General features: G+C 45.0%; 3 protein-coding genes and 2 long non-coding RNA genes across 5 annotated transcripts; all 5 read left to right on the plus strand.

Annotated features, from left to right (window-relative positions):
• The first annotated feature begins 60,552 nt into the window (after nt 1-60,552).
• Nucleotides 60,553-62,567, plus strand: LOC309621394. The gene is made up of 3 exons (XR_014239983.1): nt 60,553-60,628; nt 60,718-61,001; nt 62,519-62,567. It is a non-coding gene; the product is annotated as an uncharacterized lncRNA (long non-coding RNA).
• Nucleotides 62,568-63,013: 446 nt separating this feature from the next.
• On the plus strand, nt 63,014-112,459 carry LOC309621391 (uncharacterized protein). Its single transcript, XM_082408900.1, has 5 exons — nt 63,014-63,131; nt 110,082-110,234; nt 110,419-110,523; nt 111,086-111,181; nt 112,187-112,459. The coding sequence occupies exons 2-5, from the start codon at nt 110,124-110,126 to the stop codon at nt 112,334-112,336; spliced, it is 462 nt and encodes a 153-aa protein (XP_082265026.1). The 5' UTR covers nt 63,014-63,131; nt 110,082-110,123; the 3' UTR covers nt 112,337-112,459.
• LOC309621395 lies at nt 71,414-77,574 on the plus strand. Its single transcript, XR_014239984.1, has 3 exons — nt 71,414-72,646; nt 76,385-76,506; nt 77,384-77,574. It is a non-coding gene; the product is annotated as an uncharacterized lncRNA (long non-coding RNA).
• On the plus strand, nt 82,149-101,249 carry LOC309621390 (myosin-7-like; the record flags this gene model as incomplete). The annotated part of the gene is made up of 5 exons (XM_082408899.1): nt 82,149-82,170; nt 82,918-82,995; nt 90,853-90,926; nt 91,022-91,109; nt 101,228-101,249. 5 exons carry the CDS (start codon nt 82,149-82,151, stop codon nt 101,233-101,235), a joined length of 270 nt encoding a protein of 89 aa, XP_082265025.1. The 3' UTR covers nt 101,236-101,249.
• LOC309621392 (myosin-13-like) lies at nt 105,350-109,835 on the plus strand (the record flags this gene model as incomplete). Its single annotated transcript, XM_082408901.1, has 6 exons — nt 105,350-105,550; nt 105,918-106,012; nt 106,186-106,310; nt 107,089-107,397; nt 107,478-107,681; nt 109,626-109,835. Exons 3-6 carry the CDS (start codon nt 106,206-106,208, stop codon nt 109,833-109,835), a joined length of 828 nt encoding a protein of 275 aa, XP_082265027.1. The 5' UTR covers nt 105,350-105,550; nt 105,918-106,012; nt 106,186-106,205.
• Nucleotides 112,460-133,217: the final 20,758 nt, after the last annotated feature.

Raw genomic sequence — 133,217 nt, forward strand, 5'->3', positions numbered from 1 at the left:
AGATTTCCTAAGCATTAGTGTTTTAAGGAACAGCTTAAAAAGAGAATCCTAATGTGATTTCTTAATAATGGGTGTGTTCCGTATTTTATCCTAGTGTCTAAACTCTTCTCCATGGCTGGACACCCAAATAATATTCCTTTACGTGCTAAGGGGTATCTAGAGAGTGGGATAGGTTTAATAACTAACCTAATCCTAATGCGTACCCTAACCCTAACCCCTACCCTAACCCTAACACGTACCCTAATCCTAACCCGTACCCTAAACCGAGCCCTAACCCTAACACTAAACCTAACCCTAACCCTAACCCATACCCTACGCCGTACCCGAACCCCTCCCCGAACCCGTACCCTAAGCCGTACCCTAACCCTAACCCTAAGCCTAACCCTAACCCTAGGCTACCCTTGACTGCTTCTGCCTCCAATAGATTTCCTAAGCACTAGTGTTTTAAGGAACAGCTTAAAAAGAGAATCCTAAAGTGATTTCTTTATAATGGGTGTTTTCCTTATCTTATCCTAGTGTCTAAACTCTTCTCCATGGCTGGACCCCCAAATAATATTCCTTTACATGCTAAGGGGTATGTAGAGAGTGGGATAGGTTTAATAACTACCCTAACCCTAACGCGTACCCTTACCCTAACCCCTACCCTAACACTAACATGTACCTTAATCCTAACCCGTACACTAAACCGAGGCCTAACCCTAACACTAACCCTAACCCTAACCCATACACTACGCCGTACCCGAACCCCTCCCCGAACCCATACCCTAAGCCGTACCCTAAGCCTAACCCTAAGCCTAACCCTAAACCTAGGCTACCCTTGGCTGCTTCTGCCTCCAATAGATTTCCTAAGCACTAGTGTTTTAAGGAACAGCTTAAAAAGAGAATCCTAATGTGATTTCTTAATAATGGGTGTGTTCCGTATTTTATCCTAGTGTCTAAACTCTTCTCCATGGCTGGACACCCAAATAATATTCCTTTACGTGCTAAGGGGTATCTAGAGAGTGGGATAGGTTTAATAACTAACCTAATCCTAACGCGTACCCTAACCCTAACCCCTACCCTAACCCTAACACGTACCCTAATCCTAACCCGTACCCTAAACCGAGCCCTAACCCTAACACTAAACCTAACCCTAACCCTAACCCATACCCTACGCCGTACCCGAACCCCTCCCCGAACCCGTACCCTAAGCCGTACCCTAACCCTAACCCTAAGCCTGACCCTAACCCTAGGCTACCCTTGACTGCTTCTCCCTCCAATAGATTTTCTAAGCACTAGTGTTTTAAGGAACGGCTTAAAAAGAGAATCCTAATGTGATTTCTTTATAATGGGTGTGTTCCTTATCTTATCCTTGTGTCTAAACTCTTCTCCATGGCTGGACCCCCAAATAATATTCCTTTACGTGCTAAGGGGTATCTAGAGAGTGGGATAGGTTTAATAACTACCCTAACCCTAACGCATTCCCTAACCCTAACCCCTACCCTAACCCTAACACGTACCCTAATCCTAACCCGTACCCTTAACCGAGCCCTAACCCTAACACTAAACCTAACCCTAACCCTAACCCATACCCTACGCCGTACACGAACCCCTCCCCGAACCCGTACCCTAAGCCGTACCGTAACCCTAACCCTAAGCCTAACCCTAACCCTAGGCTACCCTTGACTGTTTCTGCCTCCAATAGATTTCCTAAGCACTAGTGTTTTAAGGAATGGCTTAAAAAGGGAATCCTAATGTGATTTCTTTATAATGGGTGTGTTCCTTATCTTATCCTAGTGCCTAAACTCTTCTCCATGGCTGGACCCCCAAATAATATTCCTTTACGTGCTAAGGGGTAAATAGAGAGTGGGATAGGTTTAATAACTACCCTAACCCTAACGCGTACCCTAACCCTAAACCCTACCCTAACCCTAACACGTACCCTAATCCTAACACGTACCCTAAAGCGAGCCCTAAAGCTAAAACTAAACCTAACCCTAACCCTTACCCATACCCTACGCCGTACCCGAACCCCTCCCCGAACCCGTACCCTAAGCCGTACCCTAAGCCTAACCCTAAGCCTAACCCTAACCCTAGGCTACCCTTGACTGTTTCTGCCTCCAATAGATTTCCTAAGCACTAGTGTTTTAAGGAACGGCTTAAAAAGGGAATCCTAATGTGATTTCTTTATAATGGGTGTGTTCCTTATCTTATCCTAGTGTCTAAACTCTTCTCCATGGCTGGACCCCCAAATAATATTCCTTTACGTGCTAAGGGGTATCTAGAGAGTGGGATAGGTTTAATAATTACCCTAACCCTAACGCGTACCCTAACCCTAAACCCTACCCTAACCCTAACACGTACCCTAATCCTAACCTGTACCCTAAACCGAGCCCTAACCCTAACACTAACCCTAAACCTAATCCTAACACATACCCTACGCCGTACCCGAACCCCTCCCCGAACCCGTACCCTAAGCCGTACCCTAAGCCTAACCATAAGCCTAACCCTAACCCTAGGCTACCCTTGACTGCTTCTGCCTCCAATAGATTTCCTAAGCACTATTATTTTAAGGAACAGCTTAAAAAGAGAATCCTAATGTGATTTCTTTATAATGGGTGTGTTCCTTATCTTATCCTAGTGTCTAAACTCTTCTCCATGGCTGGACCCCCAAATAATATTCCTTTACGTGCTAAGGGGTATCTAGAGAGTGGGATAGGTTTAATAACTACCCTACTCCTAACGCATACCCTAACCCTAACCCCTACCCTAACCCTAACACGTACCCTAATCCTAACCCGTACCCTAAACCGAGCCATAACCCTAACACTAACCCTAACCCTAACCCTAACCCATACACTACGCCGTACCCGAACCCCTCCCCGAACCCATACCCTAAGCCGTACCCTAAGCCTAACCCTAAGCCTAACCCTAAACCTAGGCTACCCTTGACTGCTTCTGCCTCCAATAGATTTCCTAAGCACTAGTGTTTTAAGGAACAGCTTAAAAAGAGAATCCTAATGTGATTTCTTAATAATGGGTGTGTTCCGTATTTTATCCTAGTGTCTAAACTCTTCTCCATGGCTGGACACCCAAATAATATTCCTTTACGTGCTAAGGGGTATCTAGAGAGTGGGATAGGTTTAATAACTAACCTAATCCTAACGCGTACCCTAACCCTAACCCCTACCCTAACCCTAACACGTACCCTAATCCTAACCCGTACCCTAAACCGAGCCCTAACCCTAACACTAAACCTAACCCTAACCCTAACCCATACCCTACGCCGTACCCGAACCCCTCCCCGAACCCGTACCCTAAGCCGTACCCTAACCCTAACCCTAAGCCTGACCCTAACCCTAGGCTACCCTTGACTGCTTCTCCCTCCAATAGATTTTCTAAGCACTCTTGTTTTAAGGAACGGCTTAAAAAGAGAATCCTAATGTGATTTCTTTATAATGGGTGTGTTCCTTATCTTATCCTTGTGTCTAAACTCTTCTCCATGGCTGGACCCCCAAATAATATTCCTTTACGTGCTAAGGGGTATCTAGAGAGTGGGATAGGTTTAATAACTACCCTAACCCTAACGCATTCCCTAACCCTAACCCCTACCCTAACCCTAACACGTACCCTAATCCTAACCCGTACCCTTAACCGAGCCCTAACCCTAACACTAAACCTAACCCTAACCCTAACCCATACCCTACGCCGTACACGAACCCCTCCCCGAACCCGTACCCTAAGCCGTACCGTAACCCTAACCCTAAGCCTAACCCTAACCCTAGGCTACCCTTGACTGTTTCTGCCTCCAATAGATTTCCTAAGCACTAGTGTTTTAAGGAATGGCTTAAAAAGGGAATCCTAATGTGATTTCTTTATAATGGGTGTGTTCCTTATCTTATCCTAGTGCCTAAACTCTTCTCCATGGCTGGACCCCCAAATAATATTCCTTTACGTGCTAAGGGGTAAATAGAGAGTGGGATAGGTTTAATAACTACCCTAACCCTAACGCGTACCCTAACCCTAAACCCTACCCTAACCCTAACACGTACCCTAATCCTAACACGTACCCTAAAGCGAGCCCTAAAGCTAAAACTAAACCTAACCCTAACCCTTACCCATACCCTACGCCGTACCCGAACCCCTCCCCGAACCCGAACCCTAAGCCGTACCCTAAGCCTAACCCTAAGCCTAACCCTAACCCTAGGCTACCCTTGACTGTTTCTGCCTCCAATAGATTTCCTAAGCACTAGTGTTTTAAGGAACGGCTTAAAAAGGGAATCCTAATGTGATTTCTTTATAATGGGTGTGTTCCTTATCTTATCCTAGTGTCTAAACTCTTCTCCATGGCTGGACCCCCAAATAATATTCCTTTACGTGCTAAGGGGTATCTAGAGAGTGGGATAGGTTTAATAATTACCCTAACCCTAACGCGTACCCTAACCCTAAACCCTACCCTAACCCTAACACGTACCCTAATCCTAACCTGTACCCTAAACCGAGCCCTAACCCTAACACTAACCCTAAACCTAATCCTAACACATACCCTACGCCGTACCCGAACCCCTCCCCGAACCCGTACCCTAAGCCGTACCCTAAGCCTAACCATAAGCCTAACCCTAACCCTAGGCTACCCTTGACTGCTTCTGCCTCCAATAGATTTCCTAAGCACTATTATTTTAAGGAACAGCTTAAAAAGAGAATCCTAATGTGATTTCTTTATAATGGGTGTGTTCCTTATCTTATCCTAGTGTCTAAACTCTTCTCCATGGCTGGACCCCCAAATAATATTCCTTTACGTGCTAAGGGGTATCTAGAGAGTGGGATAGGTTTAATAACTACCCTACTCCTAACGCATACCCTAACCCTAACCCCTACCCTAACCCTAACACGTACCCTAATCCTAACCCGTACCCTAAACCGAGCCATAACCCTAACACTAACCCTAACCCTAACCCTAACCCATACACTACGCCGTACCCGAACCCCTCCCCGAACCCATACCCTAAGCCGTACCCTAAGCCTAACCCTAAGCCTAACCCTAAACCTAGGCTACCCTTGACTGCTTCTGCCTCCAATAGATTTCCTAAGCACTAGTGTTTTAAGGAACAGCTTAAAAAGAGAATCCTAATGTGATTTCTTAATAATGGGTGTGTTCCGTATTTTATCCTAGTGTCTAAACTCTTCTCCATGGCTGGACACCCAAATAATATTCCTTTACGTGCTAAGGGGTATCTAGAGAGTGGGATAGGTTTAATAACTAACCTAATCCTAACGCGTACCCTAACCCTAACCCCTACCCTAACCCTAACACGTACCCTAATCCTAACCCGTACCCTTAACCGAGCCCTAACCCTAACACTAAACCTAACCCTAACCCTAACCCATACCCTACGCCGTACCCGAACCCCTCCCCGAACCCGTACCCTAAGCCGTACCCTAAGCCTAACCCTAAGCCTAACCCTAACCCTAGGCTACCCTTGACTGCTTCTGCCTCCAATAGATTTCCTAAGCACTAGTGTTTTAAGGAACAGCTTAAAAAGAGAATCCTAATGTGATTTCTTTATAATGGGTGTGTTCCTTATCTTATCCTAGTGTCTAAACTCTTCTCCATGGCTGGACCCCCAAATAATATTCCTTTACGTGCTAAGGTGTATCTAGAGAGTGGGATAGGTTTAATAACTACCCTAATCCTAACGCGTACCCTAATCCTAACCCCTACCCTAACCCTAACACGTACCCTAATCCTAACCCGTACCCTAAACCGAGCCCTAACCCTAACACTAACCCTAACCCTAACCCTAACCCTAACCCGAACCCGTACCCTAAGCCGTACCCTAAACCTAACCCTAAGCCTAACCCTAACCTTAGGCTACCCTTGACTGCTTCTGCCTCCAATAGATTTCCTAAGCACTAGTGTTTTAAGGAACAGCTTAAAAAGAGAATCCTAATGTGATTTCTTTATAATAGGTGTGTTCCTTATCTTATCCTAGTGTCTAAACTCTTCTCCATGGCTGGACCTCCAACTAATATTCCTTTACGTGCTAAGGGGTAAATAGAGAGTGGGATAGGTTTAATAACTACCCTAACCCTAACGCGTACCCTAACCCTAAACCCTACCCTAACCCTACAACGTACCCTAATCCTAACACGTACCCTAAACCGAGCCCTAAAGCTAAAACTAAACCTAACCCTAACCATTACCCATACCCTACGCCGTACCCGAACCCCTCCCCGAACCCGTACCCTAAGCCGTACCCTAAGCCTAACCCTAAGCCTAACCCTAACCCTAGGCTACCCTTGACTGCTTCTGCCTCCAATAGATTTCCTAAGCACTAGTGTTTTAAGGAACAGCTTAAAAAGAGAATCCTAATGTGATTTCTTTATAATGGGTGTGTTCCTTATCTTATCCTAGTGTCTAAACTCTTCTCCATGGCTGGACACCCAAATAATATTCCTTTACGTGCTAAGGGGTATCTAGAGAGTGGGATAGGTTTAATAACTACCCTAATCCTAACGCGTACCCTAATCCTAACCCCTACCCTAACCCTAACACGTACCCTAATCCTAACCCGTACCCTAAACCGAGCCCTAACCCTAACACTAACCCTAACCCTAACCCTAACCCGAACCCGAACCCGTACCCTAAGCCGTACCCTAAACCTAACCCTAAACCTAACCCTAACCTTAGGCTACCCTTGACTGCTTCTGCCTCCAATAGATTTCCTAAGCACTAGTGTTTTAAGGAACAGCTTAAAAAGAGAAATCTAATGTGATTTCTTTATAATAGGTGTGTTCCTTATCTTATCCTAGTGTCTAAACTCTTCTCCATGGCTGGACCTCCAACTAATATTCCTTTACGTGCTAAGGGGTATCTAGAGGGTGGGATAGGTTTAATAACTACCCTAACCCTAACGCGTACCCTAAGCCTAACCCCTACCCTAACCCTAACACGTACCCTAATCCTAACCCGTACCCTTAACCGAGCCCTAACCCTAACACTAAACCTAACCCTAACCCTAACCCATACCCTACGCCGTACCCGAACCCCTCCCCGAACCCGTACCCTAAGCCGTACCGTAACCCTAACCCTAAGCCTAACCCTAACCCTAGGCTACCCTTGACTGCTTCTGCCTCCAATAGATTTCCTAAGCACTAGTGTTTTAAGGAACAGCTTAAAAAGAGAATCCTAAAGTGATTTCTTTATAATGGGTGTTTTCCTTATCTTATCCTAGTGTCTAAACTCTTCTCCATGGCTGGACCCCCAAATAATATTCCTTTACGTGCTAAGGGGTATGTAGAGAGTGGGATAGGTTTAAGAACTACCCTAACTCTAACGCGTACCCTTACCCTAACCCCTACCCTAACACTAACACGTACCTTAATCCTAACCCGTACCCTAAACCGAGGCCAAAACCTAACACTAACCCTAACCCTAACCCTAAACCTAACCCATACCCTACGCCGTACCCGAACCTCTCCCCGAACCCGTACCCTAAGCCGTACCGTAACCCTAACCCTAAGCCTAATGCTAACCCTACGCTACCCGTGACTGCTTCTGCCTCCAATAGATTTTCTAAGCACTAGTGTTTTAAGGAACGGCTTAAAAAGAGAATCCTAATGTGATTTCTTTATAATGGGTGTGTTCCTTATCTTATCCTTGTGTCTAAACTCTTCTCCATGGCTGGACCCCCAAATAATATTCCTTTACGTGCTAAGGGGTATCTAGAGAGTGGGATAGGTTTAATAACTACCCTAACCCTAACGCGTACCCTAACCCTAACCCCTACCCTAACCCTAACACGTACCCTAATCCTAACCCGTACCCTTAACCGAGCCCTAACCCTAACACTAAACCTAACCCTAACCCTAAACCATACCCTACGCCGTACCCGAACCCCTCCCCGAACCCGTACCCTAAGCCGTACCGTAACCCTAACCCTAAGCCTAACCCTAACCCTAGGCTACCCTTGACTGTTTCTGCCTCCAGTAGATTTCCTAAGCACTAGTGTTTTAAGGAACGGCTTAAAAAGGGAATCCTAATGTGATTTCTTTATAATGGGTGTGTTCCTTATCTTATCCTAGTGTCTAAACTCTTCTCCATGGCTGGACCCCCAAATAATATTCCTTTACGTGCTAAGGGGTATCTAGAGAGTGGGATAGGTTTAATAATTACCCTAACCCTAACGCGTACCCTAACCCTAAACCCTACCCTAACCCTAACACGTACCCTAATCCTAACCTGTACCCTAAACCGAGCCCTAACCCTAACACTAACCCTAAACCTAACCCTAACACATACCCTACGCCGTACCCGAACCCCTCCCCGAACCCATACCCTAAGCCGTACCCTAAGCCTAACCCTAAGCCTAACCCTAACCCTAGGCTACCCTTCACTGCTTCTGCCTCCAATACATTTCCTAAGCACTAGTATTTTAAGGAGCAGCTTAAAAAGAGAATCCTAATGTGATTTCTTTATAATGGGTGTGTTCCTTATCTTATCCTAGTGTCTAAACTCTTCTCCATGGCTGGACCCCCAAATAATATTCCTTTACGTGCTAAGGGGTATCTAGAGAGTGGGATAGGTTTAATAACTACCCTAATCCTAACGCGTACCCTAACCCTAACCCCTACCCTAACCCTAACACGTACCCTAATCCTAACCCGTACCCTAAACCGAGCCATAACCCTAACACTAACCCTAACCCTAACCCTAACCCATACACTACGCCGTACCCGAACCCCTCCCCGAACCCATACCCTAAGCCGTACCCTAAGCCTGAACCTAAGCCTAACCCTAAACCTAGGCTACCCTTGACTGCTTCTTCCTCCAATAGATTTCCTAAGCATTAGTGTTTTAAGGAACAGCTTAAAAAGAGAATCCTAATGTGATTTCTTAATAATGGGTGTGTTCCGTATTTTATCCTAGTGTCTAAACTCTTCTCCATGGCTGGACACCCAAATAATATTCCTTTACGTGCTAAGGGGTATCTAGAGAGTGGGATAGGTTTAATAACTAACCTAATCCTAATGCGTACCCTAACCCTAACCCCTACCCTAACCCTAACACGTACCCTAATCCTAACCCGTACCCTAAACCGAGCCCTAACCCTAACACTAAACCTAACCCTAACCCTAACCCATACCCTACGCCGTACCCGAACCCCTCCCCGAACCCGTACCCTAAGCCGTACCCTAACCCTAACCCTAAGCCTAACCCTAACCCTAGGCTACCCTTGACTGCTTCTGCCTCCAATAGATTTCCTAAGCACTAGTGTTTTAAGGAACAGCTTAAAAAGAGAATCCTAAAGTGATTTCTTTATAATGGGTGTTTTCCTTATCTTATCCTAGTGTCTAAACTCTTCTCCATGGCTGGACCCCCAAATAATATTCCTTTACATGCTAAGGGGTATGTAGAGAGTGGGATAGGTTTAATAACTACCCTAACCCTAACGCGTACCCTTACCCTAACCCCTACCCTAAAACTAACATGTACCTTAATCCTAACCCGTACACTAAACCGAGGCCTAACCCTAACACTAACCCTAACCCTAACCCTAACCCATACACTACGCCGTACCCGAACCCCTCCCCGAACCCATACCCTAAGCCGTACCCTAAGCCTAACCCTAAGCCTAACCCTAAACCTAGGCTACCCTTGGCTGCTTCTGCCTCCAATAGATTTCCTAAGCACTAGTGTTTTAAGGAACAGCTTAAAAAGAGAATCCTAATGTGATTTCTTAATAATGGGTGTGTTCCGTATTTTATCCTAGTGTCTAAACTCTTCTCCATGGCTGGACACCCAAATAATATTCCTTTACGTGCTAAGGGGTATCTAGAGAGTGGGATAGGTTTAATAACTAACCTAATCCTAACGCGTACCCTAACCCTAACCCCTACCCTAACCCTAACACGTACCCTAATCCTAACCCGTACCCTAAACCGAGCCCTAACCCTAACACTAAACCTAACCCTAACCCTAACCCATACCCTACGCCGTACCCGAACCCCTCCCCGAACCCGTACCCTAAGCCGTACCCTAACCCTAACCCTAAGCCTGACCCTAACCCTAGGCTACCCTTGACTGCTTCTCCCTCCAATAGATTTTCTAAGCACTAGTGTTTTAAGGAACGGCTTAAAAAGAGAATCCTAATGTGATTTCTTTATAATGGGTGTGTTCCTTATCTTATCCTTGTGTCTAAACTCTTCTCCATGGCTGGACCCCCAAATAATATTCCTTTACGTGCTAAGGGGTATCTAGAGAGTGGGATAGGTTTAATAACTACCCTAACCCTAACGCATTCCCTAACCCTAACCCCTACCCTAACCCTAACACGTACCCTAATCCTAACCCGTACCCTTAACCGAGCCCTAACCCTAACACTAAACCTAACCCTAACCCTAACCCATACCCTACGCCGTACACGAACCCCTCCCCGAACCCGTACCCTAAGCCGTACCGTAACCCTAACCCTAAGCCTAACCCTAACCCTAGGCTACCCTTGACTGTTTCTGCCTCCAATAGATTTCCTAAGCACTAGTGTTTTAAGGAATGGCTTAAAAAGGGAATCCTAATGTGATTTCTTTATAATGGGTGTGTTCCTTATCTTATCCTAGTGCCTAAACTCTTCTCCATGGCTGGACCCCCAAATAATATTCCTTTACGTGCTAAGGGGTAAATAGAGAGTGGGATAGGTTTAATAACTACCCTAACCCTAACGCGTACCCTAACCCTAAACCCTACCCTAACCCTAACACGTACCCTAATCCTAACACGTACCCTAAAGCGAGCCCTAAAGCTAAAACTAAACCTAACCCTAACCCTTACCCATACCCTACGCCGTACCCGAACCCCTCCCCGAACCCGTACCCTAAGCCGTACCCTAAGCCTAACCCTAAGCCTAACCCTAACCCTAGGCTACCCTTGACTGTTTCTGCCTCCAATAGATTTCCTAAGCACTAGTGTTTTAAGGAACGGCTTAAAAAGGGAATCCTAATGTGATTTCTTTATAATGGGTGTGTTCCTTATCTTATCCTAGTGTCTAAACTCTTCTCCATGGCTGGACCCCCAAATAATATTCCTTTACGTGCTAAGGGGTATCTAGAGAGTGGGATAGGTTTAATAATTACCCTAACCCTAACGCGTACCCTAACCCTAAACCCTACCCTAACCCTAACACGTACCCTAATCCTAACCTGTACCCTAAACCGAGCCCTAACCCTAACACTAACCCTAAACCTAATCCTAACACATACCCTACGCCGTACCCGAACCCCTCCCCGAACCCGTACCCTAAGCCGTACCCTAAGCCTAACCATAAGCCTAACCCTAACCCTAGGCTACCCTTGACTGCTTCTGCCTCCAATAGATTTCCTAAGCACTATTATTTTAAGGAACAGCTTAAAAAGAGAATCCTAATGTGATTTCTTTATAATGGGTGTGTTCCTTATCTTATCCTAGTGTCTAAACTCTTCTCCATGGCTGGACCCCCAAATAATATTCCTTTACGTGCTAAGGGGTATCTAGAGAGTGGGATAGGTTTAATAACTACCCTACTCCTAACGCATACCCTAACCCTAACCCCTACCCTAACCCTAACACGTACCCTAATCCTAACCCGTACCCTAAACCGAGCCATAACCCTAACACTAACCCTAACCCTAACCCTAACCCATACACTACGCCGTACCCGAACCCCTCCCCGAACCCATACCCTAAGCCGTACCCTAAGCCTAACCCTAAGCCTAACCCTAAACCTAGGCTACCCTTGACTGCTTCTGCCTCCAATAGATTTCCTAAGCACTAGTGTTTTAAGGAACAGCTTAAAAAGAGAATCCTAATGTGATTTCTTAATAATGGGTGTGTTCCGTATTTTATCCTAGTGTCTAAACTCTTCTCCATGGCTGGACACCCAAATAATATTCCTTTACGTGCTAAGGGGTATCTAGAGAGTGGGATAGGTTTAATAACTAACCTAATCCTAACGCGTACCCTAACCCTAACCCCTACCCTAACCCTAACACGTACCCTAATCCTAACCCGTACCCTTAACCGAGCCCTAACCCTAACACTAAACCTAACCCTAACCCTAACCCATACCCTACGCCGTACACGAACCCCTCCCCGAACCCGTACCCTAAGCCGTACCGTAACCCTAACCGTAAGCCTAACCCTAACCCTAGGCTACCCTTGACTGCTTCTGCCTCCAATAGATTTCCTAAGCACTAGTGTTTTAAGGAACAGCTTAAAAAGAGAATCCTAATGTGATTTCTTTATAATGGGTGTGTTCCTTATCTTATCCTAGTGTCTAAACTCTTCTCCATGGCTGGACCCCCAAATAATATTCCTTTACGTGCTAAGGGGTATCTAGAGAGTGGGATAGGTTTAATAACTACCCTAATCCTAACGCGTACCCTAACCCTAACCCCTACCCTAACCCTAACACGTACCCTAATCCTAACCCATACCCTAAACCGAGCCATAACCCTAACACTAACCCTAACCCTAAACCTAACCCATACACTACGCCGTACCCGAACCCCTCCCCGAACCCATACCCTAAGCCGTACCCTAAGCCTAACCCTAAGCCTAACCCTAAACCTAGGCTACCCTTGACTGCTTCTGCCTCCAATAGATTTCCTAAGCACTAGTGTTTTAAGGAACAGCTTAAAAAGAGAATCCTAATGTGATTTCTTAATAATGGGTGTGTTCCGTATTTTATCCTAGTGTCTAAACTCTTCTCCATGGCTGGACACCCAAATAATATTCCTTTACGTGCTAAGGGGTATCTAGAGAGTGGGATAGGTTTAATAACTAACCTAATCCTAACGCGTACCCTAACCCTAACCCCTACCCCAACCCTAACACGTACCCTAATCCTAACCCGTACCCTAAACCGAGCCCTAACCCTAACACTAAACCTAACCCTAACCCTAACCCATACCCTATGCCGTACCCGAACCCCTCCCCGAACCCGTACCCTAAGCCGTACCCTAACCCTAACCCTAAGCCTGACCCTAACCCTAGGCTACCCTTGACTGCTTCTGCCTCCAATAGATTTTCTAAGCACTAGTGTTTTAAGGAACGGCTTAAAAAGAGAATCCTAATGTGATTTCTTTATAATGGGTGTGTTCCTTATCTTATCCTTGTGTCTAAACTCTTCTCCATGGCTGAACCCCCAATTAATATTCCTTTACGTGCTAAGGGGTATCTAGAGAGTGGGATAGGTTTAATAACTACCCTAACCCTAACGCATTCCCTAACCCTAACCCCTACCCTAACCCTAACACGTACCCTAATCCTAACCCGTACCCTTAACCGAGCCCTAACCCTAACACTAAACCTAACCCTAACCCTAACCCATACCCTACTCCGTACACGAACCCCTCCCCGAACCCGTACCCTAAGCCGTACCGTAACCCTAACCCTAAGCCTAACCCTAACCCTAGGCTACCCTTGACTGTTTCTGCCTCCAATAGATTTCCTAAGCACTAGTGTTTTAAGGAATGGCTTAAAAAGGGAATCCTAATGTGATTTCTTTATAATGGGTGTGTTCCTTATCTTATCCTAGTGCCTAAACTCTTCTCCATGGCTGGACCCCCAAATAATATTCCTTTACGTGCTAAGGGGTAAATAGAGAGTGGGATAGGTTTAATAACTACCCTAACCCTAACGCGTACCCTAACCCTAAACCCTACCCTAACCCTACAACGTACCCTAATCCTAACACGTACCCTAAACCGAGCCCTAAAGCTAAAACTAAACCTAACCCTAACCCTTACCCATACCCTACGCCGTACCCGAACCCCTCCCCGAACCCGTACCCTAAGCCGTACCCTAAGCCTAACCCTAAGCCTAACCCTAACCCTAGGCTACCCTTGACTGCTTCTGCCTCCAATAGATTTCCTAAGCACTAGTGTTTTAAGGAACAGCTTAAAAAGAGAATCCTAATGTGATTTCTTTATAATGGGTGTGTTCCTTATCTTATCCTAGTGTCTAAACTCTTCTCCATGGCTGGACCCCCAAATAATATTCCTTTACGTGCTAAGGTGTATCTAGAGAGTGGGATAGGTTTAATAACTACCCTAATCCTAACGCGTACCCTAATCCTAACCCCTACCCTAACCCTAACACGTACCCTAATCCTAACCCGTACCCTAAACCGAGCCCTAACCCTAACACTAACCCTAACCCTAACCCTAACCCTAACCCGAACCCGTACCCTAAGCCGTACCCTAAACCTAACCCTAAGCCTAACCCTAACCTTAGGCTACCCTTGACTGCTTCTGCCTCCAATAGATTTCCTAAGCACTAGTGTTTTAAGGAACAGCTTAAAAAGAGAATCCTAATGTGATTTCTTTATAATAGGTGTGTTCCTTATCTTATCCTAGTGTCTAAACTCTCCTCCATGGCTGGAACTGCAACTAATATTCCTTTACGTGCTAAGGGGTATCTAGAGAGTGGGATAGGTTTAATAACTACCCTAACCCTAACGCGTACCCTAACCCTAACCCCTACCCTAACCCTAACACGTACCCTAATCCTAACCCGTACCCTTAACCGAGCCCTAACCCTAACACTAAACCTAACCCTAACCCTAACCCATACCCTACGCCGTACCCGAACCCCTCCCCGAACCCGTACCCTAAGCCGTACCGTAACCCTAACCCTAAGCCTAACCCTAACCCTAGGCTACCCTTGACTGCTTCTGCCTCCAATAGATTTCCTAAGCACTAGTGTTTTAAGGAACAGCTTAAAAAGAGAATCCTAAAGTGATTTCTTTATAATGGGTGTTTTCCTTATCTTATCCTAGTGTCTAAACTCTTCTCCATGGCTGGACCCCCAAATAATATTCCTTTACGTGCTAAGGGGTATGTAGAGAGTGGGATAGGTTGAAGAACTACCCTAACCCTAACGCGTACCCTAACCCTAAACCCTACCCTAACCCTAACACGTACCCTAATCCTAACACGTACCCTAAACCGAGCCCTAAAGCTAAAACTAAACCTAACCCTAACCCTTACCCATACCCTACGCCGTACCCGAACCCCTCCCCGAACCCGTACCCTAAGCCGTACCCTAAGCCTAACCCTAAGCCTAACCCTAACCCTAGGCTACCCTTGACTGTTTCTGCCTCCAATAGATTTCCTAAGCACTAGTGTTTTAAGGAACGGCTTAAAAAGGGAATCCTAATGTGATTTCTTTATAATGGGTGTGTTCCTTATCTTATCCTAGTGTCTAAACTCTTCTCCATGGCTGGACCCCCAAATAATATTCCTTTACGTGCTAAGGGGTATCTAGAGAGTGGGATAGGTTTAATAATTACCCTAACCCTAACGCGTACCCTAACCCTAAACCCTACCCTAACCCTAACACGTACCCTAATCCTAACCTGTACCCTAAACCGAGCCCTAACCCTAACACTAACCCTAAACCTAATCCTAACACATACCCTACGCCGTACCCGAACCCCTCCCCGAACCCGTACCCTAAGCCGTACCCTAAGCCTAACCATAAGCCTAACCCTAACCCTAGGCTACCCTTGACTGCTTCTGCCTCCAATAGATTTCCTAAGCACTATTATTTTAAGGAACAGCTTAAAAAGAGAATCCTAATGTGATTTCTTTATAATGGGTGTGTTCCTTATCTTATCCTAGTGTCTAAACTCTTCTCCATGGCTGGACCCCCAAATAATATTCCTTTACGTGCTAAGGGGTATCTAGAGAGTGGGATAGGTTTAATAACTACCCTACTCCTAACGCATACCCTAACCCTAACCCCTACCCTAACCCTAACACGTACCCTAATCCTAACCCGTACCCTAAACCGAGCCATAACCCTAACACTAACCCTAACCCTAACCCTAACCCATACACTACGCCGTACCCGAACCCCTCCCCGAACCCATACCCTAAGCCGTACCGTAACCCTAACCCTAAGCCTAACCCTAAACCTAGGCTACCCTTGACTGCTTCTGCCTCCAATAGATTTCCTAAGCACTAGTGTTTTAAGGAACAGCTTAAAAAGAGAATCCTAATGTGATTTCTTAATAATGGGTGTGTTCCGTATTTTATCCTAGTGTCTAAACTCTTCTCCATGGCTGGACACCCAAATAATATTCCTTTACGTGCTAAGGGGTATCTAGAGAGTGGGATAGGTTTAATAACTAACCTAATCCTAACGCGTACCCTAACCCTAACCCCTACCCTAACCCTAACACGTACCCTAATCCTAACCCGTACCCTTAACCGAGCCCTAACCCTAACACTAAACCTAACCCTAACCCTAACCCATACCCTACGCCGTACACGAACCCTTCCCCGAACCCGTACCCTAAGCCGTACCGTAACCCTAACCGTAAGCCTAACCCTAACCCTAGGCTACCCTTGACTGCTTCTGCCTCCAATAGATTTCCTAAGCACTAGTGTTTTAAGGAACAGCTTAAAAAGAGAATCCTAATGTGATTTCTTTATAATGGGTGTGTTCCTTATCTTATCCTAGTGTCTAAACTCTTCTCCATGGCTGGACCCCCAAATAATATTCCTTTACGTGCTAAGGGGTATCTAGAGAGTGGGATAGGTTTAATAACTACCCTAATCCTAACGCGTACCCTAACCCTAACCCCTACCCTAACCCTAACACGTACCCTAATCCTAACCCATACCCTAAACCGAGCCATAACCCTAACACTAACCCTAACCCTAAACCTAACCCATACACTACGCCGTACCCGAACCCCTCCCCGAACCCATACCCTAAGCCGTACCCTAAGCCTAACCCTAAGCCTAACCCTAAACCTAGGCTACCCTTGACTGCTTCTGCCTCCAATAGATTTCCTAAGCACTAGTGTTTTAAGGAACAGCTTAAAAAGAGAATCCTAATGTGATTTCTTAATAATGGGTGTGTTCCGTATTTTATCCTAGTGTCTAAACTCTTCTCCATGGCTGGACACCCAAATAATATTCCTTTACGTGCTAAGGGGTATCTAGAGAGTGGGATAGGTTTAATAACTAACCTAATCCTAACGCGTACCCTAACCCTAACCCCTACCCCAACCCTAACACGTACCCTAATCCTAACCCGTACCCTAAACCGAGCCCTAACCCTAACACTAAACCTAACCCTAACCCTAACCCATACCCTACGCCGTACCCGAACCCCTCCCCGAACCCGTACCCTAAGCCGTACCCTAACCCTAACCCTAAGCCTGACCCTAACCCTAGGCTACCCTTGACTGCTTCTGCCTCCAATAGATTTTCTAAGCACTAGTGTTTTAAGGAACGGCTTAAAAAGAGAATCCTAATGTGATTTCTTTATAATGGGTGTGTTCCTTATCTTATCCTTGTGTCTAAACTCTTCTCCATGGCTGGACCCCCAAATAATATTCCTTTACGTGCTAAGGGGTATCTAGAGAGTGGGATAGGTTTAATAACTACCCTAACCCTAACGCATTCCCTAACCCTAACCCCTACCCTAACCCTAACACGTACCCTAATCCTAACCCGTACCCTTAACCGAGCCCTAACCCTAACACTAAACCTAACCCTAACCCTAACCCATACCCTACTCCGTACACGAACCCCTCCCCGAACCCGTACCCTAAGCCGTACCGTAACCCTAACCCTAAGCCTAACCCTAACCGTAGGCTACCCTTGACTGTTTCTGCCTCCAATAGATTTCCTAAGCACTAGTGTTTTAAGGAATGGCTTAAAAAGGGAATCCTAATGTGATTTCTTTATAATGGGTGTGTTCCTTATCTTATCCTAGTGCCTAAACTCTTCTCCATGGCTGGACCCCCAAATAATATTCCTTTACGTGCTAAGGGGTAAATAGAGAGTGGGATAGGTTTAATAACTACCCTAACCCTAACGCGTACCCTAACCCTAAACCCTACCCTAACCCTACAACGTACCCTAATCCTAACACGTACCCTAAACCGAGCCCTAAAGCTAAAACTAAACCTAACCCTAACCCTTACCCATACCCTACGCCGTACCCGAACCCCTCCCCGAACCCGTACCCTAAGCCGTACCCTAAGCCTAACCCTAAGCCTAACCCTAACCCTAGGCTACCCTTGACTGCTTCTGCCTCCAATAGATTTCCTAAGCACTAGTGTTTTAAGGAACAGCTTAAAAAGAGAATCCTAATGTGATTTCTTTATAATGGGTGTGTTCCTTATCTTATCCTAGTGTCTAAACTCTTCTCCATGGCTGGACCCCCAAATAATATTCCTTTACGTGCTAAGGTGTATCTAGAGAGTGGGATAGGTTTAATAACTACCCTAATCCTAACGCGTACCCTAATCCTAACCCCTACCCTAACCCTAACACGTACCCTAATCCTAACCCGTACCCTAAACCGAGCCCTAACCCTAACACTAACCCTAACCCTAACCCTAACCCTAACCCGAACCCGTACCCTAAGCCGTACCCTAAACCTAACCCTAAGCCTAACCCTAACCTTAGGCTACCCTTGACTGCTTCTGCCTCCAATAGATTTCCTAAGCACTAGTGTTTTAAGGAACAGCTTAAAAAGAGAATCCTAATGTGATTTCTTTATAATAGGTGTGTTCCTTATCTTATCCTAGTGTCTAAACTCTTCTCCATGGCTGGACCTCCAACTAATATTCCTTTACGTGCTAAGGGGTATCTAGAGAGTGGGATAGGTTTAATAACTACCCTAACCCTAACGCGTACCCTAACCCTAACCCCTACCCTAACCCTAACACGTACCCTAATCCTAACCCGTACCCTTAACCGAGCCCTAACCCTAACACTAAACCTAACCCTAACCCTAACCCATACCCTACGCCGTACCCGAACCCCTCCCCGAACCCGTACCCTAAGCCGTACCGTAACCCTAACCCTAAGCCTAACCCTAACCCTAGGCTACCCTTGACTGCTTCTGCCTCCAATAGATTTCCTAAGCACTAGTGTTTTAAGGAACAGCTTAAAAAGAGAATCCTAAAGTGATTTCTTTATAATGGGTGTTTTCCTTATCTTATCCTAGTGTCTAAACTCTTCTCCATGACTGGACCCCCAAATAATATTCCTTTACGTGCTAAGGGGTATGTAGAGAGTGGGATAGGTTGAAGAACTACCCTAACCCTAACGCGTACCCTAACCCTAAACCCTACCCTAACCCTAACACGTACCCTAATCCTAACACGTACCCTAAACCGAGCCCTAAAGCTAAAACTAAACCTAACCCTAACCCTTACCCATACCCTACGCCGTACCCGAACCCCTCCCCGAACCCATACCCTAAGCCGTACCCTAAGCCTAACCCTAAGCCTAACCCTAACCCTAGGCTACCCTTGACTGTTTCTGCCTCCAATAGATTTCCTAAGCACTAGTGTTTTAAGGAACGGCTTAAAAAGGGAATCCTAATGTGATTTCTTTATAATGGGTGTGTTCCTTATCTTATCCTAGTGTCTAAACTCTTCTCCATGGCTGGACCCCCAAATAATATTCCTTTACGTGCTAAGGGGTATCTAGAGAGTGGGATAGGTTTAATAATTACCCTAACCCTAACGCGTACCCTAACCCTAAACCCTACCCTAACCCTAACACGTACCCTAATCCTAACCTGTACCCTAAACCGAGCCCTAACCCTAACACTAACCCTAAACCTAATCCTAACACATACCCTACGCCGTACCCGAACCCCTCCCCGAACCCGTACCCTAAGCCGTACCCTAAGCCTAACCATAAGCCTAACCCTAACCCTAGGCTACCCTTGACTGCTTCTGCCTCCAATAGATTTCCTAAGCACTATTATTTTAAGGAACAGCTTAAAAAGAGAATCCTAATGTGATTTCTTTATAATGGGTGTGTTCCTTATCTTATCCTAGTGTCTAAACTCTTCTCCATGGCTGGACCCCCAAATAATATTCCTTTACGTGCTAAGGGGTATCTAGAGAGTGGGATAGGTTTAATAACTACCCTACTCCTAATGCATACCCTAACCCTAACCCCTACCCTAACCCTAACACGTACCCTAATCCTAACCCGTACCCTAAACCGAGCCATAACCCTAACACTAACCCTAACCCTAACCCTAACCCATACACTACGCCGTACCCGAACCCCTCCCCGAACCCATACCCTAAGCCGTACCCTAAGCCTAACCCTAAGCCTAACCCTAAACCTAGGCTACCCTTGACTGCTTCTGCCTCCAATAGATTTCCTAAGCACTAGTGTTTTAAGGAACAGCTTAAAAAGAGAATCCTAATGTGATTTCTTTATAATGGGTGTGTTCCTTATCTTATCCTAGTGTCTAAACTCTTCTCCATGGCTGGACCCCCAAATAATATTCCTTTACGTGCTAAGGGGTATCTAGAGAGTGGGATAGGTTTACTAACTACCCTAACCCTAACCCGTACCCTAACCCTAACCCGTACCCTAACCCGTAACCTAACCCGTACCCTAACCCTAACCCGTACCCTAACCCGTACCCTAACCCTAACCCGTACCCTAACCCTAACCCTAACCCTAACCCGTACCCTAATCCTAACCCGTACCCTAACCCGTACCCTAACCCTAACCCGTACCTTAACCCGTACCCTAACCCTAACCCGTACCCTAACCCTAACCCGTACCCTAACCCTAACCCGTACCCTAACCCTAACCCGTACCCTAACCCGTACCCTAACCCTAACCCGTACCCTAACCCGTACCCTAACCCGTACCCTAACCCGTACCCTAACCCTAAACCGTACCCTAACCCGTACCCTAACCCGTACCCTAACCCTAACCCGTACCCTAACCCGTACCCTAACCCGTACCCTAACCCGTACCCTAACACTAACCCGTACCCTAACCGTAACCCGTACCCTAACCCTAACCCAAACACTAACCCTAAACCGTACCCTAACCCGTACCCTAACCCTAACCTGTACCCTAACCGTAACCCGTACCCTAACCCTAACCCTAACCCAAACCCTAAACCTAACCCGTACCCTAACCCGTACCCTAACCCTAACCCGTACCCTAACCCTAACCCGTAGCCTGACCCTGACCCTGACCCTGACCCTGACCCTGACCCTAAACCCTGACCCTGACCCTGACCCTGACCCTGACCCTAACCCCTAACCCCTAAACCCTGACCCTGACCCTGACCCTGACCCTGACCCTGACCCTGACCCTAACCCTAACCCTAACCCTAACAACCCTAACCCTAACCCTAACAACCCTAACCCTAACCCTAACCCTAACAACCCTAACCCTAACCCTAACCCTAACCCTAACCCTAACAACCCTAACATTAACCCTAACAACCCTAACCCTAACCCTAACAACCCTAACCCTAACCCTAACCCTAACCCTAACACTAAAAATTAATTATAAAAAGAGAAAGACAGTGAGAGAGAGAGGAATTCTTACAAAATTCAATCAGGGGCTGTGAGGCAACTGGACTGACCACATCTACACTCACAGCTGAATGGGACGTAAGGCTGGACACCCTAACCCTAAACCCTAACCCTAACCCAACCCTAACCCTACCTGAACCCTAACCCTAACTCAACACTAACCCTAACCCTAAACCTAAACCCTAACCCTAACCCCTAACCCTAACCCAACCCTAAGCCTAACCCTAACCCCTAGCCCTAGCCCTAGCCCTAACCCTAACCCTGACCCTGACCCTAACCCCTAACCCTTAACCCCTAACCCCTAACCCTAACCAAGTTCACAAGTAAACTTCTCGCCCACCTGGAGAGAGTGATTTAATTTTAAAGAGTAAAGACACAATCAGCTCAGTAATTGGCCACGGGGGCTGGAGCGGCCAAGGCTAACCTGAGCTGGAGGAACGTGGGTGCCTGCCTGGATGCTCAGAGGCCAAGGGCTGTCCTGAGACCTGCTTGGACACCCGTGCAGATGGAACAAAGGATCCGTCCAGTCCCAAGAGGGCCCCACCAGCCCTCACGAACGCAACACCAGACTTCCCTGGTGGCACAGTGACTAAGAATCCACCTGCCCATGCACGGGACACGGGTTTGAGCCCTGGTCCGGGAAGATCCCACATGCTGTGGAGCAACTAAGCCCGTGCACCACAACTACTGAGCCTGCGCTCTAGAACCCGCGAGCCACAACTGCTAAAGCCCACGTGCTTAGAGCCTGTGCTCTGCAACAAGAGAAGCCACTGCAATGAGAAGCCCTCAAATTATGAAAAATGTTGTTAAGAGGATGGATGGGAAAGGTGGTATCTTTGGAGCAACAGAATCATATTTTTTTCCGGTATATTCTGAAAAATAATTCTATTGATATCCACAGTTTTTAGTACCCAGAAATGGATTTAGCCCTATATATTACATAAGTACATGTCTATGCAATGTAATAAAACGCCTACAAACGTACTGAAAAACTTCAAATGGAATTTGGCGACTTGAGAATTTTCAGAAATTTCCTTGAGGCCCAGTCACGTCAAGAGCCAGGAGTTCGAATTCCCTCGCCACTTCCGGCTTCACACCCTCCCACCACACGCACAGTTAAGCTCTGGAATCGTGGAGCTGACGAGAAACGCCTGCCTCTCTCACAAACTCCAAACGTACACTCACCGGCCAGGGTCCCTCACAGTCTCCAGGCTGGTCCCAACCCTGGTGGAATCACTTCCAGCCTTTCTTTCCCCGGTGGCGCACTCCTCCCATGATGCCCTGGGGCGCACCCCTCCCATGATGCCCCGGGGCACACCCCTCCCATGATGCCCCGGGGCCCACCGGAAGCAACTCCTCACCTCTCTGGGAAATTGAAACCGCCTTTCTTCTCGGTAGTTACCGGCTGTTTCCTTGGAAGTCCATGGCTGCTGATTTTTTCACGTGTTTTCAATACTGTGATCCACCCACCCTCCCCGAACTAGATGGTAAGCTGTTTGAGAGAACCAACTTATAATCCCCAATGCCTGGAACAGTGTCTTTATAAGCCATTTGCTAAATGAAGAGCAGCTAAACATTTTCTTTGACAGAGTGAAGCAAAGCTGAGTAGAAAAACAGCAGATAACAGAGCCAACGCTCAGCAGAGAGTATGGAAGAATAGCGTTACCTTTATAATAACAGCTGGCATTTAAAACCCTAAATCCTTACCTTAGTTTGCAAGGCTCTAAGCATCTGGCCCCTAGCCGCTTCTGCCACTTCATTCCTTGCTACTGTATCCCTGGCTCCTTTCATCCCTGCCCTACTGGCCTTTATTCTCTTCCTCTGCAGGCAAGTTCCCCTCCCAGAGCCTTTGCATTTGTTTCCTCTGCCTGGAATACTGTGCCCCGTTGATATTCGCCTGGCTTGCTCTTCCTCTAAGTGCTCAAATATCATCTCTTTAGAGAAACTTATCCTGATTGATCCATTTCAAACCCACACAGCCACTGTTTCCTTATCCTAATTTTCCTTTCCTTCAGAGAATTTATCACTAATTGACATTTGATATCTGTTTGTTTGTTGTCTGTCCCCACATACACACACACTAGAATAGAGTTTCCATGAGGGCAGAGACTTTGCCTGTTCTGTTCCCTAGTGCTTAAAATCTTCCCAGCATGTAGTAAGCCCTCAATGAATGTTTGATGAATAAACAATTGAATACGTGCATGCTCCCTGTTACCGGCTCTGTGCATTACAGCTTCAAAATTAGCAATTCCACATGTGAATTTCATCACCATCCTGGTTTTGTGAGAGATCTCAAGCTGGTTCCATCTAGCCCCATCTTGGTCAAGTTTGAGGATTTTGCCATCATACCCCCAACCACCTTTTGGGTAGGGTGATAAATTTATCTGGGTTTGCCCAGGATTGTCCTGATTTTAAAACTGAAGTCTCAGGAATCTCTTCAATTCCAAGCAAATTAGGAAGGTTGGTCACCCTGCTTTGAGGTATCTAGGCTCCATCTTCCTCGTCTTGTTTTATTGTTGTGAGTGTGTGGAATGAGGGGGTGGGGGGTGGGGGGTGGCGGTGACTTAAGAGTGTTCTGGGCCATCTGGAGAGGAAATTGGCTATATGTAGTGGGTAGAATGGGAGGGCTGGATGGCCAGTAGTGAGGCTGTGGTCAGCTGATGGGCCTTACCAAACAGCAACAAAAAAGAGATGAAAGAACAACATAGAAGATGCTGTCCTGGCTTCCAGAGCCCTCTGGCACAGGCAATGGTTGGTACATTCTCTAGAGAAAGTTCCTGGCTTCTAAGTCTCAGGCTCTGCTGTTGACATGGCCTCACCCACTCCATGTCACTTTCAAAAAGTAGCCTATCATGCATTTATTAACTCAGTTGTCACAAGAACCCCATGAGTTAAGTATTGTTATTATCCCCATTTTACAGATGAAGAAACTGAGGCTCAGAAAAGTAGAATAAGTTGCGCAAATTCAAATAGTTTAAATAGTGAAGTCAGGATTTGAACCTCAGTATTCTGACTCTCAAAGTCCACTCTTAGTCACTACATTATCATGCAGCTCTTAACAATGTAAATATGCATTTGGGCTATGCCTAGCCAAGGGCATAAAATCTTTTTTTTTTTTTAGGCTATGTTGTTTCATACCCCAACAGTTGAAATTAAAAGTAATTGATCACGCGTTTCTTAGTTCTGATGAGGCTTTAAGCACTGAAGAAACCAACAAAAAAAATACAACTACTAGACAAAAAAGGGCAAATGACATGGACCCTAAGTCTCACAGGCATCAGTCAAGATTATGAGGCCAGATAAGAAAGTCTCCAGTTTACTGGACAGACCTAACTGGTAGAATTTCTTCTCTGAACACAATGTTCCCAGGCCATGCACACACTCTCTCCATGATATTTTCAGAGAAGGATGCCTCGTTTGCGTGTAATTCTGAGAAGCATGTATAATTCTGAGAGCGTTAGTGTCTTAACAGGATCTTGCAAAGCCAGAAACAGCTGTCTTGTAGTGAAAACACAAACTGGACTTGGATTCAAACCAGACATGTTCTAGCTCCCATTCTGCCACTTACTAGCTGTATGACTAGTCACTTAATCTTGCCAAGCCTCAGTTTTCCAACCTGTAAAACTGATAAATCTATGTCCTCACTGACTGAAGGAAAATCAGTTTAAATATTTCTCTGGATAATCCCCCATCAACTTTTTGCTTTGCAAAATTGTAGTGTAGAAATGCCAGCAGTGGGCTTCCCTGGTGGCGCAGTGGTTGAGAGTCTGCCTGCCAATGCAGGGGACACGGGTTCGAGCCCTGGTCTGGGAAGATCCCACATGCCGCAGAGCAACTGGGCCCGTGAGCTACAACTACTGAGCCTGCGCGTCTGGAGCCTGTGCTCCGCAACAAGAGAGGCCTGCGCACCGCGATGAAGAGTGGCCCCCGCTCGCCGTGACTAGAGAAAGCCCTCGCACAGAAACGAAGACCCAACACAGACAAAAATAAATAAAGTAATTAGTTTAATAAATAAATAAATACATTTATTAAAAAAAAAAAAAAGAAATGCCAGCAGTATAGAAGTTTATGTATTGCACTTGAAAGAGTTCTGAACTAGCGCTCTTGGATCTGAGAGTAGAATGGGAAGGGGGTCTGTCTAATTAATTAGCATTAATTAGGTAACCTGTCCAGAATCTCAGTTTCTGATTCTGTAACATCAGGGTTAGATTAGGTAATATTCAAGGTTGCCCTCTAGTTCTGGATCTAATATTCTCACTCAATATTTTTAATTAGGCGATTCAATATAAATTTGTATCATTCACTAATATACCTGTCCTGTGACTTTTGCCCAGAAATTTCTGTTTCTGGCGGGGGAACTTCTTGCTGCTTTTGGAAATTTCATCTGTTACATAGCTCTTAGATAGTTGTAACGGGTAAGGGATGATCCTCCTATCAGCACAATTAACTGCCCTTTCTTCTCAAGTAGCCCTCTGCGGAATGAACTTGATTACACTTGTTTCCTGGGCCTCTCTATTTGGCCCTGCTGCTGCTTTCTCCATCCAAATCTGCATTTCCTCTGAATGTGCCTTATATAGTGATTGGTGGAGAGATTTGCTCCCAGGGAGATCAGGAAAACGTTTTCCTCCTCCTTAACACCTGCTCACTCCTTAATCCTTGGCTTCAAAGCTTCCACCCCCACCATCCTGCTGATATTAATGTCAGGATCACCTCTCTGACTGACCCAATGCCCTTTTCATGGTCCTCCTTTTCTCCATCTTCTCTGTAGAGCTTTTTACTATATCCTCTCTCTTGAAAATACCACCCTCTCGAAGATACCACCTCCCTTGACTTCTTCTGACAGTAATAATGAAGTTCCCATCACTTTGGATTTGACAAAATGATTTTGTAACAAGACTGGAGAAAACCCTCATTGACAGAACTCCTCTCAGGTTTGGGAGAGATGGAATGATGGTGTGGGGTGTGAGCTGGGGACTACAGGGTATAGTGGTGGGATAAAGATGAAGCTCCCAAAGGGAATATGTGAGTAAAAATAGGTGATCACCAAAATTGCTAAGGATAAAAGTGGTGTTCTTTACTTGAGGACTTTTATTTTGTTGAGTAACCAGATGAGTAGGCATGCAGGTCAATGGCAGAGCTAAAGGGCCCCATGTAACAGAGGAACAACTGAGTACCCGCAGGGGTCGGGCAGACACCTCAGGGGAAGAAAGGAAATCAACCACCTGCATCAGTGTGACGGAAAATGGACTTCGTGGAAGTCATTGCTGATGGAAACTGAATACTTTAGGGGATGTAATATAATCCTCTTCTAGTCTGCTCTACAAAATCTTCAGTAAAGCCTGCATTGCTCACTTATGTTTTTTGTGCTAGTGGATTATTTGCCAAGGTCTGTGTCAAGGTTGATACAGATTGAAGCATACTGTTTGGCACTGGCTGGAAAGAGACTGCCTGCGGAGACAGCCACGTCTTGACAGTATCTCATTTGACCCCCACACTATCCTCATGACTTGGGCAGAAACAGAATTATGTTTCTGATTTTGCAGCGGAAGGAGAAAACATCACAGCTGCGAAGAGAGGTGATGGGACTTGCCATTTATGGCAGTAAATGACAGAAGTAAAATATGGATCCACGTGGCTCTTTTGACTCCAGCAAGATCTCACTCAGGTATTTGTTTACCTGAAGAATAACCTTTTATTTTTCCACTCTTTTTGTCTTCATTTCCGCCTCTCACCTCCTCAACATGCAGGCTTTCTCTGAGAACCCGGCTTTCTCTGAGAACCCAACTTCCTTAATAAGTTCAACTATCAACTGCATACAGGTGACACCCTCATACTCACAGACCTACATCTTCAGTCTTAATGTCTCCTGTATGTAAACTTTGAATCCTTATCTCTACCTACTTAGCTGGATATCACCATCATCTCAATCTCAATCTGTCCAAAATCGAAATTCCTATTTCCCCCCTTCACTATTTTTCCTGGGCAGGTATCATGCCCCTAGATTTCTAGGCTGCAATGAGGGCTGGATGAAAGGTAGGATCCTCTGATTCCTTTTTCCTCCTCAAACTCAGCATCATCAAAGTCTTGTGGATCCTGCCTTCAGGGTAACCCTTGGGTTTTCTCTTTCCTTTTACATCTCATTTCTGTACTGCTTAATCAAGGCCCTCTTCATTTTACACCATGATTATTTTTATATTCAATGCAAATAGATATTACTTGCATGTTTAATATTATGTTGAGAGGATTGTAATATATTAATGTGGGATAGGGCCTCGAAAAATAAGTCTAGAGGACTTCCCAGTGGTCCAGTGGGTAAGACTCCGCTCTCCCAATGCAGGGGGCCCAGGTTCGATCCCTGGTCGGGGAACTAGATCCCACGTGCATGCCACAACTAAAGATCCCGCATGCCACAAAGAGGATCTCACATGCTGCAACTAAGACCTGGAGCAGCCTAAATAAATAAATAAATGTTAAAAATAATAATAATAAGTCTAGAGCTCAGAGAGGTCTTAAATGAGAGAAACATATTCCTTTCACCTCCTGGGGTTCTCTTTTTGCCAGGCCTAAACGGGACAGTGAGGCAGACAACTTCAAGCCCACACAATACTCTTCTTGAACCTACGGGATGGACCCGGAGATACCAGGGGACAATCACTGGGAAAGCCAGCCCTCTGGTGCTATGGAGAATTTTAACACACATCTGAATTTATAGGGCCATCCAGGGGTTAATTCTAACTGCCCACCTACTCCCATAAATCATATCAGAGCCTGTATAATCATCTTGGCAAGTTGTACACCAAGATTTTCTAAATAGTTGCTAAGTGGTTCTAGGACCTCAGGTTCTCCCTCTCCATTATATCCTACCATCAGTTCTATACTAATCTTCAGATATATGTGTGTGTCTACACACACACACACACACACACGTTCACTCTTCTGCTTAAAACCTTGAAAGGTTCCCCAATGATCTCAGAATAATGTCCTGACTACTTCCATGGGCATTGGGAGCCCATCACGGACAAGCCCAGCCCACTTCTCCAGCCTCACCTCCGTGTTACCCCCAACCGTTCCATCCAGGCTTGCCCATTCCACCTTCCTGAAACACACCCTGGGAGGTCTTGTTTCTAACCACAATCCCTACGTTCCCTAAGCCTGGAACCTCCTCCCTGTACTCTTAAAATCTGCCTCCTTTAAGAGATAGTAGAGGATAGAGGAAAAGACGAGGCTTTGGAATCAGCAACCTGGGGTTCCAATTCTGGCTCCATTGCCTACTAGCTGTGGGGCCTTTTGGTCAATCACTTAACTCCCTTAGGCCTCAGTTCCCCATATGGACAATGGGAATAATAAGAATATAAACAGTATAACCCCCTAAGGCTTGCAGAGAAAAATAAACATAATAAAATATACAAAAGTGCTATGTAAACAGGAAAGAACTATAAAAAGCATTATTATTATTATTTTTTATTATTATTATTATCTCCACCGTCACATCCCCTTCAGATCTCTTCTCTCCTCCAAAGCAGTATCATTATCATTAATAACAATTCTGAGAATATTTTACATAAACAACATACCTTACGGGTTTTAAATACCTTGTCCATACATCTAGTCCACTGTGCATCTCACTCATCTTGGCACTTAACCTTGGAAAAGTAATTTCTCTTTTCGTGTCTATGTACTCTCTTCCCATGTCCATTATCTCCTCCTTTGGAGCAATGTCCCTATTTCATATCTCCTTTCCCCATTGCCAGCACTCAAAAGTGATGGGCTTGCAAAAGTGAAAGGTTATAGGCATTGGCTCTAGAGCCAGAGAGGATTTGAATCCCATTTCTGCCACTTACTAGTTGTGTGGCCTTAGGCAGTTTATTTAAACTCTCAGTGGCCCAAATTTCTTCAGCCATAAAATGGGAATGAAGTTAGCACCTACCCCACAAAACTATTATGATGCTTAAGTGAGTCAATATGGATAAAGCCTGGCACGTAGTGAGTTCTTAATAAATATAAACTATTACTATTAAGTGAGACTCAGTCTGATTCCATTCTTTTCTGCCTTATCACTTCAGCCCTCTTTCAACACAGATTCCCCATGAATCATCCTTATTCATTTATACACAGGAACAAAATCTACTGAGCATCTGTTACATACAAAAGACTGTCCCTTGGATAAAAGCAGCTGTGTTTATGCCTGATCACTTTCTGTTGCTTTCTCCTGGGCCAAATGGTACTAAGAATGAGACAAGTTCTCTGTGGATTGCAGCCTTCAGCTTTCTCCTCTTGTTTTCTCAAGCAGGGAGTAAGATGGTGTTCCAACATCAGATCACCAGGTACTAAAAAGTTCTTCATATTTTTTTACTGAAAGGCTTCTCAGGCCCCTTAACATGCTAGTATTTATGGTGAATCTCCAGCAACAGGGAATAGAGTTGGCCACATTTCCTGAACTCATTTAGCCACGGAACCTTTTATTTCACAGTTTCTCTCAGAATCAGCATTCTGTCAAATCTACTTTGGAAAATGCTACGTGGAAGTCCTATTCTTATCTGTTTCTCCTTTGTCCACAATTTCATTTTGACTAATGCAAACTGTCCTTGGAAATGCCTAACTATATGAGACTACCCACTGGAAGACTAGAGAATCTTTTTTTCTTTTTAATTGAAGTATAGTTGATTTACAATATTGTGTTAGCTTCAGGTGTACGGAAAAGTGACTCAGTTATATTGTTTTCAGATTATATTCCATTATAGGTTATTACAAAATATTGAGTATAATTCAGTACACATTGATCATATACAACATAAACAAGTCAGGCTGTATTGCTGTAAATGGCTCTAACTTCTAAAATGTATGGTAATTCCTACATAGTCAAACATTACTTATGTTTCAGCCAAAAAACAACCCCGAGCAACCATAAGAGTTGTCACAAAGACCATGTATTTCCATTAGAACTTCTAGAACTTCCCATGGAACTTATGACTCCTTTTTTTTGTTTGTTTTCTCCTTTAGCTTGCTCATCTGTTTCCCATTCTATAGCAGATTAGAAAAAGGAAGATTGGGCTCACAGAGGCAAACACACTAACCACAGACAGAATACAGCTGAGTACCTTGCCGTGAAGGTGTAGATATAAAAACTAGAAAGGTGACACAAAAATTCATTGCAACCTAGGAACAATTAGTGCAGGGTAAAATCCGCGAAGAAACTATAATATCCCTGACGACTTTATTACATCACCTCCCAGGCCCCTGAGTGATCAAGGAAAAGTTGAAGTCTATTCAAGATACTAGATTAAATAAATCAAGATAATATATAATACATTTTAGAAAGTTTTCCATCTACAATGGATTTTTTAAAAAAATAAATTAATGGATAAGAATAGATGGGTTAGATGGACCTAGAGATTATCACACTAAGTGAAGTAAGCCAGACAAAGACAAATACACGATATCGCTTATATGTGGAATCTAAAAAAAAACATGATAGAAATGAACTTATTTACAAAACAGAAGTAGACCTACAGATATAGAAAACAAATTTATGGTTACCTAAGGGGAAAGGGAGGTGGGGGATAAATTAGGAGTTTGGGATTAACACATACACACTACTATATATAAAATAGAAAAACAACAAGGACCTACTGTATAGCACAGGGAACTATATACTCAGTATTTTGTAATAACCTATAAGGGAAATGAATCTGAAAAAGAATATATAGATATATATGTGTGTGTGTGTGTGTGTGTGTGTGTGTGTGTGTATATATATATATATATATACACACACACATACATGAATCTCTTTGCTGTACACCTGAAACTAACACAACATTGTAAATCAAATATACTTCAATTAAAAAATAACGTTTTAAAAAAAAGAATGGATGTGTTAAATGGCCAATCTTATGTTTTCCGGAGATTTCTGAGAAGAGGCGCACACCACCTCATGTTTACGATGCTGGGTAAAGGAGACGTACTTAGTATCCATGCTATTGATCATCCATCGCTTGACAATTCACCCTGTGGCTCTGCCCTTCACTGACCTTCTTAGCACACTCTGCCCCAGTTCTGCTCAGCCTCTAGAACTCTCTAAGTCTCAAAGATCTGTGTCCAACGTCAAAATCCCTACGCAGCTGACTTGGCATTATACAGCCTCCGCTGGTCATTTATCCAAGTAACTTAACAAGAGTGAAAGATCAGGGCTACGATGCATTTACATCTAAGGAGTAAATGGTGATCCCCCAATACAGCCACGTTAGAGTGCTGGGCTTGCGCATTTGGGAGTATAAAGGGAGTTGGGGGGCCACACTTTCGAAACTGCTTCGACCACAGCACCGCAAGGTAAGTGCTCACAAGTGCCCGCTTTTTTGCTCCATGTAGCTGTGATTATACCTGATCAGGTTACCTGGAGAGGAGAGAAGGCAACACAGCAGCCTTTGCTGAGGGCCTACTAAGCGTAAGGAACTGTGTTAAGGGCAATATGGGAGACAAGATGGCGAGGCCTTTCAAGAAGCTTCTACAAAGAGTAAAAAGACAAGAATATAAGCAATTATGACACCAAAAAAAAAAAAAAACTAACCTGCAGGATATAAAGCTGAATATAATACGTGCTTACCCCCTCTAATTGTTTAGGTCAGTATTATAATTGCAGTTAGCAAATAAACGTGCTAATTTGTGATATCTCTTCTGTGATTGCCTTGAAGTATTATTTGAAATTTTTGTGGTTGGTTATGTAAATTTTTTTCTTATGTCAGGATTTCTGGGAGATGATTGCGGGAAGAAATTCTCCCATGCATTTGATCCATCTCAGAATGCATCCTAGTTTGCTTATTAATGACCAGTGTCCAGACTGCTCATTCATGGCATGCCTTGTGGACTTCGGGCTGGGTCGTGTCTGACTCTGCAGGAGCACCCCTCAGAGGGATTCTATAGCTCTAGGAGCTTGCGATGCTTCGATTTCTGGCCACCATCTTCACCAGAATACCTTCTGTCAGACATTCACAGGGTTAAGAGAAACCTTGGGGATTTTCTGGTCCATCTGTCTCATTTACAGAAGGAAACCAAAGCTAAAGGAAATTACAACAGCTACTTTACAGAGCTGGCATTAGAAAACCGAGGTTCTGCCTCCAAGTGTGATTTCGTTTGAACCAAGGATTCAGAATATGACACTTAATCATTTAATCTTTTCCTGAGAAAGTTGTGAGAAATTTAGGATATAGCTGGAGATTATTAGAGACTCATAAAAGGAAGAGACCAAGAGTATGCGACCAAAGTAGGAAAGCAAGTGTTGAAATGTCTCTTCCTGCCTAAATGGTATTTCACGACATGTTCCCCAGGTTCCATAAAAGTACTGTGTGGTAAATGGGAAGTTTAAGTTAAATTTGATATTGAAAATTATTCAGACTCTTATGGTATCCTGAGATCTTCATGTAGGTTATCAACTTCTGGACTGAGATTCCTTAGTCCCAAATAAGTTATCAGCTACCCTACCTTCACCTTCTCCAAGAGAATATAGGATATTTAAGAGAGTGCCCTTCCTGTACCTCTTAAAGAAGTCTTGCCCATAATTCACAACTTTTCTCTCATTGCCAAAGAATTCAACTTCTGGTCTAAAAGCATCCAAGTTACAATCCGGATCATTCCCCTCCCTCCTTCCTTTCTTTTTTGACCCCTCACGGCCCCCTACCCTCAGCCAGAAGCATCATCTCTCTAAGTCCCCATAACACTTCATTTAGCCGCTTACAGAATTTGTATTATTCTTCCTTGTTCAAAGATTTATTTGAGCATTTCTCTTAACTGTTCCTAAATTTTGCATTCCTTTAGGGTAGAGACCGTCTTTATCCTTTTTTATACCCCCTTAAGGAGCTGACATGGTACTTTGCACACACAGAAGATACTCAAAAAAAAATGTTAATCAGTGCTGTAATTACCCAATTATTTAAAGAATGATGACTTAACCGAAGGGAAAAATGGAAAATGTATTTCCATTCCCACACCATCCACTGTGTACTATTTAAATGTAGCAAAACTTAGAAAAGTACAAATTCTAGATTTATTTAAACTCTTCATAGTTCATTTGTTCTTTGTTTTGTTTAGTTTTGATTTCTGGAATCACTCTCTCAGAAGCCACTTCATTCCTGAAGGACACTAACCATTGCTTTGGAAACCAAGAAGGTAAGAGTCACTTTCATCTTGATTGGGAATACAATAATTGAAATTAGCAAACAGTGTTTTACACATTCTCATTCTTGCCACACTCATAGGAATCTGAAACTGATGAAATTAAAATCCATTACTTAAGTATTTCTAAAGGCAGATTACAAAATATGCAGCTAAGGAAGCAGGTCTTCCCAAATTTGCTCATCACACTAACAGGAATAAAACACACTGCAGAACTTTGACACACAAGCTCCAGGTCAATATACTTAGGTTGGCCCCAAACATGATGTTCGTAGGCTCAAGATTCAGTCTTCACACAAGTCTAACTTTGCTGTTTTTTGAGCAGAGGCCGCACCCATGAATCCCCTCAGCTGTGTCTTTACTCACAAATGATACTGAGAGAATAAGGAGAAATGGATTCAAACCTATGTCCACTGTAGTAATAAAAAAAAATTACTCCCCCACCTCAAAATTTGTGTTTATTGGAAGTAATTCTAGATGAATTAGGACCAAGGAAACCAAAGTATAATTAAGTCATGACCACACCATTGCTGACAAGATGCAGTAGCTGAGAAATTCCCAGGAGAGGGCTGAAAGTTGAGAGCAGTGTCATAGCGCACTGACAGCAGTAAGAGGGGTTGGGGAACACTCAGAAGGTGGTGCTGGAGGTCAGGGAGACTGGGATGGCCATCCCCATTGGAAGACCCCTAAAGACAGGAACAGAGGGGATGGTTGGAGGGACACAGCTGTGTAGGGCTGGAAGCAGGTCAAGCTCTCAAAACCAAGAAGCAGATAATTAGGGGACTTTCTGGGGGTAGAGTTTCCAGGGACACCATGAGTCATGCCAAGAGAGTTGGATGAGACCTAACAAGGGAAAGTTTTATCAGCCAAGAATACATGGTTTTAGCCCTGGGTCCCAGAGTACAGTTGTATAAATATGGGGACAAGATCTGACTTAGCAACCGGACGCACACAGCGTGCGTTGAGGGGCTTTGCTTGACAGTGAGTGGTGAGCCATCGGTGTGAGGAGGCTGCCAGAGGGCAGTCACCACCTCGGGCATGACACCTAGGTCAGGAGAGGTGAGGGCACATGCTGATGGAGGACAACATGTGGTCTGGATGTCACACTTAAGAGATTAACAGGAGTGAGCTCACTGTGATGGTAAAGGAGATGCAGAAGCACATCACGGAAGAAACAGATGAAGACAGCACTGGGGCTACTTAGCCTGGAAAAGAAAAAGCTAAGGAGGGACTTCCCTGGAGGTCCAGTGGTTAAGACTTCGCCTTCCAGGCTCAATCCCTGGTCAGGGAGCTAAGATCCTACATGCCTTGCAGCCAAAAAACCAAAACATAAAACAGAAGCAATACTGTAACAAATTCAATAAAGACTTGAAAAATGGTCCACATTAAAAAAAAAAAAAAAAAAGCTAAGGAGAACCCAGAGCAGCCATCAAATGGGTGAAGAGTTGTCTTGTAGGGAGAAGGTTTGAACTCTTTCTGTTGTTACCAAGAGCCGAAAGGAGGATCAAACATCCTGAAGTCACAGAGAGCCAGATTTCAGTTTAAAGCAAGAAGTATCTTTGGCCTGCAGAAACTACCCCAAATGATTTTCCAAAATTTTCAAAAGGGAAAAAAGTCATCTTGAAGGCATTTGAGTAGGCTGGACAACACATTTGCAAGAATATCGCTGAGACAACTCATGCATCATCTAGGCAGTAAAAGTAGGAGATACTGGATTCTGAGTCATGGTTAGAGCTGTGGGTGGAAGAAGAAAAATCTTCCCCTCAACACACGCAGTGACTTGAATCCCAGACGGAAAGTCTTGTTTTTCTAAGAGACCTAAAGGTATAGTTTGACCATGAGTCATTGTAGTCTTTCCCCAACTTCAGACTTCATTCTTATACTACTATCACAAATTTTGCAATACCCATTTAAGACCAGTACTGCTAATTCACTTAATATTTTGATTTACCTTGATTCCTTTTTCTTCTTAGATGTGTTTTTCAAAGTTAGCCTATATGCTTGCTATGAAAGTCTGGACCGTCTATCTCAGCATCAGCTGAGACATTTAGATATTCAAAATCTCAAACTCTACTCCAGCTCTGCTGAATCAGAATATCTATTTCAACAAGATTCCCAGTTGGATTCCTATGCCCACCAAAGTTTGAGAAACACTGCTTTATATCACTACTATAAACAGATATTTCACTGTCTCTAAGTCGTTAGCACATATTATTCTATTTTATTCTAACTTTCTTCACATTTTCACAAAATATTATCTCTAAACTTGGGATGCATCTTATAATCAATGAAAGGAGTACTGTAATTAGCAGGGTGTTTTCCTTTATTAGTGGGACACAAAATAGGTTATCTTACAATCGATGGCATCTTACATTTTGCTAAAATAAGGTAATAGACTTTAATATAACTATTAAAATTAAGAAATAGTTGCCTAAAATCATTTTGTATTGGACCATTGGGACTATACCATGGTTTTGGAAAGAGTGGCTTTATAAAAGCAAAATAATGCTCCCAAACATCACTGTGTTTGAGGCCCTTGAGAACAATTCAGTTTCCTCAGTCCCAACCACAGAGATTCTGTTGCAGATGATTTTGATGTGGATCAACTTTCGACACTTTGGGTAGCAGGCTGAACACTGAGTCAAGCTAAATGACATCAGATCATACACTTGCAGCCTGATGGGATTCCCTCACACTATAGTGCAACCATTCTCAAACTGTGGCCCATGGATCCTTGGAGATTCCTAAGAACTTTTCAAGAGGTACATGAGGTCAAAACAATTTTCATAATACCCAGATGCCATGTGCTTTCTTCACTGTGTTGACTTAATGATGCAAAAGCAAGGATGGATAGACGATCTGACACTTTATTACAAATCAAGATATGGCACCAAGCTGTACTAATAGTCATAGTATTCTTCACAGCCATACACTGACAGTGAAAAAGAATTTTTTTTTAATTTAAAAAGCCAGCTTCAGGACTTCCCTGGTGGCACAGTGGCTAAGAATCCGCCTGCCAATGCAGGGGACACGGGTTCGAGCCCTGGTCTGGGAAGATCCCACATGCTGCGGAGCAACTAAGCCCGTGAGCCACAACCACTGAGCCCGTGTGCCACAACTACCGAAGCCCACACACCTAGAGCCCATGCTCTGCAACAAGAGAAGCCACCGCAATTAGAAGCCCGCGCACCGCAACGAAGAGTAGCGCTCGCCGCAACTAGAGAAAGCCTGCACGCAGCAACAAAGACCCAACGCAGCCAAAAATAAATATAAATAAATAAATAATTTTTTTAAAAAGCCAGCTTCATTGAAAAATAACCTAAAATTTGCAGCAGTGGAGAGTATTAATTTGATTACATCTCAATTTTATCCACATCTTTATAATATTCTACATGATCAAACAGGAAGTCCATGAAAAGCACTCCTTTTGCACACTGGACTTTGACATTTGTCTCAAGGAAAAACACATGTGCAGTTGTCTGAGTTGCAAGATGAACCAGCCACTTGATTCATGAAGCACCATTTTTACTTGAAAGAATGACTAGAGGACAAACTATTGTTTCTCAGACTTGTATATCTGGCACACAGTTTCTCAAAAAGCAGTGAAGTGTGTTTATCCTTTCAAGGAAAACTACTGACAGTATTTTTTACTAATGATATAGTTGAGTTTTCAAGCAAAAATTAAAACTTTGGAAGACTTGTATCTACTATCATTAGCTTGACAACGTCCTAATATTTGAATTTTCTAATGAGATCAGTACTGACATTAATGATTGTGATTTTTTATACTGTATAATGAAACGTGCCAATATTTGGAAGTTCTGTATAATTCAGTGAACAATATTTTCCAAATGATCAATGTATGATGTTTACACATGGGTAAAAGTTTCATTCAAAGTTCAACACAGACCAACAGATCATAATGTTTGTTGATATGGTTTCAGATTCCACATTGCAACTAGCCTTTAAGGAACTACCACAGAAACTACCACGTGTCAAGTTTTGGTATAGTATCTAAAAAGAATATCCGCAATTATTTGAAAGGCTAATTAAAATACTCTTTCCTTTTCCAAATTATATATCTGTGAAAGATTTTCTATATCTACTTTAACCAATAAACAAACAAACAAAAAAACAAAAAACCATACAGCAACAGACAGAATACAGAAGCAGGCATGAAAATCCATCCATCTTCTACTCAGCAGACATTAAAGTGAGTTGCAAAAATGAAAAACAATGGTACTCTTGCCACTAATTTTTTTGTTTTGGAAAATATAGTCATTTTCATAAAAATATGTCATTAATGTTAACATGCAATGAATTTGATAGGAACTTTAAATGAATTAGATTTTCTCAATTTTGACTTCTAATACCATAAATATTGGTAGATATGACCTGCATAAACCAAACTCACTGGGTTCTCAATGGTTTTTAAGAGTGTGAAGGGGTTCTGAGAAAACAAAGCTTGAGAACTGCTGCTGTCGTAAAACTCACTTAAGCCACAAAAGTAGGGACTATCTTCACAGATGAGGAAACAATATGGATGAATTCTTCCTCTCCACCAGGCAGTAACTGAGAAAATTTAAACCGCATGAAGCCTGCAAGCCAGAGGTCCTCTTTGTAGTGCTATATTGAGTTCCAATCTCTTAACTATGAAAACTTAACCACGAGCACACAGATGGTTCAGCAGAGCCTCTGGCCAAAGTAAAATCGAAATGAAACTTATCCTGAATAAGATCCAGAGGGAAGCAGTTGCTCCTCTTTCTGTAGGACTAGATCCCTCCAGAATCTCAAGGAGGGATATTGAAACAACAGTCAGTTACCAATGAAGAGTAATTTCATAAAGTGTAAGATTGAGGGCGGGGGAAGTTCCAAGGGACAACCATAAAATGTTCAATTTTCCCACTTTTAATAGGAAACATAAAAGGCTTTATTCAAAACATATGACCTATTTCTTAAGAGAGATATGGGGATACATGTGTGTAATTGAACTCCATTTTATGGTCACTTACAGAAGAATGTATGGAAAAGAAAAAGCAGAGAAAGAAAGGGAGAAGGGGAAGAGTTGTGGGGAAAAGAAGTAGAGGGTCAGGAAGGATACGGGAAGAGGTCCAGAGGGAACAGGAAAAGCAAATGCAGATGAGGAAAAGGAACCAGAAAAGTCACACAATCTGCAGGGGCCTTAGAAATGAGCTAGGCTTGCTTCTTCATTTTAAGTGAAATTAGTGGCCCAAAGAAGTTAAGTGGTTTGACCAAGTTCAGTGCCGGGACTTTAAGCCAAATTTTCTAGCTTCTAAGCAAGGAAAACACATAAAGAGAAGGTCTGTGAAAGGGGATGGTTTGGAAAGAAGTGACGGGGGGGGATGAGCGGGAGGGTGGACAGAGAAAGAGAGGCAGAAAGATACATAAACACACCATACACGCACATGCACACACACACACACGCTAAGCAGTGAGTTCTAAAGCAGGTATTTAATTAAACACTGTTTGTCACACCCCGACACTGCTACACATAACTAAAGTTTGGAGACCCCTGCCTTAAGCCCAGTACTTCTCAACTCTACTATGCCTAGAAATCACCTGGAGATCTTGTTAAAGTGCAGATTCTGGTTTTGTAATGCGGGGTGGTTCTGAGATTCTGAATGTCTAACAACTCCTCGGTGATGCTGATGCAACATGTTCAAGGACCACTCTTGGAGTCAGAAGGCCCTACACCAGCAGTTCTCAGAGTGTGGTCCCTGGACCACAATGATGAATTCACCATCAGCTGATGAATGCACCACCAGCATTGCCTAAGAACTTGCTAGAAATGCATATTCTCAGGCCCCATCCCATACCTACTGAATCAGAAGCTCTGGGGGTGAGGCCCAGAAATCTGTGTTTTAACAAGCTCTCCAGGTAATTCTGGTGCATATTAAAGTTTGGAACCATTGCACTAGGCCATAATGTCTCCTATCACCTTGTTGCCTGTAATTGGCTAAACAAGTGTGGCAGTACTTTATGTTCAAGTCATTACTTTTCACTGGGCTATCTGAACTTTCTACTAGGAATTATCAACACTCACCAAGAGGAACATCTCAATCTTGCCAACTATTCAGTTGGATTTCATGTCTGATGTCTAAAGGAAAAGATTCTCCTTGGATACAGAGAGTCTAAATTATACTCCCAGTTAAATGCCACCCATATCCCACCCCACTCCGTTCCCACAATGATAAAAATCAGTGTTCCCAAATCTGAGTAGTTTAGAGGAATTTTAAGAATCATGATACGGAAATGAACAAACCAAAAAACCTCAGCTCTCCTATGTCAAAAGAAAACCAAACTTTCACTTCAGGGTTTGGAGGAAGCGGTTTAGAAAGGCCACCACTGACAAAACGGTGCACTGTTAGTGGAGATGTAAATTTGTGCAGCCACTACAGAAAACAGTATAGAGATTCCTTTAAAAATTAAAAATAGAACTACCATATGATCCAGCAATTCCACTTCTGGGTATATACCCAAAGGAAATGAAATTACTATCCCAAAGAGATACTCCCACGTTCATTGTGGCATTATTTAGAATAGCCAAGACATGGAAACGATCTAAGTGTCCACTGATGGATAACTGGATAAAGAAAAGGTCATATATAATGGAATATTATTCAGCCATAGAAAAGAATGAAATCTTGCCATTGGCAACAGTGGACCTTGAGGGCATTATGCTATGTGAAATAAGTCAGACACAGAAAGACAGATCCTGTATAATCTCACGTATATGTGGAATCTTAAAAAACCAAACTCATAGCAACAGAGATCAGATCAGTGGTTGCCAGAGGTGGCGGGTGAGAGGTGGAAGAACTGGTTGAAAGGGGTTAAAAGGTACAAACTTCCAATTATGACATAAATAAGTTCCGTGGTTGTTAAGTACAGCATCGTAACTGTAGTTAATTACACTGTGTTGTATATTTGAAAGTTGCTAAGAGAGTAGAGCTTAAAAGCTCTCATCACAAGGGCTTCCCTGGTGGCGCAGTGGTTGAGAGTCTGCCTGCCAATGCAGGGGACACGGGTTCGAGCCCTGGTCTGGGAGGATCCCACAGGCCGTGGAGCAACTAGGCCCGTGAGCCACAACTCCTGAGCCTGCGCGTCTGGAGCCTGTGCTCCACAACAAGAGAGGCCGCGATAATGAGACGCCCGCGTGCCGCGATGAAGAGTGGCCCCCACTTGCCGCAACTAGAGAAAGCCCTCGCACAGAAATGAAGACCCAACACAGCCATATAAAAAAAAAATCTCATCACAAGAAAAAGAAACTGTAAGTGAAGGGATAGATATTAAGTAGACCTAATGCTGTGATCATTTTGCAATATATACATATATCAAATCATTATGTTGTACACCTTAAACATATACAGTGTTATATGTCAGTTACATCTCAATAAAACTGGTGGGGCAGGTGGGTAGGAAAGGCCACCACTGTGTCCTCAGGACTCACTGGACACATCCTCTTGTGTCTGTCTCCAGGCGACGCCGGGGTGAGCAAGAAGGGCGGGAAGAAGAAGGGCTCCTCTTTCCAGACCGTGTCCGCTGTGTTCAGGGTTTGTTTTTTGGCAGCTTCCACATTCGGTTGTATTTCTGCCCAGTGCAACGGCGTTTGCTAAGGTTAATGTGCTTCTTCTGGTTTGTGTCTCAGGAAAATTTAAACAAATTGATGGCCAATTCAAGGAGCACTCATCCTCACTTTGTGCGATGTCTGATTCCCAATGAGACCAAGACTCCTGGTGAGTAAGAATCCATCAGAACAGGACTCCCTGAAACGTATGCAAAATTCTGTGGGTGTGGGTGTGGGTGCACACGTGAGTATGTACATGTGTCTGTGTGCACGTGCATGTGTGTTTCCCTGAGGACAGGCTCATGAGAGCCTTTATCACTTCTCAGTCTATGAAATAGGGCTGCCAGATTTGGCAAATTAAAACCACGAGACGCCCCATTAAATTCGAATTTCAGATGAGACAATGAAAAATTTCTTAGTATAAATATGACCCATGCAATATTTGGGATATACTTATACTAAAAAAAAAAAATAGGATTTACTGTTTCTCTGAAATTCAAATTCAACTGGGCATCCTGGGCATATTTTATCTGGCATCCCTACTATGAAATTATATCCAAAATATTATGTACATATATACGTACATGAAATCCATACCTTTCATAAAATTCTTAAAAATCTTTCCCCCCAAAGTGAAGAGCCACTATATTTGGCAAATAATCAGCTTAGGTGTTCCATAATAAAAACAGCATCAATAACAACTGTTTTCTGAGCCTAATGCAGTCCCATTATTATGTTATCTCTACTGTTTACAACACTTCACTGCAAGATAAGCATAATCATCACCATTTTATAAATGAGAAAACTGAGAGTCAGAGACCAGATATATAGACATAGAACACCATGTGGTACAGTAGACGTTTAACCATCACCAATCCTGGATTCACAAATATGGCTGAGTTTCAGGGCCATTTGTCACAAAGGAAAGAACAAACCATCACACAGACTGTGGCTATGAGGCAGCTCTCTCACCAGCCAAGCTGTTGAATCCCAAAGGCTGGGCTTCTGGCATCAAGGTCCTGCTTCAGCAATGTTACAGGAGAGCAGAGGAATTAGATGATCAAGGAAAAGATCCCAGCTCCACCTATTACTGCCCAAGGGACCGCAGATGAGTCCTTTAGCTTTCTGGTCTATAAAAGGAGGATAAAAATGGCATTTTCTTTATGCATTCACTTAGTTATTAATTCATTTATTTATTGAGTGAGCGCTTATAAAGTGTTGACTCATTTTGTAAATATTAACTCATTTAACCCGCCTTAGAGGGCTGTTGTGAGAATTAAATAAGCCAGTACACGTAAAGCATTTGAAACAGGTCCCATCACAAGAACAAAAAAATTGTACCTATGTATGTTGACGGAGGTTAACCAGACTTATTGTGGTGATCATCTCAAAATATATACAAATATCGAATCAATATGTTGTACACCTGAAACTAGTAAAATGTTATATGCCAATTACACCTCAGTTTTTTTTTCACACACACACACTGTATTTTATTTTTACAAGAGATAAATAGACTGACACCAAGCATCGTACATGGATGACCACAACAAAAGCAACAATGATTGCAATTACCAAACATGAAACACACTCATACTATGTCATAATATTGACATTCAGTCCAGTAATCCTCCAATGTAACAGCTCCTTTACTTTGCAGTGAAAATTGATTTGTATATTCTTTGCCTCTGAGACCTTTTGGGATTTTTTTTTTTAATTCAGACAGAAAGTCACAAAAAATTATACTCATCCTCATCAGTTCACTCAGTCCCATGTAATTAATTTTTTTGTTCATGTTGATCTTTGTTAGCACTTTTATGAGTTCATCAGTTTTTCATTAGAGTTCTGAAAATGCTTATTCATTCAGTTCAGCTGTACAGTCAGTTACCAGAAACCTGTACTTGTCAGAGTCTTTTCCATGAATTTCTTGAAGATGAAACCCTTTTATAGGAACATATTTGCAAAAGCATCAGAGTACACCCAGAACTGTCTGTAAATGACAAAAGACTTAAAAATGACCACAGTTAAAGATCTGATGAAAGTTCATAATAATGCAGTTGACAAGAAAATTAGTTATTTCTGAGATATACATTTTAAAGTAATAACTAGGATTATGACTTATAACATTATACCAGAACATATAAGATTTTCAGAAATTTCATGTAATATCTGAAACATTTATATTAACATATTTCCATACAAATAACCCAATGAAAGTTTAGTATTAGTTGTTTTGTTTGTTTGTTTTTTTATACTGCAGGTTCTTATTAGGCATCAATTTTATACACATCAGTGTATACATGTCAATCCCAATCGCCCAATTCAGCACACCACCATCCCCACCCCACCACAGTTTTCCCCCCTTGGTGTCCATATGTCCGTTCTCTACATCTGTGTCTCAACTTCTGCCCTGCAAACCAACTCATCTGTACCATTTTTCTAGGTTCCACATACATGCGTTAATATACGATATTTGTTTTTCTCTTTCTGACTTACTTCACTCTGTACGACAGTCTCTAGATCCATCCATGTCTCAACCAATGACTCACTTTCGGTCCTTTTTATGGCTGAGTAATATTCCATTGTATATATGTACCACACTTCTTTATCCATTCGTCTGTTGATGGGAATTTAGGTTGCTTCCATGACCTGGCTATTGTAAATAGTGCTGCAGTGAACATTCGGGCGCATGTGTCTTTTTGAATTACGGTTTTCTCTGGGTATATGCCCAGTAGTGGGATTGCTGGGTCATATGGTAATTCTAATTTTAGTTTTTTAAGGAACCTCCATATTGTTCTCCATAGTGGCTGTATCAATTTACATTCCCACCAACAGTGCAAGAGGGTTCCCTTTTCTCCACACCCTCTCCAGCATTTGTTGTTTGTAGATTTTCTGATGATGCCCATTCTAACTGGTGTGAGGTGATACCTCATTGTAGTTTTGATTTGCATTTCTCTAATAATTAGTGATGTTGAGCATCTTTTCATGTGCTTCGTGGCCGTCTGTATGTCTTCTTTGGAGAAATGTCTATTTAGGTCTTCTGCCCATTTTTGGATTGGGGTGTTTGTTTCTTTAATATTGAGCTGAATGAGCTGTTTATATATTTTGGAGATTAATCCTTTGTCTGTTGATTCATTTGCAAATATTTTCTCCCATTCTGAGGGTTGTCTTTTCGTCTTGTTTATGGTTTCCTTTGCTGTGAAAAAGCTTTGAAGTTTCATTAGGTCCCATTTGTTTATTTTTGTTTTTATTTCCATTACTCTAGGAGGTGGATCAAAAAAGATCTTGCTGTGATTTATGTCAAAGAGTGTTCTTCCTATGTTTTCCTCTAAGAGTTTTATAGTGTCCATTCTCACATTTAGGTCTCTAATCCATTTATTTGGAGTTTATTTTTGTGTATGGTGTTAGGGAGTATTCTAATTTCATTCTTTTACATGTAGCTGTCCAGTTTTCCCAGCACCACTTATTGAAGAGACTTTCTTTCCTCCATTGTATATCTTTGCCTCCTTTATCATAGATTAGTTGACCATAGGTGCGTGGGTTTATCTCTCGGCTTTCTATCTTGTTCCATTGATCTATGTTTCTGTTTTTGTGCCAGTACCATATTGTCTTGATTACTGTAGCTTTGTAGTATAGTCTGAAGTCAGGGAGTGTGATTCCTCCAGCTCCATTTTTTTCCCTCAAGACTGCTTTGGCTATTACAGGTATGTGACATTCCCCATCTCTCCCCCCATAACAGGTGAGTGACAGTCCCCAGCTCTCTCCCCATCTCAGGTATGTGACAGCCCCCAGCTCTCTACTCATCACAGGTGTGTGAAGCACCCAGCTCTCTCCCCATCACAGGAGAGTGACAGCCCCCAGCTCTCTCACCATCTCATGTATGTGACAGCCCACAACTGTCTCCCCATCACAAGTATGCGACAGCCACTAGCTGTCTCCACATCCCAGATATGTGACAGCCCCCAGCTCTCTCACCATCTCAGGTATGTGACAGCCCACAACTGTCTCCCCATCACAAGTATGCAACAGCCACTAGCTGTCTCCACATCCCAGATATGTGACAGCCGCCAGCTCTCTCCCCATCACAGGTGAATGAAAGCCCACAGCTGTCTCCCCATCACAGTTATGTGACAGCCCACAGGTGTCTCCCCACTACAGGTATGTTATAGCCCCCAGCCTTCCCCCCATCACAGGTATATGAACAACCCCAAGCTCTCTCCCCATCACAGGTGTGTGAAAGCCCCCAGCTCTCTCCCCATCACAGGTGAGTGACAACTCCGATCTATCTCCCCATAACAGGTGAGTGACAACCCACAGCTCTCTCCCCATCACAGGTATGTGACAGCCCACAGCTATCTCAGCATCACAGGTATGTGACAAACCCAAGCTCTCGCCCCATCACAGGTGTGTGACCGTCCACAGCTGTCTCCATTTCACAGGTGCATGACAACGCCCAGCTCCCTCCCCTTCACAGGTGGGTGACAGCCCCCAGCTCTCTCCCCATCACAGGTATGTGAGAGTAACCAGCTGTCTCCCCATCACAGGTATGTGACAGCCACTAGCTGTCTCCACATCCCAGTTATGTGACAGCCGCCAGCTGTCTCCACATCACAGGTATGTGAGAGCCCCCAGCTCACTCCCCATCACAGGTGTTTGAAAGTCCCCATCTCTGTCCCAATCACAAGTGTGTAACAGCCTCCAGCTCTCCCCCCATCACAGGTGTGTGCCGTCCCCAGCTGTCTCCATATAAAAGGTGCGTGACAAAGCCCAAGTCTCTCCCCTTCACAGGTGGGTGACAGCCCCCAGCTCTCTCCCCATCACAGGTATGTGACAACCCCCAGCTTTTTCCGCATCACAGGTGCCAGAAAGCCCCCAACTCTCTCCCCATCACAGGTGTGTGACCGTCCCCAGCTGTCTCCATATCACAGGAGCGTGACAGCCCCAGCTCTCTCCCCATCACAGGTATGTGCCAACCCCCAGCTGTCTCAGCGACACAGGTATGTGACAGTCCCCATCTCTCTCCCCATCTCAGGTATCTGACAGGCCCCATCTCTCTCCCCATCACAGATGAGTGACAGTCCCCAGCTCTATCCCCATCACAGGTGATTGACAGCCCCATCTCTCATCCCATTACACGTGAGTAACAACCCCCAGCGCTCTCCCCATCACAGGTAAGTGACAGCCCCCAGCTGTCTCCACCTCAGAGGTGCGTGACAGCCCCCAACTCTCTCCCCATCACAGGTATATGACAGGCTCCAGCTGTCTCCACATCACAGGTATATGACAGCACCCAGCTGTTTCCCCATTATAGGTGACAGCCCCCAGCTGTCTCCACGTAACAGGTATGTGACAACCCCAAGCTCTCTCCCCATCACAGGTGTGTGACCTTTCCCAGCTGTCTCCATATCACAGGTGCGTGACAACGCCCAGCTCTCTTCCCTTCACAGGTGGGTGACAGCACCCAGCTCTCTCCCCATCCCAGGTGAGTGAGAGCCCCCATCTTTCTCCCCATCACATGTGAGTGGCAGTCTCCAGCTCTCTCCCCATCACAGGTATGTGACAACCCCCAGCTGTCTCAGCGACACAGGTATGTGACAGTCCCCATCTCTCTCCCCATCTCAGGTATCTGACAGCCCCCAGCTGTCTCCTCATCACAGGTGCCTGACAGCCCCACCTTTCTCCCCATCACAGGTATGTGTCAGCCCCCAACTGTCTCCACATCACAGGTATCTGAAAGACACCAGCTGTCTCCGCATCACAGGTATGTGACAGCCCCCAGGTCTCTCCCCATCACAGGTGTTTGATATTCCCCATCTCTTTCCCCATCACAGGTGTGTGACAGACCCCAGCTCTCTTCCCTTCACAGGTGGGTGACAGCACCCAGCTCTCTCCCCATCCCAGGTGAGTGAGAGCCCCCATCTTTCTCCCCATCACATGTGAGTGGCAGTCTCCAGCTCTCTCCCCATCACAGGTATGTGACAACCCCCAGCTGTCTCAGCGACACAGGTATGTGACACTCCCCATCTCTCTCCCCATCCCAGGTGAGTTAGAGACCCCATCTTTCTCCCCATCACAGCTGAGTGGCAGCCTCCAGCTCTCTCCCCATCACAGGTATGTGACAACCCCTAGCTGTCTCAGCGACAGAGGTATGTGACAGTCCCCATCTCTCTCCCCACCCCAGGTGAGTTAGAGACCCCATCTTTCTCCCCATTACAGGTGAGTGACAGTCCCGAGCTCTCTCCCCATCACAGGTGATTGACAGCCCCATCTCTCATCCCATTACACGTGAGTAACAACCCCCAGCGCTCTCCTCATCACAGGTATGTGACAGCCCCCAGCTGTCTCCACCTCAGAGGTGCGTGACAGGCACCAACTCTCTCCCCATCCCAGGTATATGACAGGCTCCAGCTGTCTCCACATCACAGGTATATGACAGCACCCAGCTGTCTCCCCATTATAGGTGACAGCCCCCAGCTGTCTCCACATAACAGGTATGTGACAACCCCAAGCTCTCTCCCCATCACAGGTGTGTGACCTTTCCCAGCTGTCTCCATATCACAGGTGCGTGACAACGCCCAGCTCTCTTCCCTTCACAGGTGGGTGACAGCACCCAGCTCTCTCCCCATCCCAGGTGAGTGAGAGCCCCCATCTTTGCTCCATCACAGGTGAGTGGCAGTCTCCAGCTCTCTCCCCATCACAGGTATGTGACAACCCCCAGCTGTCTCAGCGACACAGGTATGTGACAGTCCCCATCTCTCTCCCCATCTCAGGTATCTGACAGCCCCCAGCTGTCTCCTCGTCACAGGTGCCTGACAGGCCCCAACTTTCTCCCCATCACAGGTATGTGACAGCCCCCAGATGTCTCCCCATCACAGGTGTTTGACATTCCCCATCTCTTTCCCCAGCACAGGTGTGTGACAGCCCCCAGCTCTCTCCCCATTACAGGTGAGTGACAGCCCCCAGCTCTCTCCCCATCACAGGTGTGTGACAGCCCCTACGTCTCTCCCCAGGACAGGTGTGTGACCGTCCCCAGCTGTCTCCATATCACAGGTGAGTGACAGTCCCCAGCTCTCTCCCCATCACAGGTGATTGACAGCCCCATCTCTCATCCCATTACAGGTGAGTAACAACCCCCAGCGCTCTCCCCATCACAGGTATGTGACAGCCCCCAGCTGTCTCCACCTCAGAGGTGCGTGACAGCCACCAACTCTCTCTCCATCACAGGTATATGACAGGCTCCAGCTGTCTCCACATCACAGGTATATGACAGCACCCAGCTGTCTCCCCATTATAGGTGACAGCCCCCAGCTGTCTCCACATAACAGGTATGTGACAACCCCAAGCTCTCTCCCCATCACAGGTGTGTGAGCTTTCCCAGCTGTCTCCATATCACAGGTGCGTGACAACGCCTAGCTCTCTTCCCTTCACAGGTGGGTGACAGCACCCAGCTCTCTCCCCATCCCAGGTATATGACAGGCTCCAGCTGTCTCAGCGACACAGGTATGTGACAGTCCCCATCTCTCTCTCCATCCCAGGTGAGTTAGAGACCCCATCTTTCTCCCCATCACAGGTGAGTGGCAGCCTCCAGCTCTCTCCCCATCACAGGTATGTGACAACCCCCAGCTGTCTCAGCGACACAGGTATGTGACAGTCCCCATCTCTCTCCCCATCTCAGGTATCTGACAGCCCCCATCTCTCTCCCAATCACAGGTGAGTGACAGTCCCCAGCTCTCTCCCCATCACAGGTGATTGACAGCCTCCAGCTGTCTCCTCGTCACAGGTATGTGTCAGCCCCCAACTGTCTCCATATCACAGGTATCTGAAAGACACCAGCTGTCTCCGCATCACAGGTATGTGACAGCCCCCAGGTCTCTCCCCATTACAGGTGAGTGACAGCCCCCAGCTCTCTCCCCGTCACAGGTGTGTGACAGCCCCTAGCTCTCTCCCCATGACAGGGGAGAGACAGCCCCCAGCTCCCTCCCCATCACAGGTGATAGACAGCCCCTATCTCTCCTCCCATCACAGGTGAGTAACAGCCCCCAGCTCTCTCCCCATCACAGGTATGTGACAGCCCCCAGCTCTCTCCATATCATAGGTGTTTGACAGTCCCCATCTCTCTCCACCTCACAGGTGCGTGACAGCCCCCAACTCCCTCCCCATGAAAGGTATGTGACAGCCCCCAATTGTCTCCCCATTATAGGTATGTAATAGACCCCAGCTGTCTCCACATCACATGTATGTGACAAGCCCAAGGTCTCTCCCCATCACAGGTATGTGCCGTCCCCAGCTGTCTCCGTATAACAGGTGCGTGACAAAGCCCAAGTCTCGCCCCTTCACAGGTGGGTGAAAGCCCCCAGCTCTCTCCCCATCACAGGTGAGAGACAGACCCCATCACAGGTATGTGACAGCCCCCAGGGGTCTCCACATCATAGGTGCCCGAGAGCCCCCAACTCTCTCCCCATCACAGGTATGTGACAGCCCCCAGCTGTTTCCGCATCACAGGTGCCTGGCAGCCCCCAATTCTCTCTCCATCACAGGTATATGATAGGCCCCAGCTGTCTCCAAATCACACGTATGTGACAGCCAGGACTTGTCTCGGCATCACTTATATGTGTGAGCCCCAGCTCACTTCCCATCACGGGTGTTTGACAGTCCCCATCCATATCCCCTTTACAGGTGTGTGACAGCCCACAGCTATCTTCCCATCACAGGTGAGTGACAGCCCCCAGCTCTCTCTCCATCACAGGTGATTGACAGCCCCATCTCTCATCCCATTACAGGTGAGTAACAACCCCCAGCGCTCTCCCCATCACAGGTATGTGACAGCCCCCATCTCTCTCCGCATCACAGGTGAGTGACAGTCCCCAGCTCTCTCCCCATCACAGGTGATTGACAGCCCCATCTCTCATCCCTTTACAGGTGAGTAACAACCCCCAGCGCTCTCCCCATCACACGTATGTGACAGCCCCCAGCTGTCTCCACCTCAGATGTGCGTGACAACCCCCAACTCTCTCCCCATCACAGGTATATGACAGGCTCCAGCTGTCTCCACATCACAGGTATATGACAGCACTCACCTGTCTCCCCATTATAGGTGACAGCCCCCAGCTGTCTCCACATCACAGGTATGTGACAACCCCAAGCTCTCTACCCATCACAGGTGTGTGACCTTTCCCAGCTGTCTCCATATCCCAGGTGCGTGACAACGCCCAGCTCTCTTCACTTCACAGGTGAGTGACAGCACCCAGCTCTCTCCCCATCCCAGGTGACTGAGAGCCCCCATCTTTATCCCCATCACAGGTGATTGGCAGTCTCCAGCTCTCTCATCACAGGTATGTGACAACCCCCAGCTGTCTCAGCGACACAGGTTTGTGACAGTCCCCATCTCTCTCCCCATCCCAGGTGAGTTAGAGACCCCATCTTTCTCCCCATCACAGGTGAGTGGCAGCCCCCATCTCTCTCCCCATCACAGGTGAGTGACAGTCCCCAGCTCTCTCCCCATCACAGGTGATTGACAACCCCTTCTCTCATCCCTTTACAGGTGAGTAAGAGCCCCCAGCACTCTCCCCATTACAGGTATGTGACAGCCCCCAGCTCTCTCCACCTCAGAGGTGCGTGACAGCCCCCAACTCTCTCCCCATCCCAGGTATATGACAGGCTCCAGCTGTCTCCACATCACAGGTATATGACAGCACCCAGCTGTCTCCCCATTATAGGTGACAGCCCCCAGCTGTCTCCACATAACAGGTATGTGACAACCCCAAGCTCTCTCCCCATCACAGGTGTGTGACCTTTCCCAGCTGTCTCCATATCACAGGTGCGTGACAACGCCCAGCTCTCTTCCCTTCACAGGTGGGTGACAGCACCCAGCTCTCTCCCCATCCCAGGTATATGACAGGCTCCAGCTGTCTCCACATCACAGGTATATGACAGCACCCAGCTGTCTCCCCATTATAGGTGACAGCCCCCAGCTTTCTCCACATAACAGGTATGTGACAACCCCAAGCGCTCTCCCCATCACAGGTGTGTGACCTTTCGCAGCTGTCTCCATAACACAGGTGCGTGACAACGCCCAGCTCTTTTCCCTTCACAGGTGGGTGACAGCACCCAGCTCTCTCCCCATCCCAGGTGAGTGAGAGCCCCCATCTTTCTCCCCATCACAGATGAGTGGCAGTCTCCAGCTCTCTCCCCATCACAGGTATGTGACAACCCCCAGCTGTCTCAGCGACACAGGTATGTGACAGTCCCCATCTCTCTCCCCATCCCAGGTGAGTTAGGGACCCCATCTTTCTCCCCATCACAGGTGAGTGGCAGCCTCCAGCTCTCTCCCTATCACAGGTATGTGACTACCCCCAGCTGTCTCAGCGACACAGGTATGTGACAGTCCCCATCTCTCTCCCCATCTCAGGTATCTGACAGCCCCCATCTCTCTCCCCATCACAGGTGATTGACAGCCCCATCTCTCATCCCATTACAGGTGAGTAACAACCCCCAGCGCTCTCCCCATCACAGGTATGTGACAGCCCCCAGCTGTCTCCACCTCAGAGGTGCATGACAGCCCCCAACTCTCTCCCCATCACAGGTATATGACAGGTTCCAGCTGTCTCCACATCACAGGTATATGACAGCACCCAGCTATCTCCCCATTATAGGTGACAGTCCCCAGCTGCCTCCACATAACAGGTATGTGACAACCCCAAGCTCTCTCCCCATCACAGGGGTGTGACTTTTCCCAGCTGTCTCCATATCACAGGTGCGTGAAAACGCCCAGCTCTCTTCCCTTCACAGGTGAGTGACAGTACCCAGCTCTCTCCCCATCCCAGGTGAGTGACAGCCACCACCTTTCTCCCCATCACAGGTGAGTGGCAGTCTCCAGCTCTCTCCCCATCACAGGTATGTGACAACCCCCAGCTGTCTCAGCGACACAGGTATGTGACAGTCCCCATCTCTCTCCCCATCCCATGTGAGTGAGAGACCCCATCTTTCTCCCCATCACAGGTGACTGGCAGCCTCCAGCTCTCTCCCCATCACAGGTATGTGCCAACCCCCAGCTGTCTCAGCGACACAGGTATGTGACAGTCCCCATCTCTCTCCCCATCTCAGGTATCTGACAGGCCCCATCTCTCTCCCCATCACAGATGAGTGACAGTCCCCAGCTCTATCCCCATCACAGGTGTTTGACAGCCCCATCTCTCATCCCATTACAGGTGAGTAACAACCCCCAGCGCTCTCCCCATCACAGGTAAGTGACAGCCCCCAGCTGTCTCCACCTCAGAGGTGCGTGACAGCCCCCAACTCTCTCCCCATCACAGGTATATGACAGGCTCCAGCTGTCTCCACATCACAGGTATATGACAGCACCCAGCTGTCTCCCCATTATAGGTGACAGCCCCCAGCTGTCTCCACGTAACAGGTATGTGACAACCCCAAGCTCTCTCTCCATCACAGGTGTGTGAACTTTCCCAGCTGTCTCCATATCACAGGTGCGTGACAACGCCCATCCCTCTTCCCTTCACAGGTGGGTGACAGCACCCAGCTCTCGCCCCATCCCAGGTGAGTGAGAGCCCCCATCTTTCTCCCCATCACAGGTGAGTGGCAGTCTCCAGCTCTCTCCCCATCACAGGTATGTGACAACCCCCAGCTGTCTCAGCGACACAGGTATGTGACAGTCCCCATCTCTCTCCCCATCCCAGGTGAGTTAGAGACCCTATCTTTCTCGCCATCACAGGTGAGTGGCAGCCTCCAGCTCTCTCCCCATCACAGGTATGTGACAACCCTCAGCTGTCTCAGCGACACAGGTATGTGACAGTCCCCATCTCTCTCCCCATCCCAGGTGAGTTAGAGACCCCATCTTTCTCCCCATCACAGGTGAGTGACAGTCCCCAGCTCTCCCCCCATCACAGGTGACTGACAGCCCCATCTCTCATCCCATTACAGGTGAGTAACAACCCCCAGCGCTCTCCCCATCACAGGTATGTGACAGCCCCCAGCTGTCTCCACCTCAGAGGTGCGTGACAGCCACCAACTCTCTCCCCATCACAGGTATATGACAGGCTCCAGCTGTCTCCACATCACAGGTATATGACAGCACCCAGCTATCTCCCCATTATAGGTGACAGCCCCCAGCTGTCTCCACATAACAGGTATGTGACAACCCCAAGCTCTCTCCCCATCACAGGTGTGTGACCTTTCCCAGCTGTCTCCATATCACAGGTGCGTGACAACGCCCAGCTCTGTTCCCTTCACAGGTGGGTCACAGCACCCTGCTCTCTCCCCATCCCAAGTATATGACAGGCTCCAGCTGTCTCCACATCACAGGTATATGACAGCACCCAGCTGTCTCCCCATTATAGGTGACAGCCCCCAGCTGTCTCCACATAACAGGTATGTGACAACCCCAAGCTCTCTCCCCATCACAGGTGTGTGACCTTTCCCAGCTGTCTCCATATCACAGGTGCGTGACAACGCCCAGCTCTCTTCCCTTCACAGGTGGGTGACAGCACCCAGCTCTCTCCCCATCCCAGGTGAGTGAGAGGCCCCATCTTTCTCCCCATCACAGGCGAGTGGCAGTCTCCAGCTCTCTCCCCATCACAGGTATGTGACAACCCCCAGCTGTCTCAGCGACACAGGTATGTGACAGTCCCCATCTCTCTCCCCATCTCAGGTATCTGACAGCCCCCAGCTGTCTCCTCGTCACAGGTGCCTGACAGGCCCCAACTTTCTCCCCATCACAGGTATGTGTCAGCCCCCAACTGTCTCCACATCACAGGTATCTGAAAGACACCAGCTGTCTCCGCATCACAGGTATGTGACAGCCCCCAGGTGTCTCCCCATCACAGGTGTTTGACATTCCCCATCTCTTTCCCCAGCACAGGTGTGTGACAGCCCCCAGCTCTCTCCCCATTACAGGTGAGTGACAGTCCCCAGCTCTCTCCCCTTCACAGGTGTGTGACAGCCCCCAGGTCTCTCCCCATGACAGGGGAGTGACAGCCCCCAGCTCTCTCCCCATCATAGGTATGTGACAGCCGCCAGCTCTCTCCGCATCACAGGTGCCTGACAGCCCCCAACTCTCTCCCCATCACAGGTATGTGACAGCCCCCAGCTCCCTCCCCATCACAGGTTATAGACAGCCCCTATCTCTCCTCCCATCACAGGTGAGTAACAGCCCCCAGCTCTCTCCCCATCACAGGTATGTGTCAGCCCCCAGCTCTCTCCATATCATAGGTGTTTGACAGTCCCCATCTCTCTCCACATCACAGGTGTGTGACAACCCCCAACTCCCTCCCCATGAAAGGTATGTGACAGCCCCCAATTGTCTCCCCATTATAGGTATGTAATAGACCCCAGCTGTCTCCACATCACATGTATGTGACAAGCCCAAGGTCTCTCCCCATCACAGGTGTGTGCCGTCCCCAGCTGTCTCCATATAACAGGTGCGTGACAAAGCCCAAGTCTCTCTCCTTCACAGGTGGGTGAAAGCCCCCAGCTCTCTCCCCATCACAGGTGAGAGACAGACCCCATCTCTCTCCCCATCACAGGTATGTGACAGCTCCCAGCTGTTTACGCATCACAGGTGCCTGGCAGCCCCCAACTCTCTCTCCATCACAGGTATATGATAGGCCCCAGCTGTCTCCACATCACAGGTATGTGACAGCCAGGACTTGTCTCCGCATCACTTATATGTGTGAGCCCCAGCTCACTTCCCATCACAGGTGTTTGACAGTCCCCATCCATATCCCCTTTACAGGTGTGTGACAGCCCACAGCTATCTTCCCATCACAGGTGAGTGACAGCCCCCAGCTCTCTCCCCATCACAGGTGATTGACAGCCCCATCTCTCATCCCATTACAGGTGAGTAACAACCCCCAGCGCTCTCCCCATCACAGGTATGTGACAGCCCCCATCTCTCTCCGCATCACAGGTGAGTGACAGTCCCCAGCTCTCTCCCCATCACAGGTGATTGACAGCCCCATCTCTCATCCCTTTACAGGTGAGTAACAACCCCCAGCGCTCTCCCCATCACACGTATGTGACAGCCCCCAGCTGTCTCCAACTCAGATGTGCGTGACAACCCCCAACTCTCTCCCCATCACAGGTATATGACAGGCTCCAGCTGTCTCCACATCACAGGTATATGACAGCACTCACCTGTCTCCCCATTATAGGTGACAGCCCCCAGCTGTCTCCACATCACAGGTATGTGACAACCCCAAGCTCTCTCCCCATTACAGGTGTGTGACCGTCCCCAGCTGTCTCCATATCACAGGTGCGTGACAGCCCCAGCTCTCTCCCCATCACAGGCGATAGACAGCCCCTATCTCTCCTCCCATCACAGGTGAGTAACAGCCCCCAGCTCTCTCCCCATAACAGGTATGTGACAGCCCCCAGCTCTCTCCATATCACAGGTGTTTGACAATCCCCATCTCCTTCCCCATCACAGGTGTGTGACTGACCCCAGCTATCTCCCCATCACAGGTGCCTGACAGCCCCCAACTCTTTCTCCATCACAGGTAAGTGACAGCCCAAGCTGTCTTGCTATCACAGGTATGTGACAGCCACCAGCTGTCTCCAAATCCCAGGTATGTGACAGCCGCCAGCTCTCTCCCCATCACAGGTGTGTGACACCCCCAGCTCTCTCCCCATCACAGGTATGTGACAGGACCAACTGTCTCCCCATTATAGGTATGTGACAGACCCCAGCTGTCTCCACATCACAGGTATGTGACAAGTCAAAGGTCTCTCCCCATCACAGGTATATGACAGGCCCCAGCTGTCTCCACATCACAGGTATATGACAGCCCCCAGCTGTCTCCCCATTATAGGTGACAGCCCCAAGCTGTCTCCACATAACAGTTATGTGACAACCCCAAGCTCTCTCCCCATCACAGGTGTTTGACCTTCCCCAGCTGTCTCCATATCACAGGTGCGTCACAAAGCCCAGCTCTCTTGCCTTCACAGGTGGGTGACAGCACCCAGCTCTCTCCCCATCCCAGGTGAGTGAGAGCCCCCATCTCTCTCCCCATTACAGGTGAGTGACAGCCCCCAGCTCTGTCCCCATCACAGGTGAGTGGCAGCCTCCAGCTCTCTCCCCATCACAGGGATGTGACAACCCACAGCTGTCTCAGCGACACAGATATGTGAGAGTCCCCATCTCTCTCCCCATCACAGGTGTGTGACAGCCCCCAGCTCTCTCCACATCACAGGTGAGTGAAAGCCCCCAGCTCTCCGCCCATCTCAGGTATCTGACAGCCCCCAGTTGTCTCCTCGTTACAGGTGCCTGACAGCCCCGACCTTTCTCCTCCTCACAGGTATGTGTCAGCCCCCAACTGTCTCCACTTCACAGGTATCTGAAGGACACCAGCTGTCTCCGCATCACAGGTATGTGACAGCCCCCAGGTCTCTCCCCATTACAGGTTTTTGACATTCCCCATCTCTTTCCCCATCACAGGTGTGTGAGAGCCCCCAGCTCTCTCCCCATTACAGGTGAGTGACAGCCCCCAGCTCTCTCCCCATCACAGGTGTGTGACAGCCCCCAGGTCTCTCCCCATGACAGGGGAGTGACAGCCCCCAGCTCTCTCCCCATCATAGGTATGTGACAGCCGGCAGCTGTCTCCGCATCACAGGTGCCTGAGAGCCCCCAACTCTGCCCCATGACAGGTATGTTAGAGCCCCCAGCTGTCTCCACATCACAGGTATGAAAGAGCCACCAGCTCTCTCCGCATCACAGGTATGTGACAGGCCCCAGCTCTCTCCCCATCACAGCTGTGTGACAGCCCCCAGCTCTCTCCCCATCACAGGTGAGTGACAGCCCACAGCTCTCTCCCCATCACAGGTGCCCGACAGCCCCCAAATCTCTCCCCATCACAGGTATGTGACAGCCCCCAGCTGTCTCCCCATTATAGGTATGTGACAACCCCCAGCTGTCTCCACATCACAGGTATATGACAGCCCCCAGCTGTCTCCCCATAATAGGTGACAGCCCCCAACTGTCTCCACATAACAGTTATTTGACCACCCCATGCTATCTCGCTATCACAGGTGTGTGACCTTCCCCAGCTGTCTCCATAACACAGGTGAGTGACAGCCCCCAGCTCTCTCCACAACACAGGTGAGTGACAGCCCCCAGCTGTCTCCCCATCACATGTATGTGACAGCCCGCAGCTGTCTCCACATCACAAGTGCCTGACAGCCCCCAACTTTCTCCGCATCACATGTATGTGTCTGCCCCCTGCTGTCACCACATCACAGGTATGTGAAAGACACCAACTGTCTCCGCATCACAGGTATGTGACAGCCACCAGCTCTCTCCCCATCACTGGTGTTTGACATTCCCCATCTCTCTCCCCATCACAGGTGTGAGATAGCCACCAGCTCTCTCCCCATCACAGGTATGTGACAGCCTCCAGCTTTCTCCATATCACAGGTATGTGACAGCCACAGCACTCTCCCCATCACAGGTGTTTGACAGTTCCCAAATCTCTGCCCATCACAGGTGTGTGACAGCCCCAGCTCTGTCCGCATCACAGGTTTTTAACAGTCCCCATCTCTCTCACCATCACAGGTGTGTGACAGCCCCCAGCTGTCTCCGCATCACAGGTGCGTGACAGCCCCCAACTCTCTCCCCATTATAGGTGACAGCCCCCAGCTGTCTCCACATAACAGTTATGTGACAACCCCAAGCTGTCTCCCCATCACAGGTGTGTTACCTTCCCCAGCTGTCTCCATATCACAGGTGGGTGACAGCACCCAGGTCTCTCCCCATCACAGATGATTGACAGCCCCCATCTCTCTCCCCATCACAGGTAAGTGACAGCTCCAATATCTCTCCACATCACTTTTGTGTGACAACCCCCAGCACTCTCCCCATCACAGGTGTGTGACAGTCCCCAGCTCTCTCACCATCACAGGTGAGTGACAGCCCTCAGCTCTCTCCCCATCACAGGTATGTGACAGCCCCCAGCTCTCTCCGCATCACAGGTGCCTGACAGCCCCCAAATCTCTCCCCATCATAGGTATGTGACAGCCCCCAGCTGTCTACCCATCAAATGTATGTCACAGGCCCCATCTGTCTCCGTGGCACAGGTCCCTGAAAGCCCCCAACTCTCTCCCCATCACAGGTATGTGACAGCCCCCAGCTGTCTCCCCATTATAGGTATGTAACAGCCCCCAGCTGTCTCCCCATCACAGTTGTGTGACCGTCCCCAGCTGTCTCCATATCACAGGTGTGTGACAGCCCCCAGCCCTCTCCCCTTCTCATTTGGGTGACAGCCCTCAGCTCTCTACCCATCACTGGTATGTGACAACCCCAAGCTGTCTCCACATCACAGGTGCTTGACAGCCCCCAGCTCTCTCCACATCACAGGTAGGTGGCAGCCCCCATCTCTCTCCCCATCACAGGTGAGTTACAGCCCCCACCTCTCTCCCCATCACCGGTGAGTCACAGCCCCCAGCTGTCTCCCCATCACAGGTATGTGAAAGCCCCCGGCTGTCTCCGCACCACAGGTGCCTGACAGCCCCCAACTCTCTCCCCATCACAGGTATGTGACAGCTCCCAGCCGTCTCCACATCACAGGTATGTGACTGCCCCCAATTGTCTCCCCATCACAGGTATGTGACAGCCCCCAGCTGTCTTCCCATCACAGGGGTGTGACAGCCCCCAGCTCTCTCCCTATCACAGGTGTGTGACAGCCCCCCTTCTCTTCTGTCCACCACTCCCCCATTTGACCACAGCCTCCTCCTTCCCGATGCCCCACAAAATCCTCACATCTATTCACTTTACCCTGAGACCCAAACTTCCCCAATGTAAGGGATAGTCACAGCCAAGCCTTGTTCTCGAGAACAGAGGGTTCGCTGGGCTGCTAAGCTCCGTCCTCTTCTACAGAACATATCTTCCATGGATTCTGTCTCTACATGGCTTTGTGTCCTTGATCCTGTCACTAGATCCCTTAGGATCTCAGACCGCTGTCCTACAAAACTAGACCAGACCCAATGGCCTCTAAAGCCCCTTCTATTTCTGAGACCATGATTCTATGTGTTTTCTCCACAGTAGTCTCCCCCGGTCCTCTCTGTGACCCTTTTGTGTACCGTGTGAAGGTTCAGGGTCATACAGGTGTTCTGTTGTTCCTCCCTCTGCATCTTCAGGTGAGGCCACACACCTGTGTCTTGTCGACACCTCCCCCGAAAGGTTTCCCTGTCTTTGTCCTCTCCTATATGAAGGTCATGAATGAATCACCAATCCCCAAATTCCCTGGCAAATGCCGGTGCTATCAGACAGAGCCTGTGAAAACAGCCTAAATCAAGCCTGTGCTTTGCAGAAGAGATTTCCGACTTAACCATGCAGATTGCGGAAATGAGCAAGAATCTTCAGGAATTGGAGAAGACCAGGAAGCAAGTACAGCAAGAAAAGTCAGACCTCCAGGCTGCCCTGGAAGAGGTGGAGGCACGTGTCTGGGATGTGAAGGAGGGCGGGGCGCTGAGGAAGGGGACTAGACCACCCCCAGGGGCCCTTCCTGCAGGAGGCACTGGGGCTCCAATGGGAAGAATCCAGCCCCACCCCCGCCCTGGGGGGGGACCAGCTGCTCTCTTCTGCCTCGCCTCATGAGTGTTCTCTAGTCCATCGTATTTCTCCTATTGAAAAATAAACTTGTTCATTATGTCCTCAACGTCTTCCTCTCAGAAAGCAAGAACTCAATCACCAAACATCCTGAGAGCCAGCTCAGAATCCCTTAGTTTTAACAGAGAGTTATACACGGTCATCTTTGGCTGCTGGGAATTCTGTGTGGTTCAAAGAGTGCAGGATCCTGATGCTATCACCAGCTGTGGCCAGTGAGGGGCGGATGCTTAAGAGGGTCTAGGGAAATTTGCACTATGCAGGATAACAGGAGAGCAATTCCTCTGTCTTTCTCTGTCTTTTTTGAGCAGAGGTTGGCTCCTGACTTATGGTCACTATTTAAAAAGACACAGTAATCAAAATTTTTACTAATTGAAAACGATGCTCTGTCCTTCTCAAGACATAAGATTGTTAACAACAAATCTTCAGTTCTAGTTTCATTACTAGTAACAATTTGGGAGCAAACTGTTTGATCTTTTTGAGTACTGTTCTATTTATTTGTAAAATGAGCCTAATAATACCCTTTTTATCCTAATGGGGATGAAAAACCTCATTCAAGAAGGTGGCTGCCCCCGGCAATCCCAATCACTCCTTTACTTTTATCAGGGTTCCTTGAAGCGTGAAGAGGGCAAGATTTTGCGTGTCCAGCTAGAGTTGAACCAGCTGAAATCTGAGCTTCACCGCAAGATCCCTGAGAAGGAAGAAGAAATCGAGCAGCTGAAAAGAAAGAGCCAGCGGGCAGCAAAGGCCATGCAAAGCGTGCTGGATGCTGAGATCTGGAGCCGGAATGTTGCTCTGAGGCTGAAGAAGAAGATGGAGAGAGACCTCAGTGAGATAGAGATTCAGCTGGGCCACTCCAACCGCCAGGTGGCAGAGACCCAGAAATACCTGTGCTCAGTCCAGAGCCAGCTCAAGGTGAGTGCACGGCCCCTGGAGGACCTGGCGGGACCTCAGCCTGCCCTGGGCTCCGGTCTCACCCCTGGTTTCTCGTGAAGGACTTCCAGCTGCATCTGGATGACGCCCTGAGGAGCAGCGAGGACCTCAAGGAGCAGCTGGCCCTCGTGGAGCGCAGGAATGGCCTCTTGCTGGAGGAGCCGGAGGAGAGGAAGGTGGCCCTGGCGCGGACGGAGCGCACCCGCAAGCTGGCGGAGCACGAGCTGCTGGAGGCCAGCGACCGCGTGCAGCTCCTTCACTCCCACGTGTGTCCGTCCTCACTCCACTCTGGGTCCACCCTGGAGGCAGGCAGGACCCAGGCTTGATGGAGAGGAGTTCCCACCGCTCCTTCCAGGCTAGCGGTCAAGACAAACTTTCATTAGGCCTAGTTCTTGGAATAACTTGGTCTCTAGATGGACAGATTGCTGAGCTTTCTTTTATCTGAAGATAAAAGATCATGGGGAAATCAGAGCAAGGCATGACAAATTATTGCATAAAAGGGCTGGAAAAGGCTTCACAGAGGCAGTAACATTTAAGCTGCAAGCTTAGAAAATTAGGATTGTCTTTTGAAATAATTACTTTTAGGAAAGTTAAAGAATTCCTTGTTTCATTTCTTATATTTTTGGACCACACCACATGGCATACGGGATCTTAGTTCCCCAACCAGAGATCGAACCCGTGCCCTGCGCGGTGGAAACACAAAGCCCTAATCACTGGACTGCCAGGGAATTCCCCCAAAATTCCTTGCTTTAAAAACTATTTTTTGAATTAGCCAAAAAACTAGAAAAATACCAACCATATTGTTAGCATTTTGGGATCTCCTATTCTAGGCTCTTGTTTCTATACATAAATATATTTTTTGTAAACGTGATCAATCCTTTTGCAACTTTTTTTCATTTAACAACGTGTTGTGAACATATTTCTATATTTTAAAACAGTTTTCTATGATACAGTTTTTTAATGGCAGAAAAGCAGTCCATTTTAGTTGTGTATTATGGCACATTTATTTAATCAGTCTTCTACGGTTGGATATTTTTAGACTGTTCCCAATAAAAATTTTTATGATTAGAAGATTGTATGACTAACTTCTTCATAACTAAATTTTCACGTATATCCATGATTACTATTTCCTTAATATTCCTAAAAGTAAGTAAATTCCTGGAAGTATATATTCATGGTCAAAACAGCAAAGACATTTATGATATGTTATAAATTGGTCTTTAACAAAGTTGTCCCAATTTTTACTCCCATGGGGAAAATAAGTGAGAGTGCTTAGCTATTATTTTTTTTAATCTTCACCGATTTTATGGTTGAAAATGCCTCATTTTAAAAATTCTTATTTCTTTGATTACTAATGAGGTGGAACATTTTGTCGTATTTGTTGGCTATTTGTATTTCTTCTGGTGTGTCTTAGCTATTTGTACTTTTGCCCTTTTTTCTTAATGATTTGTCTTTTTTACATATTAAAGAAGGAACCATTTTTTCAGTAATGCACATTGCAAATGTTTCCTCGTTTGTCATCATCCTAACAACTCTGTGCAATGTTTTGATCATGAGAATTATTTTTCATTTCACATAGTTATGTCAACCATTTCCTTGTTCCAGCACCTTTAACTAAATAATTTATCCTTCCTCAAATATTTGAATGTCCACATTTATCATTTACTCAATTCTTTTATGTACAATTCTCGGGCCTGTTTTGGGATATCTGTCTATCAAAAAGGAAAGTCTTTTTAATTTTTTTTCACCTGTGTGAAAAATAAGAAATGGAACGTTCTCGAGCTTGACTTCTTTCCCCACCCAACCCTCTCCCTTCCAATCGTTGTAAGTGTCCAAATGTAGCCCGAACCTCTTATCTAATTTTTCTTGTAGAACACGTGCCTGATAAATACCAAGAAAAAACTGGAAGCTGACATAGCCCAGTGCCAGGCAGAGGTGGAGAAGTCTATCCAGGAGTCCAAAAATACAGAGGAGAAGGCCAAGAAGGCCGTCACGCATGTGCGCTCCATTCTTTCTTATCAGAGATGCTGTCTGGAGATAAGAAAGGGGCTTCTACGCCGCCCCTTTGGGACCTGCAAGTAGGTTTCCTCTCCTCACCCCTGCATTCAGTCAGTGGTGGCTTCCCGGAGAGACGGAAGGAGACGGAGCCTCAGCAGAGGCAAAGTGGGAGGGGAACCATGCAGCATCAGCGGTGGCTGCGGCAAGGAGGAAAGCATCAGCGTGCCTAGTACCAGCCTCACAGCACCCTCCGTGTGCCCGCATAGGAGGGGTGGGTGGCCCACTGCTGACTCTTGTGAACTTAACCAGGCGGCCATGATGGCCGAGGAGCTGACAGAGAAGGAGCAGGACACCAGCGCCCACCTGGAGCGGATGAAGAAGAACCTGGAGCAGACGGTGAAGGACCTGCAGCACCGCCTGGACGAGGCTGAGCAGCTGGCCCTGAAGGGTGGCAAGAAGCACATCCAGAAGCTGGAGGCCAGGGTGGGTCTCTCAATCTCTCTGAATCCGGAAAGTGAAAACGGCACTCCCCGATCCTTCTCTCTTCTTGTATATTGACTCCCATCCTTATCCTGTGGCTGGGGACAGCCACCCAATATCGTCAGTAGGTCCTGAGTTAATTAACATCCCCCAAGACTGACTATATAAGTATCTTTCTTGATTGTAGGTACGTGAGCTTGAAGGAGAGGTAGGTTGAAAGTGAGCAGAAACGTAATGCTGAGGCTGTTAAAGCTTTGCGGAAACACGAGAGAAGAGTAAAGGAACTCACCTACCAGGTAAGGGGAAGAGCTTTCTAGAATATCCAGACTTCCTGCACAAAGGGAAATTGAAAACCTGGTGACTATGTGGTACTCACAAATAGCTACATGTTAACTCGATATACATAAGGGGCAAATGACACAATCACCTATCACAGACCCTTTCCTAAGCTAGGAAAATCAGGAAGGCCTTTAGAAAATCGTGTAAGTGAGGAAAGAATACAGGTTTCAAAGACAGATAAACTGGTATTAGTCCTAGTTTGGCCTCTTACTTTTTAAACTCGGATAGGTTACCTAACACTCTCAACCTTAATTCATCACCTGTAAAATAGAATAAAAACATCTACTCACCAGAGTAGGCAGGTAAGGATTAGAGACGTGTATAACTCTCCAAAATAGTGCCTGCACACAGTGGACATTTAACAAGAGTGGCTACTGTTAATACTATGAAGGAAGCCTCAGAGTTGACCACATTTACCCCAGGCCCACCTGCCATCATATCAAAGTGATTTACTTCACCACCTGTAGTGGGTTTATTTTGTTGGATTCAATGCAGACCATATTTTTCAAACTTCCAGACTGAGGAAGACCGCAAGAATGTTCTCAGGCTGCAAGACCTGGTAGATAAATTACAGGCAAAGGTGAAATCATACAAGAGACAAGCTGAGGAGGCTGTAAGTATCTTTAAGCCCTTGAGGGAAGAAGGAAACTTCGTTGGGGGTAGAAAGTATATTAAGAGAATGTGTTAATGAGAAAGAAAGAGACCAAGTAAGAATATGTCATTCTTATTTTAAGAGAGAGGATATAAATATGAATTTACCCCCAAATCCTAATTATAGAATAAGACCTCAAGACGAGATATTTTTATTATTAAGCAATTTGTAGGGGTTGGGGGAAAAAAAGAAAATTCCAAATAACCCACCTTACTTGATAGCTGCAAAGAATATCCAGCAGAAAATCTAACACCATGATAAATATTCCTCTCCCTCTAGAAATGCACAAAATCAATTGTTCCCAAAAGCCAAACAGAAATCTTTTACCCCAGCTGACTCCTTCCCTCACTACCACTGTCATCAGCAGGGACTTATCCCTGCACATTCGCTGTAGCAAATTAGGATGTGTTGGGAGATTCTCCAGCTTCACTTTTCCTGGTTGTTCCCCACTCTTCCAGACACAATGTAGTGGGTAAGAGGTAAGAAAAGGGAACACGAAAGGGAGAGGCACGAATGGTAGTAAGTGCAACCAACAAAGGGCATAATTTCTTCCTATCCCCATCCCCCCACCCGCAGCGTCTCTGTATACCAGAGTTAAAATATATGGCAAAAACACTTCAACTGGGATTTTCCCAAAGTCAGAATTTGACCTTACATTTACTGTCTAACCTCTGTGAGCGAGCGCACATGGGTCTCTTCCTCCTTTCCACTCAGTCCATACATTGTAAGTAGACTGCACGTATACATGGGTTTGACATAATGAGCTCGTCTCTTCCATTTCAAAACTATTTCTTCTTTCATTCTTTAGAGTAAAAAATGTAACTGAAGTTACAAGTTCTGTCTGGATTTGAAATCAGATATGACAAACAAACCGTAAGAAGGAAATATCTGAGTTGAGGAAATAATCCTGTTTGTGACAAGTGCAATGAGAACCACAAAGTCTAACTCTCACAACTTTATTCTTAGGAGGAACAATCCAATGCTAATCTTGCCAAATTCCGCAAGCTCCAGCACGAGCTGGAGGAGGCCGAGGAACGGGCTGACATTGCCGAGTCCCAGGTCAACAAGCTGCGGGTGAAGAGCCGGAAGATTCACACACAAGTCAGTGCAGAGTGAACACATCTGCCTGATGCTGCCAAGGGGCTGAAGAAATGCACAAAATGTGCTATTTTGGGTCACTTGCTTTGTGATGTTTTTCTCTTCATGTTGAATAAATAAAAACTACAGTGAACTGATAAACTGAACCAGACTCATTTACGTCCAAAATTACTTATTCTCAAACACAGTTCTCACCTAGCTATTATTATTCTAACATTATATATGGCTTTGTGGAACATTCAATATCTGTACCTCCCTCACCACCCCGCATCCCCTTTCCCATCTCCAGCTCCACCACACACACACACACTATTATCTTTTACTGGACTTAATTTTATTAAGTCTCTCTAGATTGTTACAACTTACTAAGGAAACCACTCACTGAGGTTACGCCTTCAGACAGGACACACTCATGCACCCACTCCACAGGTGGTTACTGAGCATCTACTATGCGCCGGGCCCTGCTCTCAGTACTATGGGAATAGCAGTGAACAAAGCATAGTTCCCTCCCTCTGGGAACTTATATTCTGCAAGGAAAGAAAGGCAGTCAACAAATAAGAAGCTGTGTCTACTATATTTAAAATAGATAATCAACAAGAACCTAGTGTATAGCACAGGGAACTCGGCTCAGTATTCTGTAATAACCTAAACGGGAAAAGAATTTGAAAAAGAATGGATACTTGTATGGGTATAAGTGAATCACTCTGCTGTACACCTGTAACTAACACATCATTGTTAATCAACTATACTCCAACATAAAATTTTTGTAAAAAGATCTACAAAAAAAATAAGAAGCTGCGTAATGTGTCAGGTAAGTGCTCATGAGAAATAAAAAAAGTAAGAGGGAGGCAGTTAGTACTATGTAGAGAGGAGTCAAGCAAGGCCTCTCTAAGAAAAACACATTTGAGCTGAGACCTGAAGGAAGCAAGAGTATTCCAGGCAGAGGGAACAAAAGAAAATGCAAAGGCCCTGAGGCAGGGGCAGTTTGGCATGTCCCAGGGACAGGAAGGAGGCCAGCAGGGCTAGAGGAGAATGAGCAAGATAGTTACGGCATAAGAGAGGAACCTGGGACCCCAGGGATCATGTAGGGCTTCAGGGCCACCTGAGGACTTTTTTCTTCACTCAGAGTGAGATGGGAAATCTTTGGAGTGTTTTGAGCAGAGGAGTGATATTAACACACATTTTAAAAGAATCACTCTGGGGACTTCCCTGGTGGCGCAGTGGTTGAGAATCTGCCTGCCAATGCAGGGGACACAGGTTCGAGCCCTGGTCCTGGAAGATCCCACATGCCGCGGAGCAACTAAGCCCATGCACCACAACTACTAAGCCTGTGCTCTAGAGCCTGCAAGCCACAACTACTGAGCCCGCATGCTGCAACTACTGAAGCCCTCACACCTAGGGCCCGTGCTCCACAACAAGAGAAGCCACCGCAATGAGAAGCCTCTGCACCGCAAGGGAGAGTAGCCCCCTCTCGCCTCAACTAAAGAAAGCCCGTGCGCAGCAAAGAAGACCCAACACAGCCAAAATGAATAAATAAATAAGTCTTAAAAAAAAAAAAAGGATCACTCTGCTGCATTGAGAATACACTGAAGGGGGCAGAGGTCGAAACTGTGAGACCAGTTAGGAGCCTACTGCAAAATAAAAGATAAAAAATGACAGTGGCTTAGACCAGAGAGATAGGCACTGGGAGATGACGAGAAGCAGATGGATTCTAGATGTACTGTGAAGGTAACGCACATAGGGTTTTCTGACAGATTGGATGGATGAGTGGGTGAGAGAGAGAGAGAGAGAGAGAGAGAGAAAGGACTTATGAAAAGAGGAAGGATAAAACAAGATAGATTTAGTGCAGTATAAACATGAGGAGTTTGGTATCTAGAAAGAGAGGAAGCAGTAGAACAAAAATGCAATCTAGACAAAAATTGTACTTTATGCACTCCTGTCCCTCTTCCACCTTCTACCATCCACACTCCCTTGCCTCTCAACCCCTATCAGCCTCACTCCTTTACAGTATTAACTGCACAGGCCTCAATCGCAAAAATGTCTAAAATTAATAACAGTTTAAAACAAAAAAATTCAAAATACTCTCCTAAATTAAATTTTGGATCAAAGAGGAAACCACAAGTAGAATCACAAAAACTTCTAGAAGTAAACGTAAGAGTAAATCTTTGTGACCTTGGTTTACACAAAGATTTCTTAGATGCCAACACCAAAAGCACAAGCCATGAGAGAAAAAATTGATAAACTGCATTTCATCAAAATTCAGTTTCTGCACTTTGAAAAACACTGTTAAACAGAATGAAAGGACAAGCCACCGACTGAGAAAAAGTATTTGCAAATTATACCCCTGATAAAGGACTTGTGTCTAGAATACATACAGAAATCTATATCTTCACTAAAAAGAAAACAAATCACCCAATTTTTAAAGAGCCAAAAGATTTAAACAAACATTTCACCAAAGAAGATATACACAGAGCACATGAAAAATGCTCATCATGAATCATTAGGGGACTAATAATTAAAACATAATGAGATATCACAACACACCTATTACAATGACTAAAAGTCCAAGTGTTGGCCAAGAGGTGGAGGTACTGGACCTCTCACACCAGCTAGTGGTAATGTAAAACAGCATAACCATTTTGGAAAATAGTTTGGCAGCCTCTTAAAAAGTTAAGAAATTACCCATTTGTTCCAGTCGTTCCACTTCTAGGTATTTACTCAAGAGAAATGAAAACGTATGTCCACACAAATATTCACAGCATATTTATCTGTAATAGCCCCAAACTGAAAACCACCCAAATGGCCATTAACAGGTGAATGGATAAACACATTGTGGTAAATCCATATAATGTAATACTACAAAGTGATAAAAATAAACTATTGGGCTTCCCTGGTGGCGCAGTGGTTAAGAATCCGCCTGCCAATGTAGGGGACACAGGTTCGAGCCCTGGTCCAGGAAGATCCCACATGCCGTGGAGCAACTAAGTCCATGCACCGCAACTACTGAGCCTGCGCTCTAGAGCCCGAGAGCCACAACTACTGAAGCCCACGCACCTAGAGCCCGTGCTCCACAACAAGAGAAGCCACCGCAATGAGAAGCCCGCACACCGCAACAAAGAGTAGCCTCAGCTCGCCGCAACCAGAGAAAAGCCCACCCACGGCAACGAAGACCAAACGCAGCCAGAAACAATAAATAAATAAAATAATAAAATAAATAAATTTTTTTTAAAAAATGATAAAAATAAACTATTAACACACACAAAAACATGGATGGATCTCAAAATAATAATGCTGATGGAAAGTAGCCAGACCAAAAAAGTGTAGACTCTATTATTCCATTTATATAAAATTCTAGGGGAAAAAAATGAATCTATAGTGACTGAAAGCTGACTAGTGGTTGCCTAGGGATAGAGAGGCAGGATTTATGGGAGGCACAGAAGGACAGTAGGATGTATTACAAAGGACCAGGAGGAAACTTTGCGGGTGATGGACATGTTCATTATCTTGATTCAGATGATGGTGTCACAGTGTATACATATGTCGAGACTCTTTAAATATGTACAGTTCGTTATACATCAATTATATCCCCATAAAGCTGTTAAAATTTTTCATTGGGGGAAATACTACAATTATAGTGCTTTGGGAAAATAATAATTAGGATACTGTATGTCCAACTTTAAAGCCAGAGTTATAATTTTTGATAGGAATTACATTAAATCTATTTACCAGTTTGGGGAAAATTAGCTTACTTACTATGTTGAGTCTTCCAATTCGTGAATAAAGTATGTTTTTCCATTTATTCAGATCCTCTTCAATTTCTGTCTTCCTTGTTTTACAGTTTCCAGCATACAAGTCCTGTACATGTTTTGTTAGATTTACACCTAAATTCTTCTTTTTCTTTCTTTTTGTTTTTAAGTAATTGTAAATTGTATTGTACTTCTTGTTTTTGTTTTTGTTTTTTTGGCTGCATTGGGCCTTTGTTGCCGCACGCAGGCTTTCTCTAGTTGCAGCGAGCGGGGGCTACGCTTCATTGCGATGCGCAGGCTTCTCACCGCGGTGGCTTCTCTTGTTGTGGAGCACGGGCTCTAGGCACACGGGCTTCAGTAGTTGTGGCTCTCGGGCTCTAGAGCATAGGCTCAGTTGTTGTGGTGCACGACCTGAGTTGCTCCATGGCGTGTGGGATCTTCCCGGACCAGGGATCAAACCTGTGTCCCCTGCATTGGCCGGCAGATTTTTAACCACTGCGCCACCAGGGAAGTCCCTGTATTTCTAATTTTGGTGTCCACATGTTCACTGCTAGCATACAGCCTAAAGAAATACAACTGATTTTTGTATGTTTATGTTATACCCTGAAACCCTACTGAACTCACTTCATAGTTCTGAGTTTGGGGGGAAATTCTTTGGGATTTTCTACATCAACAATCATGTACCTCAGAAAACAACCACTTAAGGTGAATCGAAATTAATTAAAATGAAGTCCAAAATTACACAGTAAATTGTGGGGAAAAAGTCTGATTGGGATTTTATCATAAAAATCAAGCCAGAACTACTGAAATAAATTTATTTTCTCTTATACTTCACAAGATTTACATTACAACTGCATCTCTGTTAATTCTTAGAACAAAGAATGAATCAATGTTGGAGTTGGGAGGAAAGGAACATCCTTCTCACAATCTTGTATGATGTGGCACCCTTTATGTTTAACTTTTGCAATGCAATCATAAAGAATGTCCTTTTTTGCAAAAACTGTATGATGTCTTCATTGATATTTTAAGGGTCTTCCTAATCCTTTGATCCTAAACTCACTCCCTTGAAGCACTTATTGGATCATCATTGTCCATGTTCAGAGTTTTATAATTATTAACTAGTTCAGTGCTGCTGCATCACCCTGGCCAGTGGCTTTGCAAAATTCAAGCAGGTTTCTAATACCACTTTCATCAACTTCATTAAATTCTGAAAATTTTGCAGTATTTGCCATTTTATTTTGCAGTCATGTTGCACTATTGCATATTTACAACACCTGATAATCAGTATGCTCATGTACTAGGGAATAACAAAACTGACTCCATATCAGATCTGTTTCTTTTACTTTAACCTTTGTACTTTGTTTTTGCTACAACTTAATGTTGCCTATAGCCTGAAATATACAGGATAGCCAATTCTCAAGGCTCTGGCCTTTACAGGTGTAACACTTTTCCGTTCATAGAGAGATAAAAAGTTGCAGAACAGAGAATAACGTTTGTCTTGTTGGAGGTTTACAGGAACACCATGACCTGACCTAAGTGGACAGCTACAAGAACAAAGGATTCCGACACCAAGTTTGCAACAGCTAACAACACTCCCTCCCCTTTTAGTATAAAAAAAGCCTGAATTCTACCTCGGGGAAGATGGTTCTAGCCCATCTTACCTGAGGACCCTAGCCCACCATCCTCTCGGTCTGCTGGCTTTCCGAATAAAGTCACTATTCCTTGCCCCAACCACTCGTCTCTCGATTTGTTGACCTGTTGTGCGGCAAGCAATATGAGCTTGGGCTCCGTAACGATCATTAGAGAATACTTATTGTTTTCTTACGCCACATCACTACTGTGGAGACTCTAATAACAGGCATTGTACTACTGCAAACCTTAAAACAGTCATACCCTTTGCCCAGAAAGTCTATTCTATAAATATCATCAAGATATGCATAAACATATGCACACATATGTTTACAGGAATATTTAAAAGAAAAAAAAAATTAGCGCACCCTAAGTGCCCCAAAATAGAAAACTGAGTAGAGTCATATGATGGAACGATATGTAACTAGTAAAAATCATGATGTAGAAGAAGAGTTAATATCATGGTAAAATTTCCCATAATCTGTTAAGTTGCAAAGGCAGAATACAAAACCATGCTTACAGGCTGATACCCTAATTGTGTATTTGTTTAAAGCACGTGTTTAAAAAAAATAAAACAAAACTGTGTGTGTATTTACAAACATAAAAAAAAGTGTAAAAGGACTTAATCCAAACTCCGGTAGAGATTACTTCTATGCTAAAATCTTAGGAGTGATTTAAATTTTCCCTTCAGTATGTTTGATTATGTTTTTCAATCTTTCTACAATGTGTACCTCACTTTGGGAATTTTTTTAAAGGCTCGTATTTTTTAAATACAATAAATAAAAGGAACGTGCTTCTTAAGAGGACTTCATACCTAATTCTCATCAAAGACATGGGTATAACTGACAAGAGAAAGGTGAAGAGGAGAGGGTCATTTGATGGACGAGACCATTAGCACAACTACTAAAAGCTGTTGCCTTTCAGCCAAGTTTTCCATAAGCATTACCATTCCAGGGCTAACACAGCAGCTGTCGGTGAGCAAACTTAAATTCTGCCTCCTGGCTGTGACAGAGGTTTGGGCACATGTTACATTGACACCAGTGTCCCCAGGCACCTTCACTGCGGACTTAGTCGGTCCCATTTTCCTAAGTGGGAAGCTGAAGAATCAGCTGTGGGCAGATGCAAAGAACCTTACTTCCTTAAGGATGGAATTTACCAGCCTGATTCCTCCATCCTGGCTCCAAGCGCCACCAAGATGCTGCTTCCGGAGCCCACGAGAGAAAAAGAAAGCCTCTTCGCTGATGAAGGAGAAAAACATTCCCCTTGGGGAACACACCCAAAACAGGGCTTTTCTTATATTATAGTAGCCTGACCTTCCCAAGAGGGCGGGCTATTTTCTCAGCTCCTCACAGAAACAACGGCTTATGGCTCTCTCTCGGGGAAACTGAGGTACAACACAGGGGGAGCCCTCAAATTATGAAAAATGTTGTTAAGAGGATGGATGGGAAAGGTGGTATCTTTGGAGCAACAGAATCATATTTTTTTCCGGTATATTCTGAAAAATAATTCTATTGATACCCACAGTTTTTAGTACCCAAAAATGGATTTGGCCCTATATATTACATAAGTACATGTATATGCAATGTAATAAAACGCCTACAAACGTACTGAAAAACTTCAAATGGAATCTGGCGACTTGAGACTTTTCAGAAATTTCCTTGCGGCCCAGTCACGTCAAGAGCCGGGGGTTCGAATTCCCTCGCCACTTCCGGCTTCACACCCTCCCACCACACGCACAGTTAAGCTCTGGAATCGCGGAGCTGACGAGAAACGCCTGCCTCTCTCACAAACTCCAAACGTACACTCACCGGCCAGGGCCCCTCACCGTCTCCAGGCTCGTCCCAACCCTGGCGGAATCACTTCCAGCCTTTCCTTCCCCGGTGGCGCACTCCTCCCATGATGCCCCGGGGCGCACCGGAAGCAACTCCTCACCTCTCTGGGAAATTGAAACTGCCTTTCTTCTCGGTAGTTACCGGCTGTTTCCTTGGAAGTCCACGGCTGCTGATTTTTTCACGTGTTTTCAATACTGTGATCCACCCACCCTCCCCGAACTAGATGGTAAGCTGTTGGAGAGAACCAACTTCTAATCCCCAATGCCTGGAACGGTGTCTTTATAAGCCATTTGCTAAATGAAGAGCAGCTAAACGTTTTGTTTGACAGAGTGAAGCAAAGCTGCGTAGAAAAACAGCAGATAACAGAGCCAACGCTCAGCAGAGAATACGGAAGAATAGCGTTACCTTTATAATAACAGCTGGCATTTAAAACCCTAAATCCTTACCTTAGTTTGCAAGGCTCTAAGCCTCTGGCCCCTAGCCGCTTCTGCCACTTCATTCCTTGCTACTGTATCCCTGGCTCCTTTCATCCCTGCCCTACTGGCCTTTATTCTGTTCCTGTGCAGGCAAGTTCCCCTCCCAGAGCCTTTGCATTTGTTTCCTCTGCCTGGAATACTGTGCCCCCTTGATATTCTCCTGGCTTGCTCTTCCTCAAAGTGCTCAAATATCATCTCTTTAGAGAAACTTATCCTGATTGATCCATTTCAAACCCACACAGCCACTGTTTCCTTATCCTAATTTTCCTTTCCTTCAGAGAATTTATCACTAATTGACATTTGATATCTGTTTGTTTGTTGTCTGTCCCCACATACACACACACTAGAATAGAGTTTCCATGAGGGCAGAGACTTTGCCTGTTCTGTTCCCTAGTGCTTAAAATCTTCCCAGCATGTAGTAAGCCCTCAATGAATGTTTGATGAATAAACAATTGAATACGTGCATGCTCCCTGTTACCGGCTCTGTGCATTACAGCTTCAAAATTAGCAATTCCACATGTGAATTTCATCACCATCCTGGTTTTGTGAGAGATCTCAAGCTGGTTCCATCTAGCCCCATCTTGGTCAAGTTTGAGGATTTTGCCATCATACCCCCAACCACTTTTTGGGTAGGGTGATAAATTTATCTGGGTTTGCCCAGGATTGTCCTGATTTTAAAACTGAAGTCTCAGGAATCTCTTCAATTCCAAGCAAATTAGGAAGGTTGGTCACCCTGCTTTGAGGTATCTAGGCTCCATCTTCCTCGTCTTGTTTTATTGTTGTGAGTGTGTGGAATGAGGGGGTGGGGGGTGGGGGGTGGCGGTGACTTAAGAGTGTTCTGGGCCATCTGGAGAGGAAATTGGCTATATGTAGTGGGTAGAATGGGAGGGCTGGATGGCCAGTAGTGAGGCTGTGGTCAGCTGATGGGCCTTACCAAACAGCAACAAAAAAGAGATGAAAGAACAACATAGAAGATGCTGTCCTGGCTTCCAGAGCCCTCTGGCACAGGCAATGGTTGGTACATTCTCTAGAGAAAGTTCCTGGCTTCTAAGTCTCAGGCTCTGCTGTTGACATGGCCTCACCCACTCCATGTCACTTTCAAAAAGTAGCCTATCATGCATTTATTAACTCAGTTGTCACAAGAACCCCATGAGTTAGGTATTGTTATTATCCCCATTTTACAGATGAAGAAACTGAGGCTCAGAAAAGTAGAATAAGTTGCACAAATTCAAATAGTTTAAATAGTGAAGTCAGGATTTGAACCTCAGTATTCTGACTCTCAAAGTCCACTCTTAGTCACTACATTATCATGCAGCTCTTACCAATGTAAATATGCATTTGGGCTATGCCTAGCCAAGGGCATAAAATCTTTCTTTTTTTTTTAAGGCTATGTTGTTTCATACCCCAACAGTTGAAATTAAAAGTAATTGATCACGCGTTTCTTAGTTCTAATGAGGCTTTAAGCACTGAAGAAACCAACAAAAAAAATACAACTACTAGACAAAAAAGGGCAAATGACATGGACCCTAAGTCTCACAGGCATCAGTCAAGATTATGAGGCCAGATAAGAAAGTCTCCAGTTTACTGGACAGACCTAACTGGTAGAATTTCTTCTCTGAACACAATGTTCCCAGGCCATGCACACACTCTCTCCATGATATTTTCAGAGAAGGATGCCTCGTTTGCGTGTAATTCTGAGAAGCATGTATAATTCTGAGAGCGTTAGTGTCTTAACAGGATCTTGCAAAGCCAGAAACAGCTGTCTTGTAGTGAAAACACAAACTGGACTTGGATTCAAACCAGACATGTTCTAGCTCCCATTCTGCCACTTACTAGCTGTATGACTAGTCACTTAATCTTGCCAAGCCTCAGTTTTCCAACCTGTAAAACTGATAAATCTATGTCCTCACTGACTGAAGGAAAATCAGTTTAAATATTTCTCTGGATAATCCCCCATCAACTTTTTGCTTTGCAAAATTGTAGTGTAGAAATGCCAGCAGTATGGAAGTTTATGTATTGCACTTGAAAGAGTTCTGAACTAGCGCTCTTGGATCTGAGAGTAGAATGGGAAGGGGGTCTGTCTAATTAATTAGCATTAATTAGGTAACCTGTCCAGAACCTCAGTTTCTGATTCTGTAACATCAGGGTTAGATTAGGTAATATTCAAGGTTGCCCTCTAGTTCTGGATCTAATATTCTCACTCAATATTTTTAATTAGGCGATTCAATATAAATTTGTATCATTCACTAATATACCTGTCCTGTGACTTTTGCCCAGAAATTTCTGTTTCTGGCGGGGGAACTTCTTGCTGCTTTTGGAAATTTCATCTGTTACATAGCTCTTAGATAGTTGTAACGGGTAAGGGATGATCCTCCTATCAGCACAATTAACTGCCCTTTCTTCTCAAGTGGCCCTCTGCGGAATGAACTTGATTACACTTGTTTCCTGGGCCTCTCTATTTGGCCCTGCTGCTGCTTTCTCCATCCAAATCTGCATTTCCTCTGAATGCGCCTTATATAGTGATTGGTGGAGAGATTTGCTCCCAGGGAAATCAGGAAAACGTTTTCCTCCTCCTTAACACCTGCTCACTCCTTAATCCTTGGCTTCAAAGCTTCCACCCCCACCATCCTGCTGACATTAATGTCAGGATCACCTCTCTGACTGACCCAATGCCCTTTTCATGGTTCTCCTTTTCTCCATCTTCCCTGTAGAGCTTTTTACTATATCCTCTCTCTTGAAAATACCACCCTCTCGAAAATACCACCTCCCTTGACTTCTTCTGACACTAATAATGAAGTTCCCATCACTTTAGAGTTGACAAAATGATTTTGTAACAAGACTGGAGAAAACCCTCATTGACAGAACTCCTCTCAGGGTTGGGAGAGATGGAATGATGGTGTGGGGTGTGAGCTGGGGACTACAGGGCATAGTGGTGGGATAAAGATGAAGCTCCCAAGGGGAATATGTGAGTAAAAATAGGTGATCACCAAACTTGCTAAGGATAAAAGTGGTGTTCTTTACTTGAGGACTTTTATTTTGTTGAGTAACCAGATGAGTAGGCATGCAGGTCAATGGCAGAGCTAAAGGGCCCCATGTAACAGAGAGGAACAACTGAGTACCCGCAGGGGTCGGGCAGACACCTCAGGGGAAGAAAGGAAATCAACCACCTGCATCAGTGTGACGGAAAATGGACTTCGTGGAAGTCATTGCTGATGGAAACTGAATACTTTAGGGGATGTAATATAATCCTCTTCTAGTCTGCTCTACAAAATCTTCAGTAAAGCCTGCATTGCTCACTTATGTTTTTTGTGCTAGTGGATTATTTGCCAAGGTCTGTGTCAAGGTTGATACAGATTGAAGCATACTGTTTGCCACTGGCTGGAAAGAGACTGCCTGCGGAGACAGCCACGTCTTGACAGTATCTCATTTGATCCCCACACTATCCTCATGACTTGGGCAGAAACAGAATTATGTTTCTGATTTTGCAGCGGAAGGAGAAAACATCACAGCTGCGAAGAGAGGTGATGGGACTTGCCATTTATGGCAGTAAATGACAGACGTAAAATATGGATCCACGTGGCTCTTTTAACTCCAGCAAGATCTCACTCAGGTATTTGTTTACCTGAAGAATAACCTTTTTTTTCCACTCTTTTTGTCTTCATTTCTGCCTCTCACCTCCTCAACATGCAGCCTTTCTCTGAGAACCCAGCTTCCTTAATAAGTTCAACTATCAACTGCATACAGGTGACACCCTCATACTCACAGACCTACATCTTCAGTCTTAATGTCTCCTGTATGTAAACTTTGAATCCTTATCTCTACCTACTTAGCTGGATATCACCATCATCTCAATCTCAATCTGTCCAAAATCGAAATTCCTATTTCCCCCCCTTCACTATTTCTCCTGGGCAGGTATCATGCTCCTAGATTTCTAGGCTGCAATGAGGGCTGGATGAAAGGTAGGATCCTCTGATTCCTTTTTCCTCCTCAAACTCGGCATCATCAAAGTCTTGTGGATCCTGCCTTCAGGGTATCCCTTGGGTTTTCTCTTTCCTTTTACATCTCATTTCTGTACTGCTTAATCAAGGCCCTCTTCATTTTACACCATGATTATTTTTATATTCAATGCAAATAGATATTACTTGCATGTTTAAAATTATGTTGAGAGGCTTGTAATATATTAATGTGGGATAGGGCCTCGAAAAATAAGTCTAGAGGACTTCCCAGTGGTCCAGTGGGTAAGACTCCGCGCTCCCAATGCAGGGGGCCCGGGTTCGATCCCTGGTCGGGGAGCTAGATCCCACGTGCATGCCACAACTAAAGATCCCGCATGCCACAAAGAGGATCTCACATGCCGCAACTAAGACCTGGAGCAGCCTAAATAAATAAATAAATGTTAAAAATAATAATAATAAGTCTAGAGCTCAGAGAGGTCTTAAATGAGAGATACATATTCCTTTCACCTCCTGGGGTTCTCTTTTTGCCAGGCCTAAACGGGACAGTGAGGCAGACAACTTCAAGCCCACACAATACTCTTCTTGAACCTACGGGATGGACCCGGAGATACCAGGGGACAATCACTGGGAAAGCCAGCCCTCTGGTGCTATGGAGAATTTTAACACACATCTGAATTTATAGGGTCATCCAGGGGTTAATTCTAACTGCCCACCTACTCCCATAAATCAGAGGCTGTATAATCATCTTGGCAAGTTGTACACCAAGATTTTCTAAATAGTTGCTAAGTGGTTCTAGGACCTCAGGTTCTCCCTCTCCATTATATCCTACCATCAGTTCTATACTAATCTTCAGATATATGTGTGTGTCTACACACACACACACACACACACACACACGTTCACTTTTCTGCTTAAAACCTTGAAAGCTTCCCCAATGATCTCAGAATAATGTCCTGACTCCTTCCATGGGCATTGGGAGCCCATCACAGACAAGCCCAGCCCACTTCTCCAGCCTCACCTCCGTGTTACCCCCAACCCTTCCATCCAGGCTTGCCCATTCCACCTTCCTGAAACACACCCTGGGAAGTCTTGTTTCTAACCACAATCCCCACGTTCCCTAAGCCTGGAACCTCCTCCCTGTACTCTTAAAATCTGCCTCCTTTAAGAGAGAGTAGAGGATAGAGGAAAAGGCAAGGCTTTGGAATCAGCAACCTGGGATTCCAATTCTGGCTCCATTGCCTACTAGCTGTGGGGCCTTTTGGTCAATCACTTAACTCCCTTAGGCCTCAGTTCCCCATATGGACAATGGGAATAATAAGAATATAAACAGTATAACCCCCTAAGGCTTGCAGAGAAAAATAAGCATAATAAAATATACAAAAGTGCTATGTAAACTGGAAAGAACTACAAAAAGCATTATTATTAGTTATTATTATTATTATTATTATCTCCACAGTCACCATCCCCTTCAGATCTCTCCTCCAAAGCAGTATCATTATCATTAATAACAATTCGAGAATATTTTACATACACAACATACCTTATGGGTTTTAAATACCTTGTCCATACATCTAGTCCACTGTGCATCTCACTCATCTTGGCACTTAACCTTGGAAAAGTAATTTATCTTTTCGTGTCTATGTACTCTCTTCCCATGTCCATTATCACCTCCTTTGGAGCAATGTCCCTATTTCATATCTCCTTTCCCCATTGCCAGCACTCAAAAGTGATGGGCTTGCAAAAGTGAAAGGTTATAGGCATTGGCTCTAGAGCCAGAGAGGATTTGAATCCCATTTCTGCCACTTACTAGTTGTGTGGCCTTAGGCAGTTTATTTAAACTCTCAGTGGCCCAAATTTCTTCAGCCATAAAATGGGAATGATGTTAGCACCTACCCCACAAAGTTATTATGATGCTTAAGTGAGCCAATATGGATAAAGCCTGGCACGTAGTGAGTTCGTAATAAATATAAACTATTACTATTAAGTGAGACTGAGTCTGATTCCATTCTTTTCTGCCTTATCCCTTCAGCCCTCTTTCAACACAGATTCCCCATGAATCATCCTTATTCATTTATACACAGGAACAAAATCTACTGAGCATCTGTTACATACAAAAGACTGTCCCTTGGATAAAAGCAGCTGTGTTTATGCCTGATCACTTTCTGTTGCTTTCTCCTGGGCCAAATGGTACTAAGAATGAGACAAGTTCTCTATGGATTGCAGCCTTCAGCCTTCTCCTCTTGTTTTCTCAAGCAGGGAGTAAGATGGTGTTCCAACATCAGATCACCAGGTACAAAAAAGTTCTTCATATTTTTTTACTGAAAGGCTTCTCAGGCCCCTTAACATGCTAGTATTTATGGTGAATCTCCAGCAACAGGGAATAGAGTTGGCCACATTTCCTGAACTCATTTAGCCACGGGACCTTTTATTTCACAGTTTCTCTCAGAATCAGCATTCTGTCAAATCTACTTTGGAAAATGCTACGTGGAAGTCCTATTCCTATCTGTTTCTCCTTTGTCCACAATTTCATTTTGACTAATGCAAACTGTCCTTGGAAATGCCTCACCTATATGAGACTACCCACTGGAAGACTAGAGAATCTTTTTTTCTTTTTAATTGAAGTATAGTTGATTTACAATATTGTGTTAGCTTCAGGTGTACGGAAAAGTGACTCAGTTATATTGTTTTCAGATTATATTCCATTATAGGTTATTACAAAATATTGAGTATAATTCAGTACACATTGATCATATACAACATAAACAAGTCAGGCTGTATTGCTGTAAATGGCTCTAACTTCTAAAATGTATGGTAATTCCTACATAGTCAAACATTACTTATGTTTCAGCCAAAAAACAACCCCGAGCAACCATAAGAGTTGTCACAAAGACCATGTATTTCCATTAGAACTTCTAGAACTTCCCATGGAACTTATGACTCCTTTTTTTTGTTTGTTTTTTCCTTTAGCTTGCTCATCTGTTTCCCATTCTATAGCAGATTAGAAAAAGGAAGATTGGGCTCACAGAGGCAAACACACTAACCACAGACAGAATACAGCTGAGTACCTTGCCGTGAAGGTGTAGATATAAAAACTAGAAAGGTGACACAAAATTTCATTGCAACCTAGGAACAATTAGTGCAGGGTAAAATCCGCGAAGAAACTATAATATCCCTGATGACTTTATTACATCACCTCCCAGGCCCCTGAGTGATCAAGGAAAAGTTGAAGTCTATTCAAGATACTAAATTAAATAAATCAAGATAATATATAATACATTTTAGAAAGTTTTCCATCTACAATGGATTTTTTAACAAAATAAATTAATGGCTAAGAATAGATGGGTTAGATGGACCTAGAGATTATCACACTAAGTGAAGTAAGCCAGACAAAGACAAATATACGATATCGCTTATATGTGGAATCAAAAAAAAAAAAAAGATACAAATGAACTTATTTACAAAACAGAAGTAGACCTACACATATAGAAAACAAATTTATGGTTACCTAAGGGGAAAGGGAGGTGGGGGATAAATTAGGAGTTTGGGATTAACACATACACACTACTATATATAAAATAGAAAAACAACAAGGACCTACTGTATAGCACAGGGAACTATACTCAGTATTTTGTAATAACCTATAAGGGAAATGAATCTGAAAAAGAATATATAGATATATATGTGTGTGTGTGTGTGCGTGTGTGTATATATATATATATATATATATATATATATATATATATATATATATATACACACATACATGAATCTCCTTGCTGTACACCTGAAACTAACACAACATTGTAAATCAAATATACTTCAATTAAAAAATAATGTTTAAAAAAAAAGAATGGTTGTGTTAAATGGCCAATCTTATGTTTTCCGGAGATTTCTGAGAAGAGGCGCACACCACCTCATGTTTACGATGCTGGGTAAAGGAGACGTACTTAATATCCATGCTATTGATCATCCATCGCTTAACAATTCATCCTGTGGCTCTGCCCTTCACTGACCTTCTTAGCACACTCTGCCCCAGTTCTGCTCGGCCTCTAGGACTCTCTAAGTCTCAGAGATCTGTGTCCAACGTCAAAATCCCTACGCAGCTGACTTGGCATTATACAGCCTCCGCTGGTCATTTATCCAAGTAACTTAACAAGAGTGAAAGATCAGGGCTACGATGCATTTACATCTAAGGAGTAAATGGTGATCCCCCAATACAGCCACGTTAGAGTGCTGGGCTTGCGCATTTGGGAGTATAAAGGGAGCTGGGGGGCCACACTTTCGAAACTGCTTCGACCACAGCACCGCAAGGTAAGTGCTCACAAGTGCCCGCTTTTTTGCTCCATGTAGCTGTGATTATACCTGATCAGGTTACCTGGAGAGGAGAGAAGGCAACACAGCAGCCTTTGCTGAGGGCCTACTAAGCGTAAGGAACTGTGTTAAGGGCAATATGGGAGACAAGATGGCGAGGCCTTTCAAGAAGCTTCTACAAAGAGTAAAAAGACAAGAATATAAGCAATTATGACACCAAAAAAAAAAAAAAAAACTAACCTGCAGGATATAAAGCTGAATATAATACGTGCTTACCCCTCTAATTGTTTAGGTCAGTATTATAATTGCAGTTAGCAAATAAACGTGCTAATTTGTGATATCTCTTCTGTGATTGCCTTGAAGTATTATTTGAAATTTTTGTGGTTGGTTATGTAAATTTTTTTCTTATGTCAGGATTTCTGGGAGATAATTGCGGGAAGAAATTCTCCCATGCATTTGATCCATCTCAGAATGCATCCTAGTTTGCTTATTAATGACCAGTTTCCAGACTGCTCATTCATGGCATGCCTTGTGGACTTCGGGCTGGGTCATGTCTGACACTGCAGGAGCATCCCTCAGAGGGATTCTGTAGCTTTAGGAGCTTGCGATGCTTCGATTTCTGGCCACCATCTTCACCAGAATACCTTCTGTCATACATTCACAGGGTTAAGAGAAACCTTGGGGATTTTCTGGTCCATCTGTCTCATTTACAGAAGGAAACCAAAGCTAAAGGAAATTACAACAGCTACTTTACAGAGCTGGCATTAGAAAACCGAGGTTCTGCCTCCAAGTGTGATTTCGTTTGAACCAAGGATTCAGAATATGATACTTAATCATTTAATCTTTTCCTGAGAAAGTTGTGAGAATTTTAGGATATAGCTGGAGATTATTAGAGACTCATAAAAGGTAGAGACCAAGAGTACGCGACCAAAGTAGGAAAGCAAGCGTTGAAATGTCTCTTCCTGCCTAAATGGTATTTCACGACATGTTCCCCAGGTTCCATAAAAGTACTGTGTGGTAAATGGGAAGTTTAAGTTAAATTTGATATTGAAAATTATTCAGACTCTTATGGTATCCTGAGATCTTCATGTAGGTTATCAACTTCTGGACTGAGATTCCTTAGTCCCAAATAAGTTATCAGCTACCCTACCTTCATCTTCTCCAAGAGAATATAGGATATTTAAGAGAGTGCCCTTCCTAGACCTCTTAAAGAAGTCTTGCCCATAGTTCACAACTTTTCTCTCATTGCCAAAGAATTCAACTTCTGGTCTAAAAGCATCCAAGTTACAATCCGGATCATTCCCCTCCCTCCTTCCTTTCTTTTTTGACCCCTCACGGCCCCCTACCCTCAGCCAAAAGCATCATCTCTCTAAGTCCCCATAACACTTCATTTAGACGCTTACAGAATTTGTATTATTCTTCCTTGTTCAAAGATTTATTTGAGCATTTCTCTTAACTGTTCCTAAATTTTGCATTCCTTTAGGGTAGAGACTGTCTTTATCCTTTTTTATACCCCCTTAAGGAGCTGACATGGTACTTTGCACACACAGAAGATACTCAAAAAAATTGTAAATCAGTGCTGTAATTACCCAATTATTTAAAGAATGATGATTTAACCGAAGGGAAAAATGGAAAATGTATTTCCATCCCACACCATCCACTGTGTACTATTTAAATGTAGCTAAACTTAGAAAAGTACAATTTCTGGATTTATTTAAACTCTTCCTAGTTCATTTGTTCTTTGTTTTGTTTAGTTTTGATTTCTGGGATCACTCTCTCAGAAGCCACTTCATTCCTGAAGGACACTAACCATTGCTTTGGAAACCAAGAAGGTAAGGGTCACTTTCATCTTGATTGGGAATACAATAATTGAAATTAGCACACACTGTTTTACACATTCTCATTCTTGCCACACTCATAGGAATCTGAAACTGATGAAATTAAAATCCATTACTTAAGTATTTCTAAAGGCAGATTACAAAATATGCAGCTAAGGAAGCAGGGCTTCCCAAATTTGCTCATCACACTAACAGGAATAAAACACACTGCAGAACTTTGACACACAAGCTCCAGGTCAATATACTTAGGTTGGCCCCAAACATGATGTTCGTAGGCTCAAGATTCAGTCTTCACACAAGTCTAACTTTGCTGTGTTTTGAGCAGAGGCCGCACCCGTGAATCCCCTCAGCTGTGTCTTTACTCACAAATGATGCTGAGAGAATAAGGAGAAATGGATTCAAACCTATGTCCACTGTAGTAATAAAAAATATTACTCGCCCACCTCAAGATTTGTGTTTATTGGAAGTAATTCTAGATGAATTAGGACCAAGGAAACCAAAGTATAATTAAGTCATGACCACACCATTGCTGACAAGATGCAGTAGCTGAGAAATTCCCAAGAGAGTGCTGAAAGTTGAGAGCAGTGTCATAGCGCACTGACAGCAGTAAGCGGGGTTGGGGAGCACTCAGAAGGTGGTGCTGGAGGTCAGGGAGACTGGGATGGCCATCCCCATTGGAAGACCCCTAAAGACAGGAACAGAGGGGATGGCTGGAGGGACACAGCTGTGTAGGGCTGGAAGCAGGTCAAGCTCTCAAAACCAAGAAGCAGATAATTAGGGGACTTTCTGGGGGTAGAGTTTCCAGGGACACCATGAGTCATGCCAAGAGAGTTGGATGAGACCTAACAAGGGAAAGTTTTATCAGCCAAGAATACATGGTTTTAGCCCTGGGTCTCAGAGTACAGTTGTATAAATATGGGGACAAGATCTGACTTAGCAACCGGACGCACACAGCGTGCGTTGAGGGGCTTTGCTTGACAGTGAGTGGTGAGCCATCGGTGTGAGGAGGCTGCCAGAGGGCAGTCACCACCTCGGGCATGACACCTAGGTCAGGAGAGATGAGGGCACATGCTGATGGAGGACAGCATGTGGTCTGGATGTCACACTTAAGAGATTAACAGGAGTGAGCTCACTGTGATGGTAAAGGAGATGCAGAAGCACATCACGGAAGAAACAGATGAAGACAGCACTGGGGCTACTTAGCCTGGAAAAGAAAAAGCTAAGGAGGGACTTCCCTGGAGGTCCAGTGGTTAAGACTCCGCCTTTCAGGCTCAATCCCTGGTCGGGGAGTTAAGATCCTACATGCCTTGCAGCCAAAAAACCAAAACATAAAACAGAAGCAATACTGTAACAAATTCAATAAAGACTTGAAAAATGGTCCACATTAAAAAAAAAAAAAAAAAAAAAGCTAAGGAGAACCCAGAGCAGCCATCAAATGGGTGAAGAGTTGTCTTGTGGGGAGAAGGTTTGAACTCTTTCTGTTGTTACCAAGAGCCGAAAGGAGGATCAAACATCCTGAAGTCACAGAGAGCCAGATTTCAGTTTAAAGCAAGAAGTATCTTTGGCCTGCAGAAACTACCCCAAATGATTTTCCAAAATTTTCAAAAGGGAAAAAAGTCATCTTGAAGGCATTTGAGTAGGCTGGACAACACATTTGCAAGAATATCGCTGAGACAACTCATGCATCATCTAGGCAGTAAAAGTAGGAGATACTGGATTCTGAGTCATGGTTAGAGCTGTGGGTGGAAGAAGAAAAATCTTCCCCTCAACACACGCAGTGACTTGAATCCCAGACGGAAAGTCTTGTTTTTCTAAGAGACCTAAAGGTATAGTTTGACCATGAGTCATTGTAGTCTTTCCCCAACTTCAGACTTCATTCTTATACTACTATCACAAATTTTGCAATACCCATTTAAGACCAGTACTGCTAATTCACTTAATATTTTGATTTACCTTGATTCCTTTTTCTTCTTAGATGTGTTTTTCAAAGTTAGCCTATATGCTTGCTATGAAAGTCTGGACCGTCTATCTCAGCATCAGCTGAGACATTTAGATATTCAGAATCTCAAACTCTACTCCAGATCTGCTGAATCAGAATATCTATTTCAACAAGATTCCCAGTTGGATTCCTATGCCCACCAAAGTTTGAGAAACACTGCTTTATATCACTACTATAAACAGATATCTCACTGTCTCTAAGTCGTTAGCACATATTATTCTATTTTATTCTAACTTTCTTCACATTTTCATAAAATATTATCTCTAAACTTGGGATGCATCTTATAATCAATGAAAGGAGTACTGTAATTAGCAGGGTGTTTTCCTTTATTAGTGGGACACAAAATAGGTTATCTTACAATCGATGGCATCTTACATTTTGCTAAAATAAGGTAATAGACTTTAATATAACTATTAAAATTAAGAAATAGTTGCCTAAAATCATTTTGTATTGGACCATTGGGACTATGCCATGGTTTTGGAAAGAGTGGCTTTATAAAAGCAAAATAATGCTCCCAAACATCACTGTGTTTGAGGCCCTTGAGAACAATTCAGTTTCCTCAGTCCCAACCACAGAGATTCTGTTGCAGATGATTTTGATGTGGATCAACTTTCAACACTTTGGGTAGCAGGCTGAAAACTCAGTCAAGCTAAATGACATCAGATCATACACTTGCAGCCTGATGAGATTCCCTCACACTATAGTGCAACCATTCTCAAACTGTGGCCCATGGATCCTTGGAGATCCCTAAGAACTTTTCAAGAGGTACATGAGGTCAAAACAATTTTCATAATACCCGGATGCCATGTGCTTTCTTCACTGTGTTGACTTAGTGATGCAAAAGCAAGGATGGATAGACGATCTGACACTTTATTAGAAATCAAGACATGGCACCAAGCTGTACTAATAGTCATAGTATTCTTCACAGCCATACACTGACAGTGAAAAAGAATTTTTTTTTAATTTAAAAAGCCAGCTTCAGGACTTCCCTGGTGGCACAGTGGCTAAGAATCCGCCTGCCAATGCAGGGGACACGGGTTCGAGCCCTGGTCCGGGAAGATCCCACATGTTGCGGAGGGAGCAACTAAGCCCGTGAGCCACAACCACTGAGCCCGTGTGCCACAACTACCGAAGCCCGCATGCCTAGAGCCCGTGCTCCGCAACAAGAGAAGCCACCGCAATTAGAAGCCCGTGTACCGCAACAAATAGTAGCGCTAGCCGCAACTAGAGAAAGCCTGCACGCAGCAACAAAGACCCAACGCAGCCAAAAATAAATATAAATAAATAAATAAATTTTTAAAAAAACCAGTTTCATTGAAAAATGACCTAAAATTTGCAGCAGTGGAAAGTATTAATTTGATTACATCTCAATTTTATCCACATCTTTATAATATTCTACATGATCAAACAGGAAGTCCATGAAAAGCACTCTTTTTGCACACTGGACTTTGACATTTGTCTCAAGGAAAAACACATGTGCAGTTGTCTGAGTTGCAAGATGAACCAGCCACTTGATTCATGAAGCACCATTTTTACTTGAAAGAATGACTAGAGGACAAACTATTGTTTCTCAAACTTGTATATCTGGCACACAGTTTCTCAAAAAGCAGTGAAGTGTGTTTATCCTTTCAAGGAAAACTACTGACAGTGTTTTTTACTAATGATATAGTTGAGTTTTCAAGCAAAAATTAAAACTTTGGAAGACTTGTATCTACTATCATTAGCTTGACAACGTCCTAATATTTGAATTTTCTAATGAGATCAGTACTGATATTAATGATTGTGATTTTTTATACTGTATAATGAAACGTGCCAATATTTGGAAGTTCTGTATAATTCAGTGAACAATATTTTCCAAATGATCAATGTATGATGTTTACACATGGGTAAAAGTTTCATTCAAAGTTCAACACAGACCAACAGATCATAATGTTTGTTGATATGGTTTCAGATTCCACATTGCAACTAGCCTTTAAGGAACTACCACAGAAACTACCACGTGTCAAGTTTTGGTATAGTATCTAAAAAGAATATCCGCAATTATTTGAAAGGGTAATTAAAATACTCTTTCCTTTTCCAAATTATATATCTGTGAAAGATTTTCTATATCTACTTTAACCAAAAAACAAAAAACAAAAAACCATACAGCAACAGACAGAATACAGAAGCAGGCATGAAAATACATCCATCTTCTACTCAGCAGACATTAAAGTGAGTTGCAAAAATGAAAAACAATGGTACTCTTGCCACTAATTTTTTTGTTTTGGAAAATATAGTCATTTTCATAAAAATATGTCATTAATGTTAACATGCAATGAATTTGATAGGAACTTTAAATGAATTAGATTTTCTCAATTTTGACTTCTAATACCATAAGTATTGGTAGATATGACCTGCATAAACCAAACTCACTGGGTTCTCAAAGTTTTTTTTTTTTTTTTAAAGCAAAGAATCACATTGAAGTGAAACTTTGCTGGTTTTTTTTTTTAATTTTATTTATTTATTTATTTATGGCTGCATGGGTCTTCGTTTCTGTGCGAGGGCTTTCTCTTGCTGCGGCAAGCGGGGGCCACTCTTCATCGCGGTGCGCGGGCCTCTCATTATCGCGGCCTCTCCTGCTGCAGAGCACAGGCTCCAGACGCGCAGGCTCAGTAATTGTGGCTCACGGACCCAGCTGCTCCGTGGCATGTGGGATCTTCCCAGACCAGGGCTCGAACCCGTGTTCCCTGCATTGGCAGGCAGATTCTCAACCACTGCGCCACCAGGGAAGCCCTCAATGGTTTTTAAGAGTGTGAAGGGGTTCTGAGAAAACAAAGCTTGAGAACTGCTGCTGTCGTAAAACTCACTTAAGCCACAAAAGTAGGGACTATCTTCACAGATGAGGAAACAATATGGATGAATTCTTCCTCTCCACCAGGCAGTAACTGAGAAAATTTAAACCGCATGAAGCCTGCAAGCCAGAGGTCCTCTTTGTGGTGCTATATTGAGTTCCAATCTCTTAACTATGAAAACTTAACCACGAGCACACAGATGGTTCAGCAGAGCCGCTGGCCAAAGTAAAATCGAAATGCAACTTATCCTGAATAAGATCCAGAGGGAAGCAGTTGCTCCTCTTTCTGTAGGACTAGATCCCCCCAGAATCTCAAGGAGGGATATTGAAACAACAGTCAGTTACCAATGAAGAGTAATTTCATAAAATGTAAGATTGAGGGTGGGGGAAGTTCCAAGAGACAACCATAAAATGTTCAATTTTCCCACTTTTAATAGGATACATAAAAGGCTTTATTCAAAACATATGACCTATTTCTTAAGAGAGATATGGGGATACATGTGTGTAATTGAACTCCATTTTATGGTCACTTACAGAAGAATGTATGGAAAAGAAAAAGCAGAGAAAGAAAGGGAGAAGGGGAAGAGTTGTGGGGAAAAGAAGTAGAGGGTCAGGAAGGATACGGGAAGAGGTCCAGAGGGAACAGGAAAAGCAAATGCAGATGAGGAAAAGGAACCAGAAAAGTCACACAACCTGCAGGGGCCTTAGAAATGAGCTAGGCTTGCTTCTTCATTTTAAGTGAAATTAGTGGCCCAAAGAAGTTAAGTGGTTTGACCAAGTTCAGTGCCGGGACTTTAAGCCAAATTTTCTAGCTTCTAAGCAAGGAAAACACATAAAGAGAAGGTCTGTGAAAGGGGATGGTTTGGAAAGAAGTGACCGGGGGTGATGAGCGGGAGGGTGGACAGAGAGAGGGAGGCAGAAAGATACATAAACACACCATACACGCACATGCACACACACACACACGCTAAGCAGTGAGTTCTAAAGCAGGTATTTAATTAAACACTGTTTGTCACACCCCGACACTGCTACACATAACTAAAGTTTGGAGACCCCTGCCTTAAGCCCAGTACTTCTCAACCCTACTATGCCTAGAAATCACCTGGAGATCTTGTTAAAGTGCAGATTCTGGTTTTGTAATGCGGGGTGGTTCTGAGATTCTGAATGTCTAACAACTCCTCGGTGATGCTGATGCAACATGTTCAAGGACCACTCTTGGAGTCAGAAGGCCCTACACCAGCAGTTCTCAGAGTGTGGTCCCTGGACCACAATGATGAATTCACCATCAGCTGATGAATGCACCACCAGCATTGCCTAAGAACTTGCTAGAAATGCATATTCTCAGGCCCCATCCCATACCTACTGAATCAGAAGCTCTGGGGGTGAGGCCCAGAAATCTGTGTTTTAACAAGCTCTCCAGGTAATTCCGGTGCATGTTAAAGTTTGGAACCATTGCACTAGGCCATAATGTCTCCTATCACCTTGTTGCCTGTAATTGGCTAAACAAGTGTGGCAGTACTTTATGTTCAAGTCATTACTTTTCACTGGGCTATCTGAACTTTCTACTAGGAATTATCAACACTCACCAAGAGGAACATCTCAATCTTGCCAACTATTCAGTTGGATTTCATGTCTGATATCTAAAGGAAAAGATTCTCCTTGGATACAGAGAGTCTAAATTATACTCCCAGTTAAATGCCACCCATATCCCACCCCACTCCGTTCCCACAGTGATAAAAATCAGTGTTCCCAAATCTGAGTAGTTTAGAGGAATTTTAAGAATCAGGATACGGAAATGAACAAACCAAAAAACCTCAGCTCTCCTATGTCAAAAGAAAACCAAACTTTCACTTCAGGGTTTGGAGGAAGCGGTTTAGAAAGGCCACCACTGACAAAACGGTGCACTGTTAGTGGAGATGTAAATTTGTGCAGGCACTACAGAAAACAGTATAGAGATTCCTTTAAAAATTAAAAATAGAACTACCATATGATCCTGCAATTCCACTTCTGGGTATATACCCAAAGGAAATGAAATTACTATCCCAAAGAGATACTCCCACGTTCATTGTGGCATTATTTAGAATAGCCAAGACATGGAAACGATCTAAGTGTCCACTGATGGATAAATGGATAAAGAAAAGGTCATATATAATGGAATATTATTCAGCCATAGAAAAGAATGAAATCTTGCCATTGGCAACAGTGGACCTAGAGGGCGTTATGCTATGTGAAATAAGTCAGACACAGAAAGACAGATCCTGTATAATCTCACGTATATGTGGCATCTTAAAAAACCAAACTCATAGCAACAGAGATCAGATCTGTGGTTGCCAGAGGTGGCGGGTGAGAGGTGGGAGAATTGGGTGAAAGGGGTTAAAAGGTACAAACTTCCAATTATGACATAAATAAGTTCCGTGGTTGTTAAGTACAGCATGGTAACTGTAGTTAATTACACTGTGTTGTATATTTGAAAGTTGCTAAGAGAGTAGAGCTTAAAAGCTCTCATCACAAGGGCTTCCCTGGTGGCGCAGTGGTTGAGAGTCTGCCTGCCAATGCAGGGGACACGGGTTCGAGCCCTGGTCTGGGAGGATCCCACATGCCACGGAGCAACTAGGCCCGTGAGCCACAATTACTGAGCCTGCGCGTCTGGAGCCTGTGCTCCACAACAAGAGAGGCCGCGATAATGAGAGGCCCGCGTGCCGCGATGAAGAGTGGCCCCCACTTGCCGCAACTAGAGAAAGCCCTCGCACAGAAACGAAGACCCAACACAGCCATAAAAAAAAAAAAAAATCTCATCACAAGAAAAAGAAACTGTAAGTGAAGGGATAGATATTAAGTAGACCTAATGCTGTGATCATTTTGCAATATATACATATATCAAATCATTATGTTGTACACCTTAAACATATACAGTGTTATATGTCAGTTACATCTCAATAAAACTGGTGGGGCAGGTGGGTAGGAAAGGCCACCACTGTGTCCTCAGGACTCACTGGACACATCCTCTTGTGTCTGTCTCCAGGCGACGCCGGGGTGAGCAAGAAGGGCGGGAAGAAGAAGGGCTCCTCTTTCCAGACCGTGTCCGCTGTGTTCAGGGTTTGTTTTTTGGCAGCTTCCACATTCGGTTGTATTTCTGCCCAGTGCAACGGCATTTGCTAAGGTTAATGTGCTTCTTCTGGTTTGTGTCTCAGGAAAATTTAAACAAATTGATGGCCAATTCAAGGAGCACTCATCCTCACTTTGTGCGATGTCTGATTCCCAATGAGACCAAGACTCCTGGTGAGTAAGAATCCATCAGAACAGGACTCCCTGAAACGTATGCAAAATTCTGTGGGTGTGGGTGTGGGTGCACACGTGAGTATGTACATGTGTCTGTGTGCACGTGCATGTGTGTTTCCCTGAGGACAGGCTCATGAGAGCCTTTATCACTTCTCAGTCTATGAAATAGGGCTGCCAGATTTGGCAAATTAAAACCACAAGACGCCCCATTAAATTCGAATTTCAGATGAGACAATGAAAAATTTCTTGGTATAAATATGACCCATGCAATATTTGGGATATACTTATACTAAAAAAAAAAAAAAGCATTTACTGTTTCTCTGAAATTCAAATTCAACTGGGCATCCTGGGCATATTTTATCTGGCATCCCCACTATGAAATTATATCCAAAATATTATGTACATATATAGGTACATTAAATCCATACCTTTCATAAGATTCTTAAAAACCTTTCCCCCCAAAGTGAAGAGCCACTATATTTGGCAAATAATCAGCTTAGGTGTTCCATAATAAAAACAGCATCACTAACAACTGTTTTCTGAGCCTAATGCAGTCCCATTATTATGTTATCTCTACTGTTTACAGCAGTTCACTGCAAGATAAGCATAATCATCTCCATTTTATAAATGAGAAAACCAGGTATATAGACATAGAACACCATGTGGTACAGTAGACCTTTAACCATCACCAATCCTGGATTCACAAATATGGCTGAGTTTCAGGGCCATTTGTCACAAAGGAAAGAACAAACCATCACACAGACTGTGGCTATGAGGCAGCTCTCTCACCAGCCAAGCTGTTGAATCCCAAAGGCTGGGCTTCTGGCATCAAGGTCCTGCTTCAGCAATGTTACAGGAGAGCAGAGGAATTAGATGATCAAGGAAAAGATCCCAGCTCCACCTATTACTGCCCAAGGGACCGCAGCTGAGTCCTTTAGCTTTCTGGTCTATAAAAGGAGGATTAAAATGGCATTTTCTTTATGCATTCACTTAGTTATTAACTCATTTATTTATTGAGTGAGCGCTTATAAAGTGTTGACTCATTTTGTAAATATTAACTCATTTAACCCGCCTTAGAGGGCTGTTGTGAGAATTAAATAAGCCAGTACACGTAAAGCATTTGAAACAGGTCCCATCACAAGAACAAAAAAATTGTACCTATGTATGTTGACGGAGGTTAACCAGACTTATTGTGGTGATCATCTCAAAATATATACAAATATCGAATCAATATGTTGTACACCTGAAACTAGTAAAATGTTATATGCCAATTACACCTCAGTTTTTTTTTTCACACACACACACTGTATTTTATTTTTACAAGAGATAGACTGACACCAAGCATCGTACATGGATGACCACAACAAAAGCAACAATGATTGCAATTACCAAACATGAAACACACTCATACTATGTCATAATATTGACATTCAGTCCAGTAATCCTCCACTGTAACAGCTCCTTTACTTTGCAGTGAAAATTGATTTGTATATTCTTTGCCTTTGAGTCCTTGTGGGATGTTTTTTTTTAATTCAGACAGAAAGTCACAAAAATTATACTCATCCTCATCAGTTCACTCAGTCCCATGTAATTAAGTTTTTTGTTCATCTTGATCTTTTGTTAGCACTTTTATGAGTTCATCAGTTTTTCATTAGAGTTCTGAAAATGCTTATTCATTCAGTTCAGCTGTACAGTCAGTTACCAGAAACCTGTACTTGTCAGAGTCTTTTCCATGAATTTCTTGAAGATGAAACCCTTTTATAGGAACATATTTGCAAAAGCATCAGAGTACACCCAGAACTGTCTGTAAATGACAAAAGACTTAAAAATGACCACAGTTAAAGATCTGATGAAAGTTCATAATAATGCAGTTGACAAGAAAATTAGTTATTTCTGAGATATACATTTTAAAGTAATAACTAGGATTATGACTTATAACATTATACCAGAACATATAAGATTTTTAGAAATTTCATTTAATGTCTGAAACATTTATATTAACATATTTCCATACAAATAACCCAATGAAAGTTTAGTATTAGTTGTTTTGTTTGTTTGTTTGTTTATACTGCAGGTTCTTATTAGGCATCAATTTTATACACATCAGTGTATACATGTCAATCCCAATCGCCCAATTCAGCACACCACCATCCCCACCCCACCGCAGTTTTCCCCCCTTGGTGTCCATATGTCCGTTCTCTACATCTGTGTCTCAACTTCTGCCCTGCAAACCGGCTCATCTGTACCATTTTTCTAGGTTCCACATACATGCGTTAATATACGATATTTGTTTTTCTCTTTCTGACTTACTTCACTCTGTACGACAGTCTCTAGATCCATCCACGTCTCAACCAATGACTCAATTTCGGTCCTTTTTCTGGCTGAGTAATATTCCATTGTATATATGTACCACACTTCTTTATCCATTCGTCTGTTGATGGGAATTTAGGTTGCTTCCATGACCTGGCTATTGTAAATAGTGCTGCAGTGAACATTCGGGTGCATGTGTCTTTTTGAATTACGGATTTCTCTGGGTATATGCCCAGTAGTGGGATTGCTGGGTCATATGGTAATTCTAATTTTAGTTTTTTAAGGAACCTCCATATTGTTCTCCATAGTGGCTGTATCAATTTACATTCCCACCAACAGTGCAAGAGGGTTCCCTTTTCTCCACACCCTCTCCAGCATTTGTTGTTTGTAGATTTTCTGATGATGCCCATTCTAACTGGTGTGAGGTGATACCTCATTGTAGTTTTGATTTGCATTTCTCTAATAATTAGTGATGTTGAGCATCTTTTCATGTGCTTCGTGGCCGTCTGTATGTCTTCTTTGGAGAAATGTCTATTTAGGTCTTCTGCCCATTTTTGGATTGGGGTGTTTGTTTCTTTAATATTGAGCTGAATGAGCTGTTTATATATTTTGGAGATTAATCCTTTGTCCGTTGATTCGTTTGCAAATATTTTCTCCCATTCTGAGGGTTGTCTTTTCGTCTTGTTTATGGTTTCCTTTGCTGTGCAAAAGCTTTGAAGTTTCATTAGGTCCCATTTGTTTATTTTTGTTTTTATTTCCATTACTCTAGGAGGTGGATCAAAAAAGATCTTGCTGTGATTTATGTCAAAGAGGGTTCTTCCTATGTTTTCCTCTAGGAGTTTTATAGTGTCCATTCTCACATTTAGGTCTCTAATCCATTTGGAGTTTATTTTTGTGTATGGTGTTAGGGAGTATTCTAATTTCATTCTTTTACATGTAGCTGTCCATGTTTCCCAGCACCACTTATTGAAGAGACTGTCTTTTCTCCATTGTATATCTTTACCTCCTTTGTCATAGATTAGTTGACCATAGGTGCGTGGGTTTACCTCTGGGCTTTCTATCTTGTTCCATTGATCTATGTTTCTGTTTTGGTGCCAGTACCATATTGTCTTGATTACTGTAGCTTTGTAGTATAGTCTGAAGTCAGGGAGTCTGATTCCTCCAGCTCCGTTTTTTTCCCTCAAGACTGCTTTGGCTATTACAGGTATGTGACATTCCCCATCTCTCCCCCCATCACAGGTGAGTGACAGTCTCCAGCTCTCTCCCCATCTCAGGTATGTGACAGCCCCCAGCTCTCTACTCATCACAGGTGTGTGAAGCCCCCAGCTCTGTACCCATCACAGGTGAGTGGCAGCTCCCAACTCTCTCCCCATCACAGGTATGTGACAGCCCCCAGCTCTATCCCCATCACAGGTGTGTGACACCCCCAGCTCTCTCCCCATCACAGGTAAGTGATAGCTCCCAGCTCTCTCCCCATCTCATGTATATGAGAGCCCCCAGCTGTCTCCGCATCACAGGTGAACGACAGCCCCCAACTCTCTCCCAATCACAGGTATGTGACAGCCCCCAGCTGTCTCCGCATCACAGGTATGTGAAAGCCCCCAGCTCTCTCCCCATCACAGGTGTTTAATGGTCCCCATCTCTCTCCCCATCACAGGTGTGTGACAGCGCCCAGCTCTCTCCACATCACAGGTGAGTGACAGCCCCCAGCTCTCTCCCCATCTCAGGTATGGAACAGCCCCCAGCTGTCTCCGCATCACAGGTGCCCGACAGCCCCCAACTCTCTCCCCATCACAGGTATGTGACAGCTCCAGCTGTCTCCGTATCACAGGTATGTTAAAGCCACCAGCTGTCTCCGCATCACAGGTATGTGACAGCCCCCAGCTCTCTCCCCCTCAGAGGTGTTTGACAGTCCCCATCACTCTCCCCATCACAGGTGTATGACAGCCTGCAGCTCTCTCCCCATCACAGGTGAGTGACAGACTCCAGCTCTCTCCCAATTACAGGTGTGTGACAGCTCCGAGCTCTCTCCCCATAACAGGTGAGTGACAGCCCCCAGCTCTCTCCCCATCTCAGGTATGTGACAGCCACCAGCTGTCTCCGCATCACAGGTGCCCGACAGCCCCCAACTCTCTACCCATCACAGGTATGTGACAGCTCCCAGCTGTCTGGGCATCACAGGTATGTGACAACCAGCATCTGTGTCCGCATCACAGGTGTGTGACAGCCCCCAGCCCTCTCCCCATCAGAGGTGTTTGACAGTCCCCATCACTCTTCCCATCACAGGTGTGTGACCGCCCCCAGCTCTCTCCCCATCCCAGGTAAGTGACACCCCTCAGCTCTCTCCCCATCACAGGTGTGTGACAGCCCCCAGATGTCTCAGCATTACAGGTATGTGACAGTCCCCTTCTCTCTCACCATAACAGGTGTGTGACAGCCCCCAGCTCTCTCTCCATCACAGGTGAGTGACAGACCCCAGCGCTCTCCCTATCTCAGGTACGTGGCAGCCCCCAGGTGTCTACGCATCACAGGTGCCTGACAGCTCCCAGCTTTCTCCACATCTCACGTATGTTACAACTCCAACTGTCTCCACAGCACAGGTATGTAACAGCCACCAGCTGTCTCCGCATCACAGGTATGTGACAACCCCCAGCTCTCACCCATCACAGATGTGTGACAGCCCCCGGCTCTCTCCCCATCACATGTATGTGACAGCCCCGAGCTGTCTCACCATCACAGGTATATGACAGCCCCCAGGTATCTCCCCACTACTAGTATGTGATAGCTCCTATCCTTCCCCACATCACAGGTATGTGAACAACCACAAGCTCTCTCCACATCACAGGCGTGTGACCGTCCCCAGCTGTCTCCGTATCACAGGTGTGTGACAGCCTCCAGCTCTCTCCCCATCACAGGTATGTGACAGCCCCCATCACTCTCCCCATCACAGCTGAGTGACAGCACTCATCTCTCTCCCCATCACAGGTGAGTGACAGCACCCATCTCTCCTCCCATAACAGGTGAGTGATAACCCACAGCTCTCTACTCATAACAGGTGTGTGAAGCCCCTAGCTCTCTCCCAATCACAGGTGAGTGACAGTCCCCAACTCTCTCCCCATCACAGGTATGTGAAAGCCCCCAGCTCTCTCCCCATCACAGGTGTTTGACAGTCCCCATCTCTCTCCCCATCACAGGTATGTGAAAGTCCCCATGTCTCCCCCCATCACAGGTGTGAGACAGCCCCCAGCTCTCTCCCCATCACAGGTGAGTGACAGCCCCCAGCTCTCTCCCCATCTCAGGTATCTGACAGCCCCCAGCTGTCTCCGCATCACAGGTGAACGACAGCCCCCAACTCTCTCCCCATCACATGTATGTGACAGCCCCCAGCTGTCTCCGCATCACAGGTATGTGTGAGCCCCCAGCTCTCTCCTCATCACAAGTGTTTGACAGCCCCCTTCTTTATGAGCATTACAGGTATGTGACAGGACCCAGCTGTCTCCGCATCACAGGTATGTGACAGCCATCAGCTGTCTCCGCATCACAGGTATGTGACAGCCCCCAGCTCTCTCCCCATCAAAGGTGTTTGACAGTCCCCATCACTCTCCCCATCACAGGTGTGTGACAGCCCCCAGTTCTCTCCCCATCACAGGTGAGTGACAGCCCCCAACTCTCTCCCCATCTCAGGTATGTGACAGTCCCCAGCTATCTCCGCATCACAGGTGCCTGACAGCCCCCAACTCTTTCTCCATCACAGGTAAGTGACAGCCCAAAGCTCTCTCGCTATCTCAGGTGTGTGACAGCCACTAGCTGTCTGCACATCCCAGGTATGTGACAGCCTCCAGCTCTCTCCCCATCACAGGTATGTGACAGCCCCCATCTCTCTCTCCATCACAGCTGAGTGACAGCCCTCATATCTCTCCCCATCACAGCTGAGTGACAGCCCCCATCTCTCCTGCCATAACAGGTAGGTGACAACCCCCAGCTCTCTACTCATCACAGGTGTGTGAAGCCCCCAGCTCTCTCCCAATCACAGGTGAGTGACAGTCCCCAACTCTCTCCCCATCACAGGTATGTGAGAGCCCCCAGCTGTCTCCACCTCACAGGTATGTGTGAGCCCCCAGCTATGTCCCCATCACAGGTGTTTGACAGTCCCCATCTGTCTCCCCATCATAGGCATGTGAAAGTCCCCAGCTCTCCCCCCATAACAGGTGTGTGACAGCCCCCAACTCTCTCCCCATCACAGGTGAGTGACAGCCCCCAGCTCTCTCCCCATCACAGGTGTGTGACAGCTCATAGCTGTCTCAGCATTACAGGTATGTGACAGTCCCCATCCCTTTCCCCATCACAGGTGTGTGACAGCCCCCAGCTCTCTCCGCATCACAGATGAGTGACAGCCCCCAGCTCTGTCCCCATCTCAGGTATGTGACAGCCCCCAGCTATTTCTGCATCACAGGTGTCTGACAGCCCCCAACTCTTTCTCCATCACAGGTAAGTGACAGCACAAAGCTGTCTCGCTATCACAGGTATGTGACAGCCACTAGCTGTATCCACATCCCAGGTATGTGACAGCCCCCAGCTCTCTACCGATCACAGGTGTGTGAAGCCCCCAACTCTCTCCCCATCTCAGGTATGTGACAGCCCCCAGTTGTCTCCGCATCACAGGGGCCTAACAGCCCCCAACTCTCTCCCCATCACAGGTATGTGACGACCCCCAGCTATCTCGCTATCACAGGTATGTGATAGCCACAAGCTGTCTGCGCATCCCAGGTATGTGTGAGCCCCCAGCTCTCTCCCCATCCCAGGTGAGTGACACCCCCCAGCTCTCTCCCTATTACAGGTATGTGACACCCCTCACCTCTCTCCCCATCACAGATGTGTGACAGGCCCCATTTGTCTCAGCATTACAGGTATGTGACAGTCCCCATCTCTCTCACCATAACAGGTGTGTGACAGCCCCCAGCTCTCTCCCCATCACAGGTGTGTGACAGACCCCAGCGCTCTCCCTATCTCAGATACGTTACATCCCCCAGGTGTCTCCACATCACAGGTGCCTGACAGCCCCTACCTCTCTCCACATCTAACGTATGATACATCCCCCAGCTGTCTCCACAGTACAGGTATGTAACAGCCACCAGCTGTCTCGGCACCACAGGTATGTGACAACCCCCAGCTCTCTCCCCATCACAGATGTGTGACAGCCCCCGGCTCTCTCCCCATCACATGTATGTGACAGCCCCGAGCTGTCTCCCCATCACAGGTATGTGACTGCCCCCAGTAATCTCCCCACTACTAGTATGTGATAGGCCCCATCCTTCCCAACATCCCAGGTATGTGACAGCCACCAGCTTTCTTCCCATCACAGGTATGTGACAGCCCCCAGTAATCTCCCCACTACTAGTATGTGATAGGCCCCATCCTTCCCAACATCCCAGGTATGTGACAGCCACCAGCTTTCTCCCCATCACAGGTGTGTGACAGCCCCTAGCTGTCTCAGCATTACAGGTATGTGACAGTCCCCATCCCTTTCCCCATCACAGGTGTGTGACTGCCCCCAGCTATCTCCGCATCACAGGTGCCTGACAGCCCCCAACTCTCTCCCCATCACAGATATGTGACAGCCCCCAGCCCTCTCCCCATCACAGGTGTGTGACAGCCCCTAGCTATCTCAGCATTACAGGTATGTGACAGTCCCTATCCCTTTCGCCATCACAGGTGTGTGACTGCCCCCAGCTATCTCCGCATCACAGGTGCCTGACAGCCCCCAACTCTTTCTCCATCACAGGTAAGTGACAGCCCAAAGCTGTCTCGCCATCACAGGTATGTGACAGCCACCAGCTGTCTCCACATCCCAGGTATGTGACAACCCCAGGCTCTCTCCCCATCACAGGTGTGTGACCGTCCCCAGGTGTCTCCATATCACATGTGCGTGACAATGCCCAGCTCTCTCCCCTTCACAGGTGGGTGACAGATCCCAGCTCTCTCCCCATCACAGGTGAGTGACAGCCCCAAGCTCTCTCCACATCACTTTTGTGTGACAGCCCCCAGCACTCTCCCCATCAGAGGTTTTTGACAGTCCCCATCTCTCTCCCAAACAAAGGTTTCTGAAAGTACCCAGCTCTCTCCCCATCACAGGTATTTAACAGCCTCCATCTCTCTCCCCATCACAGGTGAGTGACAGCCCACAGCTATCTCCCCATCACAGGTGGGTGACAGCCCCCAGCTCTCTCCCCATCACAGGTGAGAGACAGCCCCCATCTCTCTCCCCATTACAGGTGAGTGACAGCCGCCAGCTCTCTCCCCATCACAGGTATCTGATAGCCCCCAGCTGTCTCCGCATCACAGGAGCCTGACAGCCCCCAACTCTCTCCCCATCACAGGTATGTGACAACCCCTAGCTTTCTCCCCATAACAGGTATGTGACAGCCCCCACCTGTCTCCATATCACAGGTATGTGACAGCCCCCAGGTCCCTCCCCATCACAGGTGTTTGACAATCCCCATCTCCTTCCCCATCACAGGTGTGTGACAGGCCCCAGCTCTCTCCCCATTATAGGTGAGTAACAGCCCCCAGGTCTCTCCCCATCACAGGTGATTTTAAGCCCCCAGCTCTCTCCCCATCACAGGTATGTGACAGCCCCCAGCTTTTTCCGTATCACAGGTATGTGACAGCCCCCAACTGTCTCCCCATTATAGGTATGTGATAGACCCCAGCTGTCTCCACATCACAGGTATGTGACAAACCCAAGGACTCTCCCCATCACAGGTATGTGACAGCCCACACCTGTCTCCCCAATACAGGTGTGTGACAGCCCCCAGCTCTCTCCCCATCACAGGTGAGTGACAACCCCCAGCTCTCTCCCCATCAGAGTTATTTGACAGCCCACAGCTGTCACCACATCACAGTTGCCTGACAGCCACCAACCATCACCCCATCACAGGTGTGTGAACGTCCCCATCTGCCTCCATATCACAGGTGCGTGACAGCCCCAGCTCTCTCCCCATCACAGGTATGTGACAGCCCCCATCTCTCTCCCCATCACAGGTGAGTGACAGTCCCCAGCTCTCTCCCCATCACAGGTATGTGACCTTCCCCAGCTGTCTCCATATCACAGGTGTGTGACAACGCCCAGCTCTCTTGCCTTCACAGGTGGGTGACAGCATCCAGCTCTCTCCCCATCCCAGGTGAGTGAGAGCCCCCATCTCTCTCCCCATTACAGGTGAGTGACAGCCCCCAGCTCTCTCCCCATCACAGGTATGTGACAACCCCCAGCTGTCTCAGAGACACAGGTATGTGCCAGTCCCCATCTCTCTCCCCATCACAGGTGTGTGACAGCCCCCAGCTCTCTCCACATCACAGGTGAGTGACAGCCCCCGCTCTCTCCCCATCTCAGGTATCTGACGGACCCCAGCTGTCTCCGCATCACAGGAGCCTGACAGCACCCAACTCTCTCCCCATCACAGGTATGTGACAGCCCCCATTTTCTCCACATCACAGATATGTGACAGCCACTAGCACTCTTCCCATCACAGGTGTTTGACTGTCCCCATCTCTCTCACCATCAGAGGTGTGTGACAGCCCCCAGCTCTCTCCCATCACAGGTGTGTGACTGCCCCCAGCTGTCTCCTCGTCACAGGTGCCTGACAGTCCCCACCTTTCTCCCCATCACAGGTATGTGTCAGCCCCCAACTGTCTCCACTTCACAGGTATCTGAAAGACACCAGCTGTCTCCACATCACAGGTATGTGACAGCCCCCAGGTCTCTCCCCATAACAGGTGTTTGACAGTCCCCATCTCTTTCCCCATCACAGGTGTGTGACAGCCCCCAGCGCTCTCCCCATCACAGGTGAGTGACAGCCCCCAGCTCTCTCCCCATCATAGGTATGTGACAGCCGCCAGCTGTCTCCAAATCACAGGTGCCTGACAGCCCCCAACTCTCTCCCCATCACAGGTATGTTACAGCCCCCAGCTGTCTCCACATCACAGGTATATGACAGCAACCAGCTGTCTCCCCATTATAGGTGACAACCCCCAGCTGTCTCCACATAACAGTTATGTGACAACTCCAAGCTCTGTCCCCATCACAGGTGTGTGACCTTCCCCAGCTGTCTCCATATCACAGGTGCGTGACAACGCCCAGCTCTCTTCCCTTCACAGGTGGGTGACATCACCCAGCTCTCTCCCCATCCCAGGTGAGTGAGAGCCCCCATCTCTCTCCCCATTACAGGTGAGTGACAGCCCCCAGCTCTCTCCCCATCACAGGTGAGTGGCAACCTCCAGTTCTCTCCCCATCACAGGTATGTGACAAACCCCAGCTGTCTCAGCGACACAGGTATGTGACAGTTCCCATCTCTCTCCCCATCACAGGTGTGTGACAGCCCCCAGCGCTCCCCCATCACAGGTGAGTGACAGCCCCCAGCTCTCTCCCCATCATAGGTATGTGAAAGCCGCCAGCTGTCTCTGCATCACAGGTGCCTGACAGCCCCCAACTCTCTCCACATCACAGGTATGTTACAGCCCCCAGCTGTCTCCACATCACAGGTATATGACAGCCCCCAGCTGTCTCCCCATTATAGGTGACAACCCCCAGCTGTCTCCACATAACAGTTATGTGACAACCCCAAGCTCTCTCCCCATCACAGATGTGTGACCTTCCCCAGCTGTCTCCATATCACAGGTGCGTGACAACGCCCAGCTCTCTTCCCTTCACAGATGGGTGACATCACCAAGCTCTCTCCCCATCCCAGGTGAGTCAGAGCCCCCATCTCTCTCCCCATTACAGGTGAGTGACAGCCCCCAGCTCTCTCCCCATCACAGGTGAGTGGCAGCCTCCAGCTCTCTCCCCATCACAGGTATGTGACAACCCCCAGCTGTCTCAGCGACACAGGTATGTGACAGTCCCCATCTCTCTCCCCATCCCAGGTGTGTGACAGCCCCCAGCTCTCTCCACATCACAGGTGAGTGACAGCCCCCGCTCTCTCCCCATCTCAGGTATCTGACGGCCCCCAGCTGTCTCCGCATCACAGGAGCCTGACAGCCCCCAACTCTCTCCCCATCACAGGTATGTGACAGCCCCCATTTTCTCCACATCACAGCTATGTGACAGCCACTAGCTCTCTTCCCACCACAGGTGTTTGATAGTCCCCATCTCTCTCACCATCAGAGGTGTGTGACAGCCCCCAACTCTCTCCTCATCACAGGTGAGTGACAGCCCCCACCTCTCTCCCAACACTGGTGTGTGACTGCCCCCAGCTGTCTCCTCGACACAGGTGCCTGACAGTCCCAACCTTTCTCCCCATCACAGGTATGTGTCAGACCCCAACTGTCTCCACTTCACAGGTATCTGAAAGACACCAGCTGTCTCCACATCACAGGTATGTGACAGTCCCCAGGTCTCTCTCCATCATAGGTGTTTGAGAGTCCCCATCTCTCTCCCCATCACAGGTGAGTGACAGCCCCCAGCTTTCTCCCCATCACAGGTGAGTGGCAGCCTACAGCTCTCTCCCCGTTACAGGTATGTGACAACCCCCAACTGTCTCAGCGACACAGGTATGTGACAGTCCCCATCTCTCTCCCCATCACAGGTGTGTGACAGCCCCCAACTCTCTCCCCATCACAGGTATATGACAGGCCCCAGCTGTCTCCACATCACAGGTATATGACAGCCCCCAGCTGTCTCCCCTTTATATGTGACAGCCCCCAGATGTCTCCACTTAACAGTTATGTGACAACCCCAAGCTCTCTCCCCATCACAGGTGTGTGACCTTCCCCAGCCATCTCCATATCACAGGTGCGTGACAATGCCCAGCTCTCTTGCCTTCACCTGTGGTTGACAGCATCCAACTCTCTCCCCATCCCAGGTGAGTGAGAGCCCCCATCTCTCTCCCCATTACAGGTGAGTGACAGCCCCCAGCTCTCTCCCCATCACAGGTGAGTGGCAGCCTCCAGCTCTCTCCCCATCACAGGTATGTGACAACCCCCAGCTGTCTCATCGACACATGTATGTGACAGTCCCCATCTCTGTCCCCATCAACGGTGTGTGACAGCCCCCAGCTCTCTCCACATCACAGGTGAGTGACAGCCCCCAGCTCTCTCCCCATCTCAGGTATCTGACGGCCCCTAGCTGTCTCCGCATCACAGGAGCCTGACAGCCCCCAACTCTCTCCCCATCACAGGTATGTGACAGCCCCCATTTTCTCCACATTGCAGGTATGTGACAGCCACTAGCTCTCTTCCCACCACAGGTGTTTGACAGTCCCCATCTCTCTCACCATCAGAGGTGTGTGACAGCCCCCAGCTCTCTCCTCATCACAGGTGAGTGACAGCCCCCACCTCTCTCCCATAACTGGTGTGTGACTGCCCCCAGTTGTCTACTCGTCACAGGTGCCTGACAGTCCCCACCTTTCTCCCCATCACAGGTATGTGTCAGCCCCCAACTGTCTCCACTTCACAGGTATGTGAAAGACACCAGCTGTCTCCACATCACAGGCATGTGACAGCCCCCAGGTCTCTCGCCATCACAGGTGTTTGACAGTCCCCATCTCTCTCCCCATAACAGGTATGTGACAGCCCCCAGCTCTCTCCCCATCATAGGTATGTGACAGCCGCCAGCTGTCTCCGCATCACAGGTGCCTGACAACCCCCAACTCTCTCCCCATCACAGGTATGTTACAGCCCCCAGCTGTCTCCACATCACAGGTATGAAACAGCCACCAGCCCTCTCCGCATTACAGGTATGTGACAGCCCCCAGCCCTCTCCCCATCATAGGTGTTTGACAGTCCCCAGCCCTCTCCCCATAACAGCTGTGTGACAGCCCCCAGCTCTCTCACCATCACAGGTGAGTGACAGCCCCCAGCTGTCTAACCATCACAGGTGCCCGACAGCCCCCAACTCTCTCCCCATCACAGGTATATGATAGGCCCCAGCTGTCTCCACATCACAGGTATGTGACAGCCCACTGCTGTCTCCCCATTATAGGTGACAGCACCCAGCTGTCTCCACATAACAGTTATGTGACAACCCCAAGCTCTCTTCCCATCACAGGTGTGTGACCTTCCCCAGCTGTCTCCATATCACAGGTGCGTGACAACGCCCAGCTCTCTTCCTTTCACAGGTGGGTGACAGAACCCAGCTCTCTCCCCATCACAGGTGAGTGAGAGACCCCATCTCTCTCCCCATTACAGGTGAGTGACAGCCCCAAGCTCTCTCCCATCACAGGTGAGTGGGAGCCTCCACCTCTCTCCCCACCACAGGTATGTGACAGACCCCAGCTGTCTCAGCGACACAGGTATGTGACATTCCCGATCTCTCTCCCCATCACAGGTGTGTGACAGCCCCCAGCTCTCTCCACATCACAGGTGAGTGACAGGCCCCAGCTCTCTCCCCATCACAGGTATCTGACAGCCCCCCGCTGTCTCCGCATCACAGGAGCCTGACAGCTCCCAACTCTCTCCCCATCACAGGTATGTGACAGTCCCCATTGTCTCCACATCACAGGTATGTGACAACCCCTAGCTTTCTCCCCATAACAGTTATGTGACAGCCCCCATCTGTCTCCACGCCACAGGTCCCTGACAGCCCTCAACTCTCTCCCCATCACAGGTATGTGACAGCCCTCAGCTGTGTCCACATCACAGGTATGTGACAGCCCCCATCTGTCTCCCCATTATAGGTATGTAACATGTAACAGCCCCCATCTGTCTCCCCTTCACAGGTGTGTGACCGTCCCCAGCTGTCTCCATATCACAGGTGTGTGACAGCCCCCAGCCCTCTCCCCTTCTCATTTGGGTGACAGCCCTCAGCTCTCTACCCATCACTGGTATGTGACAACCCCAAGCTGTCTCCACATCACAGGTGCGTGACAGCCCCCAGCTCTCTCCCCATCACAGGTAGGTGGCAGACCCCAACTCTCTCCCCATCACAGGTGAGTTACAACCCCCACCTCTCTCCCCATCACCGGTGAGTCACAGCCCCCAGCTGTCTCCCCATCACAGGTATGTGACAGCCCCCAGCTGTCTCCGCACCACAGGTGCCTGACAGCCCCCAACTCTCTCCCCATCACAGGTATGTGACAGCCCCCAGCTGTCTTCCCATCACAGGGGTGTGACAGCCCCCAGCTCTCTCCCTATCACAGGTGTGTGACAGCCCCCCTTCTCTTCTGGCCACCACTCCCCCATTTGGCCACAGCCTCCTCCTTCCCGATGCCCCACAAATTCCTCACATCTATTCACTTTACCCTGGGACCCAAACTTCCCCAATGTAAGGCATAGTCACAGCCAAGCCTTGTTCTCGAGAACAGAGGCTTCGCTGGGCTGCTAAGCTCCGTGCTCTTCTACAGAACATATCTTCCATGGATTCTGTCTCTACATGGCTTTGTGTCCTTGATCCTGTCACTAGATCCCTTAGGATCTCAGACCGCTGTCCTACAAAACTAGACCAGACCCAATGGCCTCTAAAGCCCCTTCTATTTCTGAGACCATGATTCTGTGTTTTCTCCACAGTAGTCTCCCCCGGTCCTCTCTGTGACCCTTTTGTGTACCGTGTGAAGGTTCAGGGTCATACAGGTGTTCTGTTGTTCCTCCCTCTGCATCTTCAGGTGAGGCCACACACCTGTGTCTTGTCGACACCTCCCCCGAAAGGTTTCCCTGTCTTTGTCCTCTCCTATATGAAGGTCATGAATGAATCACCAATCCCCAAATTCCCTGGCAAATGCCGGTGCTATCAGACAGAGCCTGTGAAAACAGCCTAAATCAAGCCTGTGCTTTGCAGAAGAGATTTCCGACTTAACCATGCAGATTGCGGAAATGAGCAAGAATCTTCAGGAATTGGAGAAGACCAGGAAGCAAGTGCAGCAAGAAAAGTCAGACCTCCAGGCTGCCCTGGAAGAGGTGGAGGCACGTGTCTGAGATGTGAAGGAGGGCGGGGCGCTGAGGAAGGGGACTAGACCACCCCCAGGGGCCCTTCCTGCAGGAGGCACTGGGGCTCCAATGGGAAGAATCCAGCCCCACCCCCGCCCTGGGGGTGGACCAGCTGCTCTCTGCTGCCTCGCCTCATGAGTGTTCTCTAGTCCATCGTATTTCTCCTATTGAATAAATAAACTTGTTCATTATGTCCTCAACGTCTTCCTCTCAGAAAGCAAGAACTCAATCACCAAACATCCTGAGAGCCAGCTCAGAATCCCTTAGTTTTAACAGAGAGTTATACACGGTCATCTTTGGCTGCTGGGAATTCTGTGTGGTCCAAAGAGTGCAGGATCCTGATGCTATCACCAGCTGTGGCCAGTGAGGGGCGGATGCTTAAGAGGGTCTAGGGAAATTTGCCCTATGCAGGATAACAGGAGAGCAATTCCTCTGTCTTTCTCTGTCTTTCTTGAGCATAGGTTGGCTCCTGACTTATGGTCACTATTTAAAAAGACACAGTAATCAAAATTTTTACTAATTGAAAACGATGCTCTGTCCTTCTCAAGACATAAGATTGTTAACAACAAAGCTTCAGTTCTAGTTTCATTACTAGTAACAATTTGGGAGCAAACTGTTTGACCTTTTTGAGTACTGTTCTATTTATTTGTAAAATGAGCCTAATAATACCCTTTTTATCCTAATGGGGATGAAAAACCTCATTCAAGAAGGTGGCTGCCCCCGGCAATCCCAATCACTCCTTTACTTTTATCAGGGTTCCTTGAAGCATGAAGAGGGCAAGATTTTGCGTGTCCAGCTAGAGTTGAACCAGCTGAAATCTGAGCTTCACCGCAAGATCACTGAGAAGGAAGAAGAAATCGAGCAGCTGAAAAGAAAGAGCCAGCGGGCAGCAAAGGCCATGCAAAGCGTGCTGGATGCTGAGATCTGGAGCCGGAATGTTGCTCTGAGGCTGAAGAAGAAGATGGAGAGAGACCTCAGTGAGATGGAGATTCAGCTGGGCCACTCCAACCGCCAGGTGGCAGAGACCCAGAAATACCTGTGCTCAGTCCAGAGCCAGCTCAAGGTGAGTGCACGGCCCCTGGAGGACCTGGCGGGACCTCAGCCTGCCCTGGGCTCCGGTCTCACCCCTGGTTTCTCGTGAAGGGCTCCCAGCTGCATCTGGATGACGCCCTGAGGAGCAGCGAGGACCTCAAGGAGCAGCTGGCCCTCGTGGAGCGCAGGAATGGCCTCTCGCTGGAGGAGCAGGAGGAGAGGAAGGTGGTCCTGTCGCGGATGGAGCGCACCCGCAAGCTGGCGGAGCACGAGCTGCTGGAGGCCAGCGACCGCGTGCAGCTCCTTCACTCCCACGTGTGTCCGTCCTCACTCCACTCTGGGTCCACCCTGGAGGCAGGCAGGACCCAGGCTTGATGGAGAGGAGTTCCCACCGCTCCTTCCAGGCTAGTGGTCAAGACAAACTTTCATTAGGCCTAGTTCTTGGAATAACTTGGTCTCTAGATGGACAGATTGCTGAGCTTTCTTTTATCTGAAGATAAAAGATCATGGGGAAATCAGAGCAAGGCATGACAAATTATTGCATAAAAGGGCTGGAAAAGGCTTCACAGAGGCAGTAACATTTAAGCTGCAAGCTTAGAAAATTAGGATTGTCTTTTGAAATAATTACTTTTAGGAAAGTTCAAGAATTCCTTGTTTCATTTCTTATTTTTTTGGACCACACCACATGGCATACAGGATCTTAGTTCCCCAACCAGAGATCGAACCCGCGCCCTGCGCAGTGGAAACACAAAGCCCTAATCACTGGACTGCCAGGGAATTCCCCCAAAATTCCTTGCTTTAAAAACTATTTTTTGAATTAGCCAAAAAACTAGAAAAATACCAACCATATTGTTAGCATTTTGGGATCTCCTATTCTAGGCTCTTGTTTCTATACATAAATATGATATTTTTTGTAAACGTGATCAATACTTTTGCAACTTTTTTTCATTTAACAACGTGTTGTGAACATATTTCTATATTTTAAAACAGTTTTCTATGATACAGTTTTTTAATGGCAGAAAAGCAGTCCATTTTAGTTGTGTATTATGGCACATTTATTTAATCAGTCTTCTACGGTTGGATATTTTTAGACTGTTCCCAATAAAAATTTTTATGATTAGAAGATTGTATGACTAACTTCTTCATAACTAAATTTTCACATATATCCATGATTACTATTTCCTTCATATTCCTAAAAGTAAGTAAATTCCTGGAAGTATATATTCATGGTCAAAACAGCAAAGACATTTATGATATGTTGTAAATTGGTCTTTAACAAAGTTGTCCCAATTTTTACTCCCATGGGGAAAATAAGTGAGAGTGCTTAGCTATTATTTTTTTTAATCTTCACCGATTTTATGGTTGAAAATGCCTCATTTTAAAAATTCTTATTTCTTTGATTACTAATGAGGTGGAACATTTTGTCGTATTTGTTGGCTATTTGTATTTCTTCTGGTGTGTCTTAGCTATTTGTACTTTTGCCCTTTTTTCTTAATGATTTGTCTTTTTTACATATTAAGGAAGGAACTATTTTTTCAGTAATGCACATTGCAAATGTTTCCTCGTTTGTCATCATCCTAACAACTCTGTACAATGTTTTTTTTTGTTTTGTTTTGTTTTTTAAAGATTTATTTACTTATTTATTTACTTATTTATTTATGGCTGTGTTGGGTCTCCGTTTCTGTGCGAGGGCTTTCCCTAGTTGCGGCAAGTGGGGGCCACTCTTCATCGCGGTGCACGGGCCTCTCACTATCGCGGCCTCTCTTGTTGCGGAGCACAGGCTCCAGACGCGCAGGCTCAGCAGTTGTAGTTCACGGGCCCAGCCGCTCCGCGGCATGTGGGATCTTCCCAGGCCAGGGATCGAACCCGTGTCCCCTGCATTGGCAGGCAGACTCTCAACCACTGCGCCACCAGGGAAGCCCTGTACAATGTTTTGATCATGAGAATTATTTTTCATTTCACATAGTTACGTCAACCATTTCCTTGTTCCAGCACCTTTAACTAAATAATTTATCCTTCCTCAAATATTTAAATGTCCACATTTATCATTTACTCAATTCTTTTATGTACAATTCTCGGGCCTGTTTTGGGATATCTGTCTATCAAAAAGGAAAGTCTTTTTAATTTTTTTTCACCTGTGTGAAAAATAAGAAATGGAGCGTTCTCGAGCTTGACTTCTTTCCCCACCCAACCCTCTCCCTTCCAATCGTTGTAAGTGTCCAAATGTAGCCCGAACCTCTTATCTAATTTTTCTTGTAGAACACGTGCCTGATAAATACCAAGAAAAAACTGGAAGCTGACATAGCCCAATGCCAGGCAGAGGTGGAGAAGTCTATCCAGGAGTCCAAAAATACAGAGGAGAAGGCCAAGAAGGATGTCACGGATGTGCGCTCCATTCTTTCTTATCAGAGATGCTGTCTGGAGATAAGAAAGGGGCTTCTACGCCGCCCCTTTGGGACCTGCAAGTAAGTTTCCTCTCCTCACCCCTGCATTCAGTCAGTGGTGGCTTCCCGGAGAGACGGAAGAAGACGGAGCCTCAGCAGAGGCAAAGTGGGAGGGGAACCATGCAGCATCAGCGGTGGCTGCGGCAAGGAGGAAAGCATCAGCGTGCCTAGTACCAGCCTCACAGCACCCTCCGTGTGCCCGCATAGGAGGGGTGGGTGGCCCACTGCTGCCTCTTGTGAACTTAACCAGGTGGCCATGATGGCCGAGGAGCTGACAGAGAAGGAGCAGGACACCAGCGCCCACCTGGAGCGGATGAAGAAGAACCTGGAGCAGACGGTGAAGGACCTGCAGCACCGCCTGGACGAGGCTGAGCAGCTGGCCCTGAAGGGTGGCAAGAAGCACATCCAGAAGCTGGAGGCCAGGGTGGGTCTCTCAATCTCTCTGAATCCGGAAAGTGAAAACGGCACTCCCCGATCCTTCTCTCTTCTTGTATATTGACTCCCATCCTTATCCTGTGGCTGGGGACAGCCACCCAATATCGTCAGTAGGTCCTGAGTTAATTAACATCCCCCAAGACTGACTATATAAGTATCTTTCTTGATTGTAGGTACGTGAGCTTGAAGGAGAGGTTGAAAGTGAGCAGAAACGTAATACTGAGGCTGTTAAAGGTTTGCGGAAACACGAGAGAAGAGTAAAGGAACTCACCTACCAGGTAAGGGGAAGAGCTTTCTAGAATATCCAGACTTCCTGCACAAAGGGAAATTGAAAGCCTGGTGACTATGTGGTACTCACAAATAGCTACATGTTAACTCGATATACATAAGGGGCAAATGACACAATCACCTATCACAGACCCTTTCCTAAGCTAGGAAAATCAGGAAGGCCTTTAGAAAATCGTGTAAGTGAGGAAAGAATACAGGTTTCAAAGACAGATAAACTGGTATTAGTCCTAGTTTGGCCTCTTACTTTTTAAACTCGGATAGGTTACCTAACACTCTCAACCTTAATTCATCACCTGTAAAATAGAATAAAAACATCTACTCACCAGAGTAGGGAGGTAAGGATTAGAGACATGTATATAACTCTCCAATATAGTGCCTGCACACAGTGGACATTTAACAAGAGTGGCTACTGTTAATACTATGAAGGAAGCCTCAGAGTTGACCACATTTACCCCAGGCCCACCTGCCATCATATCAAAGTGATTTACTTCACCACCTGTAGTGGGTTTATTTTGTTGGATTCAATGCAGACCATATTTTTCAAACTTCCAGACTGAGGAAGACCGCAAGAATGTTCTCAGGCTGCAAGACCTGGTAGATAAATTACAGGCAAAGGTGAAATCATACAAGAGACAAGCTGAGGAGGCTGTAAGTATCTTTAAGCCCTTGAGGGAAGAAGAAAACGTCTTTGGGGGTAGAAAGTATATTAAGAGAATGTGTTAATGAGAAAGAAAGAGACCAAGTAAGAATATGTCATTCTTATTCTAAGAGAGATGATATAAATATGAATTTACCCCCAAATCCTAATTATAGAATAAGACCTCAAGACGAGATATTTTTATTATTAAGCAATTTGTAGGGGTTGGGGGAAAAAAAGAAAATTCCAAATAACCCACCTTACTTGATAGCTGCAAAGAATATCCAGCAGAAAATCTAACACCATGATAAATATTCCTCTCCCTCTAGAAATGCACAAAATCAATTGTTCCCAAAAGCCAAACAGAAATCTTTTACCCCAGCTGACTCCTTCCCTTACTACCACTGTCATCAGCAGGGACTTATCCCTGCACATTCGCTGTAGCAAATTAGGATGTGTTGGAAGATTCTCCAGCTTCACTTTTCCTGGTTGTTCCCCACTCTTCCAGACACAATGTAGTGGGTAAGAGGTAAGAAAAGGGAACACGAAAGGGAGAGGCACGAATGGTAGTAAGTGCAACCAACAAAGGGCATACTTTCTTCCTATCCCCATCCCCCCACCCGCAGCGTCTCTGTATACCAGAGTCAAAATATATGGCAAAAACACTTCAACTGGGATTTTCCCAAAGTTAGAATTTGACCTTACATTTACTGTCTAACCTCTGTGAGCGAGCGCACGTGGGTCTCTTCCTCCTTTCCACTCAGTCCATACATCGTAAATAGACTTCACGTATACATGGGTTTGACATAATGAGCTCGTCTCTTCCATTTCAAAACTATTTCTTCTTTCATTCTTCAGAGTAAAAAATGTAACTGAAGTTACAAGTTCTGTCTGGATTTGAAATCAGATATGACAAACAAACCGTAAGAAGGAAATATCTGAGTTGAGGAAATAATCCTGTTTGTGACAAGTGCAATGAGAACCACAAAGTCTAACTCTCACAACTTTATTCTTAGGAGGAACAATCCAATGCTAATCTTGCCAAATTCCGCAAGCTCCAGCACGAGCTGGAGGAGGCCAAGGAACGGGCTGACATTGCCGAGTCCCAGGTCAACAAGCTGCGGGTGAAGAGCCGGGAGATTCCCACACAAGTCAGTGCAGAGTGAACACATCTGCCTGATGCTGCCAAGGGGCTGAAGAAATGCACAAAATGTGCTATTTTGGGTCACTTGCTTTGTGATGTTTTTCTCCTCATGTTGAATAAATAAAAACTACAGTGAACTGATAAACTGAACCAGACTCATTTACTTCCAAAATTACTTATTCTCAAACACAGTCCTCACCTAGCTATTATTATTCTAACATTATATATGGCTTTGTGGAACATTCAATATCTGTACCTCCCTCACCACCCCACATCCCCGTTCCCATCTCCAGCTCCACCACACACACACACTATTATCTTTTACTGGACTTAATTTTATTAAGTCTCTCTAGATTGTTACAACTTACTAAGGAAACCACTCACTGAGGTTACGCCTTCAGACAGGACACACTCATGCACCCACTCCACGGGTGGTTACTGAGCATCTACTATGCGCCGGGCCCTGCTCTCAGTACTATGGGAATAGCAGTGAACAAAGCATAGTTCCCTCCCTCTGGGAACTTATATTCTGCAAGGAAAGAAAGGCAGTCAACAAATAAGAAGCTGTGTCTACTATATTTAAAATAGATAATCAACAAGAACCTAGTGTATAGCACAGGGAACTCGGCTCAGTATTCTCTAATAACCTAAACGGGAAAAGAATTTGAAAAAGAATGGATACTTGTATGGGTATAAGTGAATCACTCTGCTGTACACCTGTAACTAACACATCATTGTTAATCAACTATACTCCAACATAAAATTTTTGTAAAAAGATCTACAAAAAAAATAAGCTGCGTAACGTGTCAGGTAAGTGCTCATGAGAAATAAAAAAAGTAAGAGGGAGGCAGTTAGTACTATGTAGAGAGGAGTCAAGCAAGGCCTCTCTAAGAAAAACACATTTGAGCTGAGACCTGAAGGAAGCAAGAGTATTCCAGGCAGAGGGAACAAAAGAAAATGCAAAGGCCCTGAGGCAGGGGCAGTTTGGCATGTCCCAGGGACAGGAAGGAGGCCAGCAGGGCTACAGGAGAATGAGCAAGATAGTTACGGCATAAGAAAGGAACCTGGGACCCCAGGGATCATGTAGGGCTTCAGGGCCACCTGAGGACTTTTTTCTTCAGTCAGAGTGAGATGGGAAGTCTTTGAAGTGTTTTGAGCAGAGGAGTGATATTAACACACATTCTAAAAGAATCACTCTGGGGACTTCCCTGGTGGCGCAGTGGTTGAGAATCTGCCTGCCAATGCAGGGGACACGGGTTCGAGCCCTGGTCCTGGAAGATCCCACATGCCACGGAGCAACTAAGCCCATGCACCACAACTACTAAGCCTGTGCACTAGAGCCTGCAAGCCACAACTACTGAGCCTGCATGCTGCAACTACTGAAGCCCTCACACCTAGAGCCCGTGCTCTGCAACAAGAGAAGCCACCGCAATGAGAAGCCTCTGCACCGCAAGGGAGAGTAGCCCCCTCTCGCCGCAACTAGAGAAAGCCCGTGCGCAGCAAAGAAGACCCAACACAGCCAAAATGAATAAATAAATAAGTCTTTAAAAAAAAAAAAAAAGAATCACTCTGCTGCATTGAGAATACACTGAAGGGGGCAGAGGTCAAAACTGTGAGACCAGTTAGGAGCCTACTGCAAAATAAAAGATAAAAAGTGACAGTGGCTTAGACCAGAGAGATAGGCACTGGGAGATGACGAGAAGCAGATGGATTCTAGATGTACTGTGAAGGTAGCGCACATAGGGTTTTCTGACAGATTGGATGGATGAGTGGGTGAGAGAGAGAGAGAGAGAGAGAGAGAGAAAGGACTTATGAAAAGAGGAAGAATAAAACAAGAAAGATGTAGTGCAGTATAAACATGAGGAGTTTGGTATCTAGAAAGAGAGGAAGCAGTAGAACAAAAATGCAATCTAGACAAAAATTGTACTTTATGCACTCCTGTCCCTCTTCCACCTTCTACCATCCACACTCCCTTGCCTCTCAACCCCTATCAGCCTCACTCCTTTACAGTATAAACTGCACAGGCCTCAATCGCAAAAATGTCTAAAATTAATAACAGTTTAAAACAAAAAAATTCAAAATACTCTCCTAAATTAAATTTGGATCAAAGAGGAAACCAAAAGTAGAATCACAAAAACTTCTAGAAGTAAACATAAGAGTAAATCTTTGTGACCTTGGTTTACACAAAGATTTCTTAGATGCCAACACCAAAAGCACAAGCCATGAGAGAAAAAATTGATAAACTGCATTTCATCAAAATTCAGTTTCTGCACTTTGAAAAACACTGTTAAACAGAATGAAAGGACAAGCCACCGACTGAGAAAAAGTATTTGCAAATTATACCCCTGATAAAGGACTTGTGTCCAGAATACATACAGAAATCTATATCTTCACTAAAAAGAAAACAAATCACCCAATTTTTAAAGAGCCAAAAGATTTAAACAAACATTTCACCAAAGAAGATATACACAGAGCACATGAATAATGCTCATCATGAATCATTAGGGGACTAATAATTAAAACATAATGAGATATCACAACACACCTATTACAATGACTAAAAGTCCAAGTGTTGGCCAAGAGGTGGAGGTACTGGACCTCTCACACCAGCTAGTGGTCATGTAACACAGCATAACCATTTTGGAAAATAGTTTGGCAGCCTCTTAAAAAGTTAAGAAATTACCCATTTGTTCCAGTCGTTCCACTTCTAGGTATTTACTCAAGAGAAATGAAAACGTATGTCCACACAAATATTCACAGCATATTTATCTGTAATAGCCCCAAACTGAAAACCACCCAAATGGCCATTAACAGGTGAATGGATAAACACATTGTGGTAAATCCATATAATGTAATACTACAAAATGATAAAAAATAAACTATTGGGCTTCCCTGGTGGCGCAGTGGTTAAGAATCCGCCTGCCAATGTAGGGGACACGGGTTCGAGCCCTGGTCCAGGAAGATCCCACATGCCGTGGAGCAACTAAGTCCATGCACCGCAACTACTGAGCCTGCGCTCTAGAGCCCGAGAGCCACAACTACTGAAGCCCACGCACCTAGAGCCCGTGCTCCACAACAAGAGAAGCCACCGCAATGAGAAGCCCGCACACCGCAACAAAGAGTAGCCTCAGCTCGCCGCAACCAGAGAAAAGCCCACCCACGGCAACGAAGACCAAACGCAGCCAGAAACAATAAATAAATAAAATAATAAAATAAATAAATTTTTTTTAAAAAATGATAAAAATAAACTATTAACACACACAAAAACATGGATGGATCTCAAAATAATAATGCTGATGGAAAGTAGCCAGACCAAAAAAGTGTAGACTCTATTATTCCATTTATATAAAATTCTAGGGGAAAAAAATGAATCTATAGTGACTGAAAGCTGACTAGTGGTTGCCTAGGGATAGAGAGGCAGGATTTATGGGAGGCACAGAAGGACAGTAGGATGTATTACAAAGGACCAGGAGGAAACTTTGCGGGTGATGGACATGTTCATTATCTTGATTCAGATGATGGTGTCACAGTGTATACATATGTCGAGACTCTTTAAATATGTACAGTTCGTTATACATCAATTATATCCCCATAAAGCTGTTAAAATTTTTCATTGGGGGAAATACTACAATTATAGTGCTTTGGGAAAATAATAATTAGGATACTGTATGTCCAACTTTAAAGCCAGAGTTATAATTTTTGATAGGAATTACATTAAATCTATTTACCAGTTTGGGGAAAATTAGCTTACTTACTATGTTGAGTCTTCCAATTCGTGAATAAAGTATGTTTTTCCATTTATTCAGATCCTCTTCAATTTCTGTCTTCCTTGTTTTACAGTTTCCAGCATACAAGTCCTGTACATGTTTTGTTAGATTTACACCTAAATTCTTCTTTTTCTTTCTTTTTGTTTTTAAGTAATTGTAAATTGTATTGTACTTCTTGTTTTTGTTTTTGTTTTTTTGGCTGCATTGGGCCTTTGTTGCCGCACGCAGGCTTTCTCTAGTTGCAGCGAGCGGGGGCTACGCTTCATTGCGATGCGCAGGCTTCTCACCGCGGTGGCTTCTCTTGTTGTGGAGCACGGGCTCTAGGCACACGGGCTTCAGTAGTTGTGGCTCTCGGGCTCTAGAGCATAGGCTCAGTTGTTGTGGTGCACGACCTGAGTTGCTCCATGGCGTGTGGGATCTTCCCGGACCAGGGATCAAACCTGTGTCCCCTGCATTGGCCGGCAGATTTTTAACCACTGCGCCACCAGGGAAGTCCCTGTATTTCTAATTTTGGTGTCCACATGTTCACTGCTAGCATACAGCCTAAAGAAATACAACTGATTTTTGTATGTTTATGTTATACCCTGAAACCCTACTGAACTCACTTCATAGTTCTGAGTTTGGGGGGAAATTCTTTGGGATTTTCTACATCAACAATCATGTACCTCAGAAAACAACCACTTAAGGTGAATCGAAATTAATTAAAATGAAGTCCAAAATTACACAGTAAATTGTGGGGAAAAAGTCTGATTGGGATTTTATCATAAAAATCAAGCCAGAACTACTGAAATAAATTTATTTTCTCTTATACTTCACAAGATTTACGTTACAACTGCATCTCTGTTAATTCTTAGAACAAAGAATGAATCAATGTTGGAGTTGGGAGGAAAGGAACATCCTTCTCACAATCTTGTATGATGTGGCACCCTTTATGTTTAACTTTTGCAATGCAATCATAAAGAATGTCCTTTTTTGCAAAAACTGTATGATGTCTTCATTGATATTTTAAGGGTCTTCCTAATCCTTTGATCCTAAACTCACTCCCTTGAAGCACTTATTGGATCATCATTGTCCATGTTCAGAGTTTTATAATTATTAACTAGTTCAGTGCTGCTGCATCACCCTGGCCAGTGGCTTTGCAAAATTCAAGCAGGTTTCTAATACCACTTTCATCAACTTCATTAAATTCTGAAAATTTTGCAGTATTTGCCATTTTATTTTGCAGTCATGTTGCACTATTGCATATTTACAACACCTGATAATCAGTATGCTCATGTACTAGGGAATAACAAAACTGACTCCATATCAGATCTGTTTCTTTTACTTTAACCTTTGTACTTTGTTTTTGCTACAACTTAATGTTGCCTATAGCCTGAAATATACAGGATAGCCAATTCTCAAGGCTCTGGCCTTTACAGGTGTAACACTTTTCCGTTCATAGAGAGATAAAAAGTTGCAGAACAGAGAATAACGTTTGTCTTGTTGGAGGTTTACAGGAACACCATGACCTGACCTAAGTGGACAGCTACAAGAACAAAGGATTCCGACACCAAGTTTGCAACAGCTAACAACACTCCCTCCCCTTTTAGTATAAAAAAAGCCTGAATTCTACCTCGGGGAAGATGGTTCTAGCCCATCTTACCTGAGGACCCTAGCCCACCATCCTCTCGGTCTGCTGGCTTTCCGAATAAAGTCACTATTCCTTGCCCCAACCACTCGTCTCTCGATTTGTTGACCTGTTGTGCGGCAAGCAATATGAGCTTGGGCTCCGTAACGATCATTAGAGAATACTTATTGTTTTCTTACGCCACATCACTACTGTGGAGACTCTAATAACAGGCATTGTACTACTGCAAACCTTAAAACAGTCATACCCTTTGCCCAGAAAGTCTATTCTATAAATATCATCAAGATATGCATAAACATATGCACACATATGTTTACAGGAATATTTAAAAGAAAAAAAAAAATTAGCGCACCCTAAGTGCCCCAAAATAGAAAACTGAGTAGAGTCATATGATGGAACGATATGTAACTAGTAAAAATCATGATGTAGAAGAAGAGTTAATATCATGGTAAAATTTCCCATAATCTGTTAAGTTGCAAAGGCAGAATACAAAACCATGCTTACAGGCTGATACCCTAATTGTGTATTTGTTTAAAGCACGTGTTTAAAAAAAATAAAACAAAACTGTGTGTGTATTTACAAACATAAAAAAAAGTGTAAAAGGACTTAATCCAAACTCCGGTAGAGATTACTTCTATGCTAAAATCTTAGGAGTGATTTAAATTTTCCCTTCAGTATGTTTGATTATGTTTTTCAATCTTTCTACAATGTGTACCTCACTTTGGGAATTTTTTTAAAGGCTCGTATTTTTTAAATACAATAAATAAAAGGAACGTGCTTCTTAAGAGGACTTCATACCTAATTCTCATCAAAGACATGGGTATAACTGACAAGAGAAAGGTGAAGAGGAGAGGGTCATTTGATGGACGAGACCATTAGCACAACTACTAAAAGCTGTTGCCTTTCAGCCAAGTTTTCCATAAGCATTACCATTCCAGGGCTAACACAGCAGCTGTCGGTGAGCAAACTTAAATTCTGCCTCCTGGCTGTGACAGAGGTTTGGGCACATGTTACATTGACACCAGTGTCCCCAGGCACCTTCACTGCGGACTTAGTCGGTCCCATTTTCCTAAGTGGGAAGCTGAAGAATCAGCTGTGGGCAGATGCAAAGAACCTTACTTCCTTAAGGATGGAATTTACCAGCCTGATTCCTCCATCCTGGCTCCAAGCGCCACCAAGATGCTGCTTCCGGAGCCCACGAGAGAAAAAGAAAGCCTCTTCGCTGATGAAGGAGAAAAACATTCCCCTTGGGGAACACACCCAAAACAGGGCTTTTCTTATATTATAGTAGCCTGACCTTCCCAAGAGGGCGGGCTATTTTCTCAGCTCCTCACAGAAACAACGGCTTATGGCTCTCTCTCGGGGAAACTGAGGTACAACACAGGGGGAGCCCTCAAATTATGAAAAATGTTGTTAAGAGGATGGATGGGAAAGGTGGTATCTTTGGAGCAACAGAATCATATTTTTTTCCGGTATATTCTGAAAAATAATTCTATTGATACCCACAGTTTTTAGTACCCAAAAATGGATTTGGCCCTATATATTACATAAGTACATGTATATGCAATGTAATAAAACGCCTACAAACGTACTGAAAAACTTCAAATGGAATCTGGCGACTTGAGACTTTTCAGAAATTTCCTTGCGGCCCAGTCACGTCAAGAGCCGGGGGTTCGAATTCCCTCGCCACTTCCGGCTTCACACCCTCCCACCACACGCACAGTTAAGCTCTGGAATCGCGGAGCTGACGAGAAACGCCTGCCTCTCTCACAAACTCCAAACGTACACTCACCGGCCAGGGCCCCTCACCGTCTCCAGGCTCGTCCCAACCCTGGCGGAATCACTTCCAGCCTTTCCTTCCCCGGTGGCGCACTCCTCCCATGATGCCCCGGGGCGCACCGGAAGCAACTCCTCACCTCTCTGGGAAATTGAAACTGCCTTTCTTCTCGGTAGTTACCGGCTGTTTCCTTGGAAGTCCACGGCTGCTGATTTTTTCACGTGTTTTCAATACTGTGATCCACCCACCCTCCCCGAACTAGATGGTAAGCTGTTGGAGAGAACCAACTTCTAATCCCCAATGCCTGGAACGGTGTCTTTATAAGCCATTTGCTAAATGAAGAGCAGCTAAACGTTTTGTTTGACAGAGTGAAGCAAAGCTGCGTAGAAAAACAGCAGATAACAGAGCCAACGCTCAGCAGAGAATACGGAAGAATAGCGTTACCTTTATAATAACAGCTGGCATTTAAAACCCTAAATCCTTACCTTAGTTTGCAAGGCTCTAAGCCTCTGGCCCCTAGCCGCTTCTGCCACTTCATTCCTTGCTACTGTATCCCTGGCTCCTTTCATCCCTGCCCTACTGGCCTTTATTCTGTTCCTGTGCAGGCAAGTTCCCCTCCCAGAGCCTTTGCATTTGTTTCCTCTGCCTGGAATACTGTGCCCCCTTGATATTCTCCTGGCTTGCTCTTCCTCAAAGTGCTCAAATATCATCTCTTTAGAGAAACTTATCCTGATTGATCCATTTCAAACCCACACAGCCACTGTTTCCTTATCCTAATTTTCCTTTCCTTCAGAGAATTTATCACTAATTGACATTTGATATCTGTTTGTTTGTTGTCTGTCCCCACATACACACACACTAGAATAGAGTTTCCATGAGGGCAGAGACTTTGCCTGTTCTGTTCCCTAGTGCTTAAAATCTTCCCAGCATGTAGTAAGCCCTCAATGAATGTTTGATGAATAAACAATTGAATACGTGCATGCTCCCTGTTACCGGCTCTGTGCATTACAGCTTCAAAATTAGCAATTCCACATGTGAATTTCATCACCATCCTGGTTTTGTGAGAGATCTCAAGCTGGTTCCATCTAGCCCCATCTTGGTCAAGTTTGAGGATTTTGCCATCATACCCCCAACCACTTTTTGGGTAGGGTGATAAATTTATCTGGGTTTGCCCAGGATTGTCCTGATTTTAAAACTGAAGTCTCAGGAATCTCTTCAATTCCAAGCAAATTAGGAAGGTTGGTCACCCTGCTTTGAGGTATCTAGGCTCCATCTTCCTCGTCTTGTTTTATTGTTGTGAGTGTGTGGAATGAGGGGGTGGGGGGTGGGGGGTGGCGGTGACTTAAGAGTGTTCTGGGCCATCTGGAGAGGAAATTGGCTATATGTAGTGGGTAGAATGGGAGGGCTGGATGGCCAGTAGTGAGGCTGTGGTCAGCTGATGGGCCTTACCAAACAGCAACAAAAAAGAGATGAAAGAACAACATAGAAGATGCTGTCCTGGCTTCCAGAGCCCTCTGGCACAGGCAATGGTTGGTACATTCTCTAGAGAAAGTTCCTGGCTTCTAAGTCTCAGGCTCTGCTGTTGACATGGCCTCACCCACTCCATGTCACTTTCAAAAAGTAGCCTATCATGCATTTATTAACTCAGTTGTCACAAGAACCCCATGAGTTAGGTATTGTTATTATCCCCATTTTACAGATGAAGAAACTGAGGCTCAGAAAAGTAGAATAAGTTGCACAAATTCAAATAGTTTAAATAGTGAAGTCAGGATTTGAACCTCAGTATTCTGACTCTCAAAGTCCACTCTTAGTCACTACATTATCATGCAGCTCTTACCAATGTAAATATGCATTTGGGCTATGCCTAGCCAAGGGCATAAAATCTTTCTTTTTTTTTTAAGGCTATGTTGTTTCATACCCCAACAGTTGAAATTAAAAGTAATTGATCACGCGTTTCTTAGTTCTAATGAGGCTTTAAGCACTGAAGAAACCAACAAAAAAAATACAACTACTAGACAAAAAAGGGCAAATGACATGGACCCTAAGTCTCACAGGCATCAGTCAAGATTATGAGGCCAGATAAGAAAGTCTCCAGTTTACTGGACAGACCTAACTGGTAGAATTTCTTCTCTGAACACAATGTTCCCAGGCCATGCACACACTCTCTCCATGATATTTTCAGAGAAGGATGCCTCGTTTGCGTGTAATTCTGAGAAGCATGTATAATTCTGAGAGCGTTAGTGTCTTAACAGGATCTTGCAAAGCCAGAAACAGCTGTCTTGTAGTGAAAACACAAACTGGACTTGGATTCAAACCAGACATGTTCTAGCTCCCATTCTGCCACTTACTAGCTGTATGACTAGTCACTTAATCTTGCCAAGCCTCAGTTTTCCAACCTGTAAAACTGATAAATCTATGTCCTCACTGACTGAAGGAAAATCAGTTTAAATATTTCTCTGGATAATCCCCCATCAACTTTTTGCTTTGCAAAATTGTAGTGTAGAAATGCCAGCAGTATGGAAGTTTATGTATTGCACTTGAAAGAGTTCTGAACTAGCGCTCTTGGATCTGAGAGTAGAATGGGAAGGGGGTCTGTCTAATTAATTAGCATTAATTAGGTAACCTGTCCAGAACCTCAGTTTCTGATTCTGTAACATCAGGGTTAGATTAAGTAATATTCAAGGTTCCCCTCTAGTTCTGGATCTAATATTCTCACTCAATATTTTTAATTAGGCGATTCAATATAAATTTGTATCATTCACTAATATACCTGTCCTGTGACTTTTGCCCAGAAATTTCTGTTTCTGGCTGGGGAACTTCTTGCTGCTTTTGGAAATTTCATCTGTTACATAGCTCTTAGATAGTTGTAACGGGTAAGGGATGATCCTCCTATCAGCACAATTAACTGCCCTTTCTTCTCAAGTAGCCCTCTGCGGAATGAACTTGATTACACTTGTTTCCTGGGCCTCTCTATTTGGCCCTGCTGCTGCTTTCTCCATCCAAATCTGCATTTCCTCTGAATGCGCCTTATATAGTGATTGGTGGAGAGATTTGCTCCCGGGGAAATCAGGAAAACTTTTTCCTCCTCCTTAACACCTGCTCACTCCTTAATCCTTGCCTTCAAAGCTTCCACCCCCACCATCCTGCTGACATTAATGTCAGGATCACCTCTCTGACTGACCCAATGCCCTTTTCATGGTCCTCCTTTTCTCCATCTTCCCTGTAGAGCTTTTTACTATATCCTCTCTCTTGAAAATACCACCCTCTCGAAAATACCACCTCCCTTGACTTCTTCTGACACTAATAATGAAGTTCCCATCACTTTAGAGTTGACAAAATGATTTTGTAACAAGACTGGAGAAAACCCTCATAGACAGAATTCCTCTCAGTGTCGGGAGAGATGGAATGATGGTGTGGGGTGTGAGCTGGGGGCTACAGGGCATAGTGGTGGGATAAAGATGAAGCTCCCAAGGGGAATATGTGAGTAAAAATAGGTGATCACCAAACTTGCTAAGGATAAAAGTGGTGTTCTTTACTTGAGGACTTTTATTTTGTTGAGTAACCAGATGAGTAGGCATGCAGGTCAATGGCAGAGCTAAAGGGCCCCGTGTAACAGAGGAACAACTGAGTACCCGCAGGGGTCGGGCAGACACCTCAGGGGAAGAAAGGAAATCAACCACCTGCATCAGTGTGACGGAAAATGGACTTCGTGGAAGTCATTGCTGATGGAAACTGAATACTTTAGGGGATGTAATATAATCCTCTTCTAGTCTGCTCTACAAAATCTTCAGTAAAGCCTGCATTGCTCACTTATGTTTTTTGTGCTAGTGGATTATTTGCCAAGGTCTGTGTCAAGGTTGATACAGATTGAAGCATACTGTTTGCCACTGGCTGGAAAGAGACTGCCTGCGGAGACAGCCACGTCTTGACAGTATCTCATTTGATCCCCACACTATCCTCATGACTTGGGCAGAAACAGAATTATGTTTCTGATTTTGCAGCGGAAGGAGAAAACATCACAGCTGCGAAGAGAGGTGATGGGACTTGCCATTTATGGCAGTAAATGACAGAAGTAAAATATGGATCCACGTGGCTCTTTTGACTCCAGCAAGATCTCACTCAGGTATTTGTTTACCTGAAGAATAACCTTTTTTTTCCACTCTTTTTGTCTTCATTTCCACCTCTCACCTCCTCAACATGCAGCCTTTCTCTGAGAACCCAGCTTCCTTAATAAGTTCAACTATCAACTGCATACAGGTGACACCCTCATACTCACAGACCTACATCTTCAGTCTTAATGTCTCCTGTATGTAAACTTTGAATCCTTATCTCTACCTACTTAGCTGGATATCACCATCATCTCAATCTCAATCTGTCCAAAATCGAAATTCCTATTTCCCCCCCTTCACTATTTCTCCTGGGCAGGTATCATGCTCCTAGATTTCTAGGCTGCAATGAGGGCTGGATGAAAGGTAGGATCCTCTGTTTCCTTTTTCCTCCTCAAACTCGGCATCATCAAAGTCTTGTGGATCCTGCCTTCAGGGTATCCCTTGGGTTTTCTCTTTCCTTTTACATCTCATTTCTGTACTGCTTAATCAAGGCCCTCTTCATTTTACACCATGATTATTTTTATATTCAATGCAAATAGATATCACTTGCATGTTTAATATTATGTTGAGAGGATTGTAATATATTAATGTGGGATAGGGCCTCGAAAAGTAAGTCTAGAGGACTTCCCAGTGGTCCAGTGGGTAAGACTCCACACTCCCAATGCAGGGGGCCCAGGTTCGATCCCTGGTCGGGGAGCTAGATCCCACGTGCATGCCACAACTAAAGATCCCGCATGCCACAAAGAGGATCTCACATGCCGCAACTAAGACCTGGAGCAGCCTAAATAAATAAATAAATGTTAAAAATAATAATAATAAGTCTAGAGCTCAGAGAGGTCTTAAATGAGCTAAACATATTCCTTTCACCTCCTGGGGTTCTCTTTTTGCCAGGCCTAAACGGGACAGTGAGGCAGACAACTTCAAGCCCACACAATACTCTTCTTGAACCTACGGGATGGACCCGGAGATACCAGGGGACAATCACTGGGAAAGCCAGCCCTCTGGTGCTATGGAGAATTTTAACACACATCTGAATTTATAGGGCCATCCAGGGGTTAATTCTAACTGCCCACCTACTCCCATAAATCATATCAGAGCCTGTATAATCATCTTGGCAAGTTGTACACCAAGATTTTCTAAATAGTTGCTAAGTGGTTCTAGGACCTCAGGTTCTCCCTCTCCATTATATCCTACCATCAGTTCTATACTAATCTTCAGATATATGTGTGTGTCTACACACACACACACACACACACACACGTTCATTTTTCTGCTTAAAACCTTGAAAGGTTCCCCAATGATCTCAGAATAATGTCCTGACTCCTTCCATGGGCATTGGGAGCCCATCACAGACAAGCCCAGCCTACTTCTCCAGCCTCACCTCCGTGTTACCCCCAACCCTTCCATCCAGGCTTGCCCATTCCACCTTCCTGAAACACACCCTGGGAAGTCTTGTTTCTAACCACAATCCCTACGTTCCCTAATCCTGGAACCTCCTCCCTGTACTCTTAAAATCTGCCTCCTTTAAGAGAGAGTAGAGGATAGAGGAAAAGGCGAGGCTTTGGAATCAGCAACCTGGGATTCCAATTCTGGCTCCTTTGCCTACTAGCTGTGGGGCCTTTTGGTCAATCACTTAACTCCCTTAGGCCTCAGTTCCCCATATGGACAATGGGAATAATAAGAATATAAACAGTATAACCCCCTAAGGCTAGCAGAGAAAAATAAACATAATAAAATATACAAAAGTGCTATGTAAACTGGAAAGAACTACAAAAAGCATTATTATTTTTTTTTATTATTATTATTATCTCCACAGTCACCATCCCCTTCAGATATCTCCTCCAAAGCAGTATCATTATCATTAATAACAATTCGAGAATATTTTACATACACAACATACCTTACGGGTTATAAATACCTTGTCCATACATCTAGTCCACTGTGCCTCTCACTCATCTTGGCACTTAACCTTGGAAAAGTAATTTCTCTTTTCGTGTCTATGTACTCTCTTCCCATGTCCATTATCACCTCCTTTGGAGCAATGTCCCTATTTCATATCTCCTTTCCTCATTGCCAGCACTCAAAAGTGATGGGCTTGCAAAAGTGAAAGTTTATAGGCATTGGCTCTAGAGCCAGAGAGGATTTGAATCCCATTTCTGCCACTTACTAGTTGTGTGGCCTTAGGCAGTTTATTTAAACTCTCAGTGGCCCAAATTTCTTCAGCCATAAAATGGGAATGATGTTAGCATCTACCCCACAAAACTATTATGATGCTTAAGTGAGCCAATATGGATAAAGCCTGGCACGTAGTGAGTTCTTAATAAATATAAACTATTACTATTAAGTGAGACTGAGTCTGATTCCATTCTTTTCTGCCTTATCACTTCAGCCCTCTTTCAACACAGATTCCCCATGAATCGTCCTTATTCATTTATACACAGGAACAAAATCTACTGAGCATCTGTTACATACAAAAGACTGTCCCTTGGATAAAAGCAGCTGTGTTTATGCCTGATCACTCTCTGTTGCTTTCTCCTGGGCCAAATGGTACTAAGAATGAGACGAGTTCTCTGTGGATTGCAGCCTTCAGCCTTCTCCTCTTGTTTTCTCAAGCAGGGAGTAAGATGGTGTTCCAACATCAGATCACCAGGTACAAAAAAGTTCTTCATATTTTTTTACTGAAAGGCTTCTCAGGCCCCTTAACATGCTATTATTTATGGTGAATCTCCAACAACAGGGAATAGAGTTGGCCACATTTCCTGAACTCATTTAGCCACGGGACCTTTTATTTCACAGTTTCTCTCAGAATCAGCATTCTGTCAAATCTACTTTGGAAAATGCTACGTGGAAGTCCTATTCCTATCTGTTTCTCCTTTGTCCACAATTTCATTTTGACTAATGCAAACTGTCCTTGGAAATGCCTCACCTATATGAGACTACCCACTGGAAGACTAGAGAATCTTTTTTTCTTTTTAATTGAAGTATAGTTGATTTACAATATTGTGTTAGCTTCAGGTGTACGGAAAAGTGACTCAGTTATATTGTTTTCAGATTATATTCCATTATAGGTTATTACAAAATATTGAGTATAATTCAGTACACATTGATCATATACAACATAAACAAGTCAGGCTGTATTGCTGTAAATGGCTCTAACTTCTAAAATGTATGGTAATTCCTACATAGTCAAACATTACTTATGTTTCAGCCAAAAAACAACCCCGAGCAACCATAAGAGTTGTCACAAAGACCATGTATTTCCATTAGAACTTCTAGAACTTCCCATGGAACTTATGACTCCTTTTTTTTGTTTGTTTTTTCCTTTAGCTTGCTCGTCTGTTTCCCAAAAAAAAAGAATGGATGTGTTAAATGGCCAATCTTATGTTTTCCGGAGATTTCTGAGAAGAGGCGCACACCACCTCATGTTTACGATGCTGGGTAAAGGAGACGTACTTAGTATCCATGCTATTGATCATCCATCGCTTGACAATTCACCCTGTGGCTCTGCCCTTCACTGACCTTCTTAGCACACTCTGCCCCAGTTCTGCTCGGCCTCTAGGACTCTCTAAGTCTCAAAGATCTGTGTCCAACGTCAAAATCCCTACGCAGCTGACTTGGCATTATACAGCCTCCGCTGGTCATTTATCCAAGTAACTTAACAAGAGTGAAAGATCAGGGCTACGATGCATTTACATCTAAGGAGTAAATGGTGATCCCCCAATACAGCCACGTTAGAGTGCTGGGCTTGCGCATTTGGGAGTATAAAGGGAGCTGGGGGGCCACACTTTCGAAACTGCTTCGACCACAGCACCGCAAGGTAAGTGCTCACAAGTGCCCGCTTTTTTGCTCCATGTAGCTGTGATTATACCTGATCAGGTTACCTGGAGAGGAGAGAAGGCAACACAGCAGCCTTTGCTGAGGGCCTACTAAGCGTAAGGAACTGTGTTAAGGGCAATATGGGAGACAAGATGGCGAGGCCTTTCAAGAAGCTTCTACAAAGAGTAAAAAGACAAGAATATAAGCAATTATGACACCAAAAAAAAAAAAAAAAACTAACCTGCAGGATATAAAGCTGAATATAATATGTGCTTACCCCTCTAATTGTTTAGGTCAGTATTATAATTGCAGTTAGCAAATAAACGTGCTAATTTGTGATATCTCTTCTGTGATTGCCTTGAAGTATTATTTGAAATTTTTGTGGTTGGTTATGTAAATTTTTTTCTTATGTCAGGATTTCTGGGAGATGATTGCGGGAAGAAATTCTCCCATGCATTTGATCCATCTCAGAATGCATCCTAGTTTGCTTATTAATGACCAGTGTCCAGACTGCTCATTCATGGCATGCCTTGTGGACTTTGGGCTGGGTCATGTCTGACACTGCAGGAGCATCCCTCAGAGGGATTCTGTAGCTCTAGGAGCTTGCGATGCTTCGATTTCTGGCCACCATCTTCACGAGAATACCTTCTGTCATACATTCACAGGGTTAAGAGAAACCTTGGGGATTTTCTGGTCCATCTGTCTCATTTACAGAAGGAAACCAAAGCTAAAGGAAATTACAATAGCTACTTTACAGAGCTGGCATTAGAAAACCGAGGTTCTGCCTCCAAGTGTGATTTCGTTTGAACCAAGGATTCAGAATATGACACTTAATCATTTAATCTTTTCCTGAGAAAGTTGTGAGAAATTTAGGATATAGCTGGAGATTATTAGAGACTCATAAAAGGAAGAGACCAAGAGTACACGACCAAAGTAGGAAAGCAAGTGTTGAAATGTCTCTTCCTGCCTAAATGGTATTTCACGACATGTTCCCCAGGTTCCATAAAAGTACTGTGTGGTAAATGGGAAGTTTAAGTTAAATTTGATATTGAAAATTATTCAGACTCTTACGGTATCCTGAGATCTTCATGTAGGTTATAAACTTCTGGACTGAGATTCCTTAGTCCCAAATAAGTTATCAGCTACCCTACCTTCATCTTCTCCAAGAGAATATAGGATATTTAAGAGAGTGCCCTTCCTAGACCTCTTAAAGAAGTCTTGCCCATAATTCACAACTTTTCTCTCATTGCCAAAGAATTCAACTTCTGGTCTAAAAGCATCCAAGTTACAATCCGGATCATTCCCCTCCCTCCTTCCTTTCTTTTTTGACCCTTCACGGCCCGCTACCCTCAGCCGGAAGCATCATCTCTCTAAGTCCCCATAACACTTCATTTAGCCGCTTACAGAATTTGTATTATTCTTCCTTGTTCAAAGATTTATTTGAGCATTTCTCTTAACTGTTCCTAAATTTTGCATTCCTTTAGGGTAGAGACTGTCTTTATCCTTTTTTATACCCCCTTAAGGAGCTGACATGGTACTTTGCACACACAGAAGATACTCAAAAAAAATGTTAATCAGTGCTGTAATTACCCAATTATTTAAAGAATGATGACTTAACCGAAGGGAAAAATGGAAAATGTATTTCCATCCCACACCATCCACTGTGTACTATTTAAATGTAGCTAAACTTAGAAAAGTTCAATTTCTAGATTTATTTAAACTCTTCATAGTTCATTTGTTCTTTGTTTTGCTTAGTTTTGATTTCCGGAATCACTCTCTCAGAAGCCACTTCATTCCTGAAGGACACTAACCATTGCTTTGGAAACCAAGAAGGTAAGAGTCACTTTCATCTTGATTGGGAATACAATAATTGAAATTTGCAAACAGTGTTTTACACATTCTCATTCTTGCCACACTCATAGGAATCTGAAACTGATGAAATTAAAATCCATTACTTAAGTATTTCTAAAGGCAGATTACAAAATATGCAGCTAAGGAAGCAGGTCTGCCCAAATTTGCTCATCACACTAACGGGAATAAAACACACTGCAGAACTTTGACACACAAGCTCCAGGTCAATATACTTAGGTTGGCCCCAAACATGATGTTCGTAGGCTCAAGATTCAGTCTTCACACAAGTCTAACTTTGCTGTTTTTTGAGCAGAGGCCGCACCCGTGAATTCCCTCAGCTGTGTCTTTACTCACAAATGATACTGAGAGAATAAGGAGAAATGGATTCAAACCTATGTCCACTGTAGTAATAAAAAAAAATTACTCCCCCACCTCAAAATTTGTGTTTATTGGAAGTAATTCTAGATGAACTAGGACCAAGGAAACCAAAGTATAATTAGGTCATGACCACACCATTGCTGACAAGATGCAGTAGCTGAGAAATTCCCAGGAGAGGGCTGAAAGTTGAGAGCAATGTCATAGCGCACTGACAGCAGTAAGCGGGGTTGGGGAGCACTCAGAAGGTGGTGCTGGAGGTCAGGGAGACTGGGATGGCCATCCCCATTGGAAGACCCCTAAAGACAGGAACAGAGGGGATGGTTGGAGGGACACAGCTGTGTAGGGCTGGAAGCAGGTCAAGCTCTCAAAACCAAGAAGCAGATAATTAGGGGACTTTCTGGGGGTAGAGTTTCCAGGGACACCATCAGTCATGCCAAGAGAGTTGGATGAGACCTAACAAGGGAAAGTTTTATCAGCCAAGAATACATGGTTTTAGCCCTGGGTCCCAGAGTACAGTTGTATAAATATGGGGACAAGATCTGACTTAGCAACCGGACGCACACAGCGTGCGTTGAGGGGCTTCGCTTGACAGTGAGTGGTGAGCCATCGGTGTGAGGAGGCTGCCAGAGGGCAGTCACCACCTCGGGCATGACACCTAGGTCAGGAGAGGTGAGGGCACATGCTGATGGAGGACAACATGTGGTCTGGATGTCACACTTAAGAGATTAACAGGAGTGAGCTCACTGTGATGGTAAAGGAGATGCAGAAGCACATCACGGAAGAAACAGATGAAGACAGCACTGGGGCTACTTAGCCTGGAAAAGAAAAAGCTAAGGAGGGACTTCCCTGGAGGTCCAGTGGTTAAGACTTCGCCTTCCAGGCTCAATCCCTGGTCAGGGAGCTAAGATCCTACATGCCTTGCAGCCAAAAAACCAAAACATAAAACAGAAGCAATACTGTAACAAATTCAATAAAGACTTGAAAAATGGTCCACATTAAAAAAAAAAAAAAAAAAGCTAAGGAGAACCCAGAGCAGCCATCAAATGGGTGAAGAGTTGTCTTGTGGGGAGAAGGTTTGAACTCTTTCTGTTGTTACCAAGAGCCGAAAGGAGGATCAAACATCCTGAAGTCACAGAGAGCCAGATTTCAGTTTAAAGCAAGAAGTATCTTTGGCCTGCAGAAACTACCCCAAATGATTTTCCAAAATTTTCAAAAGGGAAAAAAGTCATCTTGAAGGCATTTGAGTAGGCTGGACAACACATTTGCAAGAATATCGCTGAGACAACTCATGCATCATCTAGGCAGTAAAAGTAGGAGATACTGGATTCTGAGTCATGGTTAGAGCTGTGGGTGGAAGAAGAAAAATCTTCCCCTCAACACACGCAGTGACTTGAATCCCAGATGGAAAGTCTTGTTTTTCTAAGAGACCTAAAGGTATAGTTTGGCCATGAGTCATTGTAGTCTTTCCCCAACTTCAGACTTCAATCTTATACTACTATCACAAATTTTGCAATACCCATTTAAGACCAGTACTGCTAATTCACTTAATATTTTGATTTACCTTGATTCCTTTTTCTTCTTAGATGTGTTTTTCAAAGTTAGCCTATATGCTTGCTATGAAAGTCTGGACCGTCTATCTCAGCATCAGCTGAGACATTTAGATATTCAGAATCTCAAACTCTACTCCAGATCTGCTGAATCAGAATATCTATTTCAACAAGATTCCCAGTTGGATTCCTATGCCCACCAAAGTTTGAGAAACACTGCTTTATATCACTACTATAAACAGATATTTCACTGTCTCTAAGTCGTTAGCACATATTATTCTATTTTATTCTAACTTTCTTCACATTTTCACAAAATATTATCTCTAAACTTGGGATGCATCTTATAATCAATGAAAGGAGTACTGTAATTAGCAGGGTGTTTTCCTTTATTAGTGGGACACAAAATAGGTTATCTTACAATCGATGGCATCTTACATTTTGCTAAAATAAGGTAATAGACTTTAATATAACTATTAAAATTAAGAAATAGTTGCCTAAAATCATTTTGTATTGGACCATTGGGACTATGCCATGGTTTTGGAAAGAGTGGCTTTATAAAAGCAAAATAATGCTCCCAAACATCACTGTGTTTGAGGCCCTTGAGAACAATTCAGTTTCCTCAGTCCCAACCACAGAGATTCTGTTGCAGATGATTTTGATGTGGATCAACTTTCGACACTTCGGGTAGCAGGCTGAATACTAAGTCAAGTTAAATGACATCAGATCATACACTTGCAGCCTGATGAGATTCCCTCACACTATAGTGCAACCATTCTCAAACTGTGGCCCATGGATCCTTGGAGATTCCTAAGAACTTTTCAAGAGGTACATGAGGTCAAAACAATTTTCATAATACCCAGATGCCATGTGCTTTCTTCACTGTGTTGACTTAATGATGCAAAAGCAAGGATGGATAGACGATCTGACACTTTATTACAAATCAAGACTTGGCACCAAGCTGTACTAATAGTCATAATATTCTTCACAGCCATACACTGACAGTGAAAAAGAATTTTTTTTAATTTAAAAAGCCAGCTTCAGGACTTCCCTGGTGGCACAGTGGCTAAGAATCTGCCTGCCAATGCAGGGGAGACGGGTTCGAGCCCTGGTCTGGGAAGATCCCACATGCTGCGGAGCAACTAAGCCCGTGAGCCACAACCACTGAGCCCGTGTGCCACAACTATCAAAGCCCGCATGCCTAGAGCCCATGCTCCGCAACAAGAGAAGCCACCACAATTAGAAGCCCGCGCTCCGCAACGAAGTGTAGCACTCGCCGCAACTAGAGAAAGCCTGCACGCAGCAACAAAGACCCAACGCAGCCAAAAATAAATATAAATAAATAAATAATTTTTTTAAAAAGCCAGCTTCATTGAAAAATGACCTAAAATTTGCAGCAATGGAAAGTATTAATTTGACTACATCTCAAATGTATCCACATCTTTATAATATTCTACATGATCAAACAGGAAGTTCATGAAAAGCACTCCTTTTGCACACTGGACTTTGACATTTGTCTCAAGGAAAAACACATGTGCAGTTGTCTGAGTTGCAAGATGAACCGGCCACTTGATTCATGAAGCACCATTTTTACTTGAAAGAATGACTAGCGGACAAACTATTGTTTCTCAGACTTGTATATCTGGCACACAGTTTCTCAAAAAGCAGTGAAGTGTGTTTATCCTTTCAAGGAAAACTACTGACAGTATTTTTTACTAATGATATAGTTGAGTTTTCAAGCCAAACTTAAAATTTTGTAAGACTTGTGTCTACTATCATTAGCTTGACAACGTCCTAATATTTGAATTTTCTAATGAGATCAGTACTGATATTAATGATTGTGATTTTTTATACTGTATAATGAAACGTGCCAATATTTGGAAGTTCTGTATAATTCAGTGAACAATATTTTCCAAATGATCAATGTATGATGTTTACACATGGGTAAAAGTTTCATTCAAAGTTCAACACAGACCAACAGATCATAATGTTTGTTGATATGGTTTCAGATTCCACATTGCAACTAGCCTTTAA

This window comes from Balaenoptera borealis (assembly GCF_965194805.1).
Source record: "Balaenoptera borealis genome assembly, contig: HAP1_SCAFFOLD_386, whole genome shotgun sequence".
NCBI classification, from domain to species: domain Eukaryota; kingdom Metazoa; phylum Chordata; class Mammalia; order Artiodactyla; family Balaenopteridae; genus Balaenoptera; species Balaenoptera borealis.

Excerpts from the sequence above, each read along its gene's own strand:
- LOC309621391 (XM_082408900.1), top strand. The coding sequence starts at position 110,124 with ATGAAGAAGAACCTGGAGCAGACGGTGAAGGACCTGCAGCACCGCCTG. Across the intron at positions 110,235-110,418 it reads TCCAGAAGCTGGAGGCCAGG|GTACGTGAGCTTGAAGGAGA; the intron begins GTGGGTCTCTCA and ends TCTTGATTGTAG. Across the intron at positions 111,182-112,186 it reads AGAGACAAGCTGAGGAGGCT|GAGGAACAATCCAATGCTAA; the intron begins GTAAGTATCTTT and ends CTTTATTCTTAG.